This window comes from Trachinotus anak, unplaced genomic scaffold, assembly GCF_046630095.1.
Source record: "Trachinotus anak isolate AG129_WGS33_773 ecotype Australia unplaced genomic scaffold, CSIRO_AGI_Tana_v1 ptg000010l, whole genome shotgun sequence".
Lineage (NCBI taxonomy): Eukaryota > Metazoa > Chordata > Actinopteri > Carangiformes > Carangidae > Trachinotus > Trachinotus anak.
In genome coordinates this window covers 6,642,088-6,778,870 of record NW_027273861.1, presented here as the reverse complement: position 1 = coordinate 6,778,870, position 136,783 = coordinate 6,642,088, and the positions used below count along the sequence as shown (strand labels likewise).

At 38.8% G+C, this 136,783-nt stretch overlaps 1 protein-coding gene and 1 long non-coding RNA gene across 2 annotated transcripts; one reads left to right on the top strand and one right to left on the bottom strand.

The window, feature by feature from the left end:
* Positions 1-46,953: 46,953 nt before the first annotated feature.
* LOC139626750 (uncharacterized) lies at positions 46,954-59,338 on the bottom strand. The gene is made up of 3 exons (XR_011692402.1): positions 59,237-59,338; positions 54,894-55,003; positions 46,954-49,329 (listed from the first exon to the last, which is right to left on the bottom strand). It is a non-coding gene; the product is annotated as an uncharacterized lncRNA (long non-coding RNA).
* A 92-nt stretch (positions 59,339-59,430) lies between these two features.
* LOC139626749 (uncharacterized) lies at positions 59,431-130,787 on the top strand. Its single transcript, XM_071487229.1, has 5 exons — positions 59,431-59,712; positions 65,884-66,005; positions 70,566-70,613; positions 121,914-122,119; positions 128,640-130,787. Exons 1-5 carry the CDS (start codon positions 59,655-59,657, stop codon positions 128,860-128,862), a joined length of 657 nt encoding a protein of 218 aa, XP_071343330.1. The 5' UTR covers positions 59,431-59,654; the 3' UTR covers positions 128,863-130,787.
* The last annotated feature ends 5,996 nt before the right edge of the window (positions 130,788-136,783 follow it).

The following is a 136,783-nucleotide window of genomic DNA, read 5'->3' as shown; positions in this document are numbered from 1 at the left end:
AGAACAAAAGGTATGTTGTAGTGTGAATAAAGGAAAATGTATGTGAATACATTCTCTTGTCCTAAGTGGCTGCTTTTGTCACTTTTTGCTGTTATTTGGGCTGGATCTGAATGCAGCACATTCAGTTGTAACAGTGTTTTTGCAGAGAAGCAACATTATTAACAGTTAATCATAGAGTGAGGTTGTCAGCGGGGGTGGCTGCAGTTTTCATAATGGTCTAATTTCTAGCAATCGCTGACTAATTATCTGCATTTGCAGTTGTTGTGAATTGTCTTTGTAACTATGCAGGAACTTTCAATATAGAGTTTATAGTCTAGGGATGAGTTGTTGGTTTATATGTCTTTAAAAACACCATAGGGCATAACTGCCTCATAAAGCTGTGACATAACTGCAGCATAATTAAAGAGGTAAATTCTTAATAGAAGACTGTTTCATTCCAATGCTTTAATCCAGTCCCTACCATCAGGGATTGTGCATGGATGAAAGACAAAATAACACACATCATTTTTTAAATGAAAGAGATCATTACATTTTGACTAAATATTAACAAAATGTGGACCAAAATGACTTATGTTGGGTATTTTAAAAGGACTTATACTAACTAATACTAACAGTTTTGACAATCAAACATCTGATAAGGCTTTTTTTTTAAATTATATTTTAGGGTTTAAAAAAGTCTGATAATGGTATATTAGCTGATATTCATTTTTTAAACAGAAACACATAAGAAAAACAAGCACTTTTAATAAGCATCCCTTATGTGAAGTTGTAAGGTACGGAGCAGAACACCAGTTCAAAAATGTACTTAAATTTGTTGTCAAAAAATAATATTAACGTTTTTACCAGCCATGATAGTGTGGCTGGTATGTTTTCACCTATATGTCTGTCTGTGGACTTTTGGAGATTTTGTCACCATGATTACATCAACTACACACTGTCAGGTGGAGTCGTAAGGTGGGTGTAGTCCCACCCATGAGTGCTGAGTACTCATGTAATAATGTAGTAATAACTACTGAGTACTCATGGGAACATGGGAACATGTTAACAGGCATTGCCTGGTGTGATCCCATTGCAAGATGGTCTTTAGTTGTTATTGCTATTGAACAAGGGTCTGTTATAGACACAAATGGTATAATAGGATTGGCTCAATGGATTTTTGATAGTTACAACAGCCTGACACTGTTTGTTTAAAAAAAACTAATTTTAATGTATTTGTTTTACCATTTAGCCTATCAGTACGCTTTTATTTCTGTCTGTACGATGCAAAGCATTTCCCAACCACTATTTGCAGTGACTTTGAGTAAACGCCGCTGTGGAATCAAGCTTGAAAATGAGAGTGAAGTGGGAACGGGGGGTGTCTGAATCAGCTTTCACTATCATGCACTTGTGTCAGTGTCTACTGGTCGAATAATCCCTTTAATGTTACCAGTATTAGCCGGCTGTTTTGAAATATGATGGTGAGACATCAGCTAAAGGGGTCACCGTTAAATGTGAAAAGGCACTGTGTGTTAGCTTCAAACATTTGAACCAGAAAATCTGATTAAACCAGACATGTTTCATAACAAAGAGATTGGCACCTACCGTGCTAGACCCAGAATAGTAACATTTCAGGTAAATTTTGATTTTCCTATGTTGTACCTGTACTTTCCACACTTTACCCACACTTTCAGACTTTATAAAACTTGTTGATGTCCTTGAGAAAAGGGCCCCAGACCTTGACAAATTGGAACACCATAAAGGCATCATCTACCTGGGAAGAGGAAAATACAAAATTAAAAGATAATAGGGCTTTGATAGAGAACAAGTGTGAGCAAGTGTAACATTTAAACTGAAACCTGATCCTTAGGAATTACTCAACAATTAAATGTTTTTGAGAAAAAGAGGAAGTAATTAGGAGTATAAAAAGGCCCTAAGATGGAGAGAGTTTGGCTCGATGGTCAGCCAGGTAGGAGGCTTATTAAAGCTCTAAAATATAATGTAGCCAGTAATTAATGGATCTGCTATTAGCTCAATAGTAAAACAGAAAGTTTGCTAGAGTCAGTCCCCTGAGGGACTGAGGCCTCTGTAAGTATTTATTGCACAGCTGCAGTTTACTGTGGTCCCAGAAAAATGCTGAAAATAAATTGTCCAATTTCAAGCAAAATGTTTGATGCAGGAAGAGCTGTGTATATTGAAAAAGGCAGCAGGAGCAGGGATTGAATGGATGGAGTTCTTGGCAAAGTTATTGCAAGTTTGTGACAGGAGTCATGTGGAATGTTGTCCACCATATGGGGAATACTAGCTCCTAGATGCTCAAACACATGCTGAGCAATTTGGAGCAGTAATTAAACAAGGCTTAATCTTGAGCTCCATTGTTAACAGCAAAATGTTTTCTCTAAGGTTTAGTTTTTACCCAGATACTCCACCAAAGATTTGAAGTATTTCTAGAGCAGTGGGTATAGACAAAGAGAGCTTGAAAAGAAATAAGAGTTAATCATCTGCATATAAAGAGACCTATGTTTGTCAGTTTGTCGTGTGTGTGTGTGTGTGTGTGTGTGTGTGTGTGCGCGTGTGAGTGAGAGAGAGAGAGAGAGAGAATAATAAAGACACAACTAAAAATACATTTGTATGTTTTGATCAATTTAAATCCCCATTTGTTTAATTATTGAATTTTTTGGTGCAGTTACTCAGGACAGCTATCACTGTTATCACTATCACTGTTATGCTGTAAACAATTAAAAATGGCAACTATTCTGTTAACTGTGGTAACCAAAAGCAATTCTAAAACGTAGTGTCGTGCCCTAATTGCTGTGAGTGAACTCTGCATATCAGTAAGTGTATGCTATGAGTAGGGGTGAAATGATTCCTCGAGAAATTCGATTTATAAAAGTCATGGCTTAAGCTTTGTTTAATCCATATGACAGCTCAGTGGTCACTGTTAGAGATGAAACGGTTACCAGTTTCATGCTAAATCACAGTAAAAATGCCGGACGGTTAGTTCTACCATTTAAATTTGAATTATCACAGACTTTTCAGCCTTCTAATACCCTTTCACACCAAAGTTGTATTTAAATGCACAAAGAGCATGCACAGAGACAAAGGAGGGAAAAAGTAAGCTGGGTTTAGTTTTGACAGGTAATATTGTAGCAATTTAAGCAGTAAAAATGTTGATTTTTCTTAAGGGGAAACAGATTAGTTGTTCATTTTAGGAGATCTGTGTTCTTTTCTCTTTTTTATATTTTCTGTATTCTACATATTTTAATATATTGTACTATTTTCTTATCTCTGTTCTTTAAAATGAGTTCTTATCTGATTACTCAATTAATTGATGGAATAATGGGTATAATACTTTATTACTAAAATAATTGATAGCTGCAGCCCTAGTTATGTGGACAATACAAAAACAGGTATTTTACAGACTTTTTAATGAAATATGAAAAGTCCTTCAAATACTTTGAGCATTATTCTCCATTATATATGTTGACAGTGATTAGTATCAGTATGTCCACTAGTTGTCCCAAGGTTCACGTTATGATCTAGGTTCTGCAAATGAGATTTTAAACAGTAATATAGCAAAAAATGATTTTTTTTCTATGATGGAGTGGAGTAATGGCATCCTGAGCAGAGAATGAAAAGAATGAAGTGGACCATCAGACCATCCATAAAGTTTTTAAAGTTTTTACAGGCTCCTTCAGGGTCTTTAGCTCTGTCAGTGTCATTTGTAACGATAAGTCCAAGGCTGAATTTCTTTCCCAGTCCAACCATGGAGCAAATCCCGGTCTGGCTTTACCGAGAGGTGAACCCTACGAGCTGCTACAGGGCTCCAGCTTGACTCAGAACTAGCTTTTCTTCTCCATGTGTAAGTAACTCGATGGCCACATAATGTTAAATCTCCGTTTTCATTAGTGACCGGCTACAGTAGACATGATAACGTTAGCTGTCCTGCTGTTACACTTACTATGAATTTGCTCAGCAAATGCTGCTATCGCGAGCCAGCTTACTGCCAGCATCGCTGTGCAGCATATCATGGCAATGCCAGTTTGAACTAATGGCTGTGGTTGGATTGTTTCTTGTTGGCTCTCGTGTACACAGGGTACCTTTATTCAGTTGTACTTCTTGTCGCGTATTTCGTGGACACTTTCTCCTGGCTTCATAACACCATACACACATAACACGTGCACGATACAGTGTGCTGTGTGCAGCCTCTTGGTGAAAACATGCAGTTGTACTGGACCCAGTGTGGTGAGGGGAGCAGCATATGACTGTTTTCTTCAGTTTCCGCAGGAAATAAGTAGTGAGTCATACATTGAACTATTAATCTTGGACTTATTTTGTTTATTTATTTAAATGTCACCCTCTGTAACATGACTGAGATCGTCTGGTTGAAGAACTGTTTTCAAAGTGAGACAGAGTGTCTGAGTATTACGCCTAAATTATGTTCCCTAATTCCATCCGGAAGTAGCAGTGGAGGAGGAGCGAGGAACTGCTGCTCCAGTTTTGAGGTATATAGATTAACACCTATTGGACATTGACACTGTTGACTTGGTTTGCAGTTATTTTCACTTTCTATACCACTGCAGTAAATGTCTGTCAGGGTAAAAAAGAACAGGGCAGGAAAAAATTATATGTGCAGAGATGAAAGGTGGCCTATAATTACAAAAATCTGATGTGAAGTCAAAAACATGAAGCTTATATCATTTGTGGCTGCTCCCATTTTACAACGTTGTATTAGCTTGTATTGGAATCACAGGCAGAGGTAGGGATGAATAATCATTTTGAATCAGAGAAATGATGGTACCAGGAAGCTTTACTGTAAGGACAGAGAAGCTGTGGCCTCCTCTGGTGTCTCGAGGCTTACATTGTGAAAACCACTGTGGAAGGTGTATACATTTACTTTGACTAAATTGTTGTAAATTGGAATGATATGATCAGAATATACTGTATATGAACTGTGACAGAATTTCCCATCCAAAATGTGTCAATGTCAGTGTTGATTTTTAGAGAGACTTTCAAGAAGTGGGACATCTTGTACTTGCTACCCATAATGATTTTTTTTTTCCTTTGGAAAAAGATGAGAAGAAGCCAGTACAACACAAGAAAATGAGTAAATCTCAAAAAATAATATCCTCAAGTTAAACTCAAAACATGTGCTACAGAATATAAATTAAGGAAATGAGGTAAGATTTTTAAAGTAGTTTACTGCAACAGCAGAAAAGCCTGTTTTACTTTTCTTTATTTACCGGGTCTTCAGATCAAACACAGCTCTGATGAAAGTATTGATTTGATCAGGCTAAAGGAGGTTTTTATACTCTGTCTCATGTGTCATGTAAAATGTGTAACCATTGTTGATACTGAACTTGTGTACACATAGATCTATGTGTAGAGAAAAAAAAAAAAAATTTACTCTTTATAGAGCTTGGAAATAATAGTTAGATATAAAGAAATCTTTCCATTTACATGTGTGCGTGCATGCTCATGACCTCACTAACGTGCACGTACACACACATTTGTAATGTTTGTGTCATAGATTAACTCGTAGCTCCAACTCTCACGTCAGCCACCACCACTATACTTATAACCTCACCTCTTCTAATCTGAAATCCAGACTTAACATTAAAACCAATTTCTTGATCTAAAAAAGACAAAAACAAAACACTTGAATACCAACCACAGTGTCATCACTTTGCAAAAATGTCTTGAATATTCAACACACACATATTGAAGTTCTAACACACACGTAGACATACGCAGCACATGTGAAGCAGTGAATGGAGCAGCACTCAAAAGTGGTTCTTTTTAATTAGTGTTGAATTATTGAGGCTTATGAGGCAGTGTTTGCTTTAGGTTTTGTGGGTGATTGAGACACAGTGGGGGGTGGCCTCAATTTTACTCATTGATCTCCCAACACATTCGTTCACTTTTTTTTTTCTCTTCTAACTTCTCTTTGAACTTAGAGTTTGTTGTTGTCCAGCATTTTTAGCCTTTGGTTATTAATCCAAATATGACACACAATTTGTCTGAACCATTTTAGACCAAACATAATAAGAGAGTAAAAACACTATTTAGCAGTTGTGTCACAACTGTCTTTTCACATGTAACAAAGTGAAGATGTGTGCAGATCCTATTTAGTATGATGCAGCTACAGTGGAGTCGCCTGTACTGTTCACAGTGCCTTTTCTTCTTCCTCTATCTCTCATTTGCTTTATCTCTGCCCCCCCACCCCCCCCCCCCCACCCCCACCCCCACCCCCACCCCCCCCCAACCCCTCACATTCTTTCCTTCAGAGAAAAGAAGGCTACGCATTAATGAGTCAATGCGGAGCTGTATTATGTTTAATTAGGTAGTTTATATAATGAGGTGTTCATTTCTAATGGAGGGACATGCTGTGAGCAGCACATCTGCAAGAATAACTCAGGCAATCAGTGGCATGAGGACCCATGGAACTGCAAATGAGACTTACTTACTCAGAAATGAATTATGTCTCAGTGCCTTTCGCAAAGCCCATTAATTAAATCCACTGGCATCAAGGTCTTTTTCTTAATTTCATGTACCATTAGCATAATAAACACAATTTGAGTTAGCACAATGTGATCAGTTTAATGGATGCTATTTATTTTACTTTATTATTTAAAGCTCTGGTAATGGGGGGAGAAACATAAATATATCTCTCTGGCTCCCTCTATGAAAAACTCCCATCATGAGCTGGCGTCTACACAGATGCTCATTTCAATGGCCCCATACATTTGGAGAGCTGCTGCTGCCCGTATGAGTGTGCAGAGTGGAAAGGTGTTACACGGCTATAATTTTAGGGCTCTAGACTGCGGTCCAGTGAAAACTCGGGCCGGGTTTCACATTCATTAAAAATGGGCCTGCAGTCTTATATGTCACAATCTTCTTACTCATAATGTTTGGGGTTCAGAGGTGTACAGTATTCCAGTCTATTGTTTCTGTTAGGTGAGAAGCAAATTAGAATTTGGAGGCGTTTATACACGCGGGGTATTTGAGGTGTAAGTGCAATCTGTAGCAGCAGGAACCCATGCACCTTCATTAAAACAATATAAGGACTTAATGTATGGTAGTGAATTTGTTCTGACCTTAAAGCGATACCCTAGAGGTGAGATATGATTAGCGTTATTGTTGAGGACAGGTACATCATTATCTCAATGTACCTCGACCATTGCCAAGTTCCACAGCCATGCTCCATCCACTGAGTTGGGCACTGGCACAAGACATAATCTCTTCTCAGGAGCAGAAATGCACTTAATCATCTGCTCAAGTTTCAGGGACTGCCCCCGAGTGCTCTCTGTCTAGTAGAACTACGACGACTGCTCGGCAGAAATCTGCAGCAATGTTTTAAGTTCCCAAATTAATTGGTTAATGGATTAGGAGGTATGGAGTGTCCTACTTTGCAGGGATGGAGCAATAATTTAAATTGTGCCAGGTGAGGACAAAGAGAAATTGTATTTCAGGAGAAGGTAGTTTTTTTTTTTCTCTGGATGAAATGCATATTTTATTGCCCCAAATACTGTGAAGCCTCCTATCGCACCCTCATTGGCATTCAGGGGTTCATCAGACAGTCTAGTGCCTTGAAAAGAGAATTACAACCAATAGTTTCTTGTTACTTACATACATGGCCAGACACAAAGGTACTCAGGCAGCCAGACATTGATGTTCACACATTTTGCATCACAGAATAGTGTCACATACACACCAGATACAGTGAGACTGTGTTACCAAGACAACTTAGCATACAAGGATGCAAAGAAAGGCTCGGAGCTATAAAAGGGGGGATGTCTTTAAAATAGACTCTCATTTTTGAGAGTCATCTAAGTGACCAAAAGTCAGCCTGTTACTTTGGCATACCTCATCGTAATGGACATTTAAGTGAAGGAGAACGGCTCCATGTGTCAAGTGTTGAGTGAAAAACACATGACACCAAAACCCATTAGTGTCCCCCGGAGAGACAATGCCCAGAACTCTCCCTCCTCCTCCTCACTCCAGACTCAGGGTGCTGTTTCTGACAAAAGACACTCTTCCTGCTACAGATAAAAGGCCCCTCGATTAGCCCAGGGGTTGAACTGTACTCCATTCCAGTTTTACTTTTTTTGTAAAATGAGAACTTGAAATGATGTCAAAGCCTGGTGTAACGAAAGTGAGTGTTTTTTCTATAATAGATCTCAGGAACTCAGGAAATCATGCAATTATCTGTTCGCTGAAAGAACATTTTTATAGGAAATGCTGATGCTCAGAGATGGCTTTTCTTGATGTTTATTGCATGAATTTAGATTGGCAGTTCTTAGTAAATTCCACTCAGATTATTATATTGCTACTGGTAATCATAATAGGGTAGTAGAATCTGTCTTTCTATTTGTCTAACTAAAAAGTAATCTATGAAAACAAAATGACAGAAGAACTCACTATTTTGTCAACAAATAAAAAGTAAATCCTAAAAGAAAAAAAATGCAATATTAGCGAAATCACAATATGGCCAAGTGCAAAATATCCAAATCACAGGAGCATATTTTGCACTTGGCCATATTGTGATTTTGCTAATATTGCATTGCATCCACTGAAACTTTTCCTTTTTTTTTTTTTTTTTTTTGATATAGGTAAAATGTGTCACAACAGACCTTAAATGAAGATGCAAAGGTTGCTTTTTTGATACAGGGCCCAACGAAAATCACAACATTATCATTTTTACAGTTTATTCAGTGAAAATGAAATTCAAAAATGACCATTCCAACTGATATTGTGACGCATCACATCGCAATATCTGTCAAAATTATGCTTTAGTCCTAGTCTTATTCCACAATTGGTTCAGGGTAAACTCACATTGTGCACTCCTGACTTGTAAAATATACTCTCCCTTACTTTTGGCCATAATTTTTTTTTTTATCTCTCTCATCCCTTATTATATGATTTAGTCTTGCTAACAAGCAGAGGCATATGCAATTAACATTTGCAAGCTAGTAGTCTAACATGGCAGCTAGCAGTAATAAATCAGCCTTTCACCAAGTTCAATTACAAGACAAAAACGACTTATTCAACATTTGTATCAGTGTTTCTGATAAAATCAGTGTTACCATTGAAAAGTTAAGATTGAGCAACAAAAGTTGACATTTTATAGAACCAAATTAGAGATTTACTTCCTTTTTTTCAAATTTCTAGGTCATTAATGCATAAAAGTTGAACGTTAAGACCATTTTCGGGTGTATAAACCATATAATGGTACAACAGAATTCTAAAATTTTTGTTGATCAAAACTAGATTAAAACTAACAATAATCACATCACTATAAAATGTGGCTAAAACCTAAAACATTTTTGTTAAAAGGCCAAGACCAAAAGTAAAAGCAGCACAGCTATCCATCAGTCTGACTGTCAGCTTATCTGTCTGCCTTTCAGAATTAATCTTAAACTAACCTTTAGTCTAAAGCAAAGGTCTCAATTTGGTTGAACCACTTTTCCTGATTCGGTCACAGCGTTTTTTTTTGACACCCCCTATTAAAAGGGGCATAAGAGGATCAATAGTGGAGTTACGTGCTTATGTTACCCTGAGAGTCCTGCTGGTCATTGAGTGGCGCCATGAGCTCATAGCTAATGACTGAAGATCGATGGCCAGAAACTTGGCTGTGGTTTGTTTCAGTGTTATGTTTACCATACAGTGACTGTTGCTGCACCACTGACACACTTCACCCCAGGGAGAAAAAAAAACTGGCTCTGGAAATACATTTGCTGAAAGTGGGTTTTAGTTGCTTATTAAATTTTCAACTACACGACAAATCCCCGATTATATTAGTGAAACAAGACAGTCTATCAGTTAAACAAATACCACATAAAATTCCCCAGCATGTCACTTGGCAGTGTCATTTTTATCATGAGACTTGGCAGCTACCAGAAGCAGATGATATGATTTTCTTTTCTAACTGTATCATTATAACAGCATATAAATAAAAAGGGGGAAAAAGTAACATTTAATAAAACATAGCTTTGGCATGGCTTTTATGTATTTCCTTAAGTTAAATTAAACTGGAAAAAAATTAATGATACTGGTAATGTATGAAATCACTGAAGCACTATAGGAAAATTATTTATTATTGTTATTTATTCTTTCCTTCCCACTGTGTCTTTTTTAAACAGCTTACTGGAAGAAGCATCTCCCAGCGCAACCAGCCCTGCGTCTCATGCATGGTGTAATTGATATGAGGAAATGTCAGACATATGATCTCATACATATCAGGCTATAACATCATCAGATCTAATTCATATATTTTTTCTGTATGTGAAATCTGGGAAAATACTGCAGTCCATCAGAGGCTGCAGAGCTGTTGTCTGTACTTGTTAAACTCATATGGTTTAAAGGTTCCTCTTCAGATGTTTTTAACTGTTATATTATTATTATTTTGTTTAACATGGTTTTCTCACATAAAAAGTGAAAATAGAAAACTGGGCTTGGAAGCACATCCACACTTACTTCCTCTTTTAGAAATTCTGGATCATGCCTTGTGCCCTGCCCACCACCGCTGCTTGCGCTAGGTTGACAGGGTGAAAGAGCAGTGCATATCAGGATGGTTAGCAAAGGAAAAGTGTTTGAGTCTCGGTCCGAGCCAGACTGAGGAGTTTGTTGAGTAGTGAAGAGTTTATCTGGCGACTAGAAGACGTATCAGACCGGTCAGCATACTTATTTGTTTATTTAGTTTTTTACCTTGTAACTGGCAGTGGCTGAAACAGTGTTAGGGGCTGTGCTAATGCAAACTCTTGCTCTCTGTACTGACAAGGTTTCGATGACAGGTGAAGGAGTAGTATGTATCAAGATGTTTGGCATTTGAAGAAACATCAGAGAGACTCAGCCACGTTTGATCCTCATGAGCAGCTTCCTTACTGCTTTCCACATGCATCTCGCTCGCCGACCCAGACTCAGATGAGGAGTTTGTTGAGCAACAAAATTGGTGACTAGCAGACATATCAGAATGGTTAGCGTGTAACCGTAGTGGCTGACACAGTGTTTGTGCTAATGTAAGTTCTCACTCTCTGTACTGACAAAGTTTCGGGTTTGCTTTGGCCACCCCCCTCCCCGCAAGTTGACGGGATTGGTTCCAAAGGTTTGTGATGTATGAAATATCAGACAAAATCAGTTTTTATGAGACTGTCATTGGTTCACTGCAGTTCCAAGTTGGAAATACCCAGGCATCGCATTGACTGTTTATTTCGCTCATGATATGTCTTGTATTATATAAAAAACATCATATGGCCATGTTTACAAGGTAAAAAACTTGATCTTCATCAGAGGGGATCTTTCATAACAGTTTACTTAGCTGGAATATTCACCATTTTGTTGTATTTGCTATAAATATATTATTTTGAGGGGTTATTTTGCCAGGTAAAGGTTTTTTTTATTTTTATTTCTAAGTCAAGGGGAGGCTTCCAAAAATAAATTGCTTAACGCTAGGGTCTTGGTTTATACAAAGTGACAAACAAGATACAAGATCCCCAGTAATTGTTCTAATTGACTGATTAAAAAAAAGTCATGGCATACAATGTTGCTTCTCTTTTTAACTGCTCCCTTGCAGTCAGTAATGTTTCTCTGAAGAAAGATTGAAAATGACTCCCAGTGCCACCATGAGCCGCTGTGGTTTCAGGCTCAGAGCCCACATTCAGACAGGGGCTCATCCAGTCCATTTTTTCAAATGTAGACTTATTATTACCTTCCCACAATAAATTGCTCCAGAGGCCTGGGGAAATGCTGCTCTCCGTTTCTGTAACAGTGGCATCTCAGATATCATTAGGAAAGTACTATGCAGCGGGACAGCAGATCAATGGATTCCACCACAGAAGCATTAGTACACTCTGTGTATGATCAGTTTACTGAACAACAACACCACCTCTGCGTCTCTTACTGGAAACAATTGATGCATTGTTGCAGTGAAATTAATCCCCTGAATTCATAACCCCAATCAGATATTCAATTGGCACTACCCAAAATAATTATGTGGATGCCTACAAATGGGAAACAAATTCTGTACCAAGGCTGAGGGAAGACATAACCAACACTGCCTGTTCAATATCACACGCTGCTTTGTCATCTCTGTAAAACAGTCTGAGCATTTAACATTTCATTTGATTTCATCTTTCATTCATTTTGTATTATTTGTAATCCAAAAACAGCCAATTTAAATCCACAGAGAAATACACTGAGGATTTCAGCAACCTAGTATGCTGCTTTTCAAAAAATACCTTTGCAGTCAGTGTATGTCATGTTGTGAAAGTGTCTGAATCATGATGATTTCCCAGAGAAATATTGAATTCTCTGCAATCCAAACATGATCGACATGTTGGGCCTCAACAATCCTCAGATGAAAATACTCTGCACTCAAAATCGACATGCTGAAATTCAAGCCCAATATAATCCAATGGGCATACACCATCACGCAGTACATCTATGTAGAGAACTTTAGAGAAAAAGTGGATTTCATCCAGATGCATTTGACAAGATTAATTTGAACATAATCCAACAGTGTCTCTCTGTAGGTAAAGTTTTAGGTAGTTGTAATTGCCAAATGAAGTAACTTGAAGTAACATCCAATTAATAAGTTCCTACCTATCTAATTGATCTTCGAAACTAAGTTTAAAGGGTTCTGTGGATACAGAAGCTGTAACTATATAATACCAATGTGTTTTCCAAATAAAATGAAGATTGTTAAAAAAGGAAATCACCAGACAGTCCATAGAGACTTTGTTCAAAAATGTGTTTGTGTTGTAACTAATGTTTGCGATTCTATCCAAACTGAATCCAGTGTTGTTTGTGCTTACTGAGTCCAAGTTTAGCTTCCAACATTTGCAAGTTAAGCGGAGCTATCAGTAATTTAAGCTAAAGATTAAATTTAGACCTGTAATAACCTTTGGCTGAGAAGTGGGAAACACTTTGAGGGATCGCCTAATGTTGACAAAATTTAACTACAACTTGAAAATGAAATGAGGAGTGTAACGTATGAAGTGTTTCTGTTACTGTATGTAATGGTTTCAATACGTATGTGACGTATTGAAACCATCTTATCCCCTTGGCAAGCGTAAGATACTCACATGATGTGCACAAAGTTTGACTGGGTCATTTCCCCAAAGACTCAGCCTTCTGATGTTCTTGACACTATAACTGTCGAAACAGACAGTCATTGCCAGATAAAAATGAGAAGCCTGCTACTTTAATGTTACATTGGTCACAACTAATATGAAAGAGTGAAGAGAGATAATAGGTTTGCTATAGGGCTGCAGAGTTAATCAAAATGTAATCAAAATTGCAATATGACCAGGACCAATATCCAAATTGCAGGAGCTGCAAACAAAAGCAGGAGCTGCAATTTTCTTAATAAAGGTAAAATGTGTCACAGCATTTTTGTGCATTGTTAGCACCATAAGCATCATATTGCTACAGAGATGCCCCGGCTGACAAAGCATATTCTCCTAACATAAGGAAACATGATTTTTAGTGAAAATGAAATGAAAAAACAATCATTCCAACTGAAATTGTGATTTATATTGCAATTGTAGTATCTACGAAAACAATTGCATTATGATTTCTCTTTCATATTGTTCAGCCCTAGTTTGATAACTGCTGTTAATCCGGGTATTTTGTCGACTGGGAATTAAACTGGTCATTTAAATCCAGTGGACTAGCGTCCAACCTTAGCTGCAACCTGAACCAAAACAAGTCACAAGTTGAGATCTATGATGCTCACAGCAGTTTAATCTGCAGTTTGATCCTACTTTAATATTGTATTTACTTTTTTGTGGTGTTTTTTTGATGGGTACAATTGTTTTGGGTTGTGCATGTCTCATAATGTAGGTCAACCACAAAGCCCTCAAAATTTAAAGCCACATCTCCTGTAGGCGACAATAAATATTTCAGAGAGGTTGTATTAGTTAAGTGACATGGTCACAATGAGAGAAGCTTGCAGTCTGAATTAAAGATGTACTCTGTACAAATGCTGTGGCTGCATTAGATTAGCCACAACCTGTAATCTGTCACTTAGCTGCAGCATGCCTTGCTGTTTGAACTGATGTAAACTGCTGCTGTCTGGGCACAGAGCTGGGGAGTGTAATGGGGATTCATTGATCCACTGGTCTTTAGCTGATTGAGTTAGATAATTAAAAAGCCTCTTGTATCAGTTCCATTAAGGATTGTTTGTGTTGCTTTTTTTCTTCTTGCTTTTGTTCTTGAACAGCAAAACTTAGAGCTCCAGAGAGCTGCTGGAAAACAAACTTGTGTCCTTTTCAGTCAATTATTTAATGCATTATTTATCCAATTTGATTGTAAGATCACTGATGATTTTGTGAGCTAGATGGAGCACAGACTGATTCGCAGTTCTAATCTAGATTACATGTCCATATATTTCATGATATCAGCATGCAGTATGTGAAGGAGTGAAAAAGTGGCTGTGTAAATCAGAATTTTAAGCAGCATGTGTGATTTGCTGGGACCACACATGTCCCTCCAAACAGGAACTGGAGTGACTGTGCTGTCCTGAAGCGTGCAGGCCGTGGTCTGCTTTGTACCTCCTCCAACAGGCCAACTGTCCTCTGCTGTCACTGGAAGCCGTGCCAGGCTTCCTCAGAAATGGCTATGATGTCTGCGGCAATGCTGAAAATAGCCATGCTGAGCTCATTAGCAGATTAGGTGTTGCAATGAATCTGTGTGGTTAGAGCTCCACAGCCTGATATTGTTCCTCCAGGACGGCAATTACAGCTGATTGACGTGTTGGCACATGGGGATGGAGGGGTGGAGCCCACAGCTCGTGCTTTTGGAGGGGCTCCACATGAAGGGCAAAATAATCTTCTCTCCATAACATAGTCCCTAAACAACACTATCCATGTTGCTATTGTGAAATGAGAGATCTGTGGTTGCGATGTAAGTCATACCTGACTTTGCATCAACAAAAATGAGTACTCACGCACTGATCCTGGCCTGTAGATGCTGCGTAAATTACATGTAAACCACAGTTTGGTTGTTGATTTTGGGGGTTGATGTCAAGTTTAGATCCCGTGGCTCAAAGTTGTCTGCACGTTCTGCATTTTCTTACATACCTGGACACAGTGGCTCCTCACTGAAGGATTTACTTGTTGTGATTTCTCCCCTTTTAATCAAGGATGCCTTCCCCTCTCTGGGGTTTCTCATCATGGCTGCTAATCAAATAAGTGTGCCCTTATAAATGGATGCTGTATGTGATTCCAAATGGCACCCCCACCTCCTCCATTTGAAAGAGAATCATTGTGAGTTGCCAGTGACTGACTGACCCTCGTCTTTTAAATTATACAGTTTGATCTGTGCTTGTCTAAACTGCATATTTCAAAGGAAATAAACCTAATTTCACAACATCAATAGTATATCAGCAGTGGCAAGAGAATATTTGATTCTTTACAGAATGTAGCAAACTGCCAACTGGCATAGAGGCCTCTGATCAGACGCTTTTCAAATGGGTCGAATCAGAAAATTTAAGAATGTTTTGAAACATGCTGACAGTTGTGAACTTTGGATCATGTGCATGTTTTAAGATCAGGGCCTAGGACATGGTGAAAGCAGGGTGGGTGGGGGTCTGCATATGTAAATAATAGAGTAAAAGCAAAAAGAAGAAAAGAGTAATGAGTGTGGCTAGATAGAGCTATACCAGACTTCTAGTGAAATCTCAGCAATTATAGTGGGGTCCCTGTCATCTGCCACAAATAAGCTGATTGTCTGTCCATACTATAAAAAATAAAAGTCAAAATATTTACATATCATATATACAAATTCAAATGAAAAACAGAAAAAAGGTTAAAGTTTGCCTAAGATTTACATTTTTATTGTAGGAATCGTAATCACCCACCCACAGAAATACTCTTCTCATCTTGACATTCAACAAATATTTAAACATAAGACTGAAGGACATGACCTTCACAAATATGAGAGACCTCTACTAGTACAACAATCCTAGTCCCTCTGGGCTCCAGTGACCATAAATGTCTGTGTTGGAATCCAAATAGTACTTCTTAGTCCAAACAAAGGAACTGTGAAAAGCAGCAGATGAAAGGTCACTTAATGACCCATGAGAGAATGAGGGAGCATGCATGGCTGTTACCGACTGGTCTGCTGTTTATGAATCCAAAGGTTGAAATAGTACAAACTGCTTCAAATGTGTAAGCAGTAAATAAACATCTATTAAACGGTTAATACCACACTGTAATGTAGCTGTACACACAACAATAGTTTATTTATTTATTTATTTGTAAACAATTGTAAATACCCCGTATGGGCACCCACAAGTGGAGGCTGCGGTATGAACAGATGATCAATGACATTATACCAGAACACAGTAGTCATAATATAATGTGTGTCTTTATAGGAGAAATTAACATAAGACTGTACATGAATAAACACTTCAGATGTTCTTACATCAGCTTAAGCTACATTGAAGTGTGTTGTAAACTGTTTATGTAATGTTTATATACTGCTGATAAATGTGAAATATGGGGATTTAAAGTAAGTTGGCCTTTCCTCACAATAGATAAGCCACCGATGACAGAGAAAATGAAGTCTGCCGTCAAGACAAGACAAAGGATTGAGAATGAGTTTGGAAAAACTGGAAATATGTCCAAATATTTAGTTAGTATTGCCAAAAAAGAAATGCAAGAGCTTAGGGACAAAGGAGTGTTGGGCTTTAACTAACAAGGTCTCAGCACAACAAATATCAACAAATGGGGAAAATACTAATTGAAGGATTTGAGAAGAAAAATGTCTGTGATGCACTAGAAAACTCAGCCCTATCCATTTACTGCTTCCTCAGCCACTTAAACAGAAAGATCTCTGCAGCATAGGACAAATGTAACAGGCCTTTGTGAAGGGACTGTTCCTGAAGTCTGGAAACAAGAAAATGTGTGTGAAGAGTTTCATCCTAGCTTGGTCAGCAAGTGGTGACCACTTCAATCATGTTTTTTTTTTTTTTTTTTGAGGGATTACATTAATGCGTTTAATGAGTATCCAGGACAAAAGGTCCACTTGTTTTTGTGTACATTTTTAATTTGTGCATAAAAAGATCCCAAAAATTCAGGTGAGGTGGAAAAATTGGTTTAACAACAAAATGAAAATGCAACAAAGTGCAGTGGAAACAGGCTTAGAAAATACATCACGATCTTTCCAGATGATTTTTCATTGTTTTAAGCTTGATTGCTGCCTCAGTCCAGCTTCTTCTTCTGCAATGGTTTAATGGTACAGGACTTGAAGAATTAGCATCACCAACTATTTCACTCAACTCCTAACATTCACATTCCAATGTAGTCTATCAGTAGTGGATGGAAAACTGGTTTATTTCACATTTTCTTGTCCCCATTATCTGTGAAACCAGTTTAAAAAAGTTGTCCAAAAGACTTTATGACAAACATCCATTGCAGAACAAATAACTGGAAAACAAAGATCAACCCTTACATTAAAAATTGCTCTTTAGATATCTAATTTGAACCATTTGGTCCAACATTTAATAAAATGTTGGATTCTGCATCCATTGTTGCTGTTAAAGCATACAAAGACTTCACTTCCTAACACTCCTGGCTGGACATGTTTCTAAGTGATACAGTTAGCGAGAATTTTGGTCTGCAATTGATTTTTATAATCTAATTTCATTTTTTTTTAAAATAAAATCTTTTGCGTCTTGTCAAATACATTTTTGTTTTTCTTTTCAATCTCATCAAACTATGCTCTGTATGAAGGTCCTTGATTTAAAATTCTGCTTAGATTCAGTGCAGAGAGGCGGCATGAATGAATACATCTAAAGTCTGTTTTCTGATCTAGAGACTGCCATTTGAACATACTCTGTATACCAATCTTAGAGTGGAGAGTATTTGAATATAAATAAATAAAACGATGCATGTTTTTGCCATGGTTGGAGATAACATTTATACTTTGCTAATGCTAAGTGCTGATTGGCTTATCATGGCCAGAGTGAGTCAGGGCAACACGCAGACAGTCGGCTTTAAATTCAGTGAACCCAGTGAGGGTTAAATTTAATTCTCCACAATTATACAACATTTCTGGAATCATTAGGAATTAAATGCAGTTTTGTTATAACACTGTTTATTAATCAGTGCATACAGTAACTCATCCAAAATGAGGATTTTGACATCATGTACTCCTCATATTATCTTACACAACAGCACAACAGATGGATTCCTAGGCTTCTAAAATGCTGTTCTTTTTTGCTTCCAGACATATGGGACACCAGCAGGAACAAATGCTGCTTTCTTAGCTGAAAAGATTTAAAAAAAGAAAAAAAGAAAAAAAAAAAAAAAAAGACCTCTCACTTTCTCTGTAAATTGAAGTTAGCTACAGATCGAATGACAGCAAAATGCTGCAGTAGAAGCTGGTGTTTCAAAATAAAGTAACAACAGGAAGTATATTTCAGGGTTTGTTTTTGTTGTTTTTTTAACACTATATGGTTTAAAATAGGGTTTAAAATGGTTTCCTGGAAATGCCAGTTGATACTGACATTAGTATTTAATTTTGAATTATGAGAAGGTTTGGGTGTTGTCAGAATTATACTAAATAGTGCATGTATGATATATTAATTCTAGGCCCACTAATATTCTGTACTGTTCCCATGCATATTGGAAAACTTGACACACCTTGAAAATTGTAGTGTACGTCTTGGGAATGAGAGAAAAGTTAAATGTTCCGGAAAATTGTGTTATCCTAAGGATGAAAAAAAAAAAAAAATAGTTTTGCTGAATAATTTCCATGATTCCTGTTTTCTTTCTCTGAGAATGAACTTTACGTCAGAAAAAAAATCATCAGCCAGCAACTGAAAGGGCTTCCTTCAGAAACACATGAATAGGCAACATTTAGTGATACATTATCATAAAATACTCCAAAAACATAAACGTTTTGAGCTCCCGAGTGCACACCATTCATTTTAGCTTCTTGGTGATGCTCTAACACATCAGACAGGAGAGCAGGCTGCTGTGTGTACGGGTGTGAAGCAGTGTGGAAGAGGTGAATATTATCCCATTACCAACATTTAAAAATTTCTTCTGTGACTGTTTGAAAGATAATGTGCTCTGCATTCATTTCTTCATTATTATATTGAAAGTCCATTTATCAGTGTGCTGAAAAACTGTCAACAGTGTCTTCTAGAGACTAAATGCTTTGCTGTTATCACTTCCACACTGATGTGTGATATGTGTGAGAAGAGCAGGCATACTTTTCAGCTGAAACGATGTCTCTAATGTTATCACTGTTTATTCCATATTTACATGATCAAGATTTATATTCACCAGTATGGATCCATGTGGAACGTCTCTTCACGAGTAACATTTATATTATTTTCCTCCCTACATTACAGCCTCTTTGTAGAATAAGAAAAACCATGAAACATTTTAACAAACTTTTAACATTTGGGTCAAATCACCATGTTATTTACCTTTGTATGGTTCATACTCATAACCCTCCCTCCTCTAACCTATCATAGCAGGCTATCATAACAGAGTTGCAGATTAAGGCTGACAATGTCACAACACATTTCTCTTTCAAAGGGCATTATTTGACCCCCTGTTGTCAAGGAGTGCAAAGGTTTCCACAGCAGCCTTTAATAAAACATCAAATCCTCCTCTTAGACCATACTTCACCCTAAATGATCACAGCCCTATGAAAAATATAACAAGGTGAATAATCAATACTCCTTTGTGAATGATCATAACTTGTAGTCACTGAGAACATGAATCTGTCCTCTTATGTAATACCTGTGTAAAATAATAATCATATGTGCCGTTGTTGCTGTAGTTTTTTTCACTCTGTTACAAAGGGATGACAGACAGTGAGGAGACGACATGGTCCAAATTAAGAGCCATCATCATCACAGCGTTGTAAGCAGGCCTACATTGTGACTGCTACAACCCACTGACCTGTTGTACAGCGCACACACACACACACACACCCACACACACCCACACCAGCCAGTTCAGGGAGGGTTGTGTTATTTGATGTCACTCGCTCACATCAAATGTGTCAACATAGAAGAAGCAGTGAGGGAGCTCGGGGGTGAATGTGGTGATATTGCTGCTTTTCTGGAGATGATATTCCATTATTGAATAAGATTTGATTCTTATTCTACATTAAAATATTAAATGTTTGTTTAAAAAGTCGCTCCTGCATTTGTTGTATCCCAGACAATCCATAGCTAGCAGCAAGTGTGAGACCTTTTCCCCATTGTGTGAATGGTATATATGGTATACAGTTATAGATATAGTGAAGATACTGTATATATCTATAGATATATTTATAGATTAGGGCTGAACAATATGCGAAAAAAAATCATATTGCGATTATTATAGATAATATAGATTATAGATATTGTGATTGCAGTATGAGTTCAGTTGAAATGGTCATCTTTGTATTTCATTTTCACTGGAAAAATCTGAAAATGATGATGATGGACTTTCTGTTGGGGCTTGTACCATGCATGTTCCTTTACATCTGGAAAATATGATTTGGAGGGCGGGACATCTCTGTAACGCCACACAGCTTCATTCATGGTTTATGTGACACATTTTACCTTTATCAAGAAAACTGCAGCTCCTGCGTTTTGGATATTGCACTTGGCCATATTGTGATTTCAATATTGTTTCAATTAATTGTTCAGCTACTCCTACATCCCTACTATAGATATAAATATAGGTTTGTGTGTGTGTGTGTGAATATGTGATTACTCACTATAATTAACAAAATTACCTGTTTCAGAAAATAAAATTGCCCCCCAGTATATAAACATTTGCAATATATTCAGTACAACATATCATATTCAGTATGTATTTTCATTAAGCAGCTTGTATTTACTCCTGTGGTTTAATTGAGCATTTTTCTAAAGGAGAGATTCTCTACGTAAAGAGACTACATGCAAACCTCAATTTAATGAAAACTTGACGAAATATCTTCAAATTGGAGTAAAATGGAGTTAAAGTGTTGCATTATGTGTTGGCTACATTATGATAAATATGCTCTCACTTTGTTATGTTAAAAGCCTGGGCCTGACATGCAGAATAGCCATAATCCACTCTCCGCTGTTCCACATTTCTTTATTTGACTTTTATTGATGTACATTTTGTATGGCATCCTACTTAAGCTAGAATATGCCTTGGTCTTGGCCTTTATCATTTGATAAATGTTTTCCCTCTGAGTGCACGTCAAGTCCCCTTACAAGAATTCTATGGCTTTTACCAAAAGCCATCGCACCAGGAAGTAATCTAATAATGAATACAACAACAGTTTACACACTGCCTGCCTTTGTACCCGTAATATAAACAATGGAACTGCGAGCATCCAGACCTCCTCTAATGGAGTACCGGAGCAAACACATTCATTTAATCACAAGCCTTTCTTTCAAAGCAAACTGGCCAAGCCAAGCAGCAGAGGATGAGAGGCTAATGACCCATGAGCAATAAGCAAGTGTTAGATTGAATGTACTCAAGAACAACGACTACAGAAAGGGAAAAAAAGCTTTTACGAAATAGCGTATCAATATTTTAAAGCATAACCTCTATGGCACCCCCCTCTAACTGGATTAGCTGTGTGATGTGTTCTGACAGTATGTTGTTAGTGATACTCCATTTGCTTTGTCTGTCATCTGATTTTCCCTGGGTAATCCACAGAGCACCGTTATATTTCATAATTTGTTTTGCCATCAGGGCTGATTTGTAAATGTGCAAATTCTAATTAGCTATAGCTACTGTTTCTAATTTATTAAATATTAAATGATTCCTGTGGTGGAGTCTTTCTTCACATCCCCCAGATGAAAGTTTGTGGTATGCAAATTCAATTGCCTTTTAGATGTCAGCGGTTTTATAAATGTCCCATTTTGCTATTGAAACCATTTTCCCCCTTGTTGTTTGTCTGTCCCCCGTCCTCCTTAAGTTGATATTTATTAATCTGCAGTTGTGTTTGGGTTTGCAACAGAACTTTCAGGCTTTGGAACCACTACTTTGTTTAACTTCATTACTGTTGTCTTAACAATCTGCTTTGGTCAGTTACAAGAAAGGATGCTTTGCATACTCTCTGAAGTTAACTTGTAGGTTAGGGCACAGACATGTTTTTTTCCCCTCGCATATTAATCCATATTGTTTTTCAGTCTATAAACCAGGACCCTGTTTGCTGATAATGATTGATGTTACAAGTTAGGAGCATTTTCTGTGAGCACACGTTTGCACACGTTTTCTTAAACAGAATTTAAGAGCAAGTGCACAAGTACACTGTTAAGATCTTTTTAACATTAACAGATTTTAACAGATCTCTCTGTAGTGCTGCAGAGAATTCTGAATGCATGGTATATTTAACTGTCTATAAGCCATACGACAGAATATATTGAAAATACATAAATCCCAAAGAGAAATTTTGTTAAAAAACATAAACAAATGTTTTCTACTTGGAATAAATCAGATTAAAAATGACGTTTTATTTGTAGTAAAGACTTCAAACCCTTCAGGTTGCTGCCCATTCATGTTATAGCGTGGTGACTTAAAAGAAATAAACTTTGATTTAAGTGCCGCTTGAGGCAGATTTCACACTTAAGCACAAAGTAAAGCTAAAATCAAGGCTTGGCTGCCACTGTATGTTTTATTTGCATGGCATCTGTAGACCAATGAGGGGACATCATGGTTACGCCAGTGCAGTTTGCGAGTACGCTGTGGCGGCAGAAAAAATCAGGACAGCAATCTCTGAAAGTCTACTGGAGGGATGGACACCATTCTTCCAAAAGATATTCCCTCATGTCGGTGTTTAGGTGATGGTAGTTAGCGCTGTCTAACGTGTCAGTCCCATAGGTGTTCAGTTGGGTTGAGATCTGGTGACTGTTAAGGCCGTAGCATATGATTCACATCACTATGATGCTCATCAAACCATTCAGTGACTCCTCGTACCCTATGGATACCCTCCTTTATTCAGGTTTTTCCTTTAACTCATGTCTTTGTATTCACGTCTCTTGCTTTGTTCATAACAGTTTTCCTGCCGCGCACCCTCAGTTTTATGTGATCTGAAATGTTTTCGAATGCCACTTGTATTCAGCTGCCAGACATTTATTGAACACCCACTTATCCCGAGAGAACTTCACACTAATTAAGTTTTAAGAAACACATCCATCAAGCTATTGAGGCAGTTAATTTACTATTGGAGTGTGAATCTGACTTTCTCCACAGGATGATGCACATGTTTTCACACCACATTGTGCAGGGTTCCCACAAACCCCGGATTGAGGATTACAAAAATAGGACATCCATGTTGACTTATTGTAGATAAACAGGTACATTCAGAATAATATTAGAATATATAAAATGAGTCAATATTGAAATATATTCTTTAGTGTAGCCTATAGCATTCATAGGACATCTAATTCTAGAGAACAAACTCTCCCTTGTTTCCACAAAAAAGCAAAAAAAAAAAAAAAGACATGGACCTTAAATATACCCACAGTACTTAGCAACCGAGCCAAAATTTTACAAGTCATTACCACAATTTCTGCCATTCCTAACAACACCTCCCTTTATTTTAGCTCCCCTCTGTCTCTGTTCTGCCTTCCCCTTTGCATAATAAACCTCCACCCAATTTGTCATGAAATCCCTCATTTGCTGGATACTCAGAAAGGCAGATTATGCTTATTTTTCATTTGGACAGTGGGAGATGGAGCCAGGTGTTTGGCAGCAGCAGAGTGTTCAGGTGTAACTGTGCCGGTGACGGAACATGACGAGCAGCCGCAGATGAAGGATGAGGCGTGGAGGATTTTGGGAAGAGGGGCACCCACGACCTGCTCCCTCAAGAATACCCCCGCTGATTGAGAGGTGGTAGAAACTTTCTTTTGAATCACTTCTTGCTAGAATCAGCTCCTATTTCTTAATTAGCCAGTTAAAGCCATATTGGACATACAGCTGTTATTCTGGGAGAGAGGAGGAATGATTCTGCTTTGCTCAACAAGATTAATTCATGCGTTCTCAGACAGTCACGGTCTGATATGTAACAAGTCGATTACATCAGTCAGTTTGGGCTACGGTCATATTAATAGTGAATATTGGTATAAAAGCTGTTGGGTTCAGGGTTTCATGAGTGTCATTTCTATTATTAGGGCTTGATTACAGAGCTTGGTTACAAACATCATATAATGGACCCTCTCTTTCATGGTTATCTACTTTGTAAGGTGTGTTACTATAATCAGGTGACCCAGTTCAGCTGCTCAGTCTGCTAATTGGCTCCATAAATGTGTGTGAGTGAGTGGTTTAGTTGGTTTTCCAAACCTTTTCTACCATATACCAATAATCCAATATAATAAACACCATTATATGTTTTTGAGTACAACAGCTATACAATAAAATCACATTTGTGGAGGCTTTTTTTTTTTTTTTAATAAAGCCATATATTGAATTGCCTTGTTGAAGTACAGACACTGATGGTGGTGAATGAGCCATGAGTGTGACTCAGTTCTAAGAGTTTCATCCCAAATCACATTTGCTATAGTCAGTGCCCAGATAAGTGATATTTTTAGCACATAATTTGAGTTTATTGTCCTTCAGTTGTCCAGACTGGGTCAGTTTTTGACCGTTAGTCGAGGTGGAGAGAAAGGCTTGGATCAGTGGGTCACCTTATTGTTTGAATCTCACAGTCAACTAGCATGTGCACCAGAAAGGGGCGATGTCGTGAGCAGTCAGTGGCGGTAATGAGCCATGATAGGTGATGGGTAGCAATGCACCAGTAAAGGAGGAGAGGAGGACCACAAGCTGTTATAAATGATGGAGATTTCAAAACAAAGGCCTTGAGGACACAGGCTGTGCAATTTAGTGAGAAATGAATTTAAAACGATTTAGACAATTGAGATGGAAACCTTTAAGTTGTTATTATGCTTATGTAAAATAATCACAGTTCTTTCTTTAAAGTCAACTACTGTATATGTGGCTCCAAGTTTGATTCATTAAGCTCTCAGTAATTTTCCATTTAATGACACCTGTGGTTACTGGTAGTAATGACAAATGCATTTTAATAATATAGGTCATAAATCAGCATTATACTCTGTCCCAAGTGCTTGTTGGCTAGCTTCGGAAACCCCCTCCCCCGACAACCTTTCAAACCGAAGATCTGACATTCACAGCCACTTCACTCTGTGATTGACCCGCTGTGCAGGGGTGAGAGAGGTGCACTGTATTGCTCTCTCTCGCCCTCTTTTTTTTTTCCACAGTTTGAAGCATTTTTCATGTGAATCATAACCAAGAGCAACACTATGAATGTTTTCCTGGAGAGACTGTCTGAAAAGGTGTGCCATTATCCCAGTTTTATTAAAAGATACTGCGTCTCCCCTTCCTCTATTAGGACTGGCTTTTCACTCTACCTTTGAGTGTGCCCATTCAACTGATCATAAACAGACAGTACGTTTCATGCACTAGTTCTGACCATAAACCGCCTCTCACAGTGGCACATGTAGCGACTGCAGAGGGAAACAAAGCAGTTACTCAGAAATGCAGCAGATGAGGAGCAATTAATGTATTTGTTTAATAAGCACCAAACCCATAGGCAGAGAGGATTCATTGTGTCGTATTGTTTTAATAAAGAAGATGTTTGTGCACTGTTTATCTGTGAATCCCCTGTGTGTGAGGACGCACTTTGTATCCTGCACAGGAAAAGTGAACTACACCAGCAACAATAAAAACTACTGTATAGAAAGGCAGTTACAACATTTAGATTTCGATTTTTGGCATTGCTGTATAATATTTTCAAGACTGGTGTTTGATGAAAATCAGAAAAGCATCTATCATTGTTGTTTATGTGATGAGATGTGAGTTTGTTTTTGTGTTGACTGACTTCTGACAAAAGTTCAACTATTAAAACTTTGCTGTTTAGGTTTCAGTTAAACACAGATTTTTCTTTCAGTTGTTGTAGTTTAAGGAGTTGTGGCGATTAAGGGGTTATTTGGAAGTTCTTCCGCCGAATGTGGTATCTTGCTGGGAATGGGCAGACAGATCTTGGAGAGCAAAGGAAGGAAGTTTGATGCTGAACTTGAAACGTTTCTTCTGGAGTGGTAAGTAAACAGCTGTTAGTGCTGACGCTGGCTATGTAGCAAGATCAAAACTTATAAATAGCTCCTTTAAAGATTGAAGATCATTCTGCATGAGTGCTAGTAATTCAGTCTGGTATGAAACTTACAACTTATCTATGGCCCAAAATATTATTTGCTTGTATCTTTCTTAAACATCAGAATATCAGTTTGCTCTAACAAACATACAAGTTAGTTTTTATTTAGCCCTTTCTGTCCTTTTAAAAGGGAGTAGTCTGAGGCATCTTTATATTTCCTGCCATGTTTGACATCCAAATCCCCGAGTTTGACTTTTCTCACAAGTTAATTTTGTGGCAAAACTGTAGCCATGCCTGCGAGCCAGCTCATCTCAGCACACAGCCCCTATCATGTAAGCCCCTGAATTGAAATATCCTCTGCTTGAAATATTGACTTTAATATCTCATTTGAAAAATTCATGTAACCTTTTGATGTTAAATCCATACTCAATTTTGCAGAATGTCATAGGAATATGCAGAAAGGGGATAGGAGGCATTATTATGTTTTTTCCTGCAGAGAAATTACATTTTATGGTTGTAACACCAACCTCCCCTGTGTTCTTTTTAGTCCATGAGGGAAAAAGGACGGGGCCATTATGGCAAAATGAAAAGAGCTATTGATTGGGCTCTTATGCCTTTTCTATTTGCCTCATTTCCTAAATGCATGATAATAAGGGCTCAGCCACTGAAACTAACAATACTCCTTAATGAATCGAACTCAAAAGAATTAGCCTAAGTTTGCATAATGATTCACAGATGTTTCCATCAATGGATGATATGCATTTGGTTTGTTGTTTTGTAGATCCATGTTCCATTTACCAAATACACACTCATCTCCTTATAGCATCATGATGCAATCAAGACTTAATTTGATGATTTCTGTTTTGAGAAATGTGTGGCATGCTATCAGAGATGTCTGGGGTGACATTTTTAAAAGCTGTGACATTAGAATAATGTTACAGTTGATGTATTAGAGCTAATAATAGTCCAATAGGGAACAGTGGGTTATAACAAGTAGAGAAAATCATGCTTTTAGCTAATGGAGGTAGTCCTTTAATAGAGATATAAGCATCACAAAGAGGTAGAAATGGAAAGAAAACCATTGTCAAATCTAATGTTTACCAATAGAGACAAGCGCCTTAAAAATGTGCAAATTTTTTACCCCAGGTGGCCAGAAAAAGATAGGTGTCATGTTGCCATGACGGCAGCCCAAGTCATACAGACAGTTTAAGTGTTACTGCAGTTAAAATGAGTGTAATGACAGATGTTTTCTCCCTCACTTTAATCACTGCCTGACTTCACAGTTGCATGCAGACTCCTAAGAACAACACTTTTAATACTATATGAAGGGCTATATCATTTTTGATGAGTGTCCTCATATTGTTTGTATAATAACAGCTACAGTATACAAAATGCAGTATTTTAAATATTATACAGTAATGATGAATATGACTGTTTATCATTTTTACCCTCATGAATTCAATAGAATGCAACAGCCTCGGTTTTATCTCTGTATTGTTTTTGCCATTAGTCATGTCAATTATAACTTTTTACACACATTTCAACTCACATTTTCTCTCACTGTTCATCCCAGTGCTGAAGAAGTACTTGATGTAGAAATTTCTTTCCCCTGCAGGGTACAGAAAAACTCCACAAATACAGTTTGAAATACATCAATGTTGAACCAGGAAGTTGGTTTCTAAAATGTAAAGGATGTTTTCAGAGGACAGACTGGCTAATTTGAACTTGCTTTTTTATGCTTCTGTGCTGGTGACAGCGGAGGCGTTATGTTTTCAGGTTGTCTGTCTGTCCATCCATCTGTCCGTCTGATCTTCGTAAATGCCATATCTCAGGTATTTCTTCAAATTTAGCACAAACATTCACTTGGACTCAAGGATGAACTGCTTAGATTTTGGTTGTCAAAGGTCAAAGGTTAAGGTCGTGCTTGCAATACATTTAAACCAAAACTTTATATCAGAAAAAAATTGCATCATATAACATTCTGTATCTCTATTGATGTGGCATGTCCACCACTTACACCACCCACTCCTCTCTCGAGCTCACGCTGATATGTGGATGGACGATACCCATTTCTGCTGACCGCAGAGGACAGTACTGCATGTTGACAGCGGAGGGAATACAGACCTAAGAACCAGCAGAGAAGAAGAAGCCAGTGAGCTGATGTAACAACTTCAAACCATGGCAAATTTGTCTTGACTTATGAAAGAAAGTCAGGATTTCTTTAAGGCTGAAAGGATACACAAACCATTTGGTGAGCAGTGCTGAATGCAAAATCGTGTTTGTTAACAATGAATAGTCCACAGGCTAACTGAAATTATCTATCATGAGTTAATCCTGACCTAATTGATTCTAGTTGTTGTTTTATTTAAAGTATTTACCCAGCTACTTGGACAGATATTAGCACCTTATATTCTTTAGTCTGATGAGCTTCGCTTGTGTTTGTCCTACTTTATGATGCTGATAAACTCGGCTACAACAGAAGCATGTCAAATTGCCAAAAGTCTTCTTATCAGCGATGCTTGCTGATACACTGATGCTAGGTAAGTTATTTCCCCAGGACAAATTATATATTGTGTCCAAGCAGCATATCTAAACATGAAAGCAAAACAAGGTTGGCTCACAGCCTTCACTGCTTTGATCCAGAATACAGTAACACTGTTAAGTAAGATGTTAACTGTAGTATCTTTACTCCACAGAATTGTATCATCTAATTTGCTTTGGCTGTTTGGGTTTGCATCACCTCAGGATACGTATTAGCATAATGAGCATTTGCAGTTGGAGCAGAGCATTGTTGAGCCAAATGCACAGAGGTGAGGCTAAAATGGCTTCTTGAAATCACTTTTGAAAAGGTTTTTTTTTCAGGCACTCACTCTTCCCGTAAGAAAATGACTTTTATGGTTTTTATAACCAAGATGGAAGTCTTAAAACAGCAGTATTGGTCGATATTAGTATGGAAGTGATACAAGATTTTTTTTTCCAGTGTTAAATCTCTGGACAGTACACCACTGTAATCAGATACTCACACACCAGCTTACCAAAAACGGGAGTGTCGTTCATGACCACTCATGTTCCCCAACCCCTCTTTTAGCTGTAATTATCACATTTTTGTGATTTTTCAGCAGTTTCATTGCCTCTTCATCATCAGTGCAAATGATACTCCTTTTGTGATGCAGTAATCTCTGCATGTGGCACTCGGAGCCTTTCTAAGCCAGCGTCAAATCCATGGCCACCAGTGTCACCCCTGGTGAGACACCCAGAGGGAAGTCATTCAGCTCTAAAAGCAGTTTGCCCGTGGTTAAGCACACTGTCCGTTATAAGTGAAATTGTTATGGTCTAGAAACAACAGTAGTCATTTTTAAAGAACCAGTGCCAGCTGTACACTGGCTTGTTGTGGGCCCATTACAGTTCTTTGCCTGCTACAGCAGCTTCTTAGCAGGACAGTTTACCCTGCTGCTCTCTTTCGCTGTCTCAGCTTAACTCCATCCTCTATCCGGGGACAGTCACCTGCAGAGGGGCAGATGGTCTCATTTCTCCCACTGGGACTGTCTCACTCACGTGCAGAAGTGTTGCAGTGCTTTCCCTCGAAATATGCATTATGTTGTTAATGCTTGTTTTAGAATTGATGTTGATATTAATTTTGATATTATTTTGCTTTTTAAATTTGAATGAGATTTTTTATCACTGGTACATTTCAAATGAAAATGTACCAGGAGTTGGACTAATTATTGGGATGGCTGACCTACTTTGGCAGGCCTGAAAGTAGGTTGTTGGTCAACTCAGCCAATGTTGTAGATGTGTCGCATCTGTTACAGTATGTGCTGCTCCTACACCTTCCCACCCCAAATTCACCTTTCACTCTGGGGACTGAACCCACCTTCTGGTTAAAGGAGTATTTCTCCAGCCTTGTCCACCTTGTTTCCCCAGCTACAAAGAAGGTCTCTTGTCTTTTAACTTCATGTCTGCACTGCAATTGGGAATGTTTTGACTTATGCTTGTGGTCATCTTGACCAGTTTCACAGTCTTGCATACAGTGTTAAGGATTGCCATGGCTGGAAGAATATGAGAGACTGTCTTACGAATCTCAGTTGTTATTAGCAGTAGTATCTACACAGATTAGATGAGATAAGCTCCTTATGTTGTTATTGTTAATAGAAATGGTGACTGGTCAGAATGTGTTGGTATTTCTGCTTTTTTAATGTGTCTATAGTGTACAGTGCACACATTGCAGTTTTTCATTACATGGACTATGTCATTAATAAAAATGTATAATATACATTTGTAGTTGGATGAAACATTATGGTTCTAGGCCACCCTAGTAAAAATCAGCAAGTGTAGTGGTCATTTCTGAAGAGTTACAGGTTAATAATAACCTGCATCTCTGTAAGTTAAAGACCGGTGTTTATACATAGAAACATAAAGCCAACCCCACAACACAAAGTAAGCTAGTTGAAGGTGAAGCTGTGGGTAATTTGTGTCTTTTTAATGAGGTGTCAGTGGCAGCTGTCTCAGCATCAGGCCACATGACCTCCTCATTAATGTAAATGTATGTTTCCAGCTTTGAGAAATTTAGTGTAAGATGAGACTTTTGACTTGTGCTCACTGTAACCAGCAACAGTAGCAGGAAGTTAAGAGTCACAAATGGAAATGGGAGGAACAAAAAATTGTTGATAGGACACCACTTACCCAACCAATTTAAAGTTATAGATACAATAGGTTTAATTCTTATCCACATACTTACAGTAAATATTAAATTAATAGTCTTCACACCCACAAGACACATTTTTTTCCTTTGGTCTAAATGTATCCTGACAGTATTGACTGGACTAAATTTGAAAACAAATAGTATGAAGATGTTGTTTTTGATGTTTTGTGGAATGACAACTGTGACCTCAATGTCATGGAAACATTTCAAATACTGTATGTCATTGGTCCAAAATGGTTTAATGGTCACTGCTCTGCTTTTTCCATAAATATTTGACTTTTTTACAGGATCCAAATTTTAAAAATACAAAACCAAAAAAACCTAATCTCTCATACTTTGCTGCAGCCCTTTTCTCCTTGTAATCACTAATTACTCACTTTTACAAATGCAAGTGCTCATGCTGATGTATGATATTATTTTCCCGCATACACAGTGGCCGATTTGCCTTGCATGTCCTACATCTCAACTCCTCATTAATATTGCATGATCTTGTTAGTGTCTTCTACCTCTTCTTTACCCCTCAACACCCCGGCTGCAGAAGCTGGAGGGTACATGTGAGAGCCAACTTGCATCTCCTGCTTTTACCAGACTTGCAGACATGGGATAGGCTCAAATCTATCCAAGGATTATCTTCCACTGTCTCCCTTCCACAAAATCATTATATGGAAGTGTCAAAAGAAATGAGATTAGTTGCCTCTTCTTTCCTCCCTGCAGTGGAAAATATATTTTATGTGTGATTTTCACCCAAATAAGCCAAGGGTACAGATGAGTAGGTTCTTGACTGTTATGAATGAGGACCGTACAACATTAAGGCAATGACAGAAGGAGGAGCAAGTGCAGGTATCAAAAAGTATTTGAATAAATCACTATCAACTGTATTGCGGGCCCAACACTCAATCACTTGACCCCGCATTACCTTCTTCACTCTACATGGAAGCATTTCTTTAAAAAAAGAAAATTAAAACATTTACATTGGCTGTAAATCTCTGCGTCCACATGTGGAGCTTCTCCCCTCATTACAGTGGGCAGTCAGGGCAGCAGCACGTATATGCTGTGGTAATGAAGACCCCAAAGAGGCCAGGGGGAAAGGCTACAGAGGAGTGGGAGCAGAGGAAATACAGGTGCAGTGCTCGGGAAAGAAGGTCAGTACTGGAAGAGGAATAATGAAAAGAAGGAATGTCAGGGTTATTAATTAAAAATGCATCTGCAGAACTGCACAACTTCCCCTTTTCAGGAAAAAAATTACATCTCTTAGGTCCATTGTAAATTCACTGAACATTAGTATGCATCTGCCTGAGTGTGTATGTATTGTGTCTAAGCTCGACTTGCATAAGTTAGAAGGGGGCATTGGCAAGGCAGCAATCAATGTATAGCCAGTAAACTGACATCGTTTGTATTACTCAAAGTAAGACTAATCTGAAAGCTATAATCTGAGTGTAGCTGTCAGCATTAGGGGCAGAGTGACTGCAGTTGGCAGTTGATAGTGTAGTAGCTTTAGATTGCTGTGCCTCTTATTTGACAAATTAGTTTTTAAAACATTGTACCACTAACAGCCAGGATTTATTGGCCCAGCTGCTTCAAATATTGAATTGATCTCTTTGAATCACCTGAATGAAGAAATAACTGTTATCCATTTAAACTTCCAGCTGTTAGACGTGAAATAGATTTATGTTAAAAGTCAGAAAATATGAATCTAGTGTGTGAGGGTTGAGGTGCGTCAGCTGACTTTTGATTTCTCTGGAACATTTGTAAAAGAAATTTAATAGGAGTTCCTCCTATCACAATAATGGCCTGATGGTTGCATTTAGAGAAGCCATCATCTAATTCACATGGAAACCTGAATTATCTATAGTGGTTGAATTATGGCTGTTGTAGCATAATGCCCCACACTGTATACAGGAGGGATAAGGACTGGCTTAATAGCCATAATACAGACAGTGCACATGCAGTAGTTTTGGAAATTATAATGAAATGTGATCAACCTAAGAAAAAAACCTGGGAAAAAGAAACACATCTCAAAATAAAATAGCAGTGAAACAGCAGAGAAAACATTTAAAAAGAAGTCAGGAAAGAATTAATGGAAGTGATAACTTTAATATGTAACATTGTTTACTCATAATTACAAGTGTAACCCACTCTACCAGATCTTCAGCTCAGCTTGTTTTAAATGTTAAATTAAACTAACACTAATCTCAGTCTGAACTATGAGTGTTGAAACTGTAAAGCACATGACACCTGAACATTTTCCAGCATCAACTGTCAAAAGCAGAATATCTGCTTGGACATTGCTGACTGGGTTGGAGAGAGCAGAGAATGCCTTTTTTGGGGGGGGTTTCTAGTTCTAGTTATTTAGTTTCCTGCCAAGTGTGATTAAATATGACACTCATATTTTTTATTCAGTATTAAAGCAATTGTGTAACTGTTTTAATGATATTGTTTATGAATAAATTTAAATTGTCTTGGTTGGTCTTTACAGTTAAATTTTTTTTTTTTATGGAGTAAATGTAAAGAAAAGTTAATAGGGGTGTAGTAGTGTCGTAGTCACAGATGGTCGATAATTTATTTGTGGCATAAAAATTTTATTAGTATTATTATTATATTTGTTGAAAGCAGCTTTGTGCTCAGTAACTGCTCTGGCTCTTTATACAGCTAAAGGCAGCTATCACAGATACGCTGGTAGCAGTTGCCAGAAGCCGTTGTTTTTCACAACAATCTAAAAAAAACGCTAATTTAAGAGAAGCTACTGTATCTGAAAGTCAAATTACAACAACATGTACTGCTGCTTTGATATCTTGTCACCACTATTGTGTCCATTTTTCTGTCACTGTTTTTCAAGGATAAACTGAAAGGAAGATGATGGCTCCATTGTTAGTAATGTCCACAAAGCAGCAATTAGTGGATGGTTTCTCCAGCCAACAAGAAAATAATCACCAATGGACACGACACCAGACAATTTTTAAATTAGAGATCATCTTGATACGGGATCACAGCAGCGACAACGCTGGAGTACATGTAAACATTACTACGTTATTACATCACTACTCATGGGATGGACACCACCCCTCTTCAAACTCAGCCTTCATTTTGATCTCAACTACACACCTGTAAAGTTATGAGACTGCATCTTGCACAGTTGTGACAAAACCCGTCCACAGACAGAAAGACATGGATATAAACGCCTGACAAAGTCGTCAAAACCACCTCTATAATAGTTTGTGCTACAGGAGGTGTCTCCAGCACCACATTTGGCCATCATGAAGGTGAAAACCAGCCACATGCTGTCACTGCTGGTAATAAGACTGTAAGTTACAGACTGAACCATCATAACTTAGTGTGTGTCTAAGGTGAGTATGGATTAAAACAGTGCATCAGTGAGAGACCTGAACTGCACACAGGCCATCTGCATATGAGGTTTCATTCTAGCAGCAAGAAGAACAAAGAGCTCTTGTTTCAGGTTGGAGAAACATTCATCAGAAAAGCTGTTTTCATTGGATCAAGGTGTAAAATGTGAGACTCCCCCCATTAATTGCTGGTAATTGCAAGTGTAGGTCTGCACAAACATCTTTCAAATAACTCCTGCAGTGATTGTTATGTGAGGTTAGCAATCAAATCTGTTTCAGATAATGTTTAAAAATGACTCTGAAAGCACAGAAATACCTCTTTAGCTCTGAGTGCATGAGTCAGATGATTTGGTAAATCTACTGAAGGACAGCACACCAAACAAGGTATTACCTTTTCTATTAGTGTGTGTTTAAATGTGTGTGTGGTGGGGGGAATTCTGAGAACTCTTTGGAGATTGAATTTTGTTAATTGCCATCATCCATCAAGCATAACATTCATAAATGGAATAGCCATTGGACATTTAAGATAATGCTCAACCAGTATGATGGATCACAGTGTTCGTGCCCGTGTTCAATCTGGTTAATGTCTGAGATAATAATTTAGCTTTAATCAGTCTTATTTTCTATATTTGAAATCACCACTACCTCCTGAGGCAACACTGTCGAGCTCACATAACGTAACTACTAAAACACATTATCAGTCCTTAGTTATTTGTCGTAACAGTTGCACATATGTATATTAGTCTAGTATTTAACAGCAGGTTTTAAAAAAAGACTTTCAAAAAAACAATCATTACAAAAATCGAGCTAGTAGTACAGTTACTCAGGTACATTTCTGAGGTACTTCATTTATGCTATTTGACAGTACTTTACACTAGCCTATATAAATTAGTACATAAGCATATAACATTGGTAAAATTAGCTCCTCCACAGCCATTGCAGCCAGCTACAACATTAATATGCTGCTTACACTTGTATTTACAGTAATTACTATTCAGATTTGCTACTTTATACTTTAAGAGGGTGATATTGTACTGTTTTTTTTATTTTCCAGCTATCGTTATTAGTTGCTTTTAATCTTTAATAAGATTAAAATTATAAATTATTATTTATATCTTATAAATAACATTAAAATTACATGAGAACATAAATACAATAAATATTGTATGAAAATTTGAATGTGAAAATTGTTGCATAAGCTAAATCTAACTGGTCACTGTACACAGCGAGCTGAACTTTTATAATTATACAAAAAATTCCCTGCTGCACATGTTTTAAGACATATAAACAGGGTACACAGGATATTAGTTTTTTTTAAAAGGTGTTTTCTTTCACACTTATGGAAATTTTCCTTTGTATTTTTCCTTTTTCTTTCATTCTTGGAATTGGCATGTACCATATGTATGCAATGTGTCTGCAAGTATTGATTTGTGTTCTCTGTACTCCACTGTCCTCACAGAGAACAACAATGCAGGTGGACAGCGCAGTGGAGAGGGCCATCAGTGCTGTGACTCTCTATGTCCTGCAGTGAACCAAAACAAGACATGTCATTATGTTTTAACTATTTTCTTGGGCTTTTTTTAAAATGCCTTAATTAGATAGGACAGTGAGAGAGTGACAGGTAGGGGTTGGGGAGAGAGAGAGGGGATGACTTGCAGCAGAGGGCCGTGGGTTGGTTTTGAACCCTGTGCTGCTGCGGTTAGGACTAAGCCTTAATGGTGAGCCACTGAGGCTACCAATGTTTCATTGGTTTTAAGATGTAAAAAAAAAAACCTGAAGACATAAAAATCCAGTCCCACTTGTTGCATATTGGGCTGTGATTGGCTCTGTAGTTCTGATGTCACAAAATAATGATTATACCTATGTGCCTTAAACTGAGAAATTTTCCCCTGTCAGCTTGTCAAAGTGACAACTAACAAACATCAAGTAAAGCACTTTTTGAGTTGAGGGAGGCTCTAAGTAAACTTTCAAATGAATAATGGAGTATTTTTGTGGTATTGTCTTTACTGTGGTATTGCTACTTATACATAGGATAGGCTCTGAATACTGCTTTGTTTCCCAGCGTCTGTTTTCATAACAAAAACAAGCTAACAATGGGGGGGGGGGGGGGGGGGGGGGGGGTTACATCACATGTACACCCCCATTCATCTCTGACTTTCAGAAGACATAAGTGTCAATGTCAATAAATGACAAGCAGGTGGAGCTGTGAGCAAAGTTAAATTCTATTAGCATTACATTTTTATTCTTTTTTCCAAAGGACAGATGTGTTGGTGCTTCTTTCCTGAAAAGGTTCCTCATAGAGAGATAGAGCTCATTATTACTGCAGCCTGCTTCCACACAGTTAAGTCTATGTAACATCAAGATAATCCCTCTCTGCACTTACTCCATATCTGGCATAACTAGAGGCTAGCAGTCTCATTTTAATTGATGTTACTTCCACATCTCTGCTTCTTCCTGTGCATTCTGACGTTACTGCTGGTTGGTGCTGTAAGTGACAGCGTGGAGAGGCGCTTCTAATCTGGAGGTGGCAAATAATCAGAATAATTTGGGCGCTGTGTGTGTGTGTTTGTGTGGGGTGATGCCCTGTACGTACCACTTGTCATTTTTTCAATTACTCGAGCTGTGGTTAAATGTTCATTTTCAGCAGTCAGCCCCGAGCAAAAACTACTGAGCCCCATTAGGTTTTACCCACAGCCTCACACTCATTAGTTTTCTCCGGTCAGACGAGAGTGAGGATGGAGAAGCTGGGCTGGCCTTTCTAAAGAGGTCAGGGTGGAGTCTAGTGCTCTGTACAGCCACAGTAGAGATTGTTAAGGAGTTTCCAGTCAGTATCTTACAATAGGAGGATTGCTGTGAAGACTTGGGTGACCTTTTTAAGGCAAATCAGCACACGGCCCTAATTGACCTTATCTCTTTTTCCCTTCTCTGTGTCTCTCTGCCTTCCCCTCACATGTGTAAGAAACTCCTGACCTATGAGAGAAGTTGATAAACATGACAGCACAAAACTAGGGATTATGGGTATGTTTACATAGATTCCAGGAAAAGTATTAGAAATGTAGATCCTCCCCACTGCTAATAGGTACTGGGACTCTTTTTTTCTCTTGCATCTAGCATGATGCTTTCAGAAGCAGTACAGGCATCATTAACCAACGTCCTCTGTTTCCATTGACCTGAGGGATCCCGTCTTGATTTTGTGCCGCTACGGCTCTGCCAGCTAAATGGAGGTTACAGCGAGATGGCATCCATTATTGAGGTATTCAATTCAAATGTCACCCGTTTCCACTTGGCGCTGTTTTCTCTTCCCTAATGTTTGCTCGGGGCATGGGGGAGGGAGGAGGTGGAGAGGGGAGGGAGGGAGAGAGAGAGAGAGAGAGTGCAAACGAGCGATGGACACCAGTTTTTGTGCCTTGTTGTCTCAGCACTGGGAGGGACTTTTTCGCAGGCATTAGCAGGGACGGATGCAAGGTGACACCGTTGTAAGTCTCACCACTTCACCTTGCACTCTGACACGTGGACATTCTCTCGCACTCTCTCTGCATGGTTAGTATCCTCCCGAGCACAAGCCTCTAAAACAAGGCTGATTGTAACTATTCATCATCCAACCTCCACTTAATTGGACCAAAAGTAGATTGTAGGGGGGGGGGGGGGGGCACGAGCCTCTCAGGTGGGTGTGGACAGAATGCAGTTCAGACGAGAGCTGAAAATACTTCAGGTGCTCACATGGAATAAACCCACTTTCTCTCTAAGTGCAGGTTACTTATTTGGCCACTACAGACTCAGCTCTCATTACCCAGTTACCCTCCTGTCAATGTAATTCAGTCCTATCATCCCTCAACCCAGTTGAAATTAACAGGTAATTTGTAAATGTCACTTTGGGTTAGGCACCTCATTTTCTTCCTTTTCCAACAATCCAGCACCCACCAGCTAATTTTTCTTGTCTTTTGAATAAGATTTTCATTCACAAATAGAGTTATGGTCCACTAAATAAATGAGAGTAATTGATTAGAGGAAAAAAAATGTGACTTACCGAAACCTATTAGAGTCAATCAGTGACACACTACCCAGGATTTCTTTAGTTACCGTAATGCTGCACGTCTGCTGAAATTCTAAAGATGTTCATCTGAGAAGTGAAGTCATTTGTAATGAGGTGGAAAAGTAATATATGAAGTCTTGAATTTTTTTTACACACCAACACCTGCCCACACAAGCACTCTCACAGGTTCTACAGCACAGATCATTTATGATGTCTGGGACACACATACACAAGTTTCACCTAAAGGTTATAGTGTTGTAGAAATCTGCCTGCATTTACACACACACTGCTGTCTTGCACTGTCAAAGGGCAGCCAAAGACTTTGTAATAGGCAAGTTTATTGGTATAGCACATTTCATACATAAATGCAATTTATTGTGATGCATTCAAAACATTAAACATGGAAACACACCATAAAACAATTAAATGCAAATTAATATGTTAGAATCAATTTTAAATTAAATTAAAAAGCAGAAATAATATGTTAGACAGTTTTTGTTTGGCGGCAGTAACTTTGTGTAGCATCGTCTGGTTGCTTGGCAACTGCTCAGAGCAGCAACTAGATGATGGATGTAGTGGAGCACTCAGCAACTAAACAGATCCTTTTCTCATGACCAAAACAAAGCTAAAAGGAGAGTCAACAGATCAGTCAGGTCACCAGACACATGACTCCTAATGAAAGCTAATGTTGCTCTGTATCTACTAGATGCATCAATAAGCTACAAGTTTGTCATGTCAACATATCAGTGGTCACAGCTTGTTTCTGTTCCGGTCAAGTAGCCACAAAAATGACTTAATGCTGATTTAAAAATAATAATTTAACCACTGGAGTGTCACAAACAGCCAGTGTAGTGACTGCACTCATTAGCTGTGGCTAGCTAACAACTTACGTGCTGATCTTGTGTGTGGACTTTGGACTGACAGCTCAGGCCCTGACTGATGCGATTTCTTTTCTTTTTTCTTCCTCTTGCTTCAGTTCACACACCTTTCCATTGACTTTGTATCACACCTTCTCACTAATTAGCTTCACACTGAGACAGTAACGGTTTGCTAAAGGCTCATAAAACCTGAGCTATTGTAGGTGATACTGGGCTACACAGATGAACAACAAATTTTGTAAAGATTGTAGTTACACTTCTGTTTTATCTACACTGTGCTGTCTTGCTCTTTATTTTAAGATGAGGAATTATAGGATTGTTATTTATTTTTAGTTTTCAGTTCCTAAATTTTAAAATTGCCAGTGGAGCTACTCAAGGTGGAGCTGCAGTCACTGTAACTGGAAGATTGCTAGAATCTGTAGAGGATGAGCACATTTGTGGGCATACTGCAGTTTTTCACTAGGTTTTCTATAGAAACATCCGTAGATGCTTTGTGGTGCGACAGATTTATGGCTATAGGACTGTGTTTTTATCATGTGGACATATCCAAACAGACGCTTCTGATCGTAAGAGTAACAATTTCACCTGTGGTGGCATTTAAACTTTGTGATATAGACAAAATCGGATACCACCACCCTGATACCATTACTGCGATGATGTTTTAGAGATGGCTATTAGTGCTTTGGATATTAAAGGTTTTGGAAATGATCATCAAGAACGTTGATATGATGACCAAGAAGGTAGAGGGATTCGTGTTTTGTTTCACTCAGCTAGAGGAATCCAATAAGGAAAATTGTTCCATTAACTGTAATGCAGCCGTCAGGACCACGAAAACACAACATTTAGGCTACATCACAATATTGCAACAACCAAAATCCCAGATAATATCTATTCTCATTTGAGGATATTATATTATAGTGATACATTGCCCAGCTCCAGGTGGCACGAGCACAAAATTTGTAGTTAGCAATAACTCAGTTCAGACAAAGCATCATTGGCTTTCATACATAATGTATTAGTTATCAAGGGATCCAAATTTTCTGGGGGAATTTGCATAGAAAAGCATGCAAATCAAGAAAGAATGAGAATTACTTCAGTCCATCTCTTAACATTTTCAGTTTTTGGACTTCAGAGGTGTTTCTCATACAGTTGTCTCTGAGCTGTTACATGACCATCACTCAAAATAGAAGTCAAGCTAATTCCCCAATCAGTCAGTGCACCGGCTAAGTGGAATTCAAGACTGATTTCACCATGTGATACCCGTGTGTCTCCAGCCTAAAAGCCTCTGTGTGATTGATAAATAGGAGAATTGGGGAGACATTTAGACTGGGAAAAGGCCTCTCTCATTAAAAATATGGTGTTCGTAATGAAGAGGAAATAGAATTAGCACTGAGAAGGATGACGGGGAGCAAATTGCTGTAAATATTGTAAAGACTGATTGGCAGCCTCCTCCTCCAGCCAGAGCAGAAAGTCATTATGTGGGTTTTGGATATAGGTTCCCCATGACCGCATATTTATTATCTATCTAAATAGAATCACTTACCTCTGATGCTGCCTCTGATAGCCAGTCACCACAAATATCAGTTCCCCCGGTGCCTCTGCTGGCAATTTTACATAAGGCCAAATGATTATGCGCGCAACCAGACAGAATTGCATTTTGCTGTTAACTTGATTCTTGTTTTCCTATGAGAAATAACCATTTGTGGGGAGATTTCTGTCCTTTTAAGAGTGTAAATTCAACGCTGTTGGACACGCTCCATTGTGGAAAATGAAGTCTATAGTAGAAAGTCAGAATATATTTTTTTTAAAGAAAATGCTTCCTTGTATTACCATGACTGCAATGTGGCTGTAAGCTTCCTCTATGATCCCATATCTTTATTCACTGTACCCTATTTGTCAGTATGGTGCAGTTTAGCTGTATTTTTTCTGTGCAGCCATTGTTCAGCATTAAGAGTTATGGCAATAAATATATGTATTACAACTGGGGGATGCAGCACAATGCCTATTCATGAAGGCAACATATGCAGCACTTAAAAGCATGTATGCACATAGGTATTGGCCCATTTGTCAAGCCTGGAGAGCTAATTATCTCATACTGTGCGATATTGTTTTCAAGCCATGCATTTCATTTCGCAACATTAAAACATACGTGGTGGAGGCAGCAGAAATGGTTTCCATGAGTATGAATGCATTACAAAATTTTGGGAGGGGAATGTTGTATTAGAACTCCACAGGGATATCAGCATGCTACACCTCTTTTGGTTTGTCATTCATCTTCCTCCGTGAGGGCGGAGAGAGAACCAGTGGGTAGTGACGCCTTCAGCCAACTTGGCAGGTTAATGAAGGTAATTTGATTTCATACATAATGGCTGCCCATGCCATGCAGGGCTTAATTGCGCTCGGTGTCTGGGCGTCATTTCGCGGTACCAGCCGAGGCCGTGCATTTCCTGAAGGTTGTGCAGAGGCAAACAAGTTCCTGATTCAAGTGAGATGGAACCGATAGCTCTGTTTCATCTGCTAATAGTTTATCTTATTTCCCAGGCAGCTGTGAGCTCTGCTGTCACAGTGTGATGGCGGCAGCTCGGTTTTAGTGAATCAAGCTAGTTCATTACTACATGGCAAACAAACACCATAGTAGACCTTACAGTCCTGGGATGACTCTAACGGAACATGCTGGTATTAACTCTGTCCTATTTGTTACACCTCGATTTCATATTATCCATGTGGAATCACATTTTGTGTGACTTTGCTGTTGTTGTTTCAAATGTTCAGTGATCTTAGGCTGTGTCTCAGAGCAGTTTGACTTGTGTAAGCTTATTGTTAGTTTATGAATAATCTACCATTTAGATTTTTTGTTTATGTACATTACGTCGTGAGGTAATAGTAAAGCCTTAAAAAATGTTTCCAAGATGCTGTTCAGAATCTGCTAATGAGAAATGTTGATGTTGTCAATTTGTACTTGTCTAGAATGACAAATAAAGTATTAAGGTGTTATTGCTATTTACAGCCATTCACATTTAAGTCTCTGTTTGCTGTAGCTTAAACTTGACATTATGTCGATATGGAAACCCAAATTGGTCAATATAAAAAAAAAAACATTGACATTATGAAATAACTAGTCATATGAATGAATACACACACATATATAAAATAACCATGAAAATATGAGATAATACATGACATTTTTAAAACTCAGCTCATTTTTATGAAATGTTTTTTGACAAACATTTTATTGCAGGACACTTTAAATGGATCCTGTTAGTTTCTATGTATTTTGGTTACATTTTGGTCACCACAGTATATTTTATATGTTTGACCTATTTTACCAACTAATCTCAGCGTTACTGTAGGTACAGACATGCTTGTGTAGACATTGATGTTTTTTCGGCACCTGGCTTTTATCAGGGTTTTGTAAAAAAGTGAAATAAAATATTTCTCATCAGAGTCAAATGAAATCACAAAATAATGATTTGTTGGATGGTGATGGAAAATTAATTTGAGCTTTTTTTTCTCACCCGATTATTGGATCCTAATCAGCATTAGGGTTCAAGCTGGGTTTCCTAAGACCTCTTCATTTGATCGTTATCTACAAAGCTGTTGTAGCTATTATAGGCCATATTCCTTTACTCTGCCATACAATCTAAATGGATCTAGTTTCAAAGCCTCAAGGACAAGTCTGGGATGAACTCAGCTAGACTGCACTTTCCTGCTTATCTTCATCTACTGGGGAGTCTGTAAACATTCAAATGCAAGGATCAAAGTAGTGTTGTGTTGCACAGGTTACAAATAAAACTGTAGTTTTATTTAGCAAATATAGACCATGTCTGTCATTGAACAGTAGATGTTGCTCTTTTACTTCGTCTATGGATAAAGTCACTTTTCATGCTATTACTTCATTATTTGTATCCTCTTCACTGGTCCACAGCAGCTAAGAACAGCAGGTTAGGTTATCAGAGCAGGTCTTCAGTGACACCAGCATTGTCCCGAAGGAGGTACTTTTCTGTGGGGTCACTGCTACATCCAGGGGTGACAATAAAGTGTGAAACTGTAAATGCTACGAAATATTAAAATGATTTGGCAGTTTACATCCACTGACGATCAAACAACTTCAGAGGAAACTTTGTCGATGTCGAAATGAACAAACCAATTTATTGTAGCTAACATTTTAATGATAATAGCTACATTACCAGGATAGCTTAGTAATTTTTGGAATCATTACATTCAAAAGTGGAATTACATGTGGTGATGATTGCTATCTACTTTTCCACCAATGTTAATAGGGACATCTCCTTTTGGGTGACAAATAAACTGAAAATAAGATCAAGATGTCAAATATTATCTAAACTGATCTGTCTTATTTTTGGCTGCTATGCTTACATTATTTAACCTCATGATTTCACAGATACAAGGACTGAATGTCTAACCCAGAGATTTTATGGGTGATAAAGGGGGGTTATTGTGACAGGACATTTAATGACTTATGGGGTCAATTTTGCATGAACGCGAATCTGATGCTTTTTTAGTTATTTTTCTTCTGAGACTGAGAATAAGGCAGTGACTAAGAAACTCTGAAACAAGGGTCACAGCTCTGGTAAATTTAGAAATAAAACCCATCTGTATTACGAACCGTGGTTCTGTTACTGTTGTATTAATATGGACCAAAATTTGTAATTGTGTAGTCAGATCTGAAACAGTTTAAAGATCCCTCAGAGAGATTTTAAAGTGCTGTTGTTATTTTGGGATAACAATGGGACAATGTGTTTTGTTGGCAGTGGCAGTCGATGCTGCATGAAGGTTTGTGCCAGCAAACAATAGTGTAGAGCCAAAGCACTACACATGTACAGATGCATGTCACCTTTGACCCTCGTCAGCCGGGCCCACAACCACCAATCTGTAGGTTTGCATTTGCTCATTATCCTTTTAGTTCATAACAATGTTCACTGAATTCCAGACAAGAAATAGGAACACTGTACAGTGGATAAACACTGTAACATCTAAAAGCCTGGCTCTTCCTCACCTCACCTACTTACCTTTAATGGCTGCACAATTAGCAATCACAACTTAGCGTGTGTGTGCCAGGCCCAACATCAAGCCTTTTTTTCTTGCACACTTGTTATATTAGGGTTTTGTCCTTTACTCACATTATACATGTAGGTGTTAAGTTATTGACTCTATTCAGTCCAACCTACTCTGAGCTAAACAGCAGAATAAACTCATTTTTTTTTGGCTATCAACATTAGAAGAAATTTAATTTCCTTGACATCAGGGTTGTAGCAGTAAAAAAAAAGAAAGATGGGGTAAACCTTATTTTCAGCTACTCTGTCACAGTTTTTCAGTCATAATATATTATAAATATATTGTTGAATGTTTATAAGAGAAGAGCTAAACATAAAGTGTCTCTTTTTAAATTTGTACATCAAAGCCAATTGAACAAGCAGACGTACAAGCAATTAGCCCAGTTCACTTATCTCCTAATGTTCAAATGACTGGCAGAAAAGAATAAATGAACGTGATCAAAAGTAAATGTGACAGAGGCGTTGTAATGGGGTGCAGCAGCTAACACTGCCATGCTGCTGTTATTCCCTGTTTTCTGGAGCCAAGTGAAGTTGAAGTGTAATGGCACTCAGAGTGTTGAGTGGTTTGTTGGAATGAATATACTGTCCTTTTAGTTGAATATCAACAACCTGAATGTATGGCCTGATGGAACAGCTTTGTCCTTGACCCATAATCAGCATAATAATACTCAACTGTTTGAACATTTCTTTTCCATGTTTATACAAAAGTCTTTTATGTTCCTAAGATTTTTTTTCTGGGCCGTGTTGGACTCTAGACCTAGGTAACATCTCATATCTCATCTTGTTTTAAGGAGTTGAAAGGATCCAGCTCAACTTGGCCTTCCTTAGCTGTGGACATTTGCATCCAGCAGCAGGCCGCTGGCCACTCTAGGTAGCATGTAGGAAATTTCTATGCTCTGTTTAGATCTATATAATCAAAAACAATGTAAGACATTTACAACAAAATGCTTTCATATAATGCATTGGTTTGTTTCTCAGTTTGTTTTGTTGGTACAGTGTGTGTCTGTATAGTGGACAGCTTATGTAGGTTAGTATATTCCACTCATTCCTCCTGAATCTGAATTTGAATCCTTTGCCTTTGTACCAGTGCACTGGGTAATCACGTCAGGCTGACTGTTTTTCAAATATAGAAACTTTCCTTTTATAAGGTCAACATTCATGGTTGTTTGGCTCCATAATCTACCATAAAGCCAAAGCCAAAGTCCACTTCTGAAAATGGCTCATTAAGATTTTGATCAATCTTGTGCTTTCGGTGAGACAGACTTAGGAAATGCCATCAGAAAATTGCATTTCCCAATGACATTAGGCGCCCAGTTGACCATCCAATTCCATGTGTTTCTATTGAGATGTTAAGATCTGATATCATTTGGGTCAGAAAACCTGCTTTTTTCTCTAAGTGAGGCAATTAAATTTCCTTGATGGTCTCTGAGAGCACTTAGCTTAAGAGAATACACTTCTAAATCAAAAAGCTTTCAATCATCTCAAATCATATTTGGGAGAAATCTGCCCCCGAGTGTAGTGTCACATGTAATGCTGTTGAGCATGTGACAGACCCGTGCTGAGATAAGCGATGTTGGGAAAGGTTATTGTGCATGTCTCTGTGAGCTGTGCATTGTTGCGACATGTTGTTCGGCAGACTTATTGTGTAACTTCATATCAACAACAGGACAGGACAAGAGAGCTTAACCTGAACTGAGGAGAGGCCTGACAGACTGAGACAGAAAATATCAGAGGACACAAATGAGATGACAAATACTCAGGAATGGCCGAATTTATTACATGTTTTTTCTCACACATCAAATATGACAGTTGCTATATTAGATTAACAAAGAATGATTAGACGTTTTAAACAATCATCTAATCAACAAATTAAATTGAATTGGCTTTAAGACCTGCCATGTGCAGGCAAATAATGGCCGTAAAGATTGAGGTTTAATTAGTCTTACTCCAGATGATGAAATTGGCCACTAATCTGGACAACCACGTTTTTTAAACTGACTTTCATTTTTAGATTCTAATTAAGCTTATTGAATTGAGCAATTGGAATATAGCTTTGAATCCATGTTTGGATGATTACAATAGAAAAACATACCTGCAGAGAAAACGTAGAAATTTGAAGTTTTGCTTTACTGTATTTGAGTGACTGATGAGTTTGACATTAGCTTGGGTAACGAGTTTCGCTGAGGTTGCTGGAGTGTAAACTTTCCAATTCCTGTCACTCCTGTTAGTAGATGGGCACAGCCGCAAATGTTAGCTTAAATTCTAAAGGCCAATTTGTGGATGCGCTTCTACTCATACTACAGTCGGGAACATGCATACACGGACGCGTTCCACATCAACATGATGGCGACCTCTTGACAGTGAGAGCTCCTTTGTTTGGTGTATTTGGCTGAACAACATGAAAAGTATGACTTGGCCATAATACAGTAAAATCTAGGACCACATAGATACACATTGAATTTGTTAGTACTCAACAAGGCTTTATGTTGCGTGAATTGGTCTTATGAGTACTGTTGAAGGTGGTAAGCTAATGCTAATTAGCCAGGCATGCTAACATTAACAGCTTGCTTTAAAGCAGGCAAACACAGTTTCCCTACACACCTGATTTGCAGGTGTTTTCATCCCATGATTGAACGTAACCTGATAGCCACCCATGCAGGCCCAATTACAAATTCTTGATATCCCAGATATTCAGATCTGAATTTCATGTCCTGAGTTTTAGTGTTTTAATTTAACCGAGTCAATATGAGCAACTTGAATTCTTAGGTCTTAATTAAGATCACTGAGTATGAGTAATTTTAGGGTGTTTTTTATTATTATTGACACCCTATTGACACATATTGGCTATTAAAAAATGTTTAGGAGGGTAATTCAGAACATATGAATAAATGAAATAAAATTTCACAATCAGGTATTCAGTTGCTTAACACATTAAAACTATTCTGCCCATTTCTTTCCCATATCTCTATAGTCTGGGTTGTATAGATAATAATACACATAATCTGTCTATGACAATATTTTGTGACAGTGTTAAAAGTTATATAAATGAATGTAATATATAAAGAGCTTTTGTCACTAAAGGTGAAAAAAAGGAGGGAGCCAATCTGGCAAGTCTGAAATAAATGACTTCATTCTCAAACTACCTGTACACTGGTTTACCATCCTGCTCTATCTTACGACAGCTAATTAGGCAGGTTTTATACCCAGGTTTACTTAACTCTGTCATGCAAGGATAAATTACCATTTTGCACTTCTCACTTAATCATTCTAATTACCACAGGCAATTTATCAGGCTGTCTTCAGGGTATGAATAATTGGAATGATTATTAGATGAGAGTATATATATCGGGATATGCAGCATTTATGTTCGTATATATGCTACATTTTGAGGAGATTCTGATGTGGAACATACAAATATGAATTTTTGCTACAGTATAATACAACCCTTCATATTTTAGTCAATAACTTCATAGTCGAATGTGTCAGGTGCAACCATTTTACAGTTATTCACAGGGTCTGTGCACCTTTACAGAGATCATCGGCGGTAGACAGAAGGCTCGCTGTTATGCAGGTTTACACATTTTAATGCTTGTGTGCATTGGGAATGTGTTTGGGAGGGGGTGGCCCTTTGCTGACTTTGTCCTGACATTCATTCCCACACTATATCAGCATTGAAAGAGGGATGCATCAGACACCCCCTCCACACAGATCAAAGAGGGGTGTGCCATGCTGCTGTGGGCTTACTTGAGAGACTACCGACATGAAAATACCACATCCCAGTCCTCAGTGGGGGGCCGGTCTGTAATTGTGTCTTGTCAGACCTCCAAAGTCCCTCTCACAGCTTCGTACCTGACATTTTCCTCCAGTGAATTTATTTTTCATTCTTTGGTATTTTGGCAGCAGTGCCACTTGTGACCAAATTTAGCTCTTTTCTCGTTCCATGTGTACTGCGAGCCAATGATAAAAGTGTGTGAATATCGCACTCTGTGTGAGAATAAATGTTAACCCCATCAGGAAAAGGTCACGTCCAGCAACTGATGAACAGCCATATGCACCAGCATTGTAGGAGTTTATAATTCATTAGTTTGTATGAAAACATTTAGTAAGAATAGAAGCTGCTGTGGAATTCAGAGAACAGCCACATCAGCGATCCATCTACAGAATCAGATTTACCATGAAGCCATTTTATGTGATGAAGCAAAACTAAGAGCGACATCTATGTGGCATTTCACAATAAAAGTCATCACTGCAGATATTTGCTGCAATTACATCAAACTGGAAAAAAGTTACACAACTATGTACTTGCCCACAACAAAGATTCTGAGCTCTACTCACCACGATGGACAAATTGCATCAATATATACGGCTTACAGTTTATGGTTTCACTGCGTTTTTCCAAAAATGCCTGAAATGTCTAAGTAGTGGTTTAAACAGGTTTTTGTTAGGATTTATGTCCACCCACCCAAAATACACTGTTCAGTTGTAGTAAACAAGGTCCTGTGTCAGTAAATTGTGGTTGTGTTTTTGGTATAATGAAGTTTTTTGTTCACTGATGCATTTTTAAAAGTGGCTGGGTGTAGAGTTAGGCAGCATGGAAGCAAAGATTACATAATACCCTGTCTCCTGTTAGGATGTGATCTGACCAAATGCAAAGCAAATTTCTGCTGCAGTGTGACTGCATAGAAAGACATCGTAAGTCGAAAAGTTCTGAATGACAGAAAAGAGCATGCCCATATCTCAGTTCAGACGTTCTGATTCTAATTAATGAAAGGGCAGAGACAGGAAGAACGTGAGGGGGTCTAAAAGAAAATGACAAAGGACTGAAGTTTCTGGTAAGTTTTGCTAGTAGCTGAGCTGTCAGTGCAGGCATTGCTAGCTACAATGGTACAATTGGTTCATTGGCTGTTTGGATCAAATAAACACAGAACTGCAAACTGCAAACAGTGTAAAGGTCAAATTTGTGCAAATAGCACCGTGTAATCATTTGCTGCTTCTTTTCACCTGTCAGTCAGAAGCTCCACTAAGAGGGCGTGACAGAGAGCATCATCCGAACAACTTCATACTCAACACTGCACTTCCTTGGGTCCTGAGCAATACACCCGGCAGTGTGTGTGGTCAGTCAGCCTCGTTTGCTGCTGCTGGAGTTTGCTGCTCTGCTCCAATAGTGTCTGGCTGATGTCGTAGAAAGGGCTGTTGCAGTTAAGTTCTGTAACACATAGAAAAATGATGTTGGAAGCTTTGTCAAGTACCGTCATCCAAAAAACTTCGGTCCACATTGTACTTCTGTGGGTCCTCAGGAATACACCCACAAAGTTTGAAGTCGATTGGATGAATGTTTGTCGAAAAAATCAAAGGACAGACTGACAAAGATTCCTCCATTAATACTATAGTTAGATGCATGAGCGAGCTAAAAGTACTGCTGTAAAATGTGTATTTTCAGTTTAGACAGCTCTCTTATAGCTCGCATATATATATATATATGTGTTGAAACTGTTTGCATGTTGTAGGCTCACATGACTATTACATCTGCATCATTTAAAAAAAAAGATGAAGAAAACCACTGTACCAGACAATACAGAACCCCAGTCAACATCATAGATGTTTCTCCAGCATCCATCCTCTCCTGTTTTGACTGCTACAGGCTTTGATGTTACATGACATTACATTCCTTTTACTGTCAGTAGGTGACAACTTGTTCGTCTCTTGGTAAGCTTTGTAAGTTGCTTGGGAAGTTTTAAGGTCATTCGGTCTGAGAGGTTAGGGGGTCATCTGCCAAGAAAATGTGATGTTATTTGACTAAGGGCTTTGAATTACCACATAATTTTGAACCATTATCATTATAAAACAATTTATATTATATAAATATTTATTATTATTAAATATTTAATATAAAAAATACTGCTGGTTGTTGTTTTCTACAGAACACTCAGATGTTAGCAAGAACAAAAGCGATACAGTGAGCACTATGACCTGAAGGTGCGCCATGCAAAATGACACCAGTGAAAAACGTCTTGAATGTGATTTGAACTTGATCACATTTCCCACTGCCATTTGACAATTAAACAGCATTTGGCTGCTTGCCAAAGTTGCTGTTCAGTCTGACATCTGTGAGAAGGTGTGCGTAGCCACTAGTCAGCTGACCGAGCTAGTGAGTCGACTCCTCTCTCACTCTCGTCTCAAAATAATTTCCTCTGACAGTTAGCATTGTTGAGACTTCAGTCTTTTTTAAGCTCGTCATCTGTGACAGCTGTAATTCTTTGCTGTTTGGAAGATTTTCTCCCTGGGTCATTTCTGCTGTAAAGACATCAGGAGACTCTATAAACTTGTTTTCACTTGTCATTCATTTATTTCCTCTCTGGCAGCAAAACACGTTACACGAGTCTTCAGAAACACCTGCGACTAAAACTAGACTAACAAAACACTTTTCATACCTACACACACACACACACATTTTCATACCTAATATCCATATTATTATTCATTTGGCTAAGGCGCTGCACAAAAAATACTTTGCACTGTACCAAACCCTGCCTTTGAATCAAATGTGGTGTAAGGCCCTACAGATTCAAGTAGTACAAACTGCTACATTTACTCAGTCCAGTCTCATCTCTATTAATTTTTACTGTGCAGCAAAAAAAAAAAAAAAATCAATAATAGTAACTATAGAAATGTACATCCCTAACTGCATCAACACAGTGATAAGTGCAGCACAAACACATACTGCAGGTTGTCTCAGGCTGTTCAGTGCTACAGCTCTTGATTACTGTAGTGCTCCTTGAAATCTCCCCGCACTAACATGCAGCATGTTACTGAGAGGACTGAAGATTAGCATATGACATGACAGATTACATTAAATCATGTCTGCGCCGTACTTTATGACATTAGCCTCTTAGCCCAGGCACATAGATGCATGCAAATGCTCCCCCAAACCCTCTTATTTAAATCTGCTGCATGACATGGCACCTTTGATATGATTATTAGTCATCTAAGCGACTTGACTTCACCCTCATCAGATAGGGGGTGTCAGTGAAGGTGAGAAATGATGGCCACTTTGAACATGAACCTTGACAAGCTGCGGAGAAACTCTGAAAAGCAGGCGTCTGGCTGAAAATGTTATTTAACAAAGGATGTCCACGCGGGGAGGTTTATCTTTGCTTTCCTGGGAAAATGTTTAAAAGTATCACTGTCCCCTCAAATATCATAAAGGAGGAAAGTTGCTCAGAATGTGGTTGTTCTTTTCATGCTGTCCAACTCATTAGTAACAGAAGTCAGTCTGTCTCAGTCATAACTGCTGCCCAGATGGCTCCCCAATCTGCCCCATGTAAGGAGTGAATCATCATAATCACACATAATCTGCTTTTTAACACATGCCTTTTGCTTCAATTTTTAAAAATTGTACACTACAGTAATACATAAATCAAGCTCTTCCCCTTTTAAGACCCTGAGGTGAGACTTATCACGCAGTCAAAAAGCAGTCGCCGGTCTTGATATTTCAACCACATTCAATTGTCAGTCACATCCAGTGTTTGCATATTGTGATACCCAGTCTCCTGCTCTTTGGGGAGGTAGGGATTGTAGATACTTCTCTCCAATTATTCCCAGTGTCATTGGAGAAGCCCCCAACACCACTCGAGTGTCTTGTCTGTGCTCCGTGGTCTTTAATCTTAATTATAAAGCTATCATTACAGCATGAACCCTGGGCTGCCAACAGTGGAGCCCTGGGCTCATCTGCTCCGAATCAATCAAACTAAGTTCTGCACTGGAGGACTTTTTTCTCTTTTTTCAATCAGGTCATTTTGATTCTCCCTTATCTCATTTTCATAATTATGCTTGTCCCTTCTCTAATGGAGTGAAAATGCTCTACCTCCAGAAGCTTTACATGGTCAAGTCTGAATATTTAAACCTTGAACGTCTGACCTTGCTTTATAACTTTGTGACAGTGAATAATCCAAAAGATCAGAATTTGTTCCCTGTGGTGCTCGTTAACAGAGGCTTGTTAATAGAGGGGGATGAGACAAGAACAAAGTAACTTCAGCAGTTTATTGTTTATGAGAAGGTGTTAGATATGGAGTTATGTGCCTGCGAAACGCCCTCATTCACACTCAAATTGTCAGCTTCTGCTGTAAATCAAAGCAGTAAAATTGGATGACAGAGAGAAAGTTGGCAGCAGTCAATGACAAATTCTCCCTATCTCAAACGCAGCTGACATCTTAAAGCTGTGATCAAGTGGAATAATCAAAGGCGTTCAGTATGTGAAGTACAGAATGTGTCTGTGGTTGGTGATATTGTTAGGAGGTTTATATAAAGTCAAACTGAAATTAAAGCTAAAAAAAAATCACCATACAGCCTCTGTGTTTGTTTAGACTTGTGTAATTACAATAAAGAAGAAATTTAAATTGGATCTCTTTTTCTGCAGTGACAGCGCCCCCTGGATTCTAGTTCTTCATTTTTGGGTCACGAGCGTTAGTGTTGGTGCTGTAATTTTATTGGTGCCATATCAGAATTAATAATATGACAACAATCTCAATGTTACACAGGCAGCTGACCAGCTGGGGGTTGCTTAGTCCCATCTGTGCTTTGTGATATAGGATGCTGAGCTCAGAGGATTACTTGTCATTGTGAGTTCTGACTTGAAGTCTGGTTATTTTTCGCCACCACGACTCGACCCATGAAAGACAGACAGTTAATGTTAGCTAGACTGAGTGCTGGTACTTATGGGCATAAAAGCTCTCAGATGCATGCTGAAGGAAAACCATGGAGTGCTTTGAAAGTGATGAGTAAAACCTTAAAATCCATTTTAAATTCAAGCTAACTTAAAATCAAGCTGTCTCCAGTTAGTTTGATGTTAGCTTAGCACGCTCAAAATAACAGGCTTCCACTTTCTCTGTGCTGAGTTGAATATGTGACAGTAACTAGTTAGCCTGCCTCATTAGCCAGCATGCACATATGATTCAAACTTAAGAAGCGGAGTGGGTCCTCCCAAACACTGAATGTTGTAAGAGACATACAGTATGACATGCTCCAATAAAATGCACCAAGGAAGTCGACAGTGTGTCTCCTAGAAATGCCAGCTCTCAAATGTCAGTCAGCTGCTGCCAAGGGAAACGTCCATACAGAGGCCTGAAGCTTGTTTCCACAAACATGTTCAGAAATGCTTTTCCCTCTTTTGAAAAATTTAAGTATATACACAATAGCTTCAGTATCATGACATTTTTTATTTCCTCTTATGGAAAGTGAGTCTATTTAAAATTTCTGTAAAACTATTCTGCTCTGAATGTAGCCTCAGACGGAGTGAAATCTAGTATACTTTGAGTTCATTTCAAACAATAAGAGTCTGATATAATTTGTTTGTTTTCAAAATATGGTATGCATATTTCTGTATCAGCAACACCAATCGTCCTCTGGATTTCACTCATAATTCATCAAAGATTCAATATCCAGATATGAAGTCTAACTGTAAATATTTGGACAGTAAAAACATTTTTTTGTTGTTCAGGCTTTTCAAATAAAATCCTGGACCAAGTATCAGCTTCATGTGAGCAGGTCTACATCAATATAGAAAGAACTGTGTGAGAGACATACATTTTTAACACATAGTGCCCAAGGTTTAGAGGTTCAGAAGTAAGATACACATGAAGTCAAACAAAATCATTTTTAATATTTTGTGGAAAATCCTCCACAGTCTGTGACTGTCTGAAGTCTTTGGCCAACAGATATCAACAGACACTTTTTATCTTCCTGGTGATGAACTGATTCATGCTTAAACTTTAAAGGCCATATCCATGTGTTGACGAAATGAAATATTGTTGAAATATTATGGTTTAAGGAGGCATTCTGAAGTACTTCTAACCTTATATCAGTCCTTATTTGAGCCTTTAAATTATAAAATAAAGTTACTGAAATGTTACATGGTGCAATACTTTTCTTAGTTGTATTTAGAGACAATAGATTTTACAGAAGAAAGTCATATGTGCCATATCAATGCTCCCACTGACCCTCTTTTCCACTGCAGTGGTTCTCTGAAGCTTAATGAACATAATACCTTTCACAGTACTTCTATATTGTATAATGTTGTATGTATGCTCAGTGACTTTATTCTGGTCTGCCTTCCGTCACATGCATATAAGACGGTCTTATAAACAGTAAGGACGTAAACTTTAACGTATGATCTTTCACGGGTGTGAAATGAGCTTGTTAACCCATAAAAGTATCATTAACTGTCTATTTTTAAAAAGAGATTAAAGCAGCAGTTGCTACTAAAATATGTTTAGACTCGTATACCCTGAATGGGTATACAAGAACTGGTTACTCTACTCTGCTGTTATTTCTACTTACCATATACTGTATCTCTGATTGTGTATCTTGCCCATTGAATTAATCCTTGGACGGATGGAACAAATGTTTTGGGGCCATTTAGTTGTACTTCTTAGGGTTTTTGGTTAGTTTTAGGTATTTCTTATATAGGTATTTCCTCTCGCCACAAAAATAGCTTCTTCCCATCTGCTATTAGCCTTATCAACAAGGCTAGAGAGCCCCACTGTTGCTGATCAATTGCACCAATCACCAGAAAAAATTCCTTGTATGTGAAAACATACTTGGCAATAAAACTGATTCTGATTCTGATTCTGATTCTGATTTTGTGGTTGTAAATGTACATGCAGTATCTGTATCTGTTTCACCCATTCCTATTGTGATTTGTATGATTTTACTTGAACTAAATTGTGAACTGTGAAATAAATGAAATTGATTAAAAGTGATGCTCTGCCTGGCCTTCACTTCTGCCATCTTCTGCTCTTGCTTGTGGTGAGGTCTCTCTGCCTGTAGTCTCGTCTTCAGGACATTGCGCCTGTTCACTCTGTGTGTTTAGGATCATTGTCCTGCTGTGAATGATGAAATGTTGTTATCAATAAATACCAGGCTATCAGTTCCATTGGCAGCCATACTTGCCCAAGCCATAACAGAAGTCTGACAGATGAGGTGGTGGCTTTCTACTTTCTTCTTTCCTTCATTTTGATAGAGGTTGATTTTATTATCAGTCCATGAGAACTATAGAACTTTCTTTTTGTGTGCACTGCTACATGGCCTTTCTGTTTATCATTCATCATCTCACGGTAAATCCTCTGAGGTCACGATCATGAAGTCTTCCCATGATTGTTGACAAGGAAACGTGTACACCCACGTCCTGAACGTCCTTGACTTGCTGTGCTGTCATAAAAGGGTTTTTCTTCACCACACAAATCATTATCCGCTCTTTTACAAGGCTCATGCTCCTTGGTTGACCAGCTCGTCGACCATTTTCTAGTTTTCCTGTGGACATCTACTTTTTATAGAATGTACCCAACCAGATTTTTTGCTTTTTAGAGCTTAATTATTATCTTCTCTTTTGTGCTGAGCTAACGTTGAAACAACACACAGCTGCCCAGGAAACATTCAGTCACCAGTTTGCAATTTGGGTATCATGGGCCCTATTTTACACCTGGCTCTAAGTGCAAGTTTCTTTGCTAGTTTCAGACCAATGAAGTTGTAATTTCTCTGTCCAGTGTTTAAATAACAAATATGCTTGTGCCCATTGGTGTGTTGGTCTTAAAAGGAGGTGTGGTCAGGCGCATTGTTGGCTTATCTTGTGGTTATCTTGAGGCAACGGAAAGTAATTGACCAACAAAAACCTGGTCTGAAGTCAATGGTGCAGTATTTCACAGTTTTTTAAGGACACATTGTCAAGAGAGTGCGGCTACAGACGGTGGGTGCACAATGTGTCTGTTACACACAAGCAGAGTGTGCTGAAGTTACACCTCAGGTGTTGGGATACGTCAGGTGGAACATTACAACACAGCCTCAGAAGGTCGGAGCATTCTTTGAGGCATATTGTGTGTTGTTTGATGTTGTCATGTGTCACTGATGTCTCTTGCATGAGGCTCTGCAGAGCAGCGTTCTTTCCTAGTACCCTGTAAATCTGCCACAGTGTTCCCCATTTATCACTTAAATTTGTTCCACCACAGTTTCATAATGAACCAAATTTTTATTCACACTTCTCATCGTATAACATAAAAGACGTGTAATGTTGTGATTTGTGCTGTTGCTTCTTTGTAGAGCTGTGCGCAGCGCACTGATTCGCTCAGTCCTCCTTGCCCCGGGGTGCATATGCTGGGACTGGGTTCACTGGTCAGTCACAATATGTGAGGCCAAAAACACCCCCGTGATTAATTAAGAGACTAAGTACAACCCTTTTGAACCATGCGCCCGGACCAGCGACCATTTTTTTCACCATTAAAATAGCAAAGTGATATGGACACGCCCTAAATGCGTTTGTGCCATGTGCTTCAGACCATCCTCTTTGGACTGTCAAAGCAGAGCCCAATGTGATAAGAGTGTTATATCTCCCTCATAGTTCTGTCTATATCAACGTCAGCCTTCTCAAGTTAAACTTGAAGCCTGTCACTATAAGGTAGTATTAACTATTATTTCAGATCGAAAATGTTGAAGCACAGAGCTTGAAGAACAGAAAATGTGTCACTATACAAATACCTACGATCTTGGCTGTAGAGCTGCGAGTTTAACAGAAAGTCTGTGAACTTATGAACTGTCAGTCTTCAGTGGAGAGACTCAGATGAAATCCTACACAAAGAAAAACTGTAAGTCACATCATTCACCATTAAAGACGATGAAACGGATCAAAGAACAGATGAACTGAGCTTTTCAACTTTGAAGAGCCGCTGCAGGTGTGGTATTGCTTCCCACTGTCCATGCCACCTAGTCATCGCACAAAGGGAGAGGAGCCTGACAAGTGAGCGTATGACAGAAGATTATGTTGAGTTCAGAGGTCACATTTCTTTAGTGCGCAAAACCTTCAAAATACCTTTTATTGCTGCCTGAGAGAAAGTGAACGCTCTAGTTTAATGCCATAGAGTGGAGGTCCTCATTGGTTTTAAAATATGCAAAGAAGTACATGCTAACATTAACCACTGCCTTCATTATTTATCCTCCTGAAAAGTGTTTTATCAGCACTAGGCCTGCTTTACTTTATTTTTAAATATTCAAATTAGGGCGGAACTGAAATATCTACCATGCATTTTACATTTGATTTTAAAATTAAGCTCTCACTTCTCATATGTTTGGTTAAAGATGGTTTGGTTTATTGCAAATTCTGTAGAGCTGCAATTTTTAAAGGAATTGCCGAAGGGTTAGCTGTCCTCAATAATCAATATTTTTTCCATGTGGCTCACATAGAGGTGACGAGCGTTCAGCTTCTGATCACAATGAATCCAGTGGCACATTCAGTTTTCACTTTTTTTACCAAAAGAAAAGCTCAAACTAATATTAACTGACAAAATAAAATACCTTTTATGTCCCTTTGTAACATCATAACATCAAAACATGGCTGTACTGTAAAATAATGTGAATTCCAAGATTACTGTGTGATGCAAGGGGCACTTTAATGTATTTCTTAAGTTTAGTTGAGCAATTACTTCAGAGTGTTTGTTAGACCTGAGAGTGAACTCGTACTAAATGTAGTAACAGCAGTGCATCATAGTGTTTGAAAAAACATGTTTTTCACAGTAACACCATAAGGTCATAAACTAACAGATTAATCTCTCTCAAGTCACTTTGTGTCCATTTCTCCGTTTTCTCTGGTTGATTCTTTCCCTGATGTGGACGTTATTTACATGGCCGGAGGTTTTAGAGGGAGAGGGAAAAGCTTTTACTGTGGTTTACATTGGCCATGTATCATTGGTCTTACTAAAAACTAAAGAGCTGTTCCTCGCTTTTTAGCACTCAACCCCCCCCCCACCCCCCCCCCCCCCCCCCCCCCCCACCCCCCCACCCCCCACTAACACCCATCACAAATTTGGTCTGGTATGTGACTGCTAATTTATCCTTTCAATGTATGATATCCTGTCATCTCCTCATTTGTCCCTGAGTGTTTCTAATCTGAGATAATCCCAGTCAAATCCTTTGATTGTGTGTTTGGACCTGATCCATCTCTGAAGAAGCAATTTAATGGGCTTCATGGCACTTGGTGTAAAGTCATTTATCTAGTGGATTGGATGTGAATGCTTGTTTTAATAAGTGCTCTTCATGAATAGTAGGAGACGTGCCATTTAATTAGGCAGAGTATAGACCTATTCCATCCCTACAACTTCTCCAAGATTTTTTATGTATTTTTTTTTTTGTGGAGCTGAGTGCTTTGATAGAGAGGGCTGAGGACCTTCCGATTTTGCATGTGGATGAAGAAAAACCTGTGTGATCATATGGTTTTATAAGAGTAGTTAAAGGACAATATAGACACTGACAGTAATAAAAACATTAGAAAGGTATGATCTATTATATTTATTGACAACATATTAAAACCAAATATGTCACAGAAACAATGCAATTTTTAACCAAATATATGGCAGTCTTATAGGAAGAGACAAAAATATGCACAGCAGGGTGGGATTAGTCAGCTAAACAACCCAAATGCTTTCTTTTTGGCACCAAATGCCAGATACACAGGTATGTGGTTCAGTGATAACTTGAAATTCAGAGATATTTTTGAAACAGTGGGTCTGATTTCACTCAGAAATAAATAAAAGCAGGTTTCTCATTTCTAGCCAAGGACTGTCAATTTTACTGGATGAAGTGACAGCTGTCATGGGCAGATTTGATTAGCTATAATTAGCTAGTGTTAGCTAATGACCTACAGCTAATATAAAAATAAAAAAAAAGTAAAATTCATCATAACTTTGCTTTTGAAAGTACTATGGTATATAAATAAAGTACTGGGTTGATTAAGATTTGTACTGACAAGGCTGAAGAGCTCTGTTTATTTTTGTATGACTTATTTAAATTGATGGATGGCAGCTCATACGGTTCTTGGTCAGTTTGAAGACAGAAACTTTGACTAGTAGGGAAACAAATACATGCCACAACTGTTACTGGGGAACTTTGAATTGATTTTTGTGCAGAAAGATGTGTGGGGGAAATTCCAAAATCTGTTAGTCATTTCCCAGTAGTGAGCATGCATGATGGTTTGTTGCAACACAATGTTTTTAGGAAAGTAGTCTTTTCCATCACATGCTACCTCTTCAACTTTATGCCATTTATAATGTGACTGAAATTAAAAAGACTCCTACCTCTGTGGTGTGTTACAATAATCCCTTTCTCACCCACAATATCTATTTTTAGACATTGTTGATGGAGAATAGACGAAGCTCACTGCCAAGCTTCTCTCTTTTTCTTTTTTTCCCCCCATCATTTGGCTTCCTGTTCTGACGTGCCCCAGTGTGCACTTGTGATTGGCTGGTCACTTTCACAACTTCCTCAATAACAGAAACACAGAGCGATCAGCTGATAGACAGTACAGTTATAGGAAGTGCAAATGTAAAGTTGTTCATTTCAGCTTTGTCAGGTTAATTTGTCTTTTAAATGTTTGTGTAACCCCAGCGAGAGAAAACAGGAATGTGAACAGGAAGTGGAGGAAACTGCTGGTATCTGGAAGCACTCAGTAGTGGGTGGAAGGAGTCGTCTCTCAGCCACAGCAAAGAGTGAAACATGAGCAGTGAGTACCAACCACTGTCTTCAGCAGAATCATGCAGAAGTTTATTCATCGGTAAGTATGTTGTCCTAAGGTGTTATTTGCTATTTCATGATGCTGTGGATTACACTGTGGAATTGGTTTGTTCATATATAAATGGTAAAAATCTTTTTCTTATCTGGACATGCCCACTGTCTCTGGCACCCAGATGTTCCCGCACTAAGACCACGGCCTGCAACTGCCAAACGTCTTCGGCTCCCTCCAGGGAGTTGTGTAGAAAGTTACTGGGACTAAAAACATTCCTACCTCAGAGTAGGACTCGAGAGTTGTTTACAAATCCTGCACTGACTTTCAGCAGGAGAAGGATTACTCCTGGGAGGGAGAGGGTCGCTGCTCTTTTACAACATTCTCAGCTGCAAGCTACAAATCCTGATGATGCATCATAGTTTTCTGACAGTTACGGTTTGAAATGCACATATCACACTGCAGTTGTATGCAAAAGTTTGAAAAGAAGCAAAAACAACCCTTGAAGCAAGCGGACATGAAAAACAACTTCCCTATCTGCAACTGTTAATGCTCTGTTACTTTTTATTTCATGAACATAAGAAAGAGGAAAAATCCAGTAATGCCTATTATTATACCTGTCCTGGTCTCTAGTACACTCACACACCTGTAAATACTCAGGACCATGATTAACCATTTAATAAACTGCTCAACAACTAGCTTAAATCTTGTAATGGTATTTAACAATAAGCCATTTGCATAGTAAGCTGTAAGTAAACATGCACATGCATTATAGTACAGACAATAAAAAACAGTCGGTAACTTCCCTCAGCCCTCACACTGTTCTGTAATATCTCTAACAGTGCTACATCTAGCACATAATGTGCAGTACTGCATGCACAGCAGTGATGTTGCAGACCCTCTGTGGGCTGCGAGGCATCTCTCCATGGAGTACGCACAGTCTTGTTCTCCAGCCCCCCACACAATGACACTTCTTGTTAAAGGGGCACTCCACTGATTTTACACATCAAGTTCAGTTTACGTGTCACAGAGAGCCCTCCACAGCCTGCGAAAACACTTTGTCTATATAATATTATCTGTGGCTCTGGAGGGCGATCTGAAAAGGTCTGAAAAATAACCTTGGTGATGTCATGATGTTGAGTTATAGTAAGGGAAATGAAAAGGTCTAGTGAAATTGGGGTGTTACCCATTGTCCCTGTCACATTAAGGTTGCCAGGACCTCAGTTTATGTGGAGAGGAATATGCTGTCTTTTGTATCTCACACAAGGTTGGTCACAAAAAGTGAATTTTTATTTTAATCAATTATTTTTGTATTGTACTGTATCATTTAATAACCTGAGGAAGGACTTTTCTACATACACTGTATGCCTGATTTCCTATTCTGAGACACTTGATAAGTATGGGGCCAGATACACAAGGTCGAGTCGCTTTAAGCCATTGTCCTTTATTTATTTTTCCTTTGCTGTTTCATATCAGTTAAAAAATCTAGAGAAATATTGTGGATAAACAGAAACTAAAAGGCTGGGCATGTGTTTTTAGGCTTTTAGAGAGTTTTGAGTCAGGGAAAAGGTACACATGTCTCTAATATGCGGTGATATCAGGCCTCATCATCTTTGTAAACACTCTCTGTGACTTGGACCATGTTATAAACAGAAAAACAAAAGGTCAATTATCGTGTAAAACACTAATCCCTGCTTCCATCTAGAGGTGCTCTAGGCCTGTGCTTGGAAGTCGTGACGGCCATGGTGTTAGCTTACCAGTCCCCCAACCCCCACACAACCCCACCCCCCATTGTAGCCAGATGGCTGTCACACAGGCGGTTCCTCGCCCAGACCATGCTGATTTCCCATCATTCTTTTGTTAATGAGGTCGTTAGCAATGCAACAGACAATTAAATTATCCCAATCTGGCATTTTCCTCATTGGTGTACTGTATAATATACTGTACAGTGTTTCAAACTCATCAAATAACGTTGCTCAGTTTGACTGCTTCTGTTCAGACAATGGCTTCTATCCTTTTATCATTCTGTTCCTTATTATCCTTGCCAGTGGTACTGTGCGGCAGTGAAAGTGAAAGCCATTCTCAGACAGTCGAGTACTATAAACAGAGCTCTTGACAGAGTTGGTGTTGGTATTATCCTCTGTGATAACGGGAGATCAGTGTCTCCAGCTGACAAACTTTGTTTTAGTACATCGTCACCGTGTATGGAAACAACACAGCCCGGAGCTGCTGCTGCACACAGGAAGTTTTGTTAGCTGTTAAATCGTGCAGAGAGGGTGACTTCAGCCAGTTAGTCGAGCGCTCACCTTCATGTGAAACGCTGCCGAACACTGACACCGCTGACAGTTAATTATGGGAGTCACAGATCATGCAGACTTGTCAGCTTGGCTACGATTGACATGCCGCATGTTTACATCTCTGTTGTAATGTTGTTTTCTAGTTATTTTCACAGCAGCGGTGCAGCTGTTATTTAGCTCCAGAAGTGCCTTGGGGCTTGCCATAATGACCGTAAAAAGCAGTACAGATTCGGAGGAATGAAATGTTAAAAATGACTTGTGGGTATAATTGGTGAAGCTGCCATCACGGTAACTTTGGAAATATTTTCGGTCAGGCTGTTGAAACACACAGACAGCCTGTTAGCTAGAATGTCATAGTCTATAGGTATGTCTCTGCATGGCTTCATTATTTTCCTCAGACTCCTCCACACATACAAAGTCATTTTGACAATGAGTGAAAACCAACTAAATCTGATATATTGTTAGACAGGCAGACGGAAAAGGAAGCAAACAGAAATTTTGACACACAGTAGTATTAGGAGAGCGCCTCACTTGGATGATTTCCATTTCTAGGCCAGGTGGTTGGTGTCAGTAACAGGGTGGTAAACCAAATGGCAGCCAGACAGCACACATTTATCTAAACATGCCTGATTTTTGAACTTTAACGGAAAAAAGTTTGTCTGGTTTCTCTATTAAACAGCTTGTCTCAGAGATGTTAATGCAAGCAGAGATATATGCCTGGTCAGTAATAAAATCTGCTTACACAGATACTGATGGGTTACATTAAAAACCCACCCTCTGATTAAAAGATTTTTCAGCTGAAGATAGATTTTCACCTGAAGCAATGCGGTTCAACAAGAGCCCCCAAAGAGACAGGAGCTTCTGAGGCAGCACTTTATCACCCATTCAGGCGCAGGCACACATGACAGCTAGCCCTCACTGTGCTTTTATGGGATGAAACCTACAAATCTGGCTCCCAGCTGCTGTCCAATATTTAGGGTCAAAGCTCCTTTGGAAATCATCACTGACAAGGAAATTAACGAAGTTTGCCGAGATGCTGGTAACAGCACAATGGAGCGTGAAACGATGGATGGATCTTGAGGCTAACCCCAGCCTTTGGCTAGCAGCTAGCTCATGATGTTTTCCACTGTGTAGCTTTTATGTCCATGCTTGGACCGGGATGGTTCATTTTATTGCTTGATTAACTCAAGTTCAAAGCAGCTGTTGTAAGTTGTGATGATAGAAAACAATGGCCCAGGTCCAATCCGGCCTCCACATCCTCCCACGCTACACTGGCAATTTGTGGGACGCCGTCACAGGAAGTTCATCGTTACCAAAAATATTTCAGAAAGCATTACTTAATTAAATAAATATTTATCTAAAAGATAATCTCATACACATCATTGCCTAAGATGTAGGTGTGTTGGTGCTGACTTGGCTCTCTACATTTGTGGCATAGTAAACTTGTGAAGGGAAAATTCTTAATTAAATAAATTAAATCCCACTCATGTCCTTCTTTGACTGCATTTCCCATTTTGTTTTCCATTCTCACTTTGACTTGAGTCTTCGTTTTTTCCATAGTTGAGGAAATTCTAATCAATCAAATGGAAAAAAAAAAAGAAGTTTTCTCTGGTACACAAGTGCATGTTCGTTTCGAATTACAATGTAACCTCTAATTTCATGTGCAGAAGAATAATCTATCAAACGCATGTTTGAGGTGAGGCAGCTCACTTAAACTTTCAAAATAACTGCATGAAACTCACATTTGTAGGTGTGTCATCCCTGACTCAAAAGCGGTGCTGCACTTCTCTAGGTGTGTGGTTTATAAGCCTGCACTGATGCAGACTTGAAGTTGGAGGGCTTTATAGCCCACTCCCACTTAAGGGTAATTGGTTTGGAATGACACTTAATGTGGCGGACCCTCCACATGAACGCGCAAATAGAGTGAAAGTGGGTGGGAGGAAGGGATGTAGGGGCCCGATTGGAATTGGGCCAATGTGTTGTCATTAACAATTAACAACTCCTGATCCTTCTTTTCACCCTACTGCCGAACACAGTCTTACATCAGGTCAGGCTTAACATGTTTTACAAAATCCTCTTTAAACTGCATGAGATCATGTAAAAGATGCTGAAATGTTCACTAACACAAATTGGGGAAAAATCTAGAAATGAAAGTCGTCCTGTTAGTGTGAGTGTAAACATGTGTTAGACTGATGGCAGTCCCCTGCCTGTGTCCCAGTGCATACTGGGATATGCTGAGACTGTTATGTTGTCCTGTGGTTGATAATGTTAATGTTCCTGTGTCACTCCTGTCCTGTTTAAATTCTTTCCACCAATAACTGTTTCCCAAAACATAGAATAACTTAACCTCAGCACATTTTTACTTATTTAACTGGAATAAATATGAGGACAAAGGGTGTAGTAGAACTACACTATTTATCTTTTTATTTTAACAGTGGGTTAAATGGCTACCTGTAACATAAAACATGGCAAAGAGACAAACCTGGCGAGTACCTGGTGACTGCAGTGATGAATTTAGCTGCTGTAGAGCAAAATTTTTCTCAGGAGTTGATGTTGTCCAAATCAGAGTTAAAGGGAAGTGATGTCCAACTGAACGCTAATTGTGTTAACAGACAACTGTGGTACCACCACAAATGTGGTAATATAATTAATTACCCTAACAATTTTCTGATGAAAATTGGCCAATGTTTTATTTTCAGCTTATTGTGCTGCCCTCAAAGTGATTGGAAAAATATCTATTAATGCAGCTTTAATGTTGGTTAGTTGCATTCGGGCTCGGCTGAGCATGGCTCTCAGCACTTAAATGGTTTTGTTGTTTTGCCACTTCAAATTCTCGCATCGACATATTAGAGCTTGTCTTCGTAGTAATTCTGATTTTTTTCAGTTTCATATAGGTGGTTGCAGGTCATCAGAAAATGATGCCATTGGGATCACTGAAAATAGTTCATTTACATATCTGTTGGATATGGAACCACTTTACGACACGTCCAGTGGTGTATCAGTAGGGATACTGTCTTGTATCTTGGAGCTGCTCTCATTGAATAACTAAGCACTGAAGTGTCAGCAGGGAACTCCTGGTGAACACAAACGTACACTGCAGTCTGCTGTGTCTAAATGCTGATTTAAATTACATAGTCAGATGCTTTGTGCTAAAATGGCCAAGCTCTTCAGATTATACAAGTCATAAAACAGATTGGCTCCTTTACGATTGCAGAGTGGATGACACAGGAGGACAGCATTTACCTTATCTCTTTGACACAGATTAGATGTATTTTCTTTATTGCATCTATCTTATCAAGAACAATTCAAAATTCCAATGAAAGCCATCAGGCAATTTGATAAAAGCCAGTCAATTTAGTTCTCAGACAGTCCCTAAATGCTTGTTCATGACTTATGATGTATCTGCAGAATAAAAGACATCATTTTGGTCTGAAGGAACAAAATGACATATGACACTGGACATAACTCAACCAATGGCAGGGTTAGCAACAAAAACATATCAAATAATGCACAAGATTCAGGCAGGCAGTAATAATAACCAAATAGATTGCTGAATGTTATTTCTCATTATCAGTGTCACATCTGCACTGTTGTGTTTATTGTCTTGTCAGGTATGTCAACCTGTTACAATTACATTTAAAGCCCAGATTCACTTTGCCACGCTCCCACTGGGAACAAAATAAAGGTGTAATGCTCAAGGGAGCTTGTGTTGAATGCTATTATAGGAAAGAAGTTGTTGTATAAATGGGAATATTTGCAAGTCTTTTTCTAACAAAAATACAATGATAGCATGATCAATTCTGAGTCAGTTAACATTTTCCTCACCAGCAACAAATCTTTATGTGACTCAGGGATTAGCCTTTGATGTAATGTGAAATCAGTGCTAAACCATTTATAACCTCTATCTTCTGCTCTTCTTCTGCAGAGACACTGGAGTGCTTTATATGCAGGGATGTTGAACTTAAAGCCAGTGACCCACTGAGGAATTTCTGTGACTGCAAGAATTTACTTGCCCATCACGTGTGTCTATCCACATGGATCCAGAGGGTAAGAAAGTTTTTCCATGTAGGGAACCGTGATATTTTGAATTTCTAGCTGTTTTTCCTCATCAGCCATTTGTCAAAATGTGAAAGGGGGGGAAATGTCTGTGCTGGATTTCGAACAGTGAATAAATGTGTTTGCCATGTGATCATTCCTTATTGAGACAAAACGTTGCTGTTTGCCTCAAGGTAATGATCTACCTTTCAAATGGCAAAACCAATTAGTTTTAATGAGGCTTGGTAGCAATGATAACGTGTCATCGTTACACGGTTGAAACACAGAGGCTGAAACAGTGAGAAGTGTAATGGCGGAAAATCCAGACAGCGATCGTGTACCTGACACCAGTCAACCTACTGCAAAATAATTCATTAACATCTGTAGCACTCCTTGAACCAGCAGTTGCACTGATGCAGCGGTCACTGGCGGAGTGTTTTTCCACTGCACATCCCAAAAGATCACCAACACAGTTCTCTCGGTTAATGAAATGTACGTTTGAGTAGGTGGCATGGATTTCTTTCTGTGCAGTCATGGTGCTCATGCTAATTACTCTTTTACCATTAATTCCCAGCAGCTGCTGCTGCTGCCATAAACGTTAAAATGTATAGTCACCTCTGTTTCTTCCACAAATATTTCCCCAGAAATAACAAGCAAAAGCTAAAAGTAAGAGGAGAGGTGTGTTCTTATGGAAATGTACATTAAACTACACATTTTAACACCACAGCTGCAATTTGTCACATAACAAACTTCCTCTGTATGGACAGATTATATCTAAATACACTTTTCTTATGTTTTTGTGTAATGCAGTTACAGTTCAGCTGCCTTAAAGGGCATCATAACAGTCACAGTATGAGTGTTATAGCATACAATCTGCCAAAAGTTCAAGTTTCAATAATTGCTTTTTTTTTTTAGTGATGACATTATCACAACTTTGAAGTGTCCCTTACTGAGGTTTTTTTTAAATTTTTTATTTTTTTTTAACTTTTATACCTTTACTGTTTTCTTGCCTGCCCTGTTTCAGCCAGAGCAAGGATGTGTTTTGGAGGCTGACAGAGTTAATGACCAGCTGGTGAATGTAGTGAAACATTTTGCAGCTTAAGAGCAGGACATTTCCCTCGGGAGTTTGTGGAGACCAAAACAAAGCTAAAAGGAAAGTTAATATTTCACTTAGACTTGTCAGGTGGCCAGAAGCTTGACTCCAAACTCTGCAGAAGCCACATCATATACAGTCAGTCAAACATATGCATTTTTTAGCTTGTTGTGGGTTTGTGGGTTTGTGGGTTTCCTCCCCCAAGTTACAAAAGAAAAAAAAGATTAATGCAGCTTTTAGTTTGTGCTTCAATTGCTCTTATTAATAGTTCACCAGAGTTAACCAATTTTACACTTTACTTGCCATGGGAAATAGTACTCAGTCTGAGAAAAACAGTTGTAGAATATCTTTTGTGTCTCTTTTGTGTGTTTTTTTCTGACAAAGCTTCTCTAGCTTTGTCAGAAAAAAACACTTCACCCTTTTGATGTCATCAGGGTAATCTGGGTTTGGTGTTAGAGACAAAGTCATTACGACAAAAGCCTGTGTTGCAAACTGTGGCCATGGAGTTTCAAAACATTTACCAAACAGGGAGGGTCTAGCAAAGAAACTGTTAGGTTGCATTATGGGAAATGTAGGCTCTAGTGTTAGGGGAGCTCGATCCCTTCCAGGGACTTAAAGTTAGGATGTCTCAGAATCTGCTGCAACAGTTTTAACCAGTGTATTTTAAACCTCTATATTCTGAGTCAACCATATGGAAGTGCAGTATTAAATCACTGGAGTACCGCTGCGACTTCAGAGCCAAAGAGCAGATAAACTGAAAATTGCTTCAGTCTCTGTCACTTATGCAGTTTTGGACTATACAATATCTGCACTTATGGTTCTGCAGAATACACACTCACATACACACAGAGCACAACCCTAACATCAGAATATATAGCTTCTCTATGTTGCTGTGTTATGAGTGAGTGAGTTATCGTCACATGCAATCGTTGTATATTAATTTTATAAAATATTAATTCCAGATAAGAGTGTGTGTCTGCTGTCTAAACGTTTGCTGTTGTGCTGTCCACTCCTGTGAGCTTGGATACTCCACAAGTGGTGGACAACATGCTACAGCAGACCTTTCATCTGTACCACCCAGATGTCACAGTGAAGAGCCACTTCCATTAAGTGTGTGTCTTCCCACTATACAATTATATACAGACACACACACACTCAGGCTCATGAAGCAGGCACACAGACACACACACACACAGTGAACCCCGCTCTCTGCTGTGGGTGTGCACTGGTGCTACAAGACTACTTTAGTTTTTGTGTGTGAGAGCAGCAGATAGAGGGAAAGAGAGTGGGAGAGAGACAGCGTGCGACCTTTTAGAGTGCTCAGGGTGGGGAGCCCCTTTCCCTTTTACGGAACAGAAATCAGCAATTGACCTGTCACTTTTGCTCTGATAGCCATCTCTGGAAAGCAGGTCATGCACATATGTCTAAAGTGCCTCTTAACCGCATTTTATGAAGCCAGAAAATGTAATCCAATAATGATTTGACTTGCGAGCGAGAGCCAGCCAGCTGGGAGTGATAGCATGCACTGTTACCACCCATAAAAGCAGCTTGAACAAAAAAAGGGCAAATTCCAAGTCTTTATTTAATTTCACCCACAACAGTATGACACAGATGTTGTCACTAACCAACAGGCAGACTGAATTCAAACACAACCAAGCAGCGCTGGCATTAATTTCTGTAACTGTTGATACACACAGAACTTCAGTGTGTTTGCAGCAGAGGACTCTCTGAATGATCATCATCTGCACTGAGGCAAACCATACGCTATCTGTTTTTAGACCGCCTCATTTGTGCCCCCCTCCCATCCCTCCCCATTCAGGTTCCCAAAGACAAATAGCATGGCACAAAACTAATTAGTAACCAGGAACTAGTTAGGAGATGCCCTTTGAAAAACATGTCCTGAGGCAGGATTTAAATATAGGGACAGAGTCAGTGACTGAGTGTGCCTAGGAGATGCCGGCCTCCAGGCGCGGCAGCACTTTGACCCCTGACCCTCATTATAGGGAGTGCATTCCTAGAGGGGTGAAACCCCTCACAGCACAAAGTACAAGGGCATGGGAGGACTGTTTGGCTCGTACCACACCAGCCGTGTGCGGCCTGGTGTGTCTCACTGCCCAACCCAACAACAGGCTTGAGAAAATACAGAGCAAGGACGCAGGCTTTTGGAAAGTAATGGTATACGCTCGCTAACCCAACAGATAAATACATTTTTTCATTTTTATACATCTGGTTTCACTCTATTGAAGTTAATGTGAATGGTACTGTGCAAAAAAATGCCCTTCAGGATTTGTAATCCCATCCATCTGAAATAGAATCCATTGTAGTTAGTGGAAGAAAAAGAAATGAGAAGAGGAGTAATGGAAATGCTAACAACTTGCTAGCTGAACATAGCATTGATTTAGTAGAGAGTGAAGCATTGACCAAGATGTGAACAGATGAAGAACCTAATGAGAGGATGAGTTTATGTTTCTCATGTGATATAAGTGTGTTTGTGTGTGTGTTCATATCAGCAAGCATGCCATTGACTGTGTGTGCATGCCTATATATCCCTTTAATTACACACACACACACACACACACACACACACACACACACACACACACACACACACACGCACACACACACTTACCCTGTCTCTCTCTCATGGGTTGATAATTCTCATCATTGCAAACAGACTTGGTTTACATTCATTAGTTCAACACTCACAGCAATCAGGCCACAGTGCCAGGGGCAATGGTCCTCTTTATAAAATCACATTGCCTAATAGCAGTGTTCTATAATTATATGCCATTAACATCGATCAAAATGTGCTCCTACATGCCATGCATATTAGCAGTGGATTTGGCACTTAGTGTTTGTACAAATGCTTTTCTTGTTCTTCGGTTAGTTAGCACCAGCTTGAAGATTACTGCCAGCATGTTATTTTTGTTTTATGTGCTGTTCTGTCCTGTGAAGTGGTGCATTCACTGTATGCATTAAAAGAGCATCCAGTTATATTTGTTTATTCTAACAGTATCTATGGTGGCCCCCGAGGTGCAAAAGACAACAACATTGCACAAAATACAATAACAAAATAGAACAGTGAAAATGTGAAATGTTGTTGTGTTTTATGTGTTGCTGTGACTTCTGAAATGCATTTTTTTTTTCTGTTTTATTGTTCTGCTTTTATTGTTGTGTTTTTTTCCTGTTTTGCTGTGAAAAATCTTGTTGTGTTTCTCTTTCTTTAATTGTGTTTTGTCCAGTGTTGTTATGTTTTACACCATGGGGCCACAGCATTTTTACATGTTTGTAGCTCTGTAATTAAATCAGCATTATTGTGCATAATGCAACTTTGCGTTAAAGATGAAATCACGTTTTCCAAACAAACATAATTAGTTTATTGATCAAAACACGAACTCGTGGTTGTTCACTAAGTTCAGCTTTAGAACTGTTATTTTGATTGTTCACTGTCACGAAATGACTTCAAAATATCCTTACAGGGATGTGGGAGTGAAGACAGGCTGCGATGCATCATCTGCAAAGCCAAGGTAAGTGTGTTGATGTGTGTTTTGATACGAGGCATTATAAGAAATTCAATGTGATATTTGATGATGTCTCATTCTTTTAATCTTACTGTGTGAAATGTAGGTAGCGAGCATTTAAACAAACACCATTTAAGTCATTAAACAGTGGCTGCATCTCACAAAGCAGATTTAAACAGAGCAGATCCATAATACTAATGAGCAATCAGGTCTTTGTTTTGCTCTGTGATTTAGCTGATTTGCCAGCAGTTGTGTTGCTTATGAGCTGTAAGCTGTCTTTTATTCCTTATTATTGCAGCAGAACACTCACTGTGGAAAAGGAGGGAGAAACATTACAATATTTGGCAAAGGATACAAGCCATGTAATGACAAAATCTGTATTCATTTCGTGAGCAGAAATTAATCACGCTTTCCTGTGGTACATTCCTAATGCAAATTTCCCGTCAACACATTGTGTCTGGTGTTTGTGAGTTTATTTGTATGAAATGGTGGAGCTGATGTGTCATCACAGATGGGGTTGCATGCTGGATAAGGCGGTCACATTACTAACCATCTCAGATTAGGAAGTATAGTGTTGATGTGTTGTATGTATTCATGCTTGCGTCGTGGGTCAAAGCATCACAAGCTGTCTGCTGAGTGTTTTATTCATTGTTTGTTCTACAGCGGCCAGTTGAAAATGTGATCTTTGTGCTCTGTTCTTGTGTGTATGTATGGGAGGGATCCGCTCTCTGTAGAAGAAAATGTCACAGTAACTCTGACAACGACCTTTCAGGATTTTAAGATATTTTAAACATGAAATCATGCACACACACACACCCAGAGTCACAGACTAATGGAAGTTCAATGAAACATTTAGTCTGCGGGAAGTCGACACTGATTGTTTTTGTTCATCTAGGACTTTGTGTTTGTCTCCTTTTGGGGTCAATGAACAATTGGTCTTGAGTGTGATGCTGTTTTCCTTTATAGCAGACAGCATGTCTCTGTACTGTATAGAGCTGGAGTTTGTTACCGACAGGGTGATGGTGATGATGATGGTGATGATGTGTTAAAGTGAAACTGATCTTTCAATTCTTCTCAGTTTTTGCACAAGGAAATGTAAACACTAATGATTGGACATATTTTTTGATTCTTCGAAGATAAAACCCTTTGGATGAAACTGTTTTTGGACATGTTTGTGGAAACAGCATTTGAGATTGGGGTGGGGGCTTTCTTTGGCAGCAGCTGACTGACATTTGAGAGCCAGGGTTGCTAGGAGACGTGCTTTTGTGGTGTGCACTGCCTGTAGAACGTCATAATCATATATCCTCTGACAGTTGATACAAACCCACATAGCTTTTGTTATCAGCCATTAGTGATTTATTTGTAAAATGGTGTAATATTTGGAAGGACCCATCATGCTGTTCAGTTTGTATTCTGCTCAGAAAGAGGCAGGTACCAAACCAGGCTTATGAACTCCCACCTGCAGCTTAGCTAGGCTAGTTAGCTTCCTTTTGGAAAGTGCACATTAGTTAGCCTAGCTTTCTGACATTAGCACTGGGCCCTGTTACCTTTCCTTCATATTATTTCAACACCAACTGCGTCACTGGCAGCTCCCACACACTCAGTGTTGTGTTCATCCTGCACTACACAAAGGAGGGGGTTTAACTAGCTAGAGTTGTTGCAACAAATTCACACCCCCTGGAGAACACTAATGTGGGCGTTGTGATTGCAGAAAAAACACTCAAATTTCTACTTCTGGTAATTACAATTTTGATCCACAAGTAAAAAACGAACTGTGTAGGTACACCTCTATTCTGATTTCTTAGCAAAAAATTAATTTTAATTTCAGTTCAACATTAAGCCCAAAACATCCACACTATTAAATTATGTATTAAATACTGCGCATTGGATCAGAGCTAAGAGAACCTTTAATGATGCTATAGTTTACTGATTCTCTACACAAAATGAGGTCCCAGTGGGAAAGATTGTGGAAACACTACCAGAAGCTGTCATGCTAACCTGCAGACTCTCCCCTGACTGTAATAATGTAAGTCAGTGTTGTTTAAATGGAAGCCATTTTCATTTTTTCCTGTTTCCCTGCCAGTATTTGGCTGCAGGCAAACACATGTTTTAGGTGTTACAACCATCTCTGCTCTTCTTGTACCTATGAGGGGACATTTCTTGTATTTTTGCACCATCTCCAACTGACTGTTGCACTTGTCTTCATCCATTATACCGATGGCATCGCCATCAATTATTAATGGCGAGCAGTAAATGTCTGAGAGACATCCCACTGTGAGACCAAACAGCCAGGAACAGGGGTTAGTGGCAGGACTGGTGATTGCTGCAAGTGGCAGCTGTGCCATTTAGAGAATGATTGTTGGGAAGCTTCTATACTGTATTGATATGAACTCGCCTACAGTAAGTTAATGCATCAGTATAATAACATTTTAATGTCTGCAGTGGCACGGCCATTTCATATTTGTCCACAGAGAGATGTATATGTAGATCAGCAATGACTGTAATGATGATAGTGATAATCATTTGGTCCTGCACTGCTATCACTCTGTAATGCATTACTGCAATCACCCTTGGTTAACATTAAGAGGCTTTAGCCATTAAGACTTTGAGCAAGCAGTGCTCATCATACAGTCTCCCGTTCAATATTCCTGCCATTTCATTTTCTAGCTTTTTTTTTTTTTCTTTTTCTTTGTTGTTGTTGTTGATGCTGCTTTTTCTTGCATGTTGTTTTCCCTTTTTGCAACGGGGTCTCAAATGTGGGCCATTTGTATGAGTTATGCTAATTTGTTGGGGCAATGAATGCATTAATTTCATTAGCACATGGCCTCAAAGCAATAATTACCAGAGTAGGTGTGTCACAAGCAATCATGTTAAAATTTGCCAGTTAATTATTAAGATTTTGTTCTGAGGGACCTGGATTTGACATGAGTCGCCGAGGGAAAAAAAAGCAAGGAGAAAGTTAATGCATTCCAGTGGCCGAGGCAAGGTGCTTGTTGTTGAACACAGTGGGGGTGGCCGTGGCATTGTGGGCCTACTGGCACGATTTTTGCATGTTGACAGCTCAAATTCTGGACTAATTACCGCAAATAGCAAAGGGCTGGCTGGTGCTCGGTCAATCCAGGAGGGTGTAATTATAAAGAAAAGGAGGTCCAGAACTGCCTAATGGCCTCTGCTCCCTTTGATTGGAGTCCGGTGGAGAAGATGTTGGTGGGGAGTGGTGAAGGAGGAAGAGATTCACAGCTGCCTTCCTTGGCCCTGATTAGCCCTTGTCCAACACAGAGCTGGGGTCAGGAGGACAGACTATGTGTCTAATGATGTACGCTTAATAAAAAAATAGTCATTCTTGGTACCAGGAGGTGTTTCTCATTTGATAACTGTAGGAGCCATATTGGTATAATAGAGAACTGTTTTCAAAAGAAACAGGTTGTCAGTGTTGTGCTGCTTCACGTCTAAATTTAGTGGTAGTAAATTTCAGTTTTAATTTCCTGACAGGACACAAGGCTTTATAATAGCAGCTAATGCTTCAAATCAGAGAATGAGCTTGATTAGCGAGCATTCAAACAATACAGCGTACGCCAGCACAAGGAAATGACAAGGTCTCCCAATGTATCTAAAACCTAGTGGAGGGTCAAGCTCACAGGTCAAGTTTTATATGACAGCAAACATAATGTCAGAGATTTTAATCCATTGTGTGGCAAAAGCAGAGCACTCTAATCTTAACTGAACAGTTAAGATTAGAGTGCTCTTGCTTCAAAATGATGGTGTACATCTGAAATGTCAAATTGCAAATGATACTGTATGTTGCTTAAAGATATGAACACCCTTGGACCCAAACAGTTAACTGTTGATATAACATATAGGAATAATTTAGAGTCAAACTGAAAACTAAAATGTGCAGTTTGCACATGAGTACATGCAGTTGAATTAGAATTATTATTGTTTTTAATTAAAAAAAATCTAATTCAACTGCATGTACTCATTTTCAAATACAGACACAATACACACACACACACACACACACAGATTTACTCTAACCTGAAGCTTAACAACTTCTTCCCTAACCTTAACCTTAACCTTAACCTTAACCTGAACCTTAACCTTAACCATAACCTAAAAACATGTCTTCAGCTTCAAATTTTTTGATTTATATTATGGACACTTGCTTTTTGTCCTCATAAGGAAGGTAAGTGACCATACTGTGACTGTGTAAACAGGTTTAGCAGTGGTTCTAAAAGTGGGGTCCAGGGACCCCCAGGGGTCCTTGAGGGGGTTCATGAGGGTCAGGATGACAGGATGTCTGACTATTTTGGTCATGGCTTTTAAACACTGTCTGTAATAAAACATCTAAAAGCAAAAATGTGAAAAAGCTTGAGAACCACTGGATTTAGGTCCCCACAACATGAGTAATACTTTTTAATTAGTATTCAAAAGAGATTTTAACTGAAGTGATCTGACTTTTGAGGACAGTGGACAGTTCAAATCCAAAAAAATTTGTAAGTCCAGACAGAGCAACACTATAACCTGAAATCTTAGTTTTCACTCGTGTTCATGGAACTTAAATCTCCTGACACAATTTCTGAAGGCTCCACGCCCCATGTCTCTCAAGTGTCTCCTTAAAGGTGCAGCCATTTACACTCCCAACCCCCTCTCTGCAAAAAAAAAATGTTAATCATCACATGATTTTATATGGAAAGCAGATTATCCGTTGATTTTGATGAATGCAGCAGCTGCCAGACTCTTCATTTGACTAAAAGCAGGACATTCTGCCGAGGCCTCTCGTATGTCACTAAGCCTCTGTCAGGACAGTACTGTGACAGGAGATGACACATGAAAGGAATTCCTCCTTATGGCTTTCCCAGGACAATGGAGCATGGCCTTGAGGTAGTACATGTGTTAGTGTGCGTGTGTATTGCTTAGTAATGAACCATTTCAGTTTAACAATGGACACACAAAAGCAGAAAGTTGTTTTCTCTTCATATATCTTCAAATATTTAAATATAGTTGCTTTTTTCCTGTTTCTTTCTTTTTTTTCATTATTTGAATTTACTTATGTCTTAAAGTTGAACTAGCATTTATTGATACAGTGTCTTCAAGCCTCTATGAGGGTGTTTTAACAAAGCCCCTTAAGAATAATGGAACCTCTCATTTAAAATTGGAAGCTGGTTAGCTTAGCTTGCTGTGTTACTTCAACATCTGCTGAGTCGTGGACAGCTCTCCCATGCTCTGTGTTCTTAATGTTTATATATATCCAAAAGAAGGGGGCTTACCCATTATTAGCTGTCTGTCTTTCTTTGGTTCAGTTGATGGTGACTCACATGAGGAAGTGGTCCCCACTGGGTTGATTTCTTATTAAAAACTATCTTTAATTTCAGTTTAATTTTCAAACAGTACACAGTTATTCCTTGCTGTAGAAGGCCGAGGTTACATGTAGGGTCTGAATGTGGTGAAAATTCCAAACTAAATTTTGGGTTAAATTTCTGTCTGGTTTGGACTGAGTACAAGTTACAAGTTAAAGCAGATGAAAAAAAAAAACCAAAAAAAAAACCTACAGCATCTGGTTTTGGTGGACAAGGTTGCAAACAAAATTTAATTTCCATCACAGCAGGATTAGTCTGTACCCATTATTCCCAGCAAAGAATACCCCCTCAACCGAGTAGTGGCTCTTCAGAACAAACCTTCAAACAGTAGGAGAAATCTTTACATAACAAATGGGATACCATTTGTTACTCATTTCACAAACCATTCAGTGAATTTTTTCTAATACTTCATTTTTATTCTGCATCTGAAAATACTCCATGTGCAGGGCCCTTTTGAGGGTAAGATGACCACTACCCCTCAGTTCCCAGAGGAAAGGGGACATCCTATTGTATGTGGCAGCATGCAGAATGGAGGGGCACGGCCAAGGGCAGGAACTGGGATTGGGCCTTGGATACTTTGTAATTTTACCCTTTTTATTTAACCTCCATGGCCTCTTTTCCTTTCCTGCCATCCATCCCCAAGCACAATTCATTTGAGTTCTTGTTCAGAAGGGTACTGAGGCAGATTCAATTAAGTTCTCCTTTAATTGGCTTTCAGACAGCCAAACTGAAACTGATGGAGAATTAATAACAGCTCCAGTTGGTCTCCACACTGTTTGCAACCAAGGAAACGTCCCAAAAAAATGGAGGCAAAGTCAGTCCCATTTTCCATGTGTCTGTTTTGGTAGGTCGATAATACAGCTGTGAGGAAAACGTGGTCACAGTTACTGTGTGGTCCCTGCTCTTGGTATGCTATTCATCTCTTTGTCAACACCCTTAGACATTTAGTGCAAACTTTGTACCCACAAAAACACAGCAGACGCCAAAGACAGCTCTGCATAAGGACAGTAGATCTTACTATTCCTACTTTTGCTAAAAGATGCATATGGTTTTAAGATGTCTACTGCTGTCAAACCCATCAAATCCATCAATTAGTGATGAAAGATTAAAACAGTCTATGCATTCCTGTTACAGTATGTTCTCTTTTAATTGTTGTGCATTGAAGCATGCTCTACAAATTAAACATAAGCCTAAAAAAAGAGCTATTTTTCTGTCTGACAAGTAGATCTCCGTGGGTATGGCTCACTCTTTGTCCAGAGAGGGAGAAATCATTTGCAGATGCATTACTGTTTAGGTAGCTAACAAAAGACGAGTTGTGAAATGGCAGGAAATGATGGCTGCTAAAATTAAGGTTTGAAGTTCACATATCATTAACAGCCATGAAATCAACTTTTCCTCTGACTATACTTTCCCCCAGAGTCTGCCTTTGTCTTCAAACCGCGCCAAAGCAATCATTATGCTCAGACATAATGCACCATAATGACAGTAATTTCAGTATCAAATTTTCAAATGTTCGCCCTTAATTCATTGTGGTTAAGTAGCTTAGTTGTAATTCACATTTTCTACCCTTCTTAGCAGAGTGCTCCAGGAATGAGACGTCTAAAGAAGTACGGGAGAGCACCGCAAGCAGGAACATTTGAAAGCCTGTGTTCATTTAGCTTAATTTACTGTATCAAATACACGAGGTCTGTGTAACATTCAGGGTTCATTAGCAACAAAACAAAAGACAAATCACGCTGTCATTATTTTGTTTACATCTTTCATAGTGTTCTTAAATGCATTTTTTTTTTTTTTTTTACATTTTTATCCAACTTCTTAATATGTGCAGTTGGTCAGCACACAAGAAAAAGCTCCATAATCCCTATGAACAGGATCATTTCCATCCCATAATATCAGCATCAAAATAGAATAGACCTCTCTTAGGTTGGCTATACACCTCTGAAATGAAAATGAACTTTCAGTTGGAAAAATGATGGCCTGTGCTAATATGTGCTAAAAACTTAATGATTATACCAGTAAACTGAAACAGGCCATTGGTTTTGAACTGTTAGTCAGACAAAACAACATCTGAAAATGTCTCCAAGAAATGACAATTATTTATAATTATAATTCATCGTTAAATGACATTTCATTGACCAAACGATTCATTCATTAATTGAGAAAACAGTCAGTAGATTACTTAATATATGATGGAAATATTCAGTACCAAGTTTTGTTTGTCGTTTTTTTTTTAATGGCTTCACCATTCCATCAAATATTCTAGATGTCTCATGCATCATTATACACACTTCCTCATCTTTCATAGCTCTGGGGTCTCTCACTTTTAGCATAAAGTTCTGTTTTTTTTTATAAGGTTCAGCACACAGCATGAGTTATCTGTGACACAACAATGATAGAGCAACCAGCAGGTCAGGAGGGGTTAAAAGTATAAGAAAAATAGATATTTTTTTGATTTATTATCAATTGAGACTTTCTCAAGTAAATGTACATGTTGAGTCATGATTATTATGATTTATGATATCATTATTTACAGATTTTTGTATGTTTCCCGTAAACAGATTTCTGCTTACTGTTGGATGAGACAACATTGGGCTCATGATCTGTTTGCATTAAAAAGCTGCATGTATCACCTTCTTACAGCCACCTCAGGTTGATGCTCAAGCAGCAGGCCCAAAGCCTGGTGGTCGATTAAAATAACGTAAGAAAGAAAAACACAAACTGCCGTAAGTGACTGCTATTTCAGCTTCACGTTTTTGCTGCTTTTGACCACTGCTAACCTTTCACATATGTAGCTGTTGATTAATCAACATTGTCCTCAGAGCAGACCTTGCTAGTGAGGATCAGTATTTTCATTATAAGGGCCCCCACAGCCATTATGCACGAAATCTTTTGGTTCCAAACTGAGCTGTAAATTTTGAGAGAATCTGACACCCCTGCCCGAGGGTTACAGCAGAATGTTAACGAGGCCACGGCGACATTTTCCATCACCATACAGTCAGTCGCACCATACATCAGCTCTGTGCTGAGCATCTCCCAACGACGCATGAAGTCAGTGACAATTTCAGACGCAACACTTTATTAGTATCCCTCCATCTCGGCCGTGTAATGAATAAGGCCATTTAAACAGGATTTACGATATCTTTAAAACTTGATTGCTTAGAATTTGAGAATTATTCATAAGACTAAAGCATCGTTTGTCATACAGCGAATGCTGTTTTGGTCTGAACAAATGGTTTTGTTGTAGTTTTTCAAATGAACTCCCTTTCATCCACTCTTCAAATAAGCTATTTGTATGCATATATGTCCATGCAAAGGCTGTAATTAAAGGGAATGTTGCTCTGGTGACAACTCACAATCAGGTTTTCTTCATAATGCATTGTGCCACTACCGAGCTGAAGTAATAGATATGGGTGCAAATGATTAAGAATACATACACGTATTGTATTACACTGCAACTTTTGCTGAAACAAAGAGCACACTGTTCATATACAGACATGACTGGCTCTGAGGTGTTAAGTGATACATAATACATGTCAGATTTCGTTTCCTTATAGGTGACCTCTGTTTTTTCTCATTGAACAATACACTTAAGGAATTATGTTATCTTCCCATGAGTTACATTTTCCTACTTCCACCATGAGAGAGGAAGAGGCATCCTCGCCTTGTTACAAAGATTATTGTGCTCACTTCCTGAGGCAGTGTGACCATGCTTTGTGTGCAATGCCCGGATCATCTCTCAATTACACAAGGATCCCGAGGCAGAGGGTGGGGACCCAAGTGAAGGACCAGTTATGTCCACACACACACGCACACACACACACACACACACACACACACACACGTGCTGCTATAGCTTGGAGGCATGGCTTACTATAACCACAGCCAAGAATGAGGCCTCTCAGGATAGATTTACACACAAATAAAACCAGTCTTATCTTGGCCCACATGTGAACGAGAACTGATTACACGGTCTACATTTCAATACTCAGATTAAATGGAGTCAATTTCCTATGGCCCATTTAAACCAATTTTAACCTGTGAACACAATGAAAGCAAATCTGATATTGCTGCACTAAGACCTCAAATAAGTTCATCTATCCACTGAGAAACTTTACCAGTTTCGGAGGTTGATGATGTGCATAGTTCGTAACTGTTTTGCATTGGTAGGTAAAAGTACACTTGTAAAACTGCAAGCCAAAATGAAATGTTTTTGATGATGTTTTAGCTTCTAAAATGATGTCTGCAATGGAAGCGTATTTGGTTGATATACATTAATTACCTCTACTCCAGACACTGCATAATGTTTCGCCATTTTCCTTTCATCATTATCATCACTTCACTATCCGGCACACACAGACTTCAAGTGTAAACAGGTTGCAAGTATTTACATTTAACTGGGACTCTTTTCCAAAGTGACTTATGGTGTGGAAAAACTAGTTTGGATTAAAGCTGCAACTAAAGATTATTTTGATTATCGATACATCTGCTGATTATTTTCATTAATTAATTGGAATTACTCAGAACCCCAGTTCAGTTAAGGTTCCAACTGTGATTCACAACATCCTCCATTCAAATGTGGTTGGTCAACAAAACAAAAAAAAGCTTTAGTACAAATCTTATGGTTTCACTGGAAAACTGGAGCAAGTCAAAACAAGTATACACATGATGCTGTCATGAATAAAATGGTTCTAGCAACCTTAAAGTGAGACTGTGTCCCCACAAGTGACAATTGTGAGATAACAGTAAACGCTAAAACAAAGCGTAACAGTAGCACAAGTAGGGACTGGTTATAAAACCAGTGAAGTGACCCATCGATGCCAGTTTCACTTTAGTTTTTACCAAAAATTTGCAGGCACAGGCTACTGGTCATACCTGACCAAGTAAGACTGTAGCAACTAAACCCTTGAGTGCAATGAACTGATTACTAATGAATTCAGCTTTTCAGGTCAGAAGTAAAATATGTTCTTTCTTTCTTCTTGTTACAGAATCTGAACAAACTCTCAAAACCACTCAGACAAATCTCACATCAACATGACAGAATTAGATTTGTTTGTGCCTCATTATTCCAGGTATATTTTTTTTGTATTGCAAAGCTCTAGTGAGCAAGGTCATAATACTGCTGGCATAAGTTTTCCGCTTCAAATAGCCTGTGGTAATGTTTAAAAGAGTTTACTTCGTGTATCTCTTCAACGGATTTTTCAGTGTATTTTGAAGGCCACAGTCGTTGGTTCTACTCTGCACAACTCACCCACTGATCATCATAAGGTCAGTCTGATTGTCTGAAAATTAATGAGACAACCTTCAGAGATGGAGAGTATGTACATTGCTTATTAGCTATCTTTATAACTGGGCTTAATTAATTTAGTTGGAAATCAGAGAGGTTGCCTACTAGTTTTTTCATTATTTAATTTAATTTTATCCCATTAAAAAATGTGTACATTTAATTAACTGAATTGTGAGAAGTTATTCTGAAGCAAAACTCTTTATTATCCAGTAAGTCTTCAAACTAAATGTGTTTCTGTGTGTGTTTTTTATGTGTGTGTGTGTGTGTGTGTGTGTGTGTGGGACGCATGGATGCTCACACATGCGTGGATGTTTTTAAAATCCCACACAGCCATATTGCAATGCCTCAGCAAAGCTCTTGATTAGTTGTGGTTTTATGTTTGGATGGTCCATTTAATTAGGTTATGTACGAGATAAAGGCCAGCTAAAAGTAATCACAGGGATTATTTACTCTTGTTAATTGAGGTTGCATCTTAACACCACAACTAAAGGTTAACGTTCTCTTGGCATATTATTTATTGTCCACACTCCAGAGGCTCGCTCACACCAACACACAGCAGAGGAGGCAGAGGAAACTCCACGGGTACGGGGGAGGGGGGTGGCGAATGATTTGTAGCATAATATTGACATTTGTTGAACTCTGGATATTCAACGGCCCTGCGTTAAGCCTGCTGAAATATTGTACGACCCTCATTTTAATAATCTTACTTTGGCTCAGGTGTGATGCTCAAGTTTCCTGCAGCTTTAGGTGGGTGCAGCCCATCACCACTCCTGATCTCTCCTTTAACTTACCACAGATAATTCCCCATGCACATGTAAATCTTAGAGTGAGCTTTAAAGCGAATTGAAAGGTAGATTTGAAGTGACATTGTGTGATTAATTCTGCCGCTCTCTAAATGACCCTTAGTTCTGTCTTCATAGGAAAGCTGTTCTAATAGTCTTTCAATAGTGATTAAAATTACAGAAATGTGAACCTGTAGGTTAATAAAAATGGTAATTTAACTAGTATCTGATTTAATTGACTCTGAAGAAGTACTTAAACGTGTTTGCACTCTGGAAAAGCTACATGACTCAGTGGCAAAGAAATTGGAATATCCAGCTGTCAAGATAATAAATTTGACTATTTCATCACTATAATCTTCATACAATCTCCCTTTGTGCTGGTCTCAACTGCTCTCTGCTAATGTAATAAATCACCTCCATATTTGGAATTAGTTAATGTGTTTTAGTGTAGTTGTAATATACTCAACAGAACCCACAGTGATCCACCACCTTTATAGATGTAAGATTTGGAAAGTTTAACTCAACCGTCCATCTACAGCAAACTTCCACCATGTTACCATAAGAATGGCACTTGGTGTATAAGTGTGTGGTGGGTTGCACGGCACAGCAAAATAAGATTTCATGGTTCATTTTAACTCCCCTTACATATCAATCATAAGCAGTACATGAACAATACATGATTTATAGCACACTATACAGTCCTTGTCAAAATAATTGGCTGGATTTCAAGTATATAATTATCTTCAGAAATAAACGCAAATGAGCATCACCACAGTAGTTTAATAAAAATACAAAAGGAGATTTGAACAATGGGAAAATACAAGTCAGAATTTAATTTTCTTTAAAAAGTTTTAAAGAGTTTTAGAACACCACCTTATTTCTGTTTTTATTGAAATTAATGCAGTTCAAGTCCATTTAATGTTAAATGGTACAAATGTAGGCTGTACGCTGCCCAATGTAAGAACAAATGTTCAGGTTACCACAAGCTGAAAAATCACGTTCATTTTATCGTAAAAACAAGCCTTTTTCAGGGGTTAAGAAATTGACGATTGGAGCTGGTTTGGGACGAACTGAGGGTGAAAGCAACAGTGTCCTTTTATCTGTTTACAACTAAGTGTGTCATAGTGTGTTACCATTTATTAATTTAGTTTACGCACTGCTTAATAAATAATAAATAAATGCTAATAAAAAATAAAATGTTACCAACATGGTTCGGTATCACATGTCTATGATTGCAGATCCCAACAGAGCTTGCAAACCAGATAATTCGTTCAGGAGTATAATTTCTCTTTTTTTTCATTTCTTATTTATATGATGCCAAAAATATTCTCCCAGGGCTATCATTTTTCTGAGGCTGTTTGCAAAACCAGAGCGGTAAAAGGATTTATCTTCTTGACCCATCACACAAAGACAATGAGCTGCAGAATAGTGGTGTCCAACTGGGAGGACTGAGGGTGGGGACACCCACCCATCCTCAGGCCTCCTTCTAAAGACAGAATCATGTTACAGGTGGAGAGACCCATTACTCTTGTCTGTATCAACTCTCAGTGCCTTTCTAAAAAGCCGGTGCATGTGTGTTAGTTGCGGGGATTACTGTATGTCAGTGTTTTATCTCTAGCTTGTTTTGACCAGTCTGGGCTTCAGGTTTCTGACAATACAGAGCATTATGTATCTACGATGGCAGTGGCAGGACAAAGTGGCTTGTCCTTGTCTCTCCAGTAAATACCAACACAGTATCAGCCTTTGCATGGAGACTTTCGTAATAAAATGCTGTTGCAGAACTCTTCACTTTTTAGGAGCCGTTTGCCCCGGGGCCAGGGCTAATGGTTTACTCACTCCCCGACAGGCCCTGGGGCTCCAGGTAGTCTCACATTGTCAGGCTGCTCTCATTAACTCCTATAACTCCTGGAGAAATAAGCGTCAGACAGTCACATGCTCACAGGCCTTACAAGTGGAAGTGCAGTAGACTGACAAACACGTTTACAGGCTGAAGTCCACAGTGAAATCACAGTTTGTTTTTGTTTTTCTTGAGGTTGGGGACAACTTTTTACACATAAATGGTAATTCAGACGGACATTTTGAAGTGTTTACTTGATCTACAGAGTGTTTCCTCTGGGATATTTTTTCAGCAGCGGGGTGGGGGGTGGGGGGGGGGTGGAGGTTAGGTTGTACCAGGGTGGTGTTTGCATGAAGCACTCCGGCGGTTGGAGTGGATATTAATACGAAATTTATAAAATATGAAATTAAGTGACACTTGACATTAACGTTACCTAGCTAACATTAGCTGGAACTTTTTTCACAATATATTATTAATAATAATGTGTTGGCCGATAACATCAATAGAGAATACATTACTAATCTATCTATCTAATCTATCTAACTTGATGTTAGCTAGTTAAATCTACCTTTCTCTCTCATCTCTTTCATTCTCTGTTCTTTCTCTCCTCAGCTGGTGCTGCCACGTTTCCACTTCCTATATCCATTATTTCAAATTAAAAAAACCTTGGCAGAGTTTTATATTGGCAGCAATGGAAAAGGTTGAAAAAAAACCCAAAAGTTCTTGTTATACAGAATGGCCCCTTCTAAAGTGTCATGTTATTATAAATATAATTTAATTTAATTATTATTATTGATATGTTGTAGTTTGTGTATGTAAGGTTGATATAAGTGTAACTGTTGGGTAGTTTAATCTTTGATAATCCACAATATTTTATAAACAGAACATGTTTTACGTGTGAAGTCTTGATCTGCTGAACTGCTACACATTAGTTGTGTAGCCATTAAAATATTGTTAATAAGTATATATAAGTGTTTTGTGAATTACTGAAGTTTCTGTAAATACAGTGTAAATAAGTGTAATCAACTGCCTTTATGTGAAAAATATTGAAGAGGGCATGATAAGATTACATGATAAGTCAGGTCTGTAAGTGTTGTTATCGGCTGTGGTTGAGGGGGTTTGTGTAAACCCCCGACAACTCTGCTCTTTTGTATTTACCGTTTTGTGTTTTCTGATGGATCAGAGACCTGAAAATGTGAGTGGCCGCTCAGCATGGATGTTTTGTCCATAGTAGAAGCAGTAGCAGATACTGTGGCATCAGGTTTTACGTACAAAAAAATCATCAGCCTTTTGCACTTTTTCTTAATTGATATGCCAAGACTTTTTTCCCACGTTTCATATGTATGGCAGCCTTAATGAAGTCTGGTGGATGTTGCTCACTAGCTCGGCCACATAGAGCCATTAATCTCATTCCTGTCCACACAGAAGCTTACTTTAAAGAATACATTTATAAATGGAGATTTAAAAAAGCATCTATCTATTTAGCATCTGTCTCCTGAGTTCTCAATACAAGTTTGACCTGTAAATGTCCTGGGTTCTCTCACAGTCACCTGTTCCACCCTTTCCCTTTTGATCTTGATTAAATATGCCCGTCCCTCTGTTTGACAGTGTTTGAGCTGCTGGATCATCGCTCAGAGGAACATGCACCCAGGCCTATAGGACTGTAGAGTAAATTATAGACTGCTAATCCAACATGAGTTTGTAAGACTCGGTCTCTGATAGAGGCATTCACTTTAGTAATCTACTCATCTATTTATAAACCTTACAGCTGAATCACATTAAAATCTTCTGTTCTGATCTGGAAACTGGTGAGAGTAGATGTAGCTGTCCCAGTTGTGTCACAGATAAAGACGACAAACCAAGAGGCAGACAGGAGATGAAGACGAGAAACACGCCACCTGTACAATCTAAATGAATTCAGTAAATAGTCTCGTGATCAGAAGAACTGTATCCACGAGAACCTTGTGATCTCAAAGTTTTGTGGAGACAATCAGAGATGTTGACTGAACAGTTTAGTGGGTTCAGGTTTATCATGATGTATTATTGGTCTGAACACAGAGCCAGAGCTGCCACCGAGGTTGTGTCCTCAGTGCTTTGTTTAGATTAACCAACATGTGGACAATTTACAGTCTTTAATTAAAACCTTACACATGTTGTATGAGCTCACTTTTAGACTTTGAATAGTTATATACCTGGCAATGTGGAGAAGGTTATAAAATGAATGATTTTTTTTATTATTATTTATTCATATTTAGGGCGCCTTAGGTGTTAATCAAGGAGTCCAAAAACCCATGACACACCCATACTTAATACCTGAGAATTTGTAGATATGGGATGGAGGCAAATAATTAGGTTCCCTTTTTACAATAGAATGCATTGAATGAATTTTAGTACTCTACTCTGCCTTTAAGTGTAATTCCCATTTCTGAGTGATCAAGTTTGACTTTTACTCAAGATAATAGTAAACACTAAATACTGGAAAAAATAGTAAAACTTCTGCAGCTATGTTTTTTTCTGTTAACCAATTCAGATCCATAATACATTTTTATAAAATAAATGAAAGAGAAGCAAACAATTTTGTCGTTAGATAAAGCCCTAAACCTCCATTTTGTCAGTGTCGCCACACTGGAACTTAACAACAGTAAACCCTCCCACCACTGTCAACTAGTCTGCTCGATTTTTTCTGGAAATAACAGCGCGTTAAAACAGCATTAAAAAAAACAACAACAAAAAAGTAAAATTTTGCACCCATACAACCCATTTTTCTCTCTTCTCTTCTTCTCTTTGCCGTGTGCTTGTGCTTGTTGAGGTTGAAAAGATTAGAGGAAAATAGTGCATCATAAACTGGCTGCAGGCCTAGGGGCAACAGTGTCTGCTCTAAAGCTGGATAATCTCATATCAGTGTGGCATGTTCATTTAGCTTAAAAGATAGGACCGTTTTAGAAGCACCTCCTTAGGTTATTATGAAGCTTTTCATACTCAAGATGATAAACTCATTCTGGCACCTGTGTAATTTACTAATGACACATGATTTTAGCCTGCACTGACTGTGAGCCGGGGAGGAATTACAGTGCACTGCAGAGCCTCTGCAGATATGCCAGCCACTGACACTGAGACAGAACCTGGTTGGGTTGTGTTTTAACTTCTTTAATTAGGTGTGTTTACTCTGTATTTTATTTGCAGAGATCATGGAAGAGCCCGGGGAAAGGTAGATTTAATTAAGGGACACTGATGAAAGCACACAGCTCATACAATCTGCAAAGTGTTTCCTCTGATATTGCTGCAAAATATCCTGATGACAGGTGGTGCTGGGGAGGAGTTGACACGGCTGTGAAATAGAACGATTTGGATTCATTCTCACCATGTGTAGGTGGGAACGTGTTATAGGTCTTCTGTTATATATCACTGAACTCCCATTTAACCACTAAATAAAAATCCATTTAAATACACAATCTTAGTTGTGTATCAGAGTCAGATTTTAAGAGAGGAAACATAAAAAAAAAAAAAAAAATGTGATTACACATAAAGGAATTCTGATGGTTGGTGAGATAGCAGAAATGTACGAGCAGCTTTGCAATTAGCAAGTGCAGGCCTGCCACATTGTCAAATGCCCTCACGCTCTGTCTGTGCGATAATTGTCACAGCCCCTCTCTTTTATTACAATCTGTCATAGAGTCAACCATATTCATTATGAATTCTTATCTGCTTGTGCTTTAACATTTGCCAGATGGCAGGTTGGTATCAAAAGCTAATAATGATGTAGTAAGGAAATTAAGACTTTATCAAAAGCTACTTAATGCCGGAAAAAAGGAGAATCAAAATACACCGATGCATCGGTTGATCCTTGATGATCCTATCTGTGAACGTGTAAAAGGTGAATCATCCAATCTTATAGCCACAGTATATGCAAATGACTGCAGAGAGCAAAGCTGAAATTAGATTGGGTTTAGTTTAACTAATCTCCTTTGGTCACAATTTAAGTTTCATTTGGGGAGAAATCTCATTTTATACACACAGATCTAATCTGGTTTTCTAACCAACAACACAGAATCTACTGGTGGGAAAAGTAAAGGCCATAAAATGTGTAGAGTAAGATGTCAGAACATGAACAGCTACACAAAATACATAGAGCTTTAAACCTATGAGACATTTCATACATCTACAATTCCCAACACAGGGATTTACCTTTGCCACTAGCTGCAGGTGCACCAGTCTAATTAATACATGTACAGAATATCTAAGTCTCCTCATAACAAAGCAAAAACAGAACAGGCTGTATGTTATTCCACACATAAACCCATGTGATTTTCAAAGGCAGCAAAAGGTAGATGAGGTAAGAAGAAAGAGAACATGGATTTAATTTGACTGATCTAGTGTTTGACAGGAATCTAATAACTGACATGCTTCATGTGGCGTTTAGCTTGTCTTTAAATAACATTGTGAATCCAAATGATTTGAGCACAGGATAGCTTTTACATCACTGAGTAAAGGGAATGTGGGTTGGGCTTGTCAGAGGAAAGTCTCTGCTATCCAATAACTTGTGGGAGAATGGATTCCTGAACCATGTGTGCATCACTGCACCCAGCTTTGGACCCCACAGCAACTACAGGGAGGTTGAGTGACACGGCATTACTGGATTACACATATGAACTATTTACCCAAATTCCCAAATGAAAACTGTTCACCTCAAGTAATAGCAACGTGTCAGCCCCATGCTCAGCAGCATGCCAGTTCTTACATGTTAAATTCAGTTTAAAAAAAAAAGAAAAAGAAAAGTAGGTGCTGCTAGAAGCTTGCTGACATAGTGACTACTCGCTGGTCGTGTTGGTGAACTATTGTAGCAGATTTATTTTTATTTTCTCTGCTGCATCACTTAGTCCCTGCTGGCATTTTGTCCAGGGTATTGTACATCATCTTACCCAATAAAGAGAGGCCATCATTTTACACTCCATCTCTTCCTTTCTCCACTGGTCAGTCCTGTGAAGATGGTTTGTTACTGGTCAAACTAGCCTGCCAAATTTTAGCTTGCGAGCTAACTGCTAATATGATAGTGAGCTGGGAACGCGAGCTAACTGTAAGCTAATATGACAAAACAAAGTACAGTCGTAATTTATTAATGTCTAAAAACTATGGCTCTTCTGTGGAGAAGTCAATACTCTGCCAGAAGAGGTTGAATAAAAGTGGAGGGTGTGACACACAAATTCAAATTTGTGTGTCAAATTTTAACAAGGTTGAACCCAGCCCAAATCCCTTAAAATGAGTAAATATCACCAAAAAATTTAGCAGTTTTAGATACAGATGTGATCAAACCTTAATTTTAATTTAAAGGCCTAAAAGACAGAAATTGATGGATTTTGCCCTTTAAGCAGCTGGAATGATTTTAATTTGAAACATCAGTACAGGAAGTGTTGAGGTTCTCTGACAGTGACCTATCCATGTTTGCAAAACTGCAAAATGGAAGTGAGTGAAAATAACTAGTGAATTAAAAAAACTTTTATTAGAAAAACAGAGGGTATCTGAGGGTGAGACAGACGAGGTTTGAGTTTGTGTGGATAGCAGGCAGCAACATTATCAATACAATGAGAAAACATTGAGGTTTCAGATTAATATATGACAAAATAAAACAGGGGAATTGGAAATAATGGTCTCACGTGCCTGTTTCAAGGCTTTCATACGTCTGTTAAGATTCATTAATCTTAACTAAAATGCAAGTAAAGCCTGTTGTTAACATGTCTTTCCTCTTGAAAAGTAGGCCCAGAACAGAGGGAGAATTTCAGCAATGCACAACGAATAGCTGAGAAAATGAGGCTCGTGGGAACAAGAGGTATGGTCCTAGATTTTCCTCCCTCACTGACATCTTCAAGAGTCGAGGAGTTATGTGCAAAAGTTGTAGAAGATAATGTCTGGTGACATAGACTTGTCACATTTTTCTTCCACTTCTATCCAGTCCCATTGCATTCTGATCACACCTCTTCAGGCAGATAACTATTTTCTCAGGATTAATGTCCCAGTTTCTGCATCCTCTAACACATCACAGTTAATGACCTTGATTTAAATCGCAAGAAGGTATGTAGGAACTCAAATTACTTCCAAACAAGAAAATAGATCAGCCTTTAGGTGTTGTTTTTGTCTGGCCCTGTGCTATGCAACTTTTGCCTTGCAGCTATCAGTGAGATAGGCAATCACCTGCACTCTTACTTTGATTCATTCAGTGCTGCTTTACCAAGCTGGGACACCTCGCTCATGCATGCAATGTTTATTATATCTGCATTTTCTTTTAACTTTTAAGTCAGATTTTTTTTTTTGCATTTGCTGTTTGATTGCTGAAGTTCAAACACTTTGACGCAGTAAAAAATCGTGTAGGTTATGTGGCTTTACAAAAGTGAAAGGTATGATAAGCTCAGAGGATGAATTAGTGCTACTTTAAAGCTTGTCATATGTTTTCAAAATTTCCAATAATTCCCAGCATCTAGGCTAAGCTGGTGACAACATCACAAAAGTGACTAAAGTCAAGGCAGTCTGCTTATAGGCCTATAAATGATTTTAGGCTGGGGGGGGGGGGGGGGGGTGAGAGGACTGAAAAGTGTGACATTCAAATTGCACACACCACCCCCTCAAAAAGCACTAACACACTCTCTCTCTCTGTCTGTCTTTTTTTATTTTTGATTTCACACACATGAAATACTCACCCGCAGATTTCCATTGGATGGCGGTTATTTTAAGCCTAACACCGAGACACCATTGTGTAATTTAGCCAATACTGAAAAACTTCATTACAAGAACAAATTATGGGAATGACACTGCTAATTATAATTTCATTTTTTACTGTAGGTAGCAAATTACAGCAAGGTAATAAAATAATTGTTTCTCACTGCATCATGCCTGTCATACTCTGAGTCACTCCCTTGAGTTTGAAAAGACTCTGATATGCATTCATTTCAGTTTAGAAAAAATATGTGAAAGATGTGCTTTGACGTAAAATCAACATAACATGAAGACAAACACCTGTTGTACCATTACAAGTTTATTAATTTAATCCTACTTTTCTTTAATTAAATAAATAGCAGAGTCAAGAGTTGAATTTAAAAAAAAATAAGTGAAAAATGTAAATAGAAAGCAGTAAAAAATATCACTTTGCAGCTTCACATTTCCTCTGCTTTAAGACCTGAGTACATCAGCCTATAAAATGACCTTGAATGGAATCATTGCGATCAATATATTTATTTGTGTAGGCAAACTAAATCCACCATTGATACATTAAGAGATGGTGAAAAGGTTTTTTCAGGCTACTGTCAGCTTCTGCATTTTTAGGCACAATCCACTTTTATTTAATTCTCCTCTGTCAGAGTATTTACTGCTCCACAAACTAGGCATCAGGTGCAGGCAGTTATGACACACAGGTTAATGATGCAGATACGTCTCCAGAATAAATGATGTATTGTTCTGTTAGCGACTGAGCTAACAGTTGGACAGTTAGGACTCAGAAAACTGTTTTGACTGACTGGAGCTAGGATGTTGGTGTCCTGCGAGCATATAAGCACTTAAATTCACCAGTTTGCCCTGTGAGTGCTCACTACGTCGCCAAGCTTCCAGCTCCGTCTATTTCTCAAGGACATGCAGATGAATTTTGCTGTGCCACTTTCTGATGTGATGATGTGATCTGTTATGCAACTGCCATTTCCATTTGAAATTTCCAGGTGTACTTTATGTTACTAAGGAGACCTAAACTTCCTGTGTGAATGCAGAAGAGCAAATCTCAGAGTTTGACCAAGGAGTCAAAGTCTCTTGTGTCTGCCTAAGATTTAAGGATAAATGGGCCCAAAACCCAGCTCCATGTTACACAGGCATGACCACATGACCATGTGTGTTTTGGACACAGTGCACATGCATTGGGTGAGGTTTGAGGTTTTCAGCAATGTAACAAGTCGACAAGGTAATAAACACCTTTTACTTTGACTTTGACGTTTGTCCCAAACGTTGGACACATTTCTTTCAGTTCATATACAGACATATGCTGTTAGCAAGAATGTATCAGTTATATATGTGACATTAGTTTCCATGGAGGTTGGATACCAATCAGTGGATCATGAAAATAAAAGCATCTGTGTTGAGCAGTGGAGAATCGGGAAAGACACTTACTCTACTGCAGTAACAAATATCCAAATCCAAATCTGAAATAAACCAGATCTGCTGATAGAACGAAGTGCAGTGCTCCGAGGTGCAGCAGGTTGCAGCGCCACATGTGTGACGAAGCTGAAGGCAGGCCTGCACAGAGCCAATAGACGACAGCTTTAACTGTTATGAGAGCATTTATGACATTTATTTCCAAGAGACAAATGACTAACAAACATGAGTCACATGTTGTGTAGAATGGCTTTAGCCTCCAAATGTGATGTTACTGTCATACAGTATAAAAATCATAGCCTGTGGGATTTCTAGTATTACATACAGTTGCAGATGCATTCAGGAAGTGATCAGACCTCCTCAATATTTTCACATTTTGTTATGTTGTGGTCTTGTGCTAGAATGAAAAAAAAAACAAAAAACTTTTTTTCCCCTCATCAGTCTACACACAGTACCCTATAATGACAAAGTGAAAACAGAAATTTAGAAATTTCGGCTTTAAAGAGGAAAAACTGAAATATCACATTGACATAAGTTTTCAGACACTTTGCTATGACAGTGAAATTTAGCTTAGGAGCTTCTCATTTCTCTTGATCGTCTTTGAGATGTTTTTACATGTTGATCGGAGTCCACCTGTGGTAAATTCTGCTGATTGGACAGGATGTTGAAAGGCACACAGCTCTCTATATAAGGTCTCACAACTGACAATACATATCTGAGCAAAAACCAAACCATGAGGAGGAAGGAACTGCCTGCAGAGCTCAAAGACAGGATTGTGTCAAGGCACAGATCTGGGGAAGGCTACAAAACAAATTCTGCTGTTTAGAAGGTTCCCAAAAGCAAAGTGGCCTCCATGATCCCTAAATGGAAGAAGTTCAGAACAGCCAGGACTCTAACTAGAGTTGGCTGCCGGGAAAAACTGAGTGACCTGGGAGAAGAAGGGTCTTGGTAAGAGAAGTGACCAAGAACCTGGTGGTCGCTCTGGATGAAGTGTGGAGATGGGAATTCAGGCTTCTGTCTGACCACTCTGCCATAAAGCTCAGATCAGTGGAGTGCTGCAGTGATGGTGGTTTCTCCCATCTCCACCACAGGATCCCTGAATTTTGGCTAGAGTGACCATCTGGTTATTAGTCACCAAGGCCCTCTCCCGATCGCTTCAGGTAGAGTGGGCCTTTCCAAATCCAGTTCAATCAGCTGACTTTACCACAGGTGGACTCCAACCGAGGTATAGAAACATCTCAGAGAGGATCAAGAGAAATGAGCTAAAGGCAGCTGAGCTAAATTTCAAGTGTCATAGCAAATGTTCTAAATGCATGGGTCATTGTGATATTTCAGTTTTTCCTTTTTAATACATTTCTAAAATTATGTTTTCACCTGGTTGTCATAGGGTGTTGAATGTAGACTCATAAGTTTTTTTTGTTTTTTTTTTCTTTTTAGTACAAAGCAACAACATAACAAATGTGAAAAAAGTGAGGGAGTCTGAACACTTTCCAAATGCACTCCATTGTTAGATCAACGACCACCATAGAGGCCCGTTTTAGTAGACAATTAGTTGCGTAAAATTATTCTTAATAATTTTAATCTTTTTTGTAGATTGCTAGATAGATACGTAGATATGTGTTTTTTTCTCTTAAGCTCTCAAAGCTGTAAACAAACACATCTGGATTTGATCACATAAGGCCTGAGGAGTCTGACTAATCAGTCTGAGTAACCCAAGTAAACTATTGCAGATGTGAGATAATTGCGGAGACTGGCTCTCCAAATAACTTCATTTAGATTTGCAGAAGTTACTCTGTCAATATGAGGGCTGACAGGCAGGCTGATAGACGACTGACCTATCTCATTTCCCTGCTTCTCCTCAGTGCAACATGACCGGCTGCAGTCTGTAAAGGGATATGCTATTACAGTGCATGAGTGTATGTTCAAAGTTCTGTGTCTATGTGCTCATTTAATTTAACACACTTTAAAATGGGGTCCTTGTTGTTAGTTGAAGAATATGCAATGACACACAAGCAGGAGATTTTGAAAGACAAACTGACTTTGAAATGCAAGCTGCAAAGTATCCTCATTAATTGTGTAAAGTAGAGGTTTCTCTCCAAAGAAGTGACAGAAATAGTGTAAAGCTGGGCTTCATGGGTAGATATGCTGGCTAATTGGCTCTTTAAAAGAAGGTTAAGGCATTTTAAAGGCCTCAAATTGGTCTTTTCTCCTTCAGAGCAAGTTTGGAGTGCCAGAAATAATTAGGGCGGTGCTGATTGTTATGGACCCTATATCACACTAAGGCAAAACAGACAGCAGGGAGGATGCCAAAGGAAGCTTTATGAGTCTCATTTGGCGCAAGCTGAACCGACGCTCATTATAAACTGTATAGGAGATAGTCAGCAATACAGATTACATAACTATCTGGAGCTTTTAAAACAACAATTTCAAGTCATTATTAGTGGAATTGAATTTCTGTATGGAAACACTTTTTCTGTGCGTGATGATGTCTTAAGCCACGAGGAGGCTTACAGTGAATGCAGCACGAGGAGACTGTCTTTACCAGAAAATGACAACATTGTTCATTTGTTGATGTGTTTAAAACAACAATAGCTGATTTTGTTGTTTTGTTTCGCTTTGTTTGCCATTTTGGGGCCACGCAGCAACAAGCTATAAACAGAATAAAACACTAACATGTATATATTAAGAAGTTGCTAACATATCAACAAATAGTTGCTTTACACACCCAGCAGAAAGAGAAGAACCCTTTTGGAGTGAGACCTCTGGCTGCACAACAAATATAAGTCAAATATTCAGTCTTATTTGAGTTCTGTTTTGGTGTCCACTGTCTCCTGAGAGACATAGTTTGCTCTTGCTGGAAATGATGTTGCTGTGGTCAGAGAGAACCAAATCTGTAAAGTTACAGTAAACTAAAACAATGAGCTGAAAGATGCTGAAATGCCTCATAGAGCTGAAGGAGATGGTAATTCTTTATGCGTTCTTCAGTGCCAGTGACACTGTTAACACTTCATATAGTTTTGTGATTCATGTTCATATAAAACTATCCATTAGGGCCACTTTAAAACTAACTTTATTTATATGTTTCAGATAAAAAAAACCTCTTGTGGTTGTGCATACAACCATGTTTCTCATCCTGTCTCATACCATGACCACAAGCTTTCCTTAACTTTAACCATGGAGTTAGCTACAAGTCCTTCTCTCCTTCTTCTTGTAACATACGGCTCATTTTGGAGGGCACTGACAAATGACGTCACCCACAGTTTTCAGAAATGAGGCCTTGAAGTTGCATTTACTGATCTCTGATTGAATCTGGCTTTTTAACTGCTAAATGCTACATTATACCTACTGTTTGGGGCAGGGCAGGTTGTGTACCATGGGTTTGCTTTTCACGGCCCCAACAATGATCTAATGAAAAATTAAGTTCAGTTGAGCTGAAAGGAACTGCAAAGATGATTGCTCTCTGTGTTTTTGTCAATAAAAACAAAACCTTTAATATTAGACATAGTCATTTGATCCATTGTTAATGTTGAGATTTAGATCGGTCCAGCTTTAAAGGCTGGATTTAGATAAACACTATAATACCTTTTTAATGAAACAGGACTGTTAAATCACCACAAAGACACAAGTGGAAAAAGTGAAATTCACTATTTTCAAGGAAACCTACCGACTGATCTCATCTCATTTTATTCATTGTAAAACAAATTTGTTTTTTCTCTACACAAAATGGTTCCAGAATATCCTGAAATTTTAACCCGCATGGCAGATTTGTAGACCTTTGAAACTCTTTCAGCATAGAGAGTCATCATCATTCCTTGGCAATGACAAAGATCAAACATTAATCATCAAATACCCCTCCGAGCACTCATTCCTCTACTGCAGCTGTTTGGGGACTTCCATATTGTGAGGTTTTGTAACGGTGACGTGGAATCATGGGGAGCAGTTGGATCGTCCTAGTAGCCTCATTCTCCGTGCTACCAGAACATGTCCCAACTGTTGTCAATTTATCAATGTATTGTGCACTAGTGGGCACAGTTTGAGCCACCATTAGGACAGGTGCCTCCATCCATCATGGCCAAGTCACTTATTCCACCTTGTCAGGGGAAACTAAATGGAGCTTTGGAAGAAATGTAAACAACCCTCAGTGGACAATCAGAGGAGCCATCTCAACAGTCCAGCTGGAGAACTGAGTACAGAGAGAGTTCAGTCAGCCACCGTCACACAAACTGTTTCCCTTATGTCCATTAATTGTTTCGAGACACTGATATGCAGCATATGAGCTGCTGTTGAGACTGCAGTTTAAATGCTGCATGTTTTCTTCCAGCTGTAATTATCCCATTGTCTTGATTACCCAGAAAATCGCCCTTTGCACTACGAGTACGTTGCATCTTAAAAAGCAACAAATCTTAGTGTATTTATGGTTTGACATGAGAATTTTTTCTTTTCTTTTTTTTTTTTTTCTTTTTTCTTGATTTTTTGTTTTGGTTTTTTTTCAGACACTTCTAAATTATGGATTAAGAAGGAGGGGGAAATCCATAAAAAAATGTCTCATTCTCCAAGACATACAGTGGCATTTAAGATTAATAGTTTGAATTAATAATACAACAATAACAAAATATTGTATGCATGTATTCACTGTACAAGGCGATGCACTTTCTAAGTCATGTTTGAAAATTTGTTTCACTGAAGCTTGTTTAGGAGAGTTTGTCTCAACAATTATAATCTTATGAGGCGGTGCTTTTCCCCTCAGGCTGCACTTCATTCATTTTCGTTATACTGCTGCGCAGTACAGCCAGAGGTGAAGAGAACTGGGTTTTAATTAAATGACAAAAAGAAATTAGAAGCTGGGGAGATGCACAAATCTGTTAATCAATCCCTACCAATCAGCCGGGGTGACGATGGCACAACAACTGGCGACAGAATGAAGTGAATAGAGAGCAGAGAGACTGATAACTGTTTTCTAAATCAACATTTGCAGTCACGATGAATGTATTTACGTCTCTTAAATTAGCTTCATTTTACAGGCTACACTGCACAGCCGGAGCAACCACACCCCGCACAATAAGCATTTTATTTTTAACTTGCATTAAACAGAGAAGAGAAATGAGAAATAAGAGAACATGGAAAGCAATTTGACTTGTCACAGTATGAAAATCACAGGTGGACATAATGAAACAAATGATTCAGCTGCTTCAGTTCCAGGGTCCTGACGTAGTGCATGCTGCCTCACTCTCACTGCTTCTTGGGACACTTGAATACAACTAGTCTGTTGTAAAAGATGAATTGTTGCAGTGGTTAGTAACAGAGATAAAGGACAAAGCCAGAGAGCTTGTATGTTTTTTCTTTTTGTGAACAATTAAAATACCAAAACCAAAAGTGAAGTGAAATGTAGCCAAAGCCACTTGTACTGTAGAGTATTCCTCTGTGTGTTTTAGAGCTCTGTCTTCATTGTCCAGAAACACGTGAGTGAGCCACACTGTTGCACACTGGGTTACAGCTTCCTTCATTGCCATGATTATGAACCCTTGGGCTGCCACTTTTTATTTGAAATTCAAACAGCAAATTGAACATGTGAAAAAGTTAAATGTTTGATCTGTAATTGTTCATATTTAAAATCATGTATCCCATTTCAATGACTGCAACAGGCCGTGTCTTGTGTTTCAGTCTTTTCAACTCATTCAATTAAACTGAAACTGCACATTCACATTGGTGAACCTCCAAAAACATGTTTTTATTCATGTCTTTCAAAGTGTTTAAAAATAAGTGCATTTCTCCTTTCACTCAGAAATATTGGCTTTTCCCTTGTCTCAGGGCATGCATCTCTACTCCAGCCATTCAACTGTTGTCTTGTTGGTTTGTGTACAGTTCACTCTGAATGCGCTGTATACACGTCCAAAGAATGCTCCGAAAGCTCGAATAATATTGGCATATTCCACATGTCTTAATCACTATACGCTTAATTCATATATTTTGGAATATCCAAATGGAATATGCTGTTTGCATGACCTGCAGAATACTGGAATATCAGTGTGTATGTAAGCGTTCTGATTGAGAGAAAGAACCAAGGCAGCTAAAGAAATAACTGTTTTGCTGAGCTGTTTTAAATTCATAGCTTGCTATGATAGATAACAAGTCATTGTCTCATTGTTGAAAATAAGGAAAAGAAATAACTCTTATTTCATGTTATTTATGAACTAATTTTGCCTCAATCACATGGTGATAAAAGCCCTTTAGGAACTCAGAGCTCCCAGCCAGGGGATAGCATAGCACATAACCCCTGCAAAACTGCAAATTGTCGTTTTTTACGCTTTTTTTATGGATTAAATAAACAAGCTATAATGTCTGAATTTCTTAACTTTCCAGCCTCTAACCCTAATTCAACCCAAACCAGTACTTGAGGATGGAAAATATGTTCCAAAGCAGCTAAGCACATGTTATTTGGCTTATTTCCAAACATGGAACATATCTGAAGTGTTAACATTAAATTAAAATGTAGCCACATGTGTTACTCTGAGAGGAATTCAGTATAATGAGAAGAACGAGGGAGCAGCAAATTTACCAAACCTCATGAAGAGCACTCCTGTTGATTAGCTCAGAAGCTCTTGTGAGGTCAGTGGAAGCCATTAAACACATTCATAAACATGCATTTATATACACACATACATGTTGAGCGATGTTTTCTGAGTGAAGTATTTTTTCCTCAGTCCCTGTGGATATGTATGTTGATACAAGAGCAAAAAAAAAAAAAAAATTAATGACGTTATCATGCTTTTTAAAATACTTTTCTGTGGTTATAAAAGTAATAATAACAACAGAGTGCATTCATTCTGAGCAAAGACATGGAACAAAAAATATCACACTTTTAATCCAGACATATTTCACCTCATTCTGATATATTGTTATGAAATGAATTCAATTCAACATGAAAGTAATTATATCCATTATATTCAAACAAAATGTTGTAAACCTTTGGCCATGCTAATCACATCTTTTCTTATTCCGAGTGAAGACTCTAGTTGGCTGTTACTTTCCTTTCATATTTTATATGCTTATTATCTAATTTTCTTTTGAAGGCCTTGATTATTCCCAGTCTGAAAATGAGCAATAATTGCTGCCCTACTGCTTACAAAGTCTGCTGAACAGAAGAATAAAAGAGTAGTCTTTTCAATGGTCAATCAACAATGAAGTACATTAATCATTATCTTACATTACAGTTACTTGTTTTGTGCCTGAAACATGGTTCTGGAAGAATTAAAATGTCTTTTACCCTCCCAATTATGCATGGGATTTGTATGGTTACTCTGAGACATAATATGAACAACAAGCATAAAATAGAATTTACAAAGAGGAGAGTGCTTTGATCACATACTGTATGCCTTGAGGAGTCTTGCCTGAGAGTCTTTGATGTGAATCAGTGCATGAAAGACAGGTCCAATTGGCCTGGGGTGACCCTCAAATTTGCACTCTTTAATCATGTGTTCCATGTCAGGTGTATAAAAAAATTATCCCTTGTGGTTTTATAATTTTTTTCACCATTATTGTATGAAGCACATTTCCTGACAGAAAAGTATGAAACAATTTGCTGCCTTTAAATATAGTTTTAGTTATCGCACAAAAACACCACTGCTTGCTGTGAAAGACTTTGTGGAGGACAGAGACAGGATGGGAGGAAAAGCCCTAACAGTTGTTGTGTTAATACCTTTATAAACACTGGGATTGTAGCACCTAATTACCATCAGATGGATGGAACTGAAAGGTCAGTCATAGCCTTTTTTAACCACGCTACCAACATGGCTCTAGGGATATTGATGACGGTCTGCCCATCCCTCACTCCAACATTTTAGTCCAGAGTGAAATATCTCAACAATGGGGATGGACTGAAAGGATTTTCATTATATTTGGTTTTACCATACTGAGTCCTCAGAGGATGAATCCTAATGAGTTTTTTTCCTGACATTTCAACTAGTGCTACCAGCTGATTGAAATTTCCACCTGTCCGACACTTTATTTCTTTATGCAATACTTCAAAAATGTATGAACAGTTTCACATCATCCTCATCTGGATATTGATGTTAATGCTAATATTGCTTAGTGACACTGTAATGTTTGTGTTACTGACATGTTAACGTGCTAAATCTTAGCCTTGTCCTTCACTCACCAAGAGCCGTCACCAGCAGTGGAAAGTTACGCCAACGTTAACGCTTTTCATTTTTTATCCCTTCTTTTTTTCCCTCACTAAAGTTAGCATGCTAACCAGCCAGCTCTGGTCTTTTCCAGCTCATCTCTCTCTGATAGTGACTCACTGCAGCCTCTAATCTGCCCTGAACACTTAACACTGCTCATAAGGTGTATTATAACCTCTTGTATTATAAAGACAAAAGCAGCTGAAGCAGTTGTCAAGCAACAATCACCACCACCTGCTCCCAGCAAGAAGCCACCTTCAGCAGCAGAGACAACTTACAAGTAGCCCCTTTATTGTAAAAATAGTATATTATCCTAAACATTATCAATAGCAGCAATCTTAACATGCTATCAAGAAAGCTGAGCTTGACAAAGTGCAAAGTGTAACTTAGCAAGGCCAGACAAAATTAATTTACATTTAAGTCATTCATTATTTGGCCACCTGGGGGTAGCGCAACAAATTGTAAACATGACATATTATCACCCTATAAAGTTGATATGGGAAACATTTAAACAAAAAGTTGCTTATTTATACAGCCAGTAGCAATATTAGCATTCATTCATTCATTTGGAGTCTCTCCGAGCTCTGTTTGCTCTCCACCAACTCCTGACAAAAATATCAGGCTCTTTAGCTGCTGAATGCTTCACTCTCCAGCTAGATAAAATAATGAGATGAAAGATACTTAAATGCTGATGTGAAGACAAGGACAACTGCAGAGTCAAGTGATGACTGTCTGTAGGTTTGTCATTACAAGTGACAAATTTCACATTATACACCGTCATTTGATGCATTGTTAATGAACAATTTTAGTTTGTGTAGCTTTAATCTCTCCAACCCTATCCTTCTAATCTCTCTGGCCTTCCACTACCTCTCTGTAGAGACCAAATTCATCCAGTCAAAGGAGGCACACAAGATGGTTTTCTGTCACCTTGCAACTTCTGTCCATCCTCAAGCTTTTGGATTGCTGCCATGTTGTTCACAGATCACAATTTGTCAGTATCCGTTGTCTGAGGTCCAGTTAAACTTCCTGTCTCAAACCCCCCACCCACATAAAAGAAAAGGTTTAATCTTAGTGTAGTTGTTCCAGGCAGAGTTGTCCACCAGGCCATATAAACAATGTCTCATTGGACTTATGGGTTTACCAGGCACGTTTGGCAGCCAGCCCCACTGTCCAGTGTCTCTCATCACCAGACGCTGATCAGTTTAATGTATTTTCCGACCCACAATAATGAAACAACTAAAGTGCATACTCAAGTTTTATTGGTACTGGTGTTGAAATATGGTTGATTGTAATGGATAACCCATGGCTAGCAATACATTCCTACTTTAACACTATAGTCAGGTTCAGATCATTCCCCGGTAAGGCGCCTTGCAAATTATGGTTCAACAATACCACTATGACTGGTTCAATAAGGTCTTCGAGAATGATTTCAACAACAGGAATACAAGGGTCGCCTAAGAATGAAGTTCTTTAGGGATACTGTAGTGGCCAATTAACCCTTAGCTTGACCAGAACATCCTGCGTAAGCAACACTAGGCAACGACCCCTTGGGCCAACAGTAGGAAGTAGATTTAAAGGAGAATTTTGCATCTTATTCTTACAACTGTGGCCTGTCTTTCTATGGGTCCTGCTAACACTCAAGTGAGAAAGCCATAACATATATGAGGACAAGCAGTGCAAGGCTCCTAAAGCTTCTTATATTGTACTTGTACATTTTACATCCCTGTTTCTGAGTCTGACTGAAAGCAAACACAAATATTAGCTCTCTGATTTAGCCATTGTAGCTAACTGCATAAGAATCTACCTCTGGGGCAACTTGCTGGCTTTCCGAACTAGCTGCTCTCTGCTACTACTGTGTATAATCGCTAAACTCTAGCAACTCAGAGCCTCACATGTGTAAACAAACCAGCGTTGCAGATGAATAGGGACCTAGCATGGTTAGCCTTCCTAATCACTGCAACTTCAAAACCATAGTGAGGTCTCACCCCATATACAGCATGTCAGAAAACAATGTGCTGTGGTCTGCGTGACTCATGCATCAACTTTCAGTGCAGCAGAGAACACTGAAGACTATTGCTTTATCCTGCAAGTTCAAAAATCACGCTAAAGGGGTACCCAGTGCATTTAAAAGTGACACAAAGTGGTCCTCACCAAGCGTCCGTATTTGTGACAACTTGGGAGTGAGACTGTCCACAAAAAACAGTCAACTCAACATCAGATTTCAGTCCTTTGGTCTGTATAAATTTCCTTCATCTTCATTTGACCTTACTCCATAAGCAGCAATTCGTGAGACACATCACATTGTCTGTAGCATTCTTTGGACATATTTTTACTCTGTCTTACCACTGTTACCTAGAGCTTGTGAGATCCAAACTTTTATAAGAAGCACAAGGTACTCCAGCTATAGGGGAGGAATTTGTTATGACCCAGAGAAAAACCACTGAATTGAACACATGAAAGAGCAACAGCCCAAACAGTGAATAAGTGTATTAGAAGTTTATTCTTCCCCATATCTTTAAACTATTTTAGAATATTTTTGGTTGGTTTGTAATGAAAACCTTTTATACCTTAATTTTGACATGGCAAATGCAAACTGAATGAATTCCATTGCTCCTGCTGTATAGACATTTCTGTGTGATTTAATAGGCTTTCCTTATTTCTATATGGAGATAGAATTTGAAGACAAATAGGATTTAAGGAAGCATATTACCTCTTGTCCCTCTCTGAATACAAAGGGCAGACCTTCGTGCTATCACAAAGAAAACAGCTTAGCAGCAGTGCATTTGTTTTCCATTCAGAGAGAGAAGCACTTTGTCTTTCCAATCGTTACCTGTCTGTGAATCAGTTGCTCCATTAAGGAGGGCCTAAAGAGGGAGGTGCTGTCTAGGGCTAAATTGCAATTAGTCGGCCTGCAAGTGAGGCTGGCACCAGTTAACTTGGGATATTGGAGTGCAAGGGCCCCGTAATCAGGCTTTGGTCATGTAGAACAATGCATAAAATTAAATTGACATTAATGAATAATTGTGTAATGAAAATGGAGGAGTAGAGTTAATTGCATGTTACAGTGAGTGTAATGCCCAGATAACCTTGTGTCTAATGCTATTCTTAGTCTGACTGCCAAGGCTCTCACCGTGGCTCCTCTCGGCAGGAAGTCATTAAAGCTAGGGAGTAGATAATGCCAGTGTGCCGAAACCCAGAGTACCTACAATCTTGCAGACTTTCTTTCACTGGCTTTTTTCCTTAAGTGGGCTATGCTGAAGTCATTTGTACACAGTCTGAATGAAATTAAAGGTCACCAGTGCTACACATCTATGTCTGGATGGGCTTTTAGAGTGAGGCCCACTCACTTACTGGGGCTGTCACACGGTAGAGGAACGGTTGGAAAACCTTAAGCTGCCTGAGGTGTAGGATATTTGCCACTGATGAGGAGGACCTGAGTGACAGGTAGTCTGACTAATTCATAAATGAACCCATGTTGAAGCACATCTTTCATTTAAAAATTATTCCAACAGTTAGATGCTTTGTTCAGAATTTCAATTTCAGTTTCACTTACATTACCGGCACGATAATTCACTACTTTTCTAAAATGTCACTGATCTTTCAGGCTTTGGTCATGTAGAACATTAGAAGAGGACAGTATATTTTGACACTGCCGGTCAGCCTAAGAGTCAGGACCCCTTCAAGTGATTCAGAGATTAATGTGAAGGATGGCAATATGATTAATAGGATAGGAAAGTATAAAAAAAATATGGTATGCTACACCAAATGATATTTATTTTTTCAGATATTTGTCTAATCTTTTTGTGAATCTCATTATTGCTCTAAAAACATTTCAAAACGAAGAGGGGGAAACAAATCGCTAACCACTTAATTTTAGGGGCCCTTAATTCCTAATAAAGACCGTTTTCTTGTGTTACACCTCTAATGAATTCTTTCCAACTAAATGCAAAGCTAGTGTAACCTACAATCTTTAGTCAATGCACTGCAGGTCAGCTGAACATGCAAAAACAGGTAATTTGTCTTCAGTCAGCCAACAATTCAACACGTATGCAGAATAAAATTTACAATAAGAAATGAATTACTTGGGTTTAAGAGGAGCAGTTCTTTTTCCAAAAATCAACAAGAGCTTTTTAACTAAGCACAATTAAACTAATTAAAATAACTTCAGAACTTCAGGTTTCTCTACAGTTTGTATCAAATTACTTAATTCTGTCCAGGAAACTATTAGGCAATGACAGACCCATGAAATAAGGCTTCACAAAAATCATTCCTTTGTACAATTTTACAACCTAAAAATGTTGTGAATGACTGCCCAAACTGCATCTAATATCACAATTTCCACATTTAAAATAACTGCCTCCATATGTTTTGCACACATGGGGCACATAGTTGCAAGAGGCACAAAAAAAAGAAAAAAAGAAACTAGAATTACCGCCTTTTGGTTTTTATGCCTCTGCCACTCAGACTAGTTTCAGATCTCATTCCTGTTTATCCAGAATCATATGAAATATTAACCTTTTGTGTGAAATTTTGTCAGAATTCCTGTGTGAAGTCTTGAGTTGTGGCTGTTTTGTGCTGTCACACCAGCCTTGACCTTTGACCACCAAAATCTAATTAGGTCATCCTTTAGTCCCAATGGACAATTGTGCCAAACATGAAGGGATTCCCTTGAAGAGTACTCGAGATATTGTGTTCACGAGGCCAAAACCACATTTTATGGGGTCACCATAACCTAGGCATTTGGCCTTTGACCACAAAAATCTAATCAGTTTGTCCCTGAGTCCAGGTGAACGGTCTAACCAAATTTTAAGATATTCCCTCATGGCATTACAGAGATATTGCATTCTCAAGGCCAAAACTGCATTTTTTGAGGTCACCATGACCTTGACCTTTGACCTTTGACCACCAAAATCAAACCACTTCATCCTTGAGTCCAAGTGGATGTTTGTGCTGAATTTGAAGAAGTTCTGTCAAGGCGTTACTGAGATATTGCATTCATGAGAATGAGAAGGATGTACATATGGACGGATGGACACAATGAAAATAATATGCCTCTGGCTGTGCCTGATGAGACCATCAGAGGGAAAATCAGTTAAAAGAACAGCAATGTATCTATTTACCACCTGCTAATTTACCATTGTCTCAGCTCATTAAGTTGAAATGCATCACTAACATTATATTATCACAATAACATGTGATAAATAAAGCTTAGGAAGCAATATCATAGTAATTTACCTGATCATTTCTGGTAATTCTGATTTGTTTGCATATTGCTTTGAATGTACTGATCGACTGAATGTTTGTTACCCAATCATCTAATGAGTGGACCCTAAGAGGAATGAAAATGATGTTGTGGGATATTGTGTATTATTACACACAAAACGATATGGGAACCAGACTTTGACAGACCAGTATGAACTCCAGAAATTAATATTTTGGACCCACAATGTAACTCTGCACTCTTGTTTTCTTGAAGGATACGGTGGTCAGTAAATCATGGTTAGTTGCAGCTTTGGTGGTGCATTTAATCCTGCATTGGGCAGCACTGCTGAAACAGAAAAGAATATATTGTCACCAAAAAAAAAAAAAAACACCCCTGTGCTTGTCTAGCTATGTCTGTGTCTTACTGCACATTATTCTTAACTCCATTCCAACAGCTGAAACAAATGCCACAAAAGATTAAGTATTGTAACAAGATTTGATATTATAGGGGTCTATGTTCCCATAAAGTCAGACCACAGCAGTTGTCCCTTTGTTTTAATTTAGATTACACTTTGTTGTATCTATAACCTTGAAGCTTTCTGTATTTGGAAATATAAGGAAATAGATGCAGACATTTATGTCCCCTTCAGAATTATTGTAATAACCTTGGTGATTCTTTAACTTTTCCTCTAATGCATTATTTTATTTACATTCTGTTTACTCATATGGCAGACGCTTTTACCCAAAGCAACTTAATATGAGGGACAACACTAAAGCTTCGGGGCAGTAGGAGACCTTGGTGTAAGTGTTAAATACAATTATTACTATTATTAGAGCAAAATTTTAATTTTGTTATGTTAGTTTGTGACCAAATACCCGTAAAACTAATGACATTTCCATTAGCTGTGTTTTGTATTTTGAGCAAATTACCAAATGTTAGCATGCGAATATGCTAAAAATATTAGCATGTTAGCACTGTCATGGTGACTGTGATTGTGTTAGTATGTTAACATTAGTATTATAATAGTTGTTAATCTTCAATACAAAGATCAAAAATTATTGTTAAAATATAGTGTGTTGTGTTTCTTTTAAAAACATGTCGAAAAGGAATTTCTGGATTCTTCTTTAAAAATGTATATTCATGGGGGTTTTGTTTATGTGAAACCATGAGGCAAAATTGTAGCCCCAACAGTAGTGCCATGCATTTCACTGTGACCACTGTGTCTTATGATATTTCCACTACAGCTGCCAAAATCCAAATTTTTCAAAAGGCATTGATAAACAGTTTAAAGGAAACGATCTCCAAATCCAGAAGAGTTGAAGAGTGAAAACATTTATCTTCTAAGAGACAGATGACTTTAACATGCAACTGAAACAACAACCACCCTCATTGTCCAGACCAACGAGTAGAGGAGTGAAAAAGCATGTAAGACACTAAACAAGCATCTTTTTAGACAAAATAAAATAAGGGCGCCTGCTGAAGTATCATCAATCAGCATGGTGTCCTTGTATTTAGTTTCACCTCTCCATGTTGCTCAGGGCTTGTGTCTACTTAGAGTTCTGGCCTAAATAGTTGAACCCTGGGTGTAAGTGTTATCATTTTTTCATCGTTTCACTGGGATCCCCCATGTTAGGAGAGGAGATCACAAACTGCTGTCGAACTACAGACATTAACCTGCATGTTGTTGCACCATGGCATGATGTAATGCCTTACTGTATGTCTTAGGTTTCAATCTACAATGATGATTTAAATATATGGATCCAAACCACTGGTCTTCCACAGTGTTCACATCTACATATTTCTCTGTTCTTCTTGACTGTTTCACACTTAAAAATGGCATAAGTAAGCTTTTGTCTGTAACAACTAAACTGTTATGATGATTCACAGGTGTGAACAGCCTCTCTCTGTCATATGTATTTCAGATGAATGTTGAACATAGCTGTCCACTATCAGACAAATTTATGTTGAACATCACATGGGGGATGAAAGCTGCCAAGGCATATCCAAATTTACACTGAACACATCACATTAGCAACCCGTAAATGTGTTATCATTATTTACATTACACATTTTAGGCAAGGCAAACTTTAGTGGGCTCAAAAGCAGCATATGTATGTATGTGTCTTGGTTCCTTTAGATAATTCAGATACGACTGTTTTGACAGCCTGACTATCAGCAGGATTGGAAGGAAATTTCATCTGGTAAGAACTGACAGTCAATGAGCATATTATTTGGTAGTTGAAGACGTTAGTGTTTTGATCACCCTGATTGTCTCGTGGACAAATTGTAACTGACAGAGTTATATCAAGCAATATATATATATGTGTGTGTGTGTGTGTATTTATATATATTGCTGGACAGGTCCTGGAACATAATCTTGCTTTCTGAGATAAATACAGCACTCCACACATGGCAGTCACAGTTTGATAGCTAGCACTGTTTGTTTTCCTGTTAGGAAAAGTGTGGCTGTGATGTCTCGAGAGGCTTGACTTTGTCATTTATAGGGTTAGCCCTATAAATGCGAATGTCTGTGACTGACTGACTGAGTGATTAATAGAGTTGAGTGAAGAAGTTACACCGTTGGTCGGCCAAGTGTTGGATTTTTCCAGTTGACTGTAGCTCTTTCAAAATGATGTGGCATGAACGGTTTCTATGACATCATCAGGGGGTGTTTACAGCAAATACACAACAGTACACAGCCTGAAATAGTGAGGGGGCCTTTTTTTTTTTACCACAATTGCTGTGCCTAAGTGCAGTAAGCATATTGTCTCATTTCCAGTAGCTGGTGTTTCTTGTGTTTACATGCTATTCAGATCAGCTTGTTTCTTTAGCTTAGCTGTTACCAATGACTTCTCTCTCTCCTCCCACCCTCTGCTCTCTCTTGCCAGGTGTGTTTTATATTTACTGATTCCTCTGCCTCCTTTAGCAGTAATGGTACATGTAATAAATGTAATTTTTTTTTGACATAATGCAGGCGAGGCTCAGTGAATTGGAAGCCCAGTTCAGCTTTCCGGCAGCGTCTGTCATTTTTCCAACCCACTATATGAAACACCACCCACTTCCACATGATTAAAGCATTGATGACTATGTTCCCATGGAAACCACGCTAATGCTTGTCCCGTGAAGTATGACCTTTTCAAATTGACTAATGATTACAGTTACACTGAGCTGAGGTAACGGATCTGATCGCCACAGGTTTAAGTTAGAGGACTCCACCAGCAAACAATATCTAATAAGTTAGTCTAACGGTATTGTTCATAGTTAATGAATCAATGATGTAGCTAGGCCTGCTGATTTTGTTAATGATGGGAGTGTAAATGGCTAGCTGTTTCTTGTTTACACTAATGCATACACGGTCCAGCCATATACTATCTTTATACCTAGTCTTGTTTTATTTCATACTGCATGACACATACACCAGTAACAATATCTGCATGGATCCATTACCAAGATAGCAAGGCGGGAAACTACCTGCGGCTACAGAGCTCAGAAAAAGTTTATTGAAATACTATGCACCAGTAAAAGACAATATCAACTGGGACCAGTGGGTGGATCCTACTTTATAACTTGCCCCTGAAGTTCTGTTTTAATGAGGGTCAACAAATCAAAATCTAGTCTTAAGACCTTGTCTTAAGTTTTGTACATATATCTTATATCTTTGTACATTTTGTGTTAAACCAAATTATTACACAAATCTGGGCCCCATAGTGTTCCAGCAGAGAAACGGCACAGAGATGATAAGGTAAAGAGTGGCTTTAGGGTGTCAGCTGCTTATTTTTGCTATCAGCCCTGCTAACAGGTTAATTTGTAGCCTGTATTTGTGATAAGCTAATATCAGCTGGCAGATTTATTAGTCAGGCTCTACCTTGTGAGTGTCCCAGCTGTGTCTCCCACGGGAGTGTACAGGACAGTAAATCATACTGATTGACAACTCTTGGTATCACCTTTTCTTTGACAGTTGCACAAGCATCAAATACATTTTAGAACCATAACTCAATATTTATTTAAACGTGGAATAAAATGAACCTGTATTTTAACAGGTGAACATTTTTTTCTCAGTAACCAGCAGTAACTATGTCCATACGCTGTACACTGAGGAGAGTCTTGGTCACTCTGTCTGATACAATATTTCATCCATTTTTGAAGCTGTTATCAAGGCAGCTACTGTACATCAAAGAGACCCACTAGTGGTCTTTAGATTGACTACCTGCTGGTGTCTACACTTTTTTTTAATAAGGTCTTCACAGCAGGCAGCAATACAACCATTTGTGCTGCTCAGCCCTTTCTTGAGACTCCCTTGCTGGTTTCCTTCTCTAGAACTAAACCTTAAACAATACAGGAGTTTTCCTTCAGGGTTCTGTGCTGGATCGATCAGGACCACTGAACATGTCAAGGTCACGGCTAAGCAAAGCAAACTGTATAATAGTGGATTTTGAATGAGCAATGAGCCATTTTCTTTCATCATTATGTTTTTTTTTTCTGATGGCTGCATGTGCTTACAAACCCTTGACAGTGGCGTGATTTAATGACAGTGTTGTAACTTTTAAAAGATTTCATTAGACTGACAGAATCAAGATGTGTGTGAGCTGTCTGAAATATTAGGGCAGAGAAAATAAAGCATTTTTTCCTCAGTCACTTTACCTTTGTAAAAGCTACAGGCTTCACTCTCGATATAAGCAGCACATTGCTGTGAGTTCTTAACATGCACTTTGATTTAGTTCACTCCATACTTTCTGTTGTCTGAAGCCGATTTTGTTAATATCTCAACTAATGCTGATCTACATAAATAGATAAATCCAAACTGATCAGGTGGTTAAATTGTTGATGTCAACTTATTATTTCAGTGTATATCAAATAAATTAAAAAGTCAGGGCTTCAAGTCCTCATAAGCCTTCATAAACCTTTGCGGCACATTGACACTCGGGGCTATGCTGACTTACCTGTCTGAAAGGGAGCAATGAATAATTTGATCACATTTTTCATTTCACTCGAGTGCTGAACAAACAGGAATCTGTGATTAACAGTTTTAATTAGGATTCTAACTTGACAAATTCTTACAGCCTCGCAACGTACTTGAGATGAATAAATCACTGGCCTGGGATCATCAAACTGCCTCCTAAGTGAATGTGCCTCAAGATTACTTTGTGATTCCACAAACTGTGAGTCAGCCAAGGCTGAGTGTGTTTAACTAATCCTCTTCCCACCACATGTCAGGTGGAGGAAGTTTATGTCCACTCAGTGCACTGACTACCCCGCTCAGGTATGGGACCCCCATCCTTTACAGTCTTTCTTCTTTGACTCTTGAGAGCTGGATGTCAAAACTGAGTGGACCCAGTGTTAGTTATCCTCACAGCGTGTAACGCCTCCACACCTGGGTTATGAGGGTACTGGAAAAATAACAGTATAGCATTTGGGGAAAGGTGTTTAGATGTCAAGCTAAGGTTCACGTACAGGTGATGCTGACAGCTAGTCAGAGTTAAGAGAGGAAAAGTTCTTTTGTCATTTTTATGTGATCATTTTGTCAAAGAGGGTGTTTTTTGTAAATTGGGCTTAAACTGGTGTGGTTTGTTTTAGAGTTAAACTACCCATACTGAAGTTAATGCTGAAGTCAAACTGAAATTAAAATTATTTTTTACTAAGAAATCCATTTATCCTCTGTGTTTCTTTTGACTAATGTACTTATTTAGCCAAACTGTAATTTTCTAAAATTTTGACAGTGTCAATACTGTAATTTGATTGGTGCAATATTTGTGTGGGTGGCCACTAAAAATAGTTATATCTTTTAATGCCCCCATTCAAATTTGAACTGTGACTTCATGAGGTTAAACAAAGTTAATAGAACACACCTGAACCAGTTTTGCCATTTCAGACATATATGACTCTTAGCGTTATTTGCTCGTGGTGAACAGTTGAGTGCTAGTCATGCTGCTTTATTCTGCACTTACTAACTGAAACTTATCCAGCACTTTTTTTTTTACACTTGACCAGATTACTCAGCAGTAATTGAGGTGAGACAATATAACAACTTGTATAATCTGAAAGGTGCAACTGTCTTGTTTATGTATTGATATATAATGTTGTTAAAGTGGTTTTGAGAAAAGAGAAGAGCAGTGGTCCCAGGCAACTTCCCTGGGGGACATCTTAATGTACAATCCTTCATTTTAAAAGGTCCTTTTGTGGTTAAGATAAGTAGTATCTATCTCATTTAACAGAGATGTTATTATTGTTATTATTATAAGCAAGTTTTGTTAAAACAGATAGAAAGCACAAAAAATAAAAATACAAACTACATCAGCCAAGTACTGTCTGTATCACTCAACCATTGATCAACATTATCCATTAAATTTGTGATAGTAGAATGACCATTTGTATGCTGAACATCTGAAACTTAACATTTAACTTAAAAAAACAATTTAATAAACTTCCAAAGCACAGTGGGAATGCACTGTAAAATGTGTTCCTCAGTTGTAAAAGTTTCCAATATTCAAGGTTATTGCATTCAGCTAGTCTAAGCCCTAAACATAATGTGCTTATTCTAGCAGAATGTGTTGCATGAGAAGCTTCATAAAGCACTTTATTTATACTTTTTTCCTTGACTCACTAGTCAAGCCTGTTCTTACTGTGCATCAACTGTAAATTTATAGCTACGAAAACTGCTGCACTGTAATTTTTGTAATAGCAGTTTTGGTTAGAGTTGTAAATGGAGATACACACCATCCCTCAACTGCCATGACCCGCCCCAATGCCAAATTTAAACATCAGTAATGTGCACTGGTGTCTGAAATTCCATTGTGAAAAGTTAAATTTAAATATTGATGATATGCATCATAACTATTGTAATCAGACATCCCAAGCTTCACCTCCATTATTAATTGTCCAAAGCATAATGATTTATTGTAGTGCTGCAGAATGATTATTAATTTTCTGGTTGATTATACCTGTGGGCGGGAACAACACTGTTCTGCATATAAGCATCTGCTAAATGAAAAAGTATTCTTCACATAAAAAGATGTCCTTGGAGAAACAACGGCTCATTTTTACTTTAATCAAACATATGTATAAGTGCTTTTGATTAAGGGTACTGTGGCATGCATTCACTGGGGAAATATGTAATAAACATTATCTCATGATTTCCTTTGTTCAGACTTGTAAGGGAAAAGAAAACTTTATTGTGCATGTGCTTAAGTCCAGGATTCTTTTGAATCACTTGCACGCTGTAACTTGGCAAAGCACTTAAGAGCTGCACCTCAAACTGCACCTGCGCTGCAACAAAAATGTGCAGTCCCAGTATATCACACTGGTGTGACACTGGTGGTTTACATTCCAAAGGAACAGCGGAGAGTGACAGGAGTGTGTGTACAATACAAGCTGCTCTCAGCTAGGCATGTCTGGGTACGCCTGAGCCGCAAACAGCAGGCCAAGTTCAAACTTCATGTCAAGATTCGCTGGGATGTCAACACTTAGAGGAATGCACAGGTGCAGACACTCTGCAGCAGACAATCCCTGCTAACACTTGATTAATTTGACACTTTGCAGGGCCGAGGCCAATGGCAAGTTCCTGTGGGATTGCGATAGGCCTCGTGCAACAAAAGAAAGAGGTCCACTGAGCTGTTTGCCCTGCATCCAGTCTTGCAGTATCCTGGCCTAGTAAATCAATTTCCTCTCCGGCTCATTTACAGCATCACAGCTGATGGTTGGGTAATAACACTTTTACTCTGATAAGCTTGGCATGGGTATCCAGTGGCATATTAATCTATCCGTGTCAAATTAATCAATGCTGGTGCTCTTAACTGCAGGCCTCCACTTACCTTTACTAATATCAGCTGGCATGTTTTATCAGGGATCACCTTCCTATAGAGCATCGCATATATTTCAGTGATAACAAATAGTCATTTTATAGGTTTTTTAAAATTTATTTTCTGTCCGAAGCAGTTTCACTGTTGGAGACAAACATGATCTCACCAGCGAGTATCTGAAGAGCTCTATTTGCAGCTTCATTGATCACAAGAGATATCAGTGTCCCTCAAACATTTCCCGGGACTTTCATTAACTAAATTAAATTACATATCCAATTAAAGTGCTTCACTCATAAAATTAGAGAGGAAAGACACGATGTAGTATTTTAATGATACTGATTAGAGATGTTGCTTAGCATCACAGTAGTCTTATCCTAAATTAGATGCATATTTATTAGGAATAGTACGTCTGACACAACAGTGCTGTGGAGGGAAGGCAACGTTCAGTTCACCCCGTCCTCTCCGGCCACTGAGAAGGAGAGGCAGATTCATTAACAGACCTTTGCAGCCAATGAAGACAGGTGGCAATAATCCTGACAAGAGACAGATATGAAGCCTCTCATACAAAACCAATTTCAACTGCACTCCATTTTTCAAAAGCTCATCAGGGTGAAGAACGACGGAGTTGAACCCGTGTGGCTGCAGAATTTGTTTCTCTCTGATTGCCTTGTCAGGATATCTTATCCGATGGCAGATGACCAAAACCCCACCCGTCACAGACAAACTCTCCCTCTTTTTCCGTCTCTGACACACAAACTGTTTCACACAATGCATTCTCTGTCTTTCCCACTCACATACGCTTAAGCACATCCTCTCATACTGTCTTACACTTCCCCACAAGGAACCACGCAGCCACAATTGACCATCCGCCAAGTGTCTGTTGATGCGCCTATCAAGCTCTGTGTTCTGTACACAGCACACATGAAGTTTACAATAATGGGGGCAGAATTACCATTTGGAATACTTATTAATTAATATTTGAAACAGAGGTAGACAAAAACAAGCTTCTCTTCTTTGCTTAGCAGCCTTTTGTTTTTCTGTCAGCTGAAATGACAGCTATCAGATTTTATCAACTATAACCAGCAAGCTCTCTCCTGCTGACTCATGATAAAATGAGAACCAGCAATAGGGTACTAAATATGCATTTGATGGCAATATGATATCATGCTGCTTTGGCTAAACCTGAATGTCAAAAGTTTTCGTCTTCATCAGTTGATGATCCACGTAGAAGACATGGGAAAAAAGACTCCATTGTTCTTGTATTGCAATGTTGACCTGATTAGTCCAATAAGCATAAGAAGGAAATTTTTCAGATCAAACAGCTGCAAAGTTAAGGTATCAGTTAACAAGTTGGGGTGGGGTTGCTGGAGTGTAAGCTTCATGAAATCCACTAATAAGCTGGAAAAAGCTGGTAGCTTTAACCACACTGATGTATTATTATTCAGCAAAAAATTCCATGGATTTATTAAGGAGAACTGGATACCACATTCCAGGATGGTGGCCAATGTTCCCTCTAAGCTGCGCGCTTGCGCAATCGCGCACTGCTCACACATTCTCAGCGCACAAAAAAATCTATACAGCGCATAAAATAAAATTCAACATAAACTGTAAATTAATTAGAGCAATACAAAATTTTTCTGTAACTTTTTGCTTGTAACACAGTGAGTGACAGATGTCCAGCCAATGATACGATACGGTTCACTTACGCTACGCAGCCAATCATAGCATTGACATTGCTTACGTGGGTGCCCTTCCCATACGCACCGCGGCGCCGTGCAAGTTAGCTAGCTAACAACAGTGCATTTCATTTTAAGTGGGCCAAATCACTTATATTAAAAGTAAACGAATGGAAATTGCTGCTGTAATTTGATTCTTTTAATAAGCCATGTAACTTGCTATGATCCCAGGTGTTGGTCAGGTGTGACACTGGTGTGTGGCCACAGCGTGCACATCTGATGTTGCTCACAATGGTCCTCAGTGTGCTCAGGGAGCTTCTGTGTATGCCCAGACACATGAAAAATTAGAGGGAACATTGGTGGTGGCCTATTCATTCCTATGAAAGTTATTAAAGTTGTTGACTGGGCACATATACCAAATAAGCCTCTGCAGGCTTTCTAATGCTTCAGTGTTTTTTGGCCTGTAGAACATGCACACTAGAGTCCAACTAAGCCGAATGAGAGCTTGCACGAGTGTGCATCAGAGACTGTAAATAAAGATGGTTGAAGCCTCCGTGATGTCACCCATAGCTGTCTGAAGAGTGGTTTTGAAGCTCAGAGTGTGCTGCTCCACTGTTGCCATCTTAGCAATGCCTGACTCCGCCCAACTCCCAGCTAATCGAAAAACATGCAAAGAGGTGTGTGGAGCAATTATGCACAACTTTAAGCCTTAATAAAATTTAAATGGGTGAGTTATATAAAAAAAATTGCCCCCCCAACTTATTTGTTGGCTTTATTTTTTAGCCCTGGTACAGCTTGGTGTGAATCACCTGATGCTGCAGAAAGTTGCAGTACTGAGAGTGGTCATTGTCCAAAATTACCTCACAGCCCAATATTGTACCTGAGGGCTTGTGGTTCTCAAACAATGGATGTGATAGTCCTGGGCTTTTATTTAACATAACCTACAACTCTACAAAACTGTATATAGATAAAGACATGCTAACCTATGGCCTTGCAATAACACTGCGCACAGGTTGGGTAACATGCAAGTTTAGTGCATGTGCCAATAAACACACTGCTTAATCTATTCCTCACAGTTCTTTGTTTTGAAAAGACAAAAAACAGACACCAGCCTCCAAACTCTTCAGATCACTCTTACTAGAGCACCACGCTTCACAATCTACAGAGAAGCTGTGGTTTACAAAAAGGTTATTCCAATGTCAAATAACTGACATAGATTATCACTTATTTACACTTCATAGTTTTGCTGGTCTAATTCACCAAACGTGCTGCCTTTAAAACCTTTCAAATGTGCAATATAAAAGTTAACAGCAATCAGGTGCAGCACAAACTAAATTGTTTCCACACTGGCATTGATTCTGACTGTTGATCTTGGTTATTTTCTGAGGTACAGTGAGGTTATTTATCTGAACAGAGTGAATTTGCAGTGATTGCAGCAATTAGTATATAATATCGTGCTCCACTTAATTATTTTTAATTAATTAATGTGATTGAGCATGTCTATGTCAGGAATATACATATGTAACATCCTTTGTCTTTTTTTTCACCACTCCAGCTAACCCTTCTCAAGAGAGCCTCAGTGGTCGATGATAGGATCCACCCTGACTGTCCAAACCCCACTCCCTCAGGAACATTAATTTCCTAGCAGTCCCGTGAGTGAATCAAAAGAGAGAGCGCTCACTGAGCATGAAGAGTAGGGAGTGGAGACCACACTTCGATTAAAAAAGTCTATTTTTTTCTGAGGGAGAATGTATAATGGCAAATTAATTTCCTAGAGATTAATGTACAAGGTAAATATTTTAGTGCATACTTATCTTCTAAAAAGTCAGAGGATGGACACCTCCTGACTCCCTTCCCCCTACCTTGGTTTCCCATTGTGTGTTGAAACAGCTTAGACGCATAAGGAGTCTAATGAGAGAAGAGATTCCAAGCTGCCTGATGGCTCTCATCAATCACCTTTCTCCTTTGGAGGTGTGTTGCTGGCCGGGGGAAGGGGCCATGGAGGGACGTGTGGGAGGGAAGGCATCAGGCTTTTAATCTCAATAAGTTAATAGACTTTCTCGTCTGGCCCTTCTAAGTAGAACTTCATCCCTGTTGTTAGCAAACAAGCAGCATGTACACAGGAGACTGTCTCAGGAGCTGCTTGGCATTTCCACAGTTAATTTGTGTTGCACTTGAAATTAGGAGATCTAACTAAAGTTAGTCGATACAGCGATTACCATTTAAAGGGTACTACTAAGCCAGTTCAGGAAAACAAATTCAGATCTCTATTGCAGAAGATATGATTGATATAATTCCTAAAAATAGGTAATGGTAAATATTTCAGCGGCAGTTCTTATAGCAAATGTTTATGATTCCAAATGTTGTGGAAGTCACCAGACAAATATCTGTAAAACACCAAAGTGTCCTGTTTTCAACATTCACTGTCCCAGTTTTCACCACTTTTATTATACTCGTTTTCAGCAGTTACATAGACTTTTATCATGTTCTGTCCACGGTCTTATAATACATCCATGGTTCTGTCCCACTAATTATTACCTAACCCAATATAAACACAAAAACAACGCACCATGTGTCTAAATTCAACACTTATTGGTCTGCTGAAGTGGGCTGGCTTGAGAAAAAAAGGCAAGCGTCCTGGTTCTGGGAGTGTGAGAATATGGTAACTCTAGTGTAATCATACCTTAGCAAGCCTCACTGTCGAGTCTGTCGGGCTTCAGAGCATTTTAGGGAGTCATTTTCTAATTTTTCCAAAACTAAGCAAGATTGTAAAAAAAAAATGTAAAGCATCTAACAATATGTTTGTCTGTTCTAAATTGCTAATCTTAGCATTCCTAGCTAACTATCTTACTTCATAGTTGCAAGTGCAAGCAGAGTATGGATTATAGTATAGCAGAGTTTAGGCTAATGTCAGCAGCTTTGTCATGCTCTTTGTTAGATTTATAGTCGGAAGTCGAAATCTCTTCTCTTGTAAAAATGAAACATGTTCACAATACAAAAGCTAAAGCATAAAGCAAACCTCTGTTTTGAATGTTTTTCAGTAGTAGTAACCATCCAGAGTGACCTTTAACCTGTGACCTGTTAGCTTTAGCTAGCAGTCATTTTTGTACCTTAATGAGTACATGATACCACACACTACTTATAACCATCAAATACATTGTTTAGACCTTTTCAGGGTTCTCTTCTTCACATGAGTGTGAAAACATTGTAATGTTAGCGAGAGATTAAATCTTTACTCATCTCACAAAGTAAATGTTAATTAGCCAGCTAGCGCATATACTATAACATCTGTATTTTCAGAGAGCAAAAGTAAGACTAACTTGCTGAAAGAAAAAAATGAGAAGCCTGCTAGTGTACAGAACATCTGTCTGAAATCAAGGACACATTGTTATCAAGATTACTTTGAATTTCCAGTGGTATCTGCGACTATTATCACTGTAAACATTAAGTCCTAGAATTCAGAGTTTAACAGGCACAACAAAAAAGGATGAAATTAAAAATATGTTGTTCATCGACGATGGTATGCCATATTTACTGTGGCAGTTTGCTCCACCCTGAACATTACATCTGAGAACATTACACTAAACCTTCTTGTTTTATTTGTTGGAGTTTGATTTTATATCAGAGAGTGTTACAGTCATTTAAATAACAGGTCAAACATGTCTGACCATGACTTTATGAGGATAATATTGTATTTGTCCCTTTATCCCCTTTGTTGTACTAATGTGGCAGCTCAGCTTAATTAATTATCTCCATGCTGGACAATGTGTATGTGGTTGTTCTTCTAAAGGGAGAGGGGGTAATGTGGAAAATATGCAGAAAATGTATTTGGGTTGACCGTCTGGCTATTAATAATGATTGTGTTTGGATAAATAGTGCCCTACTTTCAGAATCTGTGGCTCTAAATATTCCCAATAGGCTGCCTCCCTCTTGTATTGATTGATTGGTATAATGTTTAAAGGTCATAGTCATAAAACATCAGGATGTAATTAACACACTGTGATTTTTAACCAGTGGTTAATGTATGGAGTGTTGACTTTTATAGCTTGCTTCTCAGTGCAGTGTTTGGATTACCACGTGTTATTTGAATTTAAGATTAGGTTCAGAGCAAATGTAATTTCTGACAAGACAGCGCTCCTCACCAAAAAGGGTCAGGTAAGTCTGCCAGGCCTGTGATACATAACCTCATACAGTGTGTCTTTAATCATGGTTTCCTAGGAATAGATGGACCATTGTGTCTTCTTTTTCCTCTGAACCACTCGCCTCCAAAATACTAAAAACCTGCTTACATTCCATGCAGAGTCACGTGGAGACAAGACAGATGTGATGGTCTGTCTCCTTATGGTTATTTCACTCAGCTTCTTCACAGACAATTAATTAGTCTGAGGGAATACAATAAACATTCTGAGCTGCTTTTAACCTGATTCAAAACTGTCTTGACCTTGAAATGATGAAAAGCTGAGATCCCAGTGATGGATGTGACGCTAAGGGCTTCATTTAAATGTGTTCAGGATTGTCACCAAATTGTGTTCAATTGCTTTCAGTCATCCAAAACCTTATTGACTGACCATCAAATTTAGTCCTGATTTTTAAAGCTTGTATTGTCAGGATCCATTCCCTAAATTACAAGAGAAGGCATTCATTGTGTGGCAACACATTCAGTCTGTTATTACCTTGGGAGTTGAGTCTATTCATATTTCCTCCAAGATTGAAAACACGTGTTTTGGTTTGAGAAGACATTTATCTGAATATCTGGACTTTCTTTGGCAAAAAGGATGGAATAAGCATACAATTTGTCTCTCTGTGTGCACCAGCAAAGACATAGTTTGTATTATGAAGCCAAATGCAAAAAGGATTTACAAATTCAACATTAGTTTTTAAGTTATGTTATTAATTTAATATTAAATAATATTTAATATTAAAGTTCACATGTAATCACTTCTGAATTATTGGTTGTGATGTTTCAAATGAATTGAAATAGAGTTATTTCATATAATGGCCTGACTGTGATCTTTAGATTGTCAAGAATAATGTTAAAATATCTAAAATGTGTTTGTTAATAGACCAGATTCATTTGAAAAATGACCACTTTTTAGTATGTCTGACATTAACACAAGATCTACAAATAAATTAGCTGTAATGGTTATCTGATATTTCCTGGTGTACTTTCATAGAGATAGTTTGTAATCAAAAAACACAAAAAGGTTTTTATTTGGCTGCACAACCGCTCCACCTTGAGAAGGAAAAATTACCACAAAAGAACCCGATATGAATTGGAAACCACGACTCAGTAATTTAATCAGAGCGACTAAAATCAAAGGAGGCAAAAGTTCAGGATCTGAATGCAATGAAATGGACCAGTTCCTTAGAACCTACTGACATAGCTCACTTGTGGAGGAGCAAGCCTAGACAGAAAGGGCTGAGTAATGAAGATGGATGCATTCTGTTATCAGGCAGCCACTTACTGGGGCCTGATGTAACCTTAAACACTGAGGATAGCTCAGTTGCACAAAGAAGCTAATTAATGAATAGCAGCCATGAAGGAGGACAAGGCAAGTGTGCATTTGCAGATGAATTCCAGACACTAATCAAACACTGTTCAAGTGGTTTGGTTTGTCTCCAGAGCAAGGCGATGTTTGGTGAGGATTTAAGGCAGTGTTTGCATTCTGGCTTGATGACTACATGCATGCTTCAGTGTTTTTATGTATGGGTATGGGCCTGTGTGTGTATTTATATCTGTTTGTGTGTGTGTGTGTGTGTGTGTGTGTGTGTGTGTGCGTGTGCGTGTGCGTGTGCATATATGGGTTTTTTGTTTTGTTTAAGTGTTTTCTACAGTTTTTGAAGTGTGATTCAAACAGGTCTGGACTTTGTGCTCATTAACAACTATTTCAGCCAGCTGACAATACATTCGGCCAATCAGAGATTTGTAAATGGGATTAACAATGGTTAAGTCATCTTCCTACATAACAAGGTACCTAGAGCTTCATCCATAAAACTAACATCAGAAAATAACTGCGACAAGCCCGGATGACATTGACACACAGGTGTTATAATTGTAGTCAAATGATAATATGAAAACAATGTGAGAGGGTGAATAGAGCAGGATAGAGAGTTACAGCTCATTGTTTAGCTATCTGGACCACAACTTTACTCTTCTGGTTCACTCATAACGTTGCTTTCAGACACAGCAAGGTGCTGTTTTAAAAGCCCCCTGTACTCTACCTGCTAAGCACCAAACAGCAGACGGACACAGTTGGCGACTAGCTGGTGGACATTTAGCAGCAGATATTTCCCTTAGAGCTAAAAGAGAGTGAATATTGAACTTATGGCAACAGCTTCAGTATCCACTGAAAATGATGTCAGCAGGGCAAATATGTCACTAGGTACAGATAAGTTGGGGCAAAACAAAAATGTTCCCAGTGAGAAATCAGCCTAGACTGACTCTAGATGACTGTTTAACATAAATGTCTTGATTCTGTGTCTTAACTCATGACTGTCATAATAAGAGATAAACTAATCGCTGTGAATATTTTCCAGAGTTGTCAGGGAATGACAAACTGTGTCAGTGTTTTGAGCCTTCACATTCGTGGCTCTGTTAACCAAACTGGACTTTCTGAGTCGTCTTCTATTGTATCACTGACTCCTGAAGCAGGATCAGGCTAACATGCTCACAATGACAGTTTTCATATGTTGATGTTTTGCGAATATAATGATTGCCACGGTTACCATCTTAGTTTAACAAAATACAATGCTAACATGTGCTAATTTATTCATTTTTTTGATGGAAATGTCATTGCAATTTGAAAGTATTTGGTCTGACACAGAAGTTTGGACTAAGTGAAATTTTGACTTGATGATGGCGCCAGATGAACAAATCTGAACGACCGACATTGCTGTTCCTAGAACCACAATACTAACGTAGCTACAACCTTCCATTATGTTCCCGGCTTCACATTCTTATTTAAATGCATCTTAAACTAGAACCATGTTGCTGTGACTGAACAGTACGACTGTGTGAAATCATCAGGACTCACACTCGCGTATCGTGTGTCTCTCTCGTTATCCAGTACCAGCTCCAGTGGAGTTCTCCGTGGCGGTCGGTGAGCTTCCAGTGGCAGACGTGGCTTGTGCTGATCACTGTGTTTGTTTTGCTGGGTCTGGTGCCTTATGTCGTTCACTGCATGATGACCGCGTTCACCAGCCCTCCTCCTCCCAGCACCTTTAAAGTGGCAGCAGCCTGTTTCGGTCTGCTGACAGAGATCCTGCTGATCAAGTGAGTATTTACAGTTTTTCTCTGTATTTGCTTCATATCTGTGCTTTTTAGAGTTTAAGTGACCTTGGTCTGCTCTTCATATAACATGAAAGAATACTAGTGATTCAAATGATGGTTGTATTCTGGTCTTAGGTGTGTTTTCATCTGCCACATGCATGTCCAAGAAATATTTCATCTTTATGTGAGTGGTGAGCATCTGTGTCACCCAAATGATAATCTTTGAAAACACGCTGTTGTCCAACCTTCAGCACCCCCCCCCACCCCCCCACCCCCACCCCACCCCTCTTGTTTTCACATACTCTTCTTTCCCATTTTGATATTGCTAATTGGAACAATGCCTGCGGTTCTGTAAACCATTAGTAAATGAACAGTCTGTTTTTATTAACATCTAACTTGTAAATAATGAATGAGATTCCCGGCATGAACAATATCTACTCTGTGATTAGAAAGCAACATATGACGAGCCCTGTAATCAGATTAAAAATACAGATTACGTAATCTATAATTGCCTCCAGCAGTAACTCAATCACACTACACATTACTGAAAAATACTTACATTTGAAAAAAGAGAAATAAAAAGTAAAAGTATTTTTGAAAATAAAACATCATTGTTAATGTAATTTACTAACTGACCTTAATTAACTGAAGGCCAGGATGTAGACAAGCTCCTCAGCTTTATAACATTCATTGTGAAATCTGATAGTAGCAGTAAAAGTGATGTAACCCTCTACCCCTTTACTCCTTTTCAGGCCAATAGCAAAATTAAAACTTTGTGGCCTACATCTCTCCGTCCTTCAGTATTTTTCTTAACTAAAATAAGAGGCTGTTTGTAATTAACTCAACAAGGCTCGTAACCACCCCCCACGCCCCCCACCCCACCCCATTTAACTGCTTTTGCAAGGAATGTAGCCAGTGAACTGCTAATTGATAAATATGGTTGCACTGGTAATGTGCTTCTGCATCATTATGCTGTTGAAGCCCTTATCCACACTAGCAACGAGCTGTAATTCTATGACAGGAAATTGGTTTGTTTACAACACGTTCAGCAACTTCAGACGAGCTCTGTTCTTGGCTGATCTCAGATGCAGGTATTTGCTCATTGCTTGAATTGAAACATGCTAACAGATATACTATTAAAATACAAACATTTTGTTAATGCCCATGAATCATTGAAAACAATAAATAATAAATAAAAAGAATAAATGAATTATTATTATATTGTTAAGTTATTTATAATCTTTTGAAGCCTAACTTTGCCCAACTTTGGAGTTATCTCACTGCACGAAACAGGTTTGCTGTCAACTGATGCTTAAATTATTGCTGGTACAGTGGGAAGGTTGGTGGGTGCCCTTATTAGGATTGGCGGGCCTCACAGACTCATGCCCCATGGTGCCTGTGCTGCCCGGGATGTGCCAGCCTCCTGCTGCCCCCTGTCAGGGTGCATCTCAGTCACACTTCAGCCCCAGGGGGGAAGTCCTTGTAAGGCGCAACCCCCTCATCTCTCGCCCACCACACACCCTGTTAATCACTGAAACAGGGCTTTAAGACAAAGATAAACAAGTAAACAGTTGGGAATGACCTTTTTGTGTTGGACCTGTGCTGTGTACTCATGGGATCATTGACACTGACTCTTGATGAAATGGTAACATGCAGTAATGTCTGTCTAATGGTAGCGGGCTAAAGCATTTTGCTTCCCTCCTGACTGAGTCTCTGTTACCTGCTGTCTGTTACCATAGCTGCAACACTTCGGATACAAGTTTGGTTTACTGTAAAGCAATTTATTTACTAAAATTAGTTGTGACAGGACAGGTCTTAATAAATTTGATATGTTAGTTGCAAAAGTGTATTTCCAACACAATGAGAAGTAATGGTCATTTTGTTTACCAGTGTTTTTGTTTTTTGTTTTTTTTTTGTTTTGTTTTTTTTTAATCTTCTGTTTATTTCTGTGTCATAGAGCACAGAGCCGCACTATTGCACCGACTGGCAGATTATAAAGGATTATTACTATGGATGCAAACACACACACTTTAGTATTTTTCTTTTTAACTCAATCCCTCATGCACCATCCAGCTGCTGTAAAAAGTGCAAAAGAGCAACAAATGTGTATCAATCTGCAACTGAAAATAGTCCCAGTGCACTATTTCCTCCTGTTTGACGAATGTTTACTAAAAACTACAGCTACTAAAGCTGATTTAAGAAATTTCTTTAAGTTTAAGAAATTACTTAAATGAAACTAAATTACTTCCTCAGTAGGAACCAATGGGCCTTGGGCTGAGTGTCAGAGAGGTTCTACAGTACATTCTTGGATATATACATACAGAAACTGTATATATACACATAAAACAATGTCAGACTAACACTGCTTGATAACCACTATATTTCTGTTTAGTTCTGTATCTTCCCTGTTTAGTTACAGAAGAAGAGTAAGTTTTCCTATTATTATGGAGACATTTTATCATTACACATTGGATGCAAGAATAGAAAAGCGAGCTCTGCAGCTTTGGACTGAAGTGCTAAAAGCAACAAAATAACACAAGAGGAGAGACTCTGAATTGTGATCAGGCTCAACGCTGTGTCATTTGTTCTTCCTGGAGGTCTGCTGACAAACTTCCTTCACATAGATCTTTCTCATTTCCATCTAAGTCTATGGGACTCTTGACTTCCTTTTTCAGCTTCCACAACAATCTGTTTAGCCCTTGTCCTCTTTGTGCAGGTCTGTTATTGGACAGATTCACAAAGTCACATGACATTTGTCAGGCTTGAACTGCCTTTCAGAAGGCTGTCACACAATATGCACCCTCTCCTTCCTTTACTGTCATGGCAGGAGTCGCGGCGCTGAGACAGTGCCCTGACCATGCAGCTCCGCACTGTGAATTTTTATATGCCATTGCCTGGAGGTTAGAAACTCTCATTATGCCGTGTTAGATTTATTAAAATAGATTATGGAAATGTTAATTAAGTCATTAATTACATTATTTAAGCAGCATTGACAGATAAGGGAGTGTGTATGTGTATGTGTGTGTGTGTGTGTGTGTGTGTGTGTGTGTGTGTGTGTGTGTGCAAGGGGGGGTGTCAAGCTCCCTGGGTGGTTTAAAAGGATGTGATTGGTGACAAGGGACACTGTGGAGATGGCGTCTAACCGCTAGCGCTGACATGATACAAAGTGGCCTACACTGCTCTCTCACCTCACGCTACTGTCTGCAGCAGTTTGCAGAGCCGCCTGAGGACGAGAAGCTCATCGCCCTTTTGCAGATATAAGTCTACACAAGAGTACAAATGTGATTTTTTTTTTTTTTTTTTGAAGTAACAACTACACATACAGACGGGTGACAAATTAAAGGAAAACCTGAAATATGAGTGGAGAAACAGGATGACAATGGCCCCATCAATAGAGTACGAGGGGTCACTGAAGGGTTTAATGGGTAAGGAAATGATGTGAATCTTATGTTTCAGCCGTCACGGTCACCAGCTCTCAACCCAACTGAGCACATATGGGAGATTTTGGACCGATCATCATCTAAACACCTCGAGAGGGAATATCTTTTGGAAGAATGGTGTCCATCCCTCCAGTAGAGTCCAGAGAGCATTTAAGCTGCTCTGATGGCTCAACATGCTTTATACTGGTTTTTCCTTTAATTTGTCACATGTCTGTTAGTTAGAGAATCTGGGGAAAGAAAGAGAGCAGCGTATACACACTTTGCATTCTGCTTTACGTTTTCCTTCGTGCAAGCATTTGAACAAAGCATTTGCTGTGACATTTGAGCAAAGGCCTCAAACCATATTTCCAAGCTGTTCCAAATGAAAACACAACCGCACAATTGTAAGATGAATTGCCCACAAGTTGATACTATAGACTCTCTTATCTGTTGACAGTTTAGTTACCACAAAGCACAAGAAATGTGTTTTCCAATTCTCTGAGAATTGAGCTTTTCTCTTTCCCATCAAACCTATATTAAAGGAGGGAAAATTGCTCTGATCACACTTGATAAGAGCAAATGATAGATGTTGTAAACAAGCAGAATGCTTCAATTCTGATCTGAGGCATTGATTTGCCTCGGTAGACAATTACTATGTGGACTGAGGTTATGCATCCAGTCAATCTGGAGGGAGAAGGATTTTTTTTTGCTGACCAGTGTAGTACCAAACAACAGTTCCCAAAAATGTATTATTGAAAGTTAAAGATGGAAAAGTACATGTGGAAATAATGAGCACCAGCCTTGATTTCTATGGTCCTCGCTCAGGTTGCCAGGTATTGCTGATAGGTGTCTGTCTTGATATTAAGTGGCCACTGATTAAAGAAAATAATACAGTATGAGGCCGTACAACCACCTCAGAGTCAAGCTATCATGATTAACTCCTACATCAGTCACATGAACCTTATGATATCTATGATTGCTGGTGTGCACCAACATGAAGAATCACATGATAGCACTTAGCTGTCTTCCAAGATTAAAATATGCACATTTTTATGTCCTACAGCATGTGGAGTACAATGTCAGAGAAGCTATACAATGTACTTTTTTATACATAGTTTTATGTATTTGTTTGTGTTTGGGGTCCATAAAACTTTTAGAGCTTTGGAAACTAAATGTATACATATGGTCATTACTTCTTCAACATCTCCCACAGCCTTACACTAGGTGGAAATTATTAGGGGTACTTGTAACTTTTTGGCCAATCACCAGACAGTAATACACTGTAACAACCCTTTCTCCCAAAAATACATTCATATACAGCTAACACACATTAAAAAAGTTAATGGACTACACTTTTAGCAATATAACATGAAAATATTTAAATTGCACATTTGCAAACTTGATGCAGAATGTTTTTCACTGAAATGTATTTCATTTGTTTTCCGCTCCTACCAACTAAAATATAATAAGCATTTAAGCAAGTGAAAGCTGCTCTACTCAGATGGTTTTATATCAGCAATGGATGAAATGACTGTGTAAAATATAAAAGATGTCACACCTAGTCACAAATCCACAGAGAATTACTGTATCACCCGATTCTGATGTTACCTTATGCAGCTTTTTAGCATCTTTCAGCTCATTGTTTTGCTTTTACTGCTCACCACTTTATTTATTTTGATCACACCACTCTCATCAGCTCTAGAAACCCTCTGTACAGCACCTGCTCATCACCATACAGCACACAGACAAAGTTAAAGACTATCCAGTGAACATAATGGAGCATTTAGCGGCTAAAGAGCCAGATACTTTTTTCCAGCGATGATTGGAAAGCCAAAAGTAGAGCTAAATGGAGACTGAACATTGGATTTGGATTCCAAATGATGCTAATGTTAGTCCAGCTATAGAAAGCAGGGATGCAACTCACAATTTATTGATTAATGTCGTAGTCACAGAGGTGAAATACACCCATCAAATGTTCCCTAGAGCCCAAGGTGACACCTTCAAATTGCATGTTCTTTGTCCTTCCAACACTGTTAAAAAACATTAGATAGAAAATAATGTAAAACAGAAAAAGAGCATCCTCACATTTTAGCTCCTTTTGGCTCATTGTTTTGGTTTTATGGCCTGAAACCTTTTTTTTTTTTTTTTCATTTTCCCTGTTCTCATCATTGTTTCCGACCACAACAGGCAGTTATTTTCAGTGAAAATGCTCAGAAAAACCCCACTGCACACTACCTTATACAGACTGGGGCATTTAGCAGCTAAAGAACCAGATATTTTTTCAGGGTTGGTGGAGACCAAATTAGAGTTGAGTAAAGTAATTATTGGGTTTAAATTTATTGGCTGGCCAGAAACTTGACTGTCTAACATCTTCACCTAATCAGCTTATTAGGTGTCACTATTTCATAGATGTTTTTGCACCTTGTTGTGCTCTCCCTAAGCATCCAAAAATAGTCAATTATTGCAGGTTTAATACGGGAAGATCATGCTCTTGGTTAAATTGAAGAAGCCAATGCTAACCTGAAGCACAAAATTGGATGACCCTTACTTTTTCCATATTTATCCAAAACTATGATCTTTGATCTGTGAACTTCTCTGCAGCACAAGAAAGCCACAGCTTCTAAAATGAACTGGCAAAGCAAAGTAGTAATATGTAAATGTTTTTGGGAGGAAACACTGTTGAATATAATACATCATTTTATTCCATTGTAGCAGGTTGTCATACAGACACATTTAAATGGTTTTAAAATCAACATGAGACATCAATTCTTGGTTTAGACAATATTTCACACAGAAAATATGTACACTTTCTAAATAATTGGATAGACTAGGTCTTACTGACTGTATTGTCACATCATATCAGGAGGCTGAGCAGCACCCTGGATTCAGTTTCACACATACTCTAAAGACTCAGTTAATGGGAGGAGAGGGATTTAATAATGAGATTAGGATTATGTTATTATACTAACAAAGTTATTTTGGATGAAGTGTGAATGTGCCTAATTGGACTTGCATGACAGAAATATGTAGGATGACACAGTCAGACTCTTGAGTCCCTGAGTCTGTTCCCTCCTAACGTTTGTACTCTGGTGGTGTTTTCTCAGGTGTCTGTCGAGCTACCTCAGCAGCCGATACCGGCAGGCTGAGCTGAGCTCCTTCACTGTCCAGGCCAGGGGCTCTGAGGAAGACAGAACGAGCCTGGGCCGCTGGGATCGGTCTGAGGCCACCTCAGCAGCGGCAGGTCATGCTTCATCAGCGGCCTCACCCAGTCAAGCGGACGTGAGGAAAGTGGATGTGTTGAAGAGTGGATGTCTCAGCCTTTTCTAAACCACTAACAGAGGGAGCTTACACACTAGAGGGCCAGAGAAAATCCTTTGGGTATTTAATGTGTCTAACAGCCATTCAAGACATCACATCAGTTTATCAGCGTGGCATTTATGAGATCTTACACTTTAAAACCTGTGTTTGAGGTGTCAAATATTCTTGTTTTCTTCTATGTCACACCCTTACACGTTATTCAGTGGATATATTCTCACACATTGCAAATTGATGATAAGGAAGAGAATGCACGCAGCTTGCATGAGTGTGTTCAGGCTCAGAGAGAAAAAAAAGCCTGAAATCACTCTCTATCCTTAATGATGCCCACACAGAGACAATGGGGCGCCGCTCTGATTAGTGTCACCTGTCCTTGTGCATCTCATCAGCTCCATTATGGCTCCATCTCCCATGCTTCTTCTGCTAATTGAATAGCCTGTGAAGTGGTGACGAGGACGGGGGCGAGAGCAACGTCTGTCCCACTGCTGCTTCAGAAATGAGAGTAAAGCTTCCCAGGGAGACACTAGTTCTTAAAACATAAACCATTATCATACAAATAGAAAAAGTGCCAACAAGTAGCCCCTGTGTTATATTACAATCATATCATCTATGGATTACTTTCATATGTAGCAGCTTTCAGTTTGCATCTACTGTATGTTTTGAGAGATGCAATGCCGCACTACACATTTTTTCAGTATATCAGACAGAACGTTCATACTGGACGTAGCCACAAGACACCTGCTAACATTTTTCAGGTGTACACTCATATAGTATCTGCACATAAGAAGTGGAATGATATATGAGGGTAGGAAACTGGAACATTTGGTAAAAGGATCTGTATATGTTTTTAGTGCCAACAAAATTCATGAGAAGACCATATATACATATATATATATATTCAAGGTTCAGTCATTTTCCCAAAGCAGCTGAGCACTATAATTTTTTGTAAACATTACTCAAACAGCAGTAAATTGTTTTGTCTTGGGGACTACTTTCAGCTGTGGATTAATACACATTTGGTGTACTAGTGAGTATAGCAGCAGCACAGTGATTGTGGGATTAAGTTTAAATAAACTACAATTTTATATGCTCATGGTAGTGACGGAACTTGAAGGAACATGTCACCAGTGGAACATGTGGAACATGAATAAGATATATCAGACGCAGTACTTGTTAGTAGGAGAACTTTATCACTGGTTTTGGTCCTTTCATTGGAATTTTTTGATCACATAGCAAATTATTCCTGATTGACCGGATTAATGGCAGAGATACCTCGCTGGGATAGTCATAAAACAGAGCCCCTAAGGCTTCAGCAACACAGGTGATCAGACCACGTCATTATCATCTATACCACTTTTATGATTCTGGTGTAGTAAATTTCCCTGTATGTTGGGCGTGCATGGCCAACAAACTTAATTCTGATTCTTAGTATGAATCAAACGTTAAAGGGATATTCCAGTGTTTTAGCACTTTACTTTCATAAAATCAGATCAACCTTTTGATCTTGTGTATGTGTGAAGCTCCAAAAACCCTTCATCCTAAATTACCCACAATGCAACCAATAGCTTGTTTCTGTTAAACCCGTCATACAACAGGCTTTCAGTTATTCATTTGCAGTGTACAGGCCTGAGCAGAGATGAACCCTGATGACATCATCAGGGTCACTGACAGGATGTAGCTCCTCCAGAACCACAGAAGACATCATACAACTGTTTTCACACAAGCCCCCTTCAAATAATACATAGTGAATTTACTGTAAATAAATGCCTCCCTGTAAATGTATTCCACAGGAAACTGTCTTGTATATTAAATTCTTATGTTGAATACTTAAATATTGTGTTGCTGTAAACCATTTTTGAACCACTATGTTTTGCTAAAGTTTTTATACTATATGTGAAAACAAATAAAAAGTGAGGCAGGCCTCAATCTGATGTTTACATTGAATGATTTTCAGGTCTCTCTGTATTTAGCCAAAATAAAATACATAAAATATTTTTCAATTCTGCAAAGAAAACCCTGAAATAAAAAAAGCGGTCTTTTATTTTGATTGGATAAACATTGCCAGCTGTGATGCAGGGCTGTAGTGTTGGTGCCTCTCCTGCCAGGCAGCAGCTTTGCTGTTATCTGCATGTGCCTGAGGCACAGCTAATGTAAAAAGATCCTCCTCACTCTGCTCTGCTCTGCTCTGCTAGCAGTGAGATCTGCAGGCTTATCCTGCCCAGTCCCTCTCCGTTTCACCTCTCGGTCACAGCCAAGTGACTCTCAGCTGTGCACTACCTCAGCTTAGGCTTTCTATGGACAGAATAGAAGACGTACAGCAGTATCTCACTGCTGTATCTGGTAAATGCCACAATAACAGGCCTGCAGAGGCTTCCCAGTGTTCCCATGCCTGTATGGTTCCGGGGCTTAATGTGTGCGTGAGGGGCCAGATGGACACTTTCATGAGTGTATGAGTGTGGATTATTCTGCCGGCAACATCTGGGGCTCCACATGGTACAGCAGACTGCAGTAAGAGAGGCAGGTGGGCACGTGGGGAGGGCGCCCCTCCAGTGGGTTCTCTTACATCTATACCCACAGACAGGACATTGCCGCAAATGGCAAACCGAAAGGTTACGAGACCATCCTGCAAGACAAATGCTTCTCTGAATGCTGGCAAGCTCAACATCTTCTTCTGTCCTTGCCTTCCTGTCTGACAGCAACAGCCTACTGTTTCCAGGTGTACAATTTGGAAAATAGCGTTTTGTCATACATAACATTTATCTGAGAGATGCTCTTGTTCGTACATTTTTCCCATATCTGCACATTTGGAACCATTTGGGATGCTCAGGATGAGCCAAGAGGAGCCAAGGATTGGACTGCCACTCCTATGATTAATAGCCTACCTACTCTACCACCTGAGCTACAGCTGCCCATAATATGAGCATGTCACCACCATCAACATATTATCACATTATGCTCTGATTGATTGTTGTCAGTGTTCATCACTGGGTCAGGCAAGCAGATCATATGACAATGTAGCAGGCAGACAATGGAAAGTAAAACTGTATGGCACTAGTGCTGAAACAATTAGCCAAGTAATTGTTTAGTCAACAGGAAATTAATCAAAGCAATGACATCAACATTGCGATAACAACAGGAGCGAAAATACTCAATCAGAAGTAAGAATTGTGCATTGAAAATGTTAGCACAATGTATTTGAAGCACCAAAAGTAAAGTTTATATAAATATATAAAATAATTTGTTGTATATTAATGTGAACACAGCATTTTACTCTTGTAGTTGGTTAAGTCAGAGCTGGTTTTAAGTAGTTTATATACTGTTGCGCTGTGCAATCTATAGCAGTGAATCTTATTTTTTCAGCTTAACTTTTTTTGTATGTAAAATGTTCATCTGTGACGGGAAAGTAATTTAAGCTGTTATATAAATATAGTTGAGAAAAAAAGACAAGATTTCCCTCTGAAATGCTGTGAGGCAGAGGTATAAACTGGAAACACCGGACAAGTACAAGTACCTTTAATTTATACTTAAGTACAGTACTTAAGTAAATGTACAGTACATAGTTATATTCCATATCACATTATATTGCCTTCTAATTGAACTAGTGATGTAGTTAAATATGGCCTGGGAGAGTGGGGGGTTCAGGGTACCAAGGTACCACTACACCCTTGGAGCGGACCGCCATGATAGACACATTATGACACTGACACAGTATGTGTTACAGTCACAAAGGTTCACCTACAAATTGCTAATTACATAACTAAGGTTACACTAGACAGTGTATGGAGTAAAATTGATTCCATTTCAAAAATTGCAAAACTCAACCCAAACTTATTAATTCCCCACACTCATATTAGATTGAAGTCAAGCCAAGGCCTTTGTGAAATCAGAGCTCATTAGACGAGTCCACCTCGTAATGAGCGGCCATGAGAGATAAATCTCCCACTCTGCGCTGACTGAGATCCAGTGAAACACACCCGCAGTGCCTCAGACCACATGTGAACAAGATATTTGCTTTGAAGCACCAACACACAGATCTGAATCAGCGTGTCAGAGTGCCAAATGTCCTAGGTTGTGAGTGACAGGAGATCCGCTTTGGAGTTGGCTACCTGTTGAGGAGGATTAAACAAAATACAGATGGTGTTTACATATTAAACAAACAAAGGCGGTCTCTGTAGTGTTGGTGGGCAAAAATGCTTTCATCAAGTGAGGACTTAGTTTAAAGTAGAAAAAAAAATTGTTGATTAGCTGTAATACATCAATTCTATACTTTTTCACAAACCATCAAAGTTCTGATCAAGACTTTTTATTCCTCCATGTGTTCCCACATTCGTTCTCCATGAAAGCAGTGGCTAGAAAGTCCCCGGCTGCAGATGGGAAGTCAGAAATGATGGTATTTCTGGCCTGCGATAGCATCACACATGACCCTGAGATCACCTCTGAAGGACGAAGGCTGTTGTGTGTCCGGCCATGTATTCTGGCCGTCAACACAACACGAGCGCGGCGCGGTCTGATCCACCGCGGGTCGAGTTGAATAAATTAAATGAATTACCAGCTGCCTTGTGCAAGCTTGCAGGATGCAGGGTGGCATGAGCACGCCATTACAACAATGATAAGGATATCTGCATGGCCTTGTGTTAAAGGAATTACACATAGCATCCAGAGCCTTTAAGAGAGTCTGACAGTTTTGCGCACACTGGCAAGTTAGTATGACATGAAAATGTGTGCGGCTGCAGAACGGCACGGCTGCAGCTTGGCCTGAGTCGGGGGCACTGCTCGCTTGGCTTGCTGAGAAGTAAAAAAAACGAAGTCTTATTGTGATGCAAATGGACACAGTATTGTGCTTAAACAATGCATTAATACGTCTCTTTTGAGAAGATAACATCACAAGATGCACAATAACACAAAATGATGTCCTCTGAGGTTATTTAAAGCGATACAACATCAAATCCTGACATTGCAGGACGTGCGTACTGCCTGTCCAACTGCCTTCGTCTCCCGCTTTGATAAAAGCAAATGAAGGATAGAAGGCTGCTTTCGAATTCCAGCTACTACGTGGCAAAGTCTATTTACATAATATTATGTATATTGTATTCCACTCCCATTCTAATGTTTAAATGTAACCTGAATTTAAGTCTTTATGCGTGAACAGAGGAAGAAGTGTTGTAGCTTAAACACAGGACACGTGGCAAGGTGTCCGATAACTTTGTCTTCTACCTGTAATCTGATGTTGCCCAGAGAGGAGGGATCGGCCTGACTTCCCCGAGGTGATTTATGATTGAGGACATGTTAATAAAAATATCAAAACAATCTGAGCTCTGGTGGGGAAGATACCGGTCCACTACGTACATCATACTCGACAGGCCTGTGCGGGGATTCGCCTGCTCCGTGATATTATGCTCGTATGGATGCCCCGTTGCCCTGCTCTTGAATAGAAAATGCAGCTGTTGTTTGTGTTTTTTGGAGAGTCGGCAGGGGTAGCACTACTCACACAAGGTGACATTTACGTGAACATGTGCTCCGCCTAGCTTGATAGCTGAACCAACTTGAAATCGTGGTCCAAAAGGAGGAGTGGTTTTCCTTCTTTAAAAAGAAGGATGCCGATGCTCACAGGAGTTACATTAAAGTATTTGGAGTTACATGGGTCACCTGCCCTTTTAAAAGAGCAGTGTGTGCGATCATATTACGCCTAGTGGCACAGGACTGAGCGACACGCTGCTTCAAAAACTGCTCTTACTAAAGGATGTATATCTGAACCCACTGGAGAGACACATTTCAAATAGTTCATTAAATGCCTCGAATGACTTGATGAAAAGATATAGCGCTGTGTTAACACTGGGATCCCCCGCCCCCCCCCCCACACACACACACACACACACTCGCCTTTGATGGATTTATATCGAGCATGGGCGTGGACGCAGAGTAATTTAGTATGTGTTAAAAGCTCCTGCAGGGATGTAGCCTGTAATACTCACTCAATTCCACTTCCAATATCACTGTTCCTGAAATCTCAATGATTTTCTGTCTCTGTGTCTTTCCTGAGCACAAAATCATCACAAAGTACACTGTCAAAAAGAAAATGTTCTAAAACATGGAACCCACTCCAAACATCCACTTATGCTGTTGCCAGAGAGCACACAGAGTACTGATGTTGTCAGAGTGGTACACTGATGCATTATTAAGTCTCAGGTTATTCTGTGAAAAACTCCTTTACATTTTTGAAGGCTTCTACAAGTGAATCAATCAAAACGCTGGCATACATGTTGTTTTCTTCGTTGTCTTACACAAACAACTGGTGCTAGGAAACAGCCATTCGTAATTCTTATCTATGTAAGTGGAGACAACCGTCTGTCTGAAAGCTCCATGTAGTGTTAAGTGTTACCTTGTAATCTTTTTTTTTTCCTTATGGGCAATCAGTTGACTGTTGGATGTCAGAAGTGCATCGCCAAACAGGAAAGCATTTGCCACAAAGGCCATGTTTAATTAGGTGAACAGTAAGATTTAGTGAGGGGGGGGGGGGGGGGGCGCTCACAACCTTTGAGTGTGAAATCAACACCTCTTAACACTATTACATGTGTTGTATGTGAAGCAAAAGCTCCATTCCCGCTTGTAAAAGGTTTTTCAAATTGCCTGTGTCCTTTTAAATTGAAGTCAATGGGGAGAAGCTTAAAGGAGAATTACTTATCATTCTCATTGGTTATATCTGTTGTCATTGCTATAGTGAAGTCCAACAGGGCAAAAAACACAGGTTGTGAACAATCCAGATTAGGACAATCACCTTATCAAGCAATCAAGTCTAAACAAATGTGAACTAACCAATCAGTAGCCTCCATGGCTGAAAAATGAAGCCAACGCGGAGGTGCCAAAAACTGCAGTTCCTCAAATAGCCACTTGAGGCTGGTTTCAAAGCAAGTCAATCCCCACAGCTAATTTCCTCCTTCATGACAACTGTACCTGGCTGAATTTCTATGTAAGTCACCTGTTTACATTTTATAAAGGTTTAAAGGTATACATAAAGCATGGCCGCTTTGAGTGACAGGTGCTGATAAACCAGCATGCACCGATGTCACGGCTCCACACAGGCCCCACCTCTTTGCTTCAGAAACCTGGGTGACATCACAGAGGCTACATCCATCTTTATCTAAAGTCTTTGGGTTGAATCCAAAATGCTCCCTCTCATTAATCAGATGTGTTTAGTCACTGATTATTTGTTCAGCACAACTTGATCGTTTTTGCAATAATCCATTATTAACAAGTTCTCACATTCTCACGATTCACTTGATATTATTATTACCAATAGGAATGATGACCAAAATGACAAAAAAACAGGGCTCATGTTGGAATATATCGAAATCCTCCTAGAATTATCCATCCATCTGCTAACTGGTGATTTCTTAGACTTTAGGTGATGACATGGACTGTTTCTTCACAACAGCAGGCAGCTGATAATTTACAACAACCAACATGAGTCCAATTTTAAAATGACATCAACACCCCTGTAACATGTCTCACCTTCAGCTACCAAGAAAACACCAGTTCTCAGTTTGTTATTGATTTCAAACACAGTAGTGGTGTGGAGTCACTGTCTCCTAACAGCGCAGGAAAACATTCCTTCAAGACAAATTTCACACAATAAGAGCTGTTGCACCCTGACACTGGCAAAGTTAGACTTGTATAAATGTCAAGAAGGATGTGTCCTCCTTTTGTTCGCTGCAGACTTTGCCAGCAGCTCATTTCCTCCAGGAACGCATTAACAAAGCAGTTAATTCTATCATTAATTAAAAGGAATCACAATTCAGTGAACACTTCAAATTAATCTATTGAGATTTGCTCTCACACAGTGCTCATATTCTATGTTCTTTGTCTCATCAAAGAAATTGCAGCTCGAGAGGCATGTTTTTCTTTTTTTTTTTTTCCGTGCGTGTGTGTAATTTAC

What these genes read in the sequence shown, in the direction of transcription:
- LOC139626749 (XM_071487229.1), top strand. Translation starts at nt 59,655, where the DNA reads ATGAGCAGTGAGTACCAACCACTGTCTTCAGCAGAATCATGCAGAAGT. An exon ending in TATCCACATGGATCCAGAGG is followed by an intron (nt 66,006 to 70,565) that starts GTAAGAAAGTTT and finishes ATATCCTTACAG; the next exon opens with GGATGTGGGAGTGAAGACAG. An exon ending in GCATCATCTGCAAAGCCAAG is followed by an intron (nt 70,614 to 121,913) that starts GTAAGTGTGTTG and finishes CTCGTTATCCAG; the next exon opens with TACCAGCTCCAGTGGAGTTC.